This window comes from Lactuca sativa, chromosome 4 (assembly GCF_002870075.4).
Source record: "Lactuca sativa cultivar Salinas chromosome 4, Lsat_Salinas_v11, whole genome shotgun sequence".
NCBI lineage: Eukaryota > Viridiplantae > Streptophyta > Magnoliopsida > Asterales > Asteraceae > Lactuca > Lactuca sativa.
Genome location: NC_056626.2, coordinates 351,442,691 through 351,586,869, shown reverse-complemented (window position 1 = coordinate 351,586,869; position 144,179 = coordinate 351,442,691).

Sequence of the window (144,179 nt, the reverse complement as noted above, 5' to 3'; positions counted from 1 at the left end):
GAATATTGGAAAATCAAAGATTTTCGTGCAAAGAGTGTAAAAAGAAAAGAAATAAAGCAACTCTTTTTAGGAATGACTGTGATGTCAATAATGACACGAAACAAATGATCCCGGGCACGAATCTCTTCCTTCGAGATCAAGAGAGACCTCAAAGTGTTAATTTGGTTTCCCGTTGAATGACGATCAAACATTTATTAATAAATGTTGAAAGGTTTCTTTTAATAAGGCTACTTAAGGGTGGCTTTCGCTTTGAGTCAACAATTCTAATCTTGAAATAAGAAAGAAAGTGAACAAAGTACTTGTGAGACCGGTGTAGTCTGTTGAACAAGTAGGTTGGAATTAATTTTAAATAGCTTGGGGAGAATTTTTTTTTTTTAAATCTCAACAAAAAAATAAAAACTGGATCCCAAGGGAAGAAATGTTATGGTGTTTAAGAATTTCATAGGAGTCCCACAAAAATAAAAATTTGAGATTTCAGTAGGATACATCCGTCAATTCATTGGTGAAAACTTGAGCAAATTTATTGTTCACCGTCAATTCAGATTTGGTGTTGAATATTGGGTTTCACTCAGCTCGTAGTGGCACGAAACTCAGATCATAAACACAGTTGTTGTATAACCATAAACCTCAGTGGTAATTTCTGAGAGTCTCAAGGGTTACAGGATGAAACGAATGTAATGAAGAAATGTAATGGAGATGGTGTAAGAAATTAAAGTACCTCTGCTGCGAAAATAAGGACCAAGCAGAACTACTCTTATCTCATGTGAGAAGAGAGTGAGGTAGCTCACGATCAGAATAAATATGATAGCCTAATTGGGAAGACAAGGTTTGTTTATACCAAGTCATTAAGGCTATTATTCAAAATCTTATGAGGCTTGGGACACATACAGCAGCATGCTTCTAGGGACACTTAAGTAATCCAACAATTATATCTCCATAAACGAACGAGCACACAAACAAAATTAAAAGAGAAAAATATTGTTGGTGTTTTTGATATATATAAAAATAAAAAAATAAAAAAATAAGTAAGAGAAAAAAAATAAGACTTGGAAGAGTAAAAAAAAAACTTTGGAAAAATTTGAAAAACCGAACCCGAACGTTCGGCTGGTTTCGGTTGAAGAAAATTTTGAAAAACCGAACCCGAGCGTTCGGTTGGTTTCGGTTCAAGAAAATTTTGGAAAACCGAACCCGAGCGTTCGGTTGGTTTCGGTTCAAGAAAATTTTGGAAAACCGAACCCGAGCGTTCGGTTGGTTTCGGTTCAAGAAAATTTTGGAAAACCGAACCCGAGCGTTCGGTTGGTTTCGGTTCAAGAAAATTTTGAAAAACCGAACCCGAACCTTCGGTAGGTTTCGGTTTTGGAAAATTTTGAGAAACCGAACCCGAACCTTCGGTAGGTTTCGGTTTTGGAAAATTTTAGAAAACCAAGGAATTTAGACAAGCAATCAGAAAATACTTTTAACAATAAGATAAACAACTTTGTACATGAAATATACAACCAAGAAAACTACCTTTGTGGGGATGAGGGAGTCAGATTATTCAACCAAAGCTGAACGTTCGGTCAATTTCGGTTCTTACGTTTGAGGTTGAGAGGTAGTTTTAGGTACTGACTCCGATTCCATCATACCTAGCCCTTGCAATATTTTGTTGAATGATGCTTCAGGAAGAGCTTTGGTAAAGACGTCAGCCAGTTGATCAGTGGTTCTTACAAAGTGTACTTCGACGTTTCCATCTTCCACATGATCTTTGATGAAGTGATACCTCAGTGCTATGTGTTTGGTTTTAGAGTGTTGCACTGGGTTATGACAGATCCTAATTGCACTTTCAGAGTCACAATATAGTGGGATCTTCTTCATATTGAGTCCATAGTCTCGAAGTTGACTCAGGATCCAAATCACTTGAGAGGTGCAGGATGCAGCGGCTATGTATTCCGCTTCGGCAGTAGACAACGACACGCACGTTTGTTTCTTGGATTGCCAGCTAACCAACTTCCCGTCAAGGAATTGACAGCCGCCAGTAGTGCTTTTTCTGTCGAGTCCACATCCTCCAAGGTCTGTATCTGAGTAGGCTTGAACGAAGAAGCCTGAGTTGGATGGATACCATAGACCTAAGGAGGCAGTTCGCTTGAGATAGCGTAGAATGTTCTTGACTGCAAGCATGTGAGGTTCGCGTGGGTTTGCCTGAAATTTAGCACAGTAACACACAGAAAACATGATGTCAGGCCTGCTAGCAGTAAGATACATTAGTGAGCCTATCATTTGACGATAGAGCGTGATATCAACAGCTGGTTTGTCTAGAGATGGAGTTAGCTTGGTGCCGAATGCCATTGGGACTTTGACTTTGGAGTCTCCCATCATACCAAACATTGCTAGGAGAGTCTTCGTGTAAGCTTCCTGATTGATAAAGATGCCTTCGGGTCCCTGTCTAATATTTAAACCAAGGAAAAAGTTAATAGGACCCATTGAGCTCATTTCAAATTTAGTCTCCATCAGCTTTCTGAATTCAACTGTTAGGCTGGGATTCGTTGAGCCAAAGATGATGTCATCGACATAAATTTGAACTATCATAAGGTAGTTACCTTCCTTTTTGCGAAAGAAGGTTGGGTCAACCGAACCTTGTTTGAATTTAGACATCTTTAAGAATTTAGTTAGCGTTTCATACCAGGCTCTCGGAGCTTGTTTGAGTCCATACACAGCTTTATCCAGAATGTAGCAATGATTTGGATACTTTTCGTTCACGAACCCAGGAGGTTGCTCCACGTACACTGTTTCTTCTAGTTCTCCATTGAGAAATGCACACTTGACGTCCATTTGGAAAACTTCGAAGTTTTTGTGAGCAGCATAAGCAAGAAAGATTCTTACAGATTCGAGCCTAGATATAGGAGCGAAAGTCTTTTCATAATCAATTCCTTCCTCCTGACAATATCCTTTTACCACCAGACGAGCTTTGTTCCTTATCACGTTCCCTTCCTTGTCCATTTTATTCCTAAAGACCCATTTAAGACCAACAACCGAGGCATCTGGAGGAGTTGGAATGAGGCGCCAGACTTTGTTCCTTTCAAATTCGTTCAGTTCGTCTTGCATCGCTTGAACCCAATCGGAGTGATCGAGAGCAGTGTTAACTGTCTTCGGTTCAACTTTTGATACGAAAGAATTAAACATACAAAACTCAACTTTGGAAAATAAGGATGTCTATTTTTCCTTCAGTTGTGATCGGGTCAGAACCTTTTCAGAGACATCACCAACCACTTGAGATATAGGATGATCTCTGGTCCATTTGGTGAGAGGAGGGTAGTTTGGATCAAAGGTGGGGTCCAGTTCAGCATTGATCATTTCTTCTGGCTCGGATTGGCTTTCGTAGTCAAGTGACATATCAACATGCTCCCCCTCGATAGATGAGCTATGAGAAGCTTGAGGATCAGAGGTTTCTTGTGGTGTTGGGCTTTCAGACGTTGATGCACCTTCGGTTGGTGAAGCACTTTCGGTTGGTAAAGTACTTTCGGTTGAAGTTTGACTTTCTGGAGCAGTTGGAGAACTTGGCTCCCCCTCAACATGTGAGCTTGGCGCCCCCTCAGCATGTGAGCTTGGCTCCCCCTCAGCTGAAGCATCGTTGGATAGAGGTTCATCAGAATTCGATCCTCCTTCGTTCATTCTCCTGGCAGCTTCTTCGACAATTTGTTTCATATGGTCTACCTTGTTGTCTGCTGCACCTGCTTCTGAGAGAGTGGCTTTCTCTGGTTCATCAAACAGCTCCATAAACTTCTCATATAGATTAGCGATCGAGACTGTGACTTGGCCAGTTTGAGGAAAGATTTCCCCAGATGTGTCTTCTTTGGCCTGTAGCTTTTTGACATAACTATCATCAAAGGTCACGTAATATGTCTCTTCGATTTTCTTCGAACGCTTGTTTAGGACTCTGTATGCTTTGGAAGTGAGAGAGTAGCCCAGAAATATTCCCTCGTCGGCTTTGACATCAAACTTGTTGCGGTGTTCTTTAGAGTTAAAGATGAAACACCGTGAGCCGAGCACGTGGAAAAATTTCACATTTGGCTTTTTGTTGTTCAGAATCTCGTAAGGTGTGAGCGTGAAGCGCTTGTTGAGATATGACCTGTTCTGTGTAAAACAAGCAGCAGAAATAGCATCAGCCCAAAAATAAAGAGGTAAGGAAGTGAAACTTAGCATAGTTCGGGCAGCTTCACACAAAGATTGGTTTCGTCTTTCGACAATTCCGTTCTGTTGAGGTGTGTAGGGAGCTGAGAAGTTGTGACTTATTCCCTTTTCTGCTAGAAATTCTTCAAATTCCCTGTTCTTAAATTCCAGACCATTGTCGCTCCTGATGTTGCGAACGACCTTCTTGAGCTGTACTTCAATCTGTTTGATGAACACTTTCAGCTTTTGAGTCGCTTCAGATTTGAGCTTTAGAAAGAACACCCATGTAAATCGTGAAAAGTCATCAACAATAACAAGAATATACTTGCTACCACCGATGCTTTCGATAGATGATGGACCACACAAATCAATATGAAGTAATTCGAGTGGTTCAACAACTTTAGTGTTAATTATGGATGGATGACTCTGACGACTTTGTTTCCCCATTTCGCATGCAGCACACAAATGATCTCTGTCGAACTTGAGCAATGGAAGGCCTTGAACATGACCTCCAGTGACAAGTTTGTTGATATCTTTAAAGTTGAGATGAGAGAGTCTTTGGTGCCACAACCAGCTTTCGTTAGATTGCGCTTTTGATAACAAGCATATAGCTGGGTTTCCTTTGATGGGTTTGAGGTTTAGAGGAAACATTTCACCCTTACATTCAGATTTGAGAATTACTTTCTTCGTCTTCTTCTCAATAATCTCAGAACCTTCATCGTCGAATGAGACTTTGAGACCTGTACCTCCAACAAGCTGAGATACACTGATGAGGTTGTGTTGCAGTCCTTCCACATATGCCACCTTCCTTATAGTAAAATCACCATTAGTTATCATTCTGTATCCCTTTATGGTGCCAAAAGAGTTGTTTCCAAACTTAACGTTGCCACCATTTGCAAGAGACCTGTATTCCCTGAGCTCCTCTTTCCTCCCTGTCATGTGACGTGAGCAGCCACTATCGATGTACCATTCTTCGTCAAACTGCTCGTCACTTATAACCTGCAAAAATTAAGCAGATTTAGGAACCCAAAGTTTCTTGGGTCCACGTGAGCCTTTCACAGGAACAGGAATAGTAAGAGAGATGTCAACAAGATATGTTCGTTTTATGAGTGTTGTTTCATCTTTCTTTTTAATGTTAAAGACTTTTATTTTATTAGGATTAGGTGCGTTCGGTTTAGACTCTGGTTTGGATGCAGAAACCTTCTGTTTGCTCTTTTGTTCAGCTGACGAATGAGATTTTTGAGAACTAACAGAATGAGCTTTAGAGCAAGATGGAGATGAATTGAAAGAATTAGAAGAGTTAGATGAATGAGAAGGAGTGGGCTTAGATTGAGATGACTTCTTGGCTGGAGACTCTAGGTGACTCTTTTGCTTTTGATCATTGGTGGGACTTACCTTAGAGTTTTGATTTCCTTTGATAACAGAACCGAACCTTTGCTTTCGGTTGAAGTCGTTCTGTGAGCCGAACCTTGGCTTTCGGTTGGAGTCATCCTCAGAACCGAACCTTTGCTTTCGGTTGGTATTCTTTTCCGAACCGAACCTTAGCTTTCGGTTGTTGTGGCTCTCATGCTTTTTGACAGGATCATTCTCAACCTTCAGATTCTTGTCTTGATGTGAGAAGTATGCATTCTGGGATTGCCAGAATTGTTTCCTTTCAGAGAGATTCTTCCTGTATCTCTGGTTCCTTTCACGTTTCTTATTCCTCATCTGCTTCGGTTGATGATGGATATTGGCTTTCATTTTCGGTTTCTCCTTGGCCGGTTCACTTTGGACTGTGGGAGTTTCACTTTGAACTGACGAACTAGAGGGAACTTCTTCTTTGGCTGAGCTTCCATTCTCTTGAGGAATGTCTTTCGTACCACTGGTACTTGGCACATCGAAATTGTCTGGCTTGTTCAAGGGTTCTGGTATGTATCTACCTTTACTGATCCATGAAGTCCTTTCTGACAAGCCTTTAGTTTCATCTGCATTATCGATTGGAGCTGACCAAAAGAACTCATCGCAGCCATCAGCATTATCTTCGTTTACGATAGCTGTGAGTTCAGCAGTCTGATGTTCGGTTACTCCTGTGACCTTGTACACTTGATTTGTAGTGGTCCTGACCTTTTGATATACAACTGCTTTTTCTGCTAAGATCGGGGACTTTTGCTGGGACAATCGAGCGAACTCCACTGAATTTTCAGAAATTAGATTCTTGTGGTTTTCAGGTTCGCTTTTTACAAATTCTGAGCAGTCAACCGTGTCCTCTACATAAATTTCACTCATGTTGTCATCCTCATTAAGCTCAGATGCATTTTCAACATCAATTTTATTTTCTGAGCTCAAGTTGGCATTTAAAGAGTCAAATTTTTGTATGGTTTCGGTTCTCAGTTTAAGTCTATCATTTCCATCCAAAAGGTTTTTGAGCATGTCCTTGTGGTCCTTGGATTTAATGAAAGATTCAATTTTGTCCAGTCCATACATATAGGTCGGATTGACGACATCAGATGATATCACACTCTCACAATTATAAGCTACAGCATCGATTTCATCCTCCTTAAACTCAAGGAAGGGCAAAATCATGCGATGGATCTTTTGTCCTATCTCACAATCCAAGTGAAGCTGAGTAATATTAGTGTAAATACGTTTTGCAATCAAACAAAAAACATTATGCTGTTTTAACAACTTTAAATTGTCTCTCTGTAAATAAATGTTTTCGTCTTTTATTTTAACTAATTCAGACTCCTTCAACTCGATCCACATGCGCCGCTCCTCACTCTTCGAAGACACCCTGCTTAATTGATCAGTTAAGTTAGAATTAGTGACTCGAGTTTGAGTTAAACTACTATCTAGATGTGAGATTCGTGAATTAACACTTTTTAGTTCTTTTTCATAGGAGCTTTGTGGTACTTTAAATGAAACAAAAACCGATTGTACCTTCTTGATCAGTTCATCGAGTTCGTTGAACTGCATGCTGAGCGGTTTGGCCGTAAAGCACATATCCTGCTGCTCCTTCGGTTCATTGCTTCCACTATCAGTGTTGTATCCCCTCATCTGAGATACTTCAGACACCATCAAGCACCTACCTCCACTGCTCTCCTCTTTAGCCACACAAGCCTTTCCATGCGAAGGCTTCCTCACTTCATCGTCTTCGGAGTCGGTTGACCAAACTTCCACTCCACCGAACTCGTCATCAGCAACCGAACCCTGCACAATTAGAGCATTCATGGAAGGGTTAGCGGTAGATTTCTTCTTCCTCATCTCATCAAGCTTTTTCTGTAGCAAAGCTTCCTCATCCTTTTCCTCATCTTTTTCAGCCATCTTTTTGAGGACACAATCCTTGGCATAGTGGTTTTTCCCACCACAGTAGTAACAGTTCACTCCAGAATCACCATCTGCCTTCGGTTCCTTCTTGGGCTCTTCAACCTTCGGTTCATTATTAACCTTTTCTGAACTATAACTCCCCTGCCAGTTTCGATTTTTGTTGCTGGGGAATCTTTTCTTAAAGAACCTCTTGGGGTTAGATACCATCATAGCATAATCCTCAGACGTGAGGTCATACTCCTCCAAGTTGAAATCTTCTTCTTCCATCACAGCTTTACTTTTTGAAAGGAGGGCCAGCGAACCTAGGCTTGAAACAACGTTCTTCTCCTTCAGCACAATCTTCTCCTGGGATTTGAGAATACCCACCAGTTTCGCCAAAGAATAAGATTTAAACTGTTCATGGGCTTTAACCGTGGACACCACTGCTCTCCACTCTGACCTTAGACCATTTAGAAACGTAACCTTCTGCTCGATAAGCTTCCTTTCGATGTCATGTTTGATCATCTTGCTGAGAAGATGATTGAAGCGATCGAACGTCTGGGTCACAGTTTCTTCGGCTCCTTGCCTGAATTCTCCAAACTCAGATAAGAGCAAGGTTTGGATAGAGTGTTCAAGATCCTCGTCTGTAGAGTACAGTTCACGAAGTCTATCCCAAACTTCCTTTGCCATCGTGCATGAGCTTACCAACCTGAAGGTGTCAGACTGAAGGGCGAATCTGATCAATCGTAACGCCTTGATATTGCACTGGAATTTGTCCTTTTCATCTTGCGCAATATCTTTAACATCCTTCAGCAGATCATTATACTCCTTTTGAGTTTTAATAATCCTCGACGTTGCAGATTGAGAAAAGGTCCATTAATGATTGCTTCCCATATGAGGTATCCATTATCCTCAGATCCTATAATGTAGTCTTCGAAGTGATGCGCCCAGACTTCATAATCATGGGTATATAGGATGGGAATCTTCGTGGTTGAACGGATGCTGTTGGAAATATTGATGGGATTCGATTGCGACTCGTCCATTATGATCGAAAAACCTGTTCAAAGATCAGACTTGTAATAACTCATATTAGGGAAAAATAATAAATATCAAGATACGTCAATAATGAGATGACGGCTCAATAAATATCAGTAATTGCGGAAAAACCCTAATTGAAACCTTTTCACAGAAAAGAAGTGTATCGATTACACAGCCTCCCGCTCTGATACCAATTGATGGGTTTAAAACTCAATCTTGAAGATCGATTAGATCTTAAACAGGTGAATAAATATTTAAACAGTAAGAATGAATGCAAAATAAAGAACAACTCAACGATGAATCAAACGAGTCGAATGATTATAAACAAAACCCTCAGAAGAGCTCGATCAAGAACATCAACTGTAGAGGGTTGGAGGTTTACAAGAACAATAAAATAAATCTGCAATGCTATCGTAATCGTTGCTTCTGCATTGTTAACCTAATATGCATGCAAGCATATCTTTATATAATAAACCTAGCAAACTCACGGATGGACAGGCCCAAAACCGGAGTACATAACTAATGGACTAACAGCCGAGCCCAATGACGCAATCAAATGAGTCTTCAAGTCAACACAAAATATCATTTTCGGACAATTATAAGTACCTTCAGTCCAAATTTAAAATAAAAACACATTATAGAGTACATGATATTGCACATAATATATTTATAAAATACGTGATATCATTTATAATGAAGTTGATAAATTAAGCTAAGAATCATACTCCCTACTCCATCTTCATTTGTTGCATTTGGAATATAAATCAAAACCAAACCAGAATCAATTCATTAAATAGCCTTAATAACCTATAACACTTGATTTCATTGAGACAGTTCCATTTCCATTGAAAAGAAAAGAAATGTTAAAAGCGTTTAAAGAACCAATATTGAGACCGCCTTTTTTGTAGCACTCCAAATCAGGTAATTACCCTTTATACCCTTGAAAAAAAATTATTGCATAACGGTCCCTTCATAGGCTGGGCATACTCCAGAAGTACGCTTAGCGTACTAAGGATGGATGATTGCGGAGGGTTTGCACGTACGTTGGGCCTACCATGGGGTACGTGGGGTGTACATGACTGATGGTCAAAACCCTAATTTTTGGACTTGAAACCTATATAAGCATCCTCAAGTCATTGAGACTAAACCCTAACCAGCTTCTATAGCCTCATATCGTCCCTTAACCTCAGATTTCCTTGTGAGTGTGATTCTTGAGCTTAGAAAGTGTGTTGGTGGCCATTTTAGATAGCATTCAAGAAGGAGATGGTGGTGTTCAAGCTTTGGGTGTCATTGAGCTTTTAGATCCTGCTTCTAGATCATCTTGAGGAACTTCTGGAGGTGTAAAGTCATAACCTTGTCATCTCTTTCACTATATTGAGCTAGGGTTTTGTTATGGAGTCCCTTTTTGGCTTTTTTACATTCTCTTGCGAGTTGAGCAACTCCAAATACTAGAATAGATAGATATGAGCTCGTTCAGCTTGTTAGATGCATAAAGGTGACATCTTGATGGCGGTTTGGACTCCCTGCATAAGTTAGAAGTATTAAATGAGGTTTTAATGGAAAGGATGGACTATTGGGGTCATTCATGGCATGCAAGGGCATAAAGCTGCCAACTTTATGCCTTAAGACATCTTATTAGACCCATATCTGAATTTTGACATTGAGATCTTAAGTATTAAGCACTTAATAGTCGTTTAGTGCACAACCTGTTAGTATGCTGTGCATAGCAAGTTGTACGTTGTGCGTAAAGCTTCTCAAATTCAGTACGTTGGGTGTACTGGAGTGGTACGTAGGTTTACGCAGTCCAGTTGGATTTTGGGCTTTGTGTTGGATTGTAGGCGTAGTGGGCTTTAATCAGTGTTGGGCCAAGCCCTATTTAGAGTTATATAAATGTATTGGTAGGGCGTTATTGGGCCATGTGGCCCATTAATAGTTTTATCATGGACCTTAGGCCCATTAGCAAATGGAAGACTTTTGGGGCACTATGGAAGGACTTCAACTTAGGTGTTTGGACTCTTTAATTAGATTATGGTATAATCCTAATTTAGGTTTTATGGTATTATTGTTCATTGTGTGATTTTGGACTGTTAGGCGAGCAGCGTTCGTGTTCAGCTGAGTGAGGTGAGTTTCCTCACCATACGAATAGGTCGAAGGCACCAAGGTCGGCCCATGTTACTTAGCTGTAATGATCATTTGTGGAAGTGCTATCAATATGTTATGTAGTAATGTGAAGACCATGTGGGGGTTCCCATGGCAGTTGTCTAAAACCATGTAGGGGTTCCCATGACAGTTGGTTAAGACCATGTGGGGGTTCCCATGACATCCGGAATAAGACCATGGAGGGTTTCCATGGCTTCTTTACATGTTTTTTTGGATGAATGGCGTATGTAGACTTGTATGATTGTATGTGTGGTATGCTATAGGTATTTCCCTAAGCATTAGCTTACAGTTTGTAGGTTGTTACAGGTACTTCGGGATCTAAGGGTAAGGTCCTGGCATTATGACGTAGCACGCACTCTCCAACATTTTGTTATGGACACTCTGATCTTTTGAAAATTTAGTCGACGTAATGGATTTTTTAGAAATACTTAATGGTTGGAATTTATAATTAAGGAACATGGATTATTATTTAAATGAAATTTTTGAAAATTTTGGGGTGTTACATTTTCTTTTCTAGATAAGATCATACCCTACTTGACCCAATGTGTTTTTTTGACCATTGGCATCACCATTCTAGAAAAACCTAGCTCTCATACCTTTTAAATATTTAGTAACTGAAAGGAAAACAAACATCCAATAAATACCTAAGACCATCCAGAATACCGAGGACGAACTGAATCGTAGTCTATGTGGCCACAAGCACTTTCCATGCAAACTATACTGGCCATTCGTGGTCAGGCATTTTCGTGGAGAATCGTTGTGCCGATGACGAGAAGTAATGCCCAATTAGGGCTTCTTGACCATTTTCGACTAGCCATTGAACGTCCATTTTTTTACAACAAATATTTTTTTACCAACCATTTTACGTATAAATATCATACTATACAACCTCATTTTTTACACCATTCTTCTTTTTCTCTAATAAACAATTACACACAACTTTCTTTACAACCAAAAACCATAGATCCCAATCAAAATACCCCTCCCCCCAAACTATTGAAACTGCAAACCCGATAACTCTTTTGTGTTAAATACAACTCCCTGCCAATTCCTGACCATGGAATCACCTCAAGGTGGTTTTGTGAATTTGCTCCAAACCGGTTCCCCTATCAAACAAGCACCACTTTTCCAACAACATTTCCAAGCTTTCTTGCCGTATCAACAACAATTTCAACCCGGTTTCATATACCAACAACCTTTCCTACTACAACCACAACCATTACAACCATAACAATCACAACCACCTCTTTTGCCAGATTTTGTGTCGAAAACACAACCTACACCACCACCACCCAACCTAAAAAAAAGAAAGAAAAAAAAACGACCAAACCAATACAACCGATAGGGTTCCATGGACTCAATTTGAAAAAAAAAAACACCAACCCGCAAACCTTTTCTATATCTCAAACCCGGAATCAAATTGAAAGATGCTACAAAATGGAAAGAGCAAACCGAGGGAACTTCACAAACCTCTTCAGATTCAAAGCATTCCAGATACCCCCAATGCAACTTCTTAACAACTAGACGGGTGAACACGCATTGACATTAATGATGATCCGATATATCTTGAAAACAAGCAACCTCTTTGTTGACCCGTTGGAAGAAATAAAGAAAAAAGAAGTTGGTTTATCGGCTTCAAGATCAAGTGTTATGGATCATTTTGAATACAAATTTGATCGATATGTCTAAATTCAAGAAACCAAGGCGGAGATGATGAGTCAGGTGGAACAAAAAATAATAGAAGGGCATACGTCATTTTAAGAGGCACAAACGACGCTTCAAACAAAAACCGATATGAAGATTTTAAAGATGAAAGCAGACGATCTCGAAAGCGAAGATTTGGGAATATTTCTGGCGATGAATGAATCCGTTCGAACCTGATATAGAAATAGGGTGTAGTTTTTTTTGTTATATTTCGTGTTTTTAGGTTTTTTTACTGTTGCGTTTTTTTAAATAATGTAATGTTTTTCAATGTAATGTGGTATTTTAATTCCATGAAAAAATATTTTAAAAAATATATGTTTTAATATATTTTTGAAACAAAAGAAATTAAAAAAAAAAAAAGATATAGAGTGGTCTGTTTAGTGATAGGTGTCTTAAAACTTTAGTGGTAAGTTGTGGTGATGAGGTGACACTCACCATTAAAGTAGTTAAGCTAAAAGGAATGATACCACTCCTAATACACTGCCATGTCACTATTTTTAGTGTCATGCCATTTTTTTTGCCTGAACACCTAAATCTTAGCATTTCCACTCCTAGTACTCCATTTTATTTTTCAAATATTATTAAATTATATTTTTTAAAACACAAACATTTAATATTACATAAATTCTAATATTTTAATACAAAAATATTACATAAATTCTATTTTTTTTAATACACAAACATTTAATATTACATAAATTCTATTTTTTTTATAGACAAACACTTAATATTTAAATAAAAAAGGTTGCACTAATTTAAAACATAATATTAAGCAAAAGTGATTATGTTTTTTGGACAAAAAGTACCAAGTTGCTTAAACTTTGGTACAAAAAATACCAAACTTCGGGGAGCAAATGTGTAACTACTTTATCTTCTTCCCCAATTCTCTTGTTAAGGAACGCAAATTAGCAACTAAAACAGAAGCTTCGACACCTCCCAACTGCCAAAAATAGAGGGATTTTTTATGAATTGATCAAGTGTGAAGTGGGATCCGGTCAAAGCAAGAAACATAAAAGCGGGTTGAATGGTGTTGATATGTTTAAGGCAACATTGGATCAATTTAAAAAAAAACGCCAACCCACAAACCTTTTCTATATCTAAAACCCGGACTAAAATTGAAAGATGCTACAAAATGGAAAGAGCAAACCGAAGGAACTTCACAAACCTCTTCGGATTCAAAGCGTTCTAGATACCCCCGATGCAACTTCCTAACAACCAGACGGGTGAACATGCATTGACATTAATGATGATCCGATAGATCTTGAAAACACGCAACCTCTTTGTCGGCCCGTTGGAAGAAATAAAGAAAAAGAAGTGGGTTTATCGGCTTCAAGATCAAGTGTTATGGATCATTTTGAATACAAATTTGATCGATATGTCCAAATTCAAGAAACCAAGGCGGAGATGATGAGTCAGGTGGAACAAAAAATAATAGAAGGGCATACGTCATTTTAAGAGGCACAAACGACGCTTCAAACAAAAACCGATATGGAGATTTTAAAGATGAAAGCAGACGATCTCGAAAGCGAAGATTTGGGAATATTTCTGGCGATGAATGAATCTGTTTGAACCTAATATAGAAATAGGGGGTAGTTTTTTTAGTTATGTTTCGTATTTTTAGTTTTTTTTTTTTTTTTTTTTTTTTTTTTTTTTTTGTTGCATTTTTTTAAATAATGTAATGTTTTTCAATGTAATTTGGTATTTTAATTCCATGAAAAAATATTTTAAAAAATATATGTTTTAATATATTTTTGAAACAAAAGAAATTAAAAAAAAAATATACGGAGTGGTCTGTTTAGTGATAGGTGTCTCAAAACTTTAGTGATAAGTTGTGGTGATGAGGTGACACTCACCATTAAAGTAGTTAGGCTAAAAGGAGTGATAACACTCTTAATACCCTGCCATGTCACTTTTTTTATTGTCATGTCATTTTTTTTGTCTGAACACCTAAATCTTAGCATTTCACAGAGAGTGGTAACACTCTTAGTACTCGATTTTTTTTTCAAATATTATTAAATTATATTTTTTAAAACACAAACATTTAATATTACATAAATTCTAATATTTTAATACAAAAATATTACATAAATTCTATTTTCTTTAATACACAAACATTTAATATTATATAAATTCTATTTTTTTAAAGACAAATATTTAATATTTAAATAAAAAAGGTTGCACTATTTTAAAACATAATATTAAACAAAAGTGATTATGTTTTTGGACAAAAAGTACCAAGTTGCTTAAACTTTTGTACAAAAAATACCAAACTTTGGGGAGCAAATGTGTAACTACTTTATCTTCTTCCCCAATTCTCTTGTTAAGGAACGCAAATTAGCAACTAAAACAGAAGCTTCGACTTCCCAACTGCCAAAAATGGAGGGATTTTTTATGAATTGATCAAGTGTGAAGTGGGATCCGGTCAAAGCAAGAAACACTAATCACTAGAAACCAATCTATCTCTCTCTCTCTCTACACACACACATATATATATATATATATATATATATATATATATATATATATATATATATATATATATATATATATATACTCCTAACGACTCATCAGTAGCGAACCCCTTTGCACGGGCTAGGGGCGGTGTGCAGTGTGCTCAACGAGTGTTCATAGCGACCACTACTAGAAAAAAGGTTTTCCTTGAGAGTCAACGTTTGTCATAAATGCCTATAAATGACAGACAAATGTCTGTCATTGAAAGCCATGTCATAAAGGAAAATGATAGACATTATGTCTTTCATAAAGTTTACGACAGACTTTTATGACCAACAATTACTACATACATATGACCAACAATTACTACATACATACGCGACATGCGTTTTCGAAATACATTTATGACTGACATTGTTTGTCATAATTCGTAACATTTTTGTATTTATAACAGACATTTACGACTTTAAATTACATCATGTTTTGAACAATATGATTTTTGACATATGTTTACGACATGCTTTGTATGTCATATATATATATATATATATATATATATATATATATATATATATATATATATATATATATATATATATATATATATATATATATATACACCAAATCTTAATTAAACTAAACTACATATTTAATGTCTAATAACACAAAATAAAACATCATACATATATAAAAAAGCTTACACGAACTATAGTGTCAAATTTAAAAATACGGTCCAAATTCATCAAAAAGTAATTGTCAAATTCATATCACTAGTAAATAAAATTTATGACATAAGTAGCCCATTCTTCACGCACCCTATCAAGCTCGACGTTTGTATATTCATTCTTCCCCCAAAACTAAGACAAAACCTAATATACTAGCAAAAAACCAATAAATAATTATATATATAAATATTCTACAACACTTCAAGTCCATCAAGTAACTAATAGATTTACTTACATTGTTATTCAGCACTTCAAGTCCCTCAATAACCGCTTTCATGAACTTAAGAACATAATACCCACATTATGTGTAACCAAGCTGAAACGGACACTGTACAATTATATAGCAAATTGTTAGACACTGATCCAACACTAGCTTTAAGCTGTAACAGTTGAAGAATCATACCTATAGTTAACATGAGATCCAATAAATACACATTTTTCAATAATTTTTTTTACCTTAAGTGCCCTTTCAAGAACAAGAGATATCATTCGCACACACACACATCACCTGATCAATATTAACCAACAATGAGCAAAAAGATGATTATATATTGCTCCTATATTAGCAATTGAGAAAGAATTTAATGACATCAATGCCATTAAGAATATGTGCAATACCTTCTTGGTCAGGTTGATGAACTATATCCGAACAAGGAAGATATAGATATGGTAAAGCCTGCATCATAATCAAGATACTTCATACCTATCATACTCAATAGCTATTTGACAAATATCAATAAAATAAAAACAACACCCTGTATCAAAAAGTGAAACTTGATTCTACATTGTCAACCATAAGTATCTACTAAATTGCATTTCCTCATAAACTCCGAAGTTTTTAGAGGATCAATATGAGAAACTTGCTTGATGAATATGCAAACATGTCTTCTGACCAGCTGGTGTTGACCCATATACTCTAATCACAGGAACCTCATTCACCTTCCCACCTGCACATTTAGAAATATAAGTAACAGAGACCCTCACTATTTTATATCGTACAATTGGTGTACTTTTATGGTGTAAACAAGCCATTTCAATTATCATATCATCAACTTTAATACTTGAACATTCATTTGGAGTTATTTAAAATAAAGGCTTTGTGTGTTGTATTGGGAGTAACTTATGTGGTACGAATGCAAAGTGCATGCGTCTCTTTAGAGGAATTGGAAAACTTCAAACTTTGTGTTGATGAATCGGTTAAGTACAAATAGCCGCATCAAATTTCCAACACGATAGCGCATAGTACCATGGTAAATGGAGACACTTGTAAGAGTGTAGAAAAGTTATGACTCAAGATGAGATAAATAAAATATAGTTCATGAGCAGAGATACCTTGAAAGCTACTGTAATAGAGATCAAGGCATGGAATTAGAGGAGACATTAATTGACACTATCTGAACGCTGAAAATCTTCAAATCCGACTGGGAGTCTTCCATTGATTTCTCTAAACTTCGTGAAAATTGGGGCAATTATATACAACATAATCCTCTCTACTATTCATTCCATCTAATTGAGAATACAATAAAGATTAGCATTTGAACATAGAATTAGGGATTTGACTGAGAAAACGGATAAAGGTTTTTTGGCGGGTATAATTTAAAACCTCCCGCCAATTGATAAAGGTTTTTGAACATACAAGTGTTTGGATTAGCTTATTAGCTTATTTGTGGTGGGAATAAGAAATAATCAATAAGCAAGGGGGAGATGCTTATTAAAATTAGCTTATTTAGTTTATTCCTAGCACAATAAGCTAATTTTTAAGGATTTATAACATCCCAAAATCGAGACACAAAATTTTTTATTTAATTATATCATTTATAAAAATAGTTTATAGAAAACATAGTTACTATCATGTCAAACATCAAGTCACAAATCTCAAGTATCGAAAACCATAACATCAAATAGTAAAATGTCAGAGTATAATCCCAGGGTTCTTAAAACGAAAATCATGTGTGTGCGATGTGCTACTACCTTGCCGACTCTTTCCCCTTAGCCGAAAAGGTACCTGAAGCCAAAACTAAAAACTATAAGTACGAAGCTTAGTGAGTTCCCCCAACATACCAAATACCACACAATCATAAATATTGCCGAGCAATCTTGGGGTGCCCGACCTACCCATGTAAAGCCATTGTAGGGTGCTGACTACCCGTGTCAAGCCGTTATGGGGTGCTGACTACCCGTGTCAGGCCATCCTGGGGTGCCTGCCTACCCTCCTGTCTATCTCACCCAGTCACGGGGACTATTTCACCCCTACTACTATCACATAATAACATATAATAAACACGTTGTCAGACATATCTGGGGTGTCCGACCTACCCTTCGGTTCTAACAACCGATCAGGGGACTATTCCCCTCTTACTACCACTATCACATAGAACATAACATACTGACACATAGAGCACATCAATTAATAGAAAACCAGACAATTATCACAAAGAAAATCATCTCAACTATAATCAACTACTAGTGGGTCGACCTTGGTGCCTTAGACCCACTTCTACTGGAAGGTAACTCACCTCAATGTCGTGTAGTGTCTGCACTGTCCTCAGTGTGAAAATCGACTCTCCCTGACTCCTAAATCCCTGCACGATAGTTTTTCTAAGTTATCAACTCATACTCATAACCCTTACAAGGGTCACTCAAATCCAAGTCAAAGTGAAAATCAAAACCTTGGTTAAAGTCAGCTTTGGTTGATTCGACTTGCTGAGTTGGTCCGCCAACTCGCCGAGTCCTCATGTCCACCTAATTCCATAATCCCGTCCCTACTCCTCGAGTCTAGCAAGAGCCCGACGAGTTCGCCTTTAGCAACACGTAAGACTATCTTCAACCGACTAGCTGAGTTTGTTCTTGAACTCGTCGAGTTCATCTTTATCGGTATGAAGGTGTTTACTCTATGACTCGCCGAGTTCTTCTTGAAATCGTCGAGTCCGTCTTCATGTGGTTGGGACATTGCCTTGAACTCATTGAGTCTGTTCATCCACTCGCCGAGTTCCATGATTTACAGGCCCCAATTGAGCCTAGACAACTGGGATTCCTTTATCTTAGTGTTTGGCCCCTCAACAAAAATGATTTGATGAGGAACATGGCCCGACTCGCCAAGTCCCTTGAACGAATCGCTGAGTCCCTCTATGTCCAAAACTATATAGTCGATTATAATGGCTCTTAATGCATCAAAACCATAGATCTGACTTCCTAGGGTCTATTTCATACGTAAAGCTACGAACTTGATGCCCATGCATGGGGTTTTTGACCCAAAAGACCATAGAAAGAAGTCCACAAGGTGCATGGGGTGCTTATGGCAACAAAGTTGGCCCCTTTATGCCATAAGGACCCCCAATGATCCCAGATCTGTAGTTTAACACCAATCACACATGCACAATCCGATTATGGGTACACTATGCTCACAAAAAGGGTAGAAATGGCCCCAAATCAAGATCTAAGAGATAAATGTTAAAGGTTCCATCTTTTTACCTTTAATAAACTGAGAATGGGGCAAAACCTTTCGATCTTCTTGCTTCTACTAGAACTCCCAAGCTTTCTTCCTCCTTTCCAACTTCAAAACACAAAGAGAAAGCACCAACAAGCTTGAGAACACTCAAAAATGGCTAGGGTTTCGAGTTAGGGTTTTCTCTTGGTTGGAAGGAGAAATGGGGGATGAGTTGGGCATTATAAGTTGTTTAAATAGGGTGCCAACCCTAAATTTTAGGGTTTTATCCAGACAGCTCCTACTCGTCGAGTAGGTCACTTAAATCCCCAATGAATGTCGAGTCTACTCGATGAGTTGAGCCTCCAACTCACCGAGTCCCAGAGCAACACATGAGTTCATTTTAAATTAAAAACTCACATACCAGGAACCGGGTGTTACAAATATCCCCCACTTACTTTAAAATTCGTCCTCGAAGTCTGCTGCTGAATCCGGAAAAAGCTCGGGGTAAGGCTCCGTCATCTCATCCTCCGACTCCCAAGTCCATTCCGAGCCCTTCCGGTGCTGCCATTGCACCTTCACTAGTTCTACCCTCTTGTTCCTCAGATCCTCTGGCATTCTGTCGAGGATCTCTACTGGCCGCTCAATGTAGTTCAGACTGTCATCCACCTGAATATCCTCCAAAGGTACCATTGCCGAGTCGTCCACCAAGCACTTCTACAACTGGGAGATGTGAAACGTACTGTGAATTTGACCGAGTTTGGCTGACAGATCCAACCTATATGCCACCTTGCCGACCCGGGCTACAACCCTGAAAGGTCCAATGTACCTGGGGCCCAACTTGCCCCGCTTCCTGAACCGAATGAGGCCCTTCCAAGGCGACACCTTTAGAAGCACCATATCCCCGACCTGGAACTCCAGGTCCAAATGATGCCTATCGACATAGCTTTTCTGCCGATTTTGAGCAGTCTGGAGCCTACTTCGAACCTGTTGGATCCTCTGGGTAGTCTTGAGTACAACTTCGATACTCCCCATGACCCTCTGTCCAACCTCACCCCAGCTTATCGGGGTCCTGCACTTCCTCCTATACAACATCTCGAAGGGAGGACGGTCGATACTCACGTGATAGTTGTTATTATAGGAAAACTCTACCAAGGGGAGGTAAGCGTCCCAACTACCTCCAAAGTCTAAAACACACGCCCGCAACATATCCTCCAGAGTCTGGATGGCCCGCTACTCTGACCACCCGTCTGCAGGTGAAAAGCGGTGCTAAAATGTAGATGAGTATCCAACTCGTCGTGAAACTTCTTCCAGAATCTGGAAGTGAACCGTACATCTCTATCAGAAATCACCAAAACTGGCACCCCGTGCCAAGCTACTACCTCTCTGATGTAGATGTCGGCCAATTTCTTGGCTGAAATGCTCTCCTGAATCAGAATGAAATGGGCGCTCTTGGTCAACTGATCCACTATGACCAAAATTGAATCCACTTTCCGTGTGGTCCTGGGAAGTTTCGTGATGAAATCCATAGTAATATCTTCCCATTTCCATAAAGGAATATCCAATGGTTCGGTCTTGCCGTGAGGTCTCTGATGCTCGGCCTTGACCTTCATGCAGGTCAAGCATCTCTTGACAAACCAAGCTACGTCCCTCTTCATGTAAGGCCACCAATAATCGAGGCGAAGATCCCTGTACATGTTCGTCGCCCCAAGATGGATAGAAAACCTGGATTTGTATGCCTCATCCATCAATACCTGGCGCACACCCCCATGATATGGGACCCACAACCTACAATGTAGATTCAACAATCCACGACTGTCATATTCGAAGGAGGAAACCTGACCTACAAGACGCTCACTCTTACGGTGTTCCTCCTTTATGACCTCCTTTTGGGCCTCTCAAATCTGCTCCAAAAGCGGGGTCACCACCGTCATCCTCAAACAAACATCTCTGATCGGTGCTACCTTGCGGCTAAGCATATCGGCTACAACATTTTCCTTCCCCAGGTGGTAGAGGATCTCACAATTGTAATCCTTTACCACATCTAGCTATCCGACGATGCCTCATATTCAGATTTGACTGATCCATGAGATACCTCAAATTCTTATGGTTCGTGTAAATAGTACAACAGACCCCATAGAGGTAATGACACCAAATCTTGAGGGTGAAAAAAGCTGCCCCCAACTCCAAATCATGCGTTTATCCAAACCCAAGATGGACACATCGCAATATACCACAAAATCATTCACGCCCTTTGGTAGGGATAAGATTATCGCCTTGCACAATCTCGTTCTCAGCGTCTCGAATGCAGACTGCTGCTCTGGCCCCTAACGAAAGACCACGACTTTCCTTATTAACCGGGTCAGACGCACGACTATCTTGGGGAAGTCTTGAATAAATATCCGATAGTAACCTACCAATCCCAGGAAGCTCCGAATCTCAGATGGAGACCTCGGAACCTCCCACCCCATCATGGACTCCACTTTGGCCGGGTTAACTGAAATCCCATTTTGGTTGACAAGGTGCCCAAGAAATTGCACCTCACGCAACCAGAACTCACACTTGGAGAACTTATCATATAAGCTCTCGCTCCTAAGAGTATCCAATACCTCTCGCAAGTGCTCCTCGTGCTGCTCCCATGTCTTGGAATAGACCAAGATGTCATCAATAAAAATTATCATAGACCAATCCAACATCGGTCGACACACGCGGTTCTTGAGATCCATGAACGCGGTAGGAGCATTGGTGAGCCCAAAAGGCATGACCATGAACTTAAAGTGACCATATCGTGTCCGAAAAGCAGTCTTTTGCACATCCTCCTCTCTGACCCACATCTGATGATAACCCGAACGCAAATCGATCTTGGAGAACCAAGATGCTCCCTAAAGCTAGTTAAAGAGGTCATCAATCCTCAGGAGTGGGTAATGGTTCTACACTATTACCTTATTCAGATCCTGGTAATATATACACATCCGATGCTACCTGTCCTTCTTTTTCACAAATAGTATCGGGGTTCCCCAAGGTGAACTGCTCGGTCTAATGAATCCTTTGTCTAACAGCTCTTGCAGCTGTGTAAACAACTCCTACATCTCAGGAGGAGCCAACCTATACGGTGCCTTGGATATCGGAGCCGCACCAAGGACTAGGTCGATCTTGAACTCTACCTGCCTCTCTGGAGGTATCCCAGGCAACTCCTCTGGACATACATCCACATACTGTCATACCACTGGCAGGCCACTCATCGTTGCCTCGCTCGTGTCCCGGGTATCCAAAACATAGGCGACATACCCTGCGCACCCCTACTGGAGATATTGCCTAACTCTCGCAGTTGAAGATAAGGCTGGTGTACGCTGTGGCCTCTTGCCCTGAATCACCAGCTCTCCCCCACTTGGGGTCCTGACCCGGACCAACTGCTGCACGTAGTCGATCACCGCCGCGATGGGGCTCAACCAATCCATGCCGATAATAACCTTGTTCTCCCGCAATGGTATGGGAACCAACTCTACCAAGTAGCGATCCACAAACAGTCTCAAAACATAATCCCTAAAAACCTCTGATGCTCGCACTGATCGGTTGTCCGTAATCTCAACCTCTAGAGGCCAATCAAACATGCCTGAAGACTCAGGAAACCTCTTACTAAGCACAAGAGAGACAAATGACCGGGTAGCACCCGAATCAAACAACACATGAACTAGGATATTTTTCACATGGAACGATCTGAAGAAAAACATATAACATAATACATCAATATTACAAGCGACATAGAATAAAAGTTAGGGAGAAGAAACTATACTCTTCACCACATCGGGTGCGGCGTGTACCTCCTCGGCTGTCAGCTGAAACGCTCGGCTCCTCACCGCTGGAACCTTTGGCTTGACCTTCCGGCCATCCGTAACTCATGAAATTGCTGGAGTCGACGCCACCACTGGCGCTGCTGCTGCTATCAATCTAGGGCAATTAGCCTTTTTATGGCCCCTCTGATTGCAATGTAAGAAAATCAGGTCTGATGTCTGAACAGTGGGGACAGGGGCAGTACAATCCCTGCCAAAGTGCCTTGTGTTTCCGCACTTGTATCATCCTGATGATCTCGCTTTACAAGCTCCATCATGCGGCCTGCCGCATTTCCTGCAATGGCTCTGTCCCGTCTGGCCCTTCGACCTCGTGTCGGATCCCTTGGGGTTCTTCCCCAAAACCCCAGTAACCTACTCCGTCTCTGCCTTCCTCTTCTTGAGGTAGTCTAAGTTAATCTCCCTCTCCCTCACCCTGGCAATCATGGACTCCAGGGTCGGGCAGGCTGAGTTGTGCCAACCCGAAATTTCTTCCATTCAAACCGTTAAAAATAAATCAATTTGGAATTTATTTATGCTCTTTCCAACATTATTTTGAGCCTAATTAAATATTCTAAGCTCGGTCCAATCAAGTTTTGGGTTCAAAAAAGAGGTATTCTAAGTCAAAGCATAGCATCCGGGTCAAACACCCCTTCGAGAGGAGTGTACGGCCGCTAACTCGAGTTTACGGCCGTACACCCCCACCCCACCCCCTTGGCCGAAAACTCACCCCTATATAAGGGATGCTAGGCCTTCATTTTACCACTTTACACACACCTCATAAGCTTTCTCTGTCTACTCTCTCTACCATCGAATTCTCTCCAAGATCTTCAAGATGTAAGTGTTTTACCACCTTGAATGTTGTTGCAAATCCTTATTATAGTCATGAATCCATGTCTTATCTCATAAATTTCATCATTTTCTAGATCTTCTCTCTCACCAGGAACACCAAGAACAGATACTAGTTCTTGGTGGCTAAAAATCTCATTCCAAGCTTCCTAATAGTAAGTAACTATCTCCTATGCTTGGTATCTATTAGGAACCTTCAATTTTCATCTGGAAATCGACTCATAAAGCATGAAAACGAAGTGTTTACGGCCGTAAACCCTATGTACGGCCGTACACCCCTCATTGGCCGTAAACCCTTGTAATTGGTCAAGGATTGACCTTAAACACCCATTTTAGCTATGCACGAGGCTTAGAACATTTCCATGATGCTAGAAATGACCTTAAAACACCAAAATCGTATCTCTCATCAAGTGTTTATGACAGTAAACTCATGGGCCGTAAACCCATAGGCCGTAAACACCTGGGCCGTAAACTCCTGGACCGAAAACCCTGTTGGACCGCAAACCCATGACCATACACCCCTGATTACGGCCGCAAACTCCTCTCCTTCAATCACGTGTGATTCTAACACTTAGTTTCAAGTGTTTCCTAGTTTCTAAGGTGGTTTCCCTTCCATAACTAATAGTGTTACACCCTAACCTAATACATATATGTGCTTCTATATGTTAAATAGGACATGTTTGTATCCGAGGTTCCATTTGACACTCAACATTCCTATCAACTTACAAACGAATTCTACGTTAAACAGTGAGTTCATACTCCTACACTTTTATGATTTATAAAAGTTTTCAGGGGGGATACAAGCCAAACATAACACTTTTCAACAAGATAAACTCATGCAATTATGCCAACTAACGAGTTTCTTAAAATATTTAGATATTTTACCCCTTTGTGTTATGCGGAGCGTAAGGGACATTTTCTAAACTTAACTGCATAAGTTTTCAGAACAATTAATTTCACAAACATAACAATACAATCAAACTGTAATAGGTATAGTTTGGGGATTTCATAACCAGTTATATAGATACAAACTACATACGCAGTTGAATACATAAACTATGACAGATTTAGTTTATATCCTACGTTACTACAAGAGTACAACAGTGAATAATTATTTTAGTATAATTGTTTTTACTCCACAAAAACATACATCGGATTTTCATACGAAAGTTCAGTACACTTACATATTATTACTCGTGAAGTCGTCAACTTAATTGGGAGACACGCCCTTGGGCGCTTACAACATAACCTAAGTGGATGACTACCCTTACGAACCAGAATTTCCTGGAGGGAAAGCGTGGCTTTTATGTATAGAGCTATACGAGACTGACTATCCTGCACCTGGTTGCTAGCTACAGTTGGACCGGCAGGTCTACGGGTGACAAATGTTATGAAGGATATCGACGTCCGTTTCCTGTCATATCAAGTTTAAGAATGGTCATAAAACTCGCCAATTGTATGACTGTTTTACGTAATAATAATATTCCTCTTATAAACAATTGCTTTAATAACATAAGTGTGATACTTATGCCTTACATTTTCGGAACCATTAAAGCAAAAAAAACAAGTATAGCTGGGAACATAAGGGATTTTCCCCGTCAAACAGAACATTCTACATACTGGCAGTAGCCAGGTTTTCAAAATAGAACATACTATATATATACTGGTGGTAACCTGGGCTTTCAAACAAAATACATTTTACCTATCGGTGGTTACCGGGGTTCTTGATACAAATGATATTTACCTATAATGAAACTGAATTATTTTCAAAAATTCATTGACTAGTTTTGAAACGACCCAAAAATACGACCCAAAAATTTTGTTTTTAATATAATCAAAACTGCAATCAGAGCATCATATAATAAAACCATACGTGATGTATTCCCAAACATAATGAAATACTGTGCGGAAAACTATATCTTACTACATCAGATCAACATCTAAATCAATCCCAGGCTAAATCTGAGGCGGTGGTGTGTGCGATGCCGTCATCCAGAGCTCCTCCCTTTGCTTGCGGAACTACCTGAAACCAAAACTGAAACTGTAAGCACGAAGCTTAGTGAGCTCCCCCAAATTACCACATACCATACAATAATACATAAACACATATTGGGCCTTGCCCTCTGCATCGGGCCGAGGCCCGGAAACTGCATCGGACCAAAGTCCGGAACTGACTGGGACCTTGTCCCCTGCATCGGACCGAAGTCCGGAACTATCTGCATCGGACCAGAGTCCGGAACTGACTGGGACCTTGTCCCCTGCATCGGACCGAAGTCCGGAACTAACTGCATCGGACCAAAGTCCGGAACTGACTGGGACCTTGTCCCCTGCATCGGACCGAAGTCCGGAACTAACTGCATCGGACCAAAGTCCGGAACTGACTGGGACCTTGTCCCCTGCATCGGACCGAAGTCCGGAACTAACTGCATCGGACCAAAGTCCGGAACTGACTGGGACCTTGTCCCCTGCATCGGACCGAAGTCCGGAACTAACTGCATCGGACCAAAGTCCGGAACTGACTGGGACCTTGTCCCCTGCATCGGACCGAAGTCCGGAACTAACTGCATCGGACCAAAGTCCGGAACTGACTGGGACCTTGTCCCCTGCATCGGACCGAAGTCCGGAACTAACTGCATCGGACCAAAGTCCGGAACTGACTGCATATAGCATAGCATATCATAACCATTTATACTGCATACTGCATCGGGCCGTGGCCCGGAACATAAACACATACACATAGCACATAAAACATGTCTGAACCACGAAGGCATCAAACATACGAACTACTATATCGGACCAAGGTCCGGAAACTACTATTAACTGAACGGGCCGGCATTGTGGCCTTAGACCCGTCCCTACTGGGAGGAAACTCACCTCGTAAGCTAGCGGATGAGTGTGTGGCTCGGAAAGCTAACGGCTGCTGCTCCTGAATCTCCTTGGCTACAAATCCATAAACACACTCGATCAATCACTAACACTACACTCAGGGTAAAATGACTCTTTTACCCTTGGTCAAAGTCAACTTACTCAGGGCTGACTCGCCGAGTCGGGATACCCAACTCGCCGAGTCCTAGACGCTCCGCTCAACTCTTACACGCTGATACTCGTCGAGTGTGGCATCGACTCGACGAGTACCCTCTGGATCCAAGAACTCAGATGATCTTCATCCGACTCGCCGAGTCGGATGAACAGACTCGACGAGTTGTTCTTGATCCCCAAGAAGATTGCCTTGGACTCGCCGAGTCGTATGAACAACTCGCCGAGTCCCTCCATCACTGAGTCTACCCTCAACTCGCTGAGTCCACTCTCTAACTCACTGAATTCACTCGACACTGATCAAAATGAAGGACTCGGGAACTCGCGGCCCAACTCGCCGAGTCGTTGTTCCCGACTCGCCGAGTTGCCACCATGCAACTGATTTTTACTCGATTTTGTTTGAATCCAACACATGCAATTGATAGATCTGAGTCCAATAAGCTGATTTACCACGTAAAGTTTCCAACTTTACGTGCACAACCTCATGAATAAGGGAAATAAGGCTAAAAGATACATAAAATGGGTAGATCTATGATTTATATGCAAAGTAACTCCAAAAAGACAGTAGATCTGGGCTCTACAACTCCCCATCATTCAGATCTAAAGATATCACGACTTATTAAGGCATTCATGCAAACATAAGGCTTGGAACAAGCATCAACTAGCTCTTAGAAGAGCCCTAATGGAAGTTTAAAGCATATAACAAGAGGGGAACTCCGAAAATACCTCAAATAACTCGGATTTGCCCTTGGATCTTTGCACTACAACTCTTTTCCTTGCTTCTTTCTTCTTCTCCTTCTTCACACCTTCACAAAATGGCACCAAAACACTTATAAGCTCTCAAGGGAAGATTAGGGTTTTCTCACTGAGTTCTCAGGGTGAGGGAGGCGAGAATGGGGCTATAAGGTGGTTTAAATAGTGGGCAACCCGGGGATTTAGGGTTTCACCCAGACGGATGGACTCGCCGAGTCCAGGATATGGACTCGCCGAGTCCCCGGCTCACGCGTGCTCACAGGCACGACCCTACTCGGCGAGTCAGGCTATGAACTCGCCGAGTCCCCCTTGCAAAACTTACAACGATTACCAATAAATTAACATACCGGGAGCGGGTCGTTACAATTCTCCCCCACTTGTTTTAGACTTCGTCCTCGAAGTCTGCTACGGCTGGGTCTGCAAATAACTCCGGGTAGTGCGCTCTCATTTCCTCCTCAGTCTCCCACGTCCATTCAGACCCCTTCCGGTGCTGCCACTGCACCTTCACTAGCTGAACTACCTTGTTCCTCAAGGTCTTGATCTTCCGATCCAGAATCGCGACCGGCATCTCGATATAATTTAGGCCACTATTGACCTGAATGTCCTCTAGGGGAACAACTGCTGATTCATCCACCAAACACTTCCTCAACTGAGACACATGGAAAGTGTTGTGGATCTGACTAAGCTCTTCAGGGAGATCTAATCGATAAGCAACCCGACCCACCCGGGCCAAAACCCTGAAAGGACCAATAAATCTGGGGCCCAATTTGCCCCTCTTCCGGAACCTGATGACACCTTTCCAAGGTGAGACTTTCAGAAGAACCATGTCTCCCACCTGGAACTCCAAGTCTGAACGCCTCCTGTCGGCGTAGCTCTTCTGCCGACTCTGCGCAGTCTGCAGTCTACTACGGACCTGCTGGATCAGTTCCGTCGTCTTGAGCACCACTTCGGTGCTCCCCATGACCCGCTGACCGACCTCGCCCCAACAAATCGGGGTCCTGCACTTCCTGCCATACAACATCTCAAAAGGAGGTCGATCAATGCTCGCATGATAGCTGTTGTTATACGAGAATTCCGCTAAGGGAAGATACGTATCCCAACAGCCCCCAAAATCCAGAACACATGCCCTAAGCATGTCCTCGAGAGTCTGGATCGTCCTCTCGCTCTGCCCGTCAGTCTGAGGATGAAAAGCGGTGCTGAAATGGAGACGAGTACCCATCTCGTCGTGGAACCGCTTCCAGAATCTGGACGTGAAGCGAACATCTCGGTCCGACACTACCGATACCGGCACTCCATGACGTGCCACAATCTCTCGCACATAGATATCGGCTAACCTTTCCGCCGATATACTCTCCTGGATCGGAATAAAATGGGCACTCTTCGTCAGCCGATCCACCACTACCCATATCGAATCTACCCCACGTGCGGTCCTGGGAAGTTTGGTGATAAAATCCATGGTGATGTCCTCCCATTTCCACACGGGAATATCCAACGGCTGCATCTTGCCGTGAGGTCTCTGGTGCTCCGCCTTGACCTTTCGGCAGGTCAGGCACCTCTCAACGTACCAAGCGACGTCCCGCTTCATGCAGGGCCACCAATAATCAGGTCGAAGATCCCGATACATCTTCGTCGCCCCTGGATGGATAGAAAATCGAGACTTATGAGCCTCGTCCATCAATACCTGCCGTACCCCACCCCAGTACGGTACCCACACCCTACCATGAAGCGTCATCAAACCCCGACTGTCGTAGTCGAACGAAGCTACTCGACCCACTATCCTCTCGCACTTCTGCCTCTCCTCCTTGAGACCCTCCATCTGAGCCTCCTTAATCCGCTCCAATAAAGGAGTGATTACCGTCATCCTCATACACAGATCCCTGATAGGGGCCGCCGACACCTTGCGGCTCAGGGCATCGGCCACCACGTTGGCCTTCCCTGGATGATACAGGATCTCACAGTCATAGTCCTTTAGCACGTCCAACCATCTCCTCTGTCTCATATTCAAACTAGGCTGATCCATAAGGTATCGCAAACTCTTGTGGTCCGTGTAGATAGTACAGCGGACCCCATACAGATAATGTCTCCAAATCTTGAGGGCAAATACAACTGCCCCCAGCTCCAAGTCATGGGTAGGATAATTAGCCTCGTGAGGCTTCAACTGTCTCGAAGCATAAGCCACCACATGGCCTCGCTGCATCAACACTGCTCCCATACCTGTGATCGAAGCATCACAATAGACCACGAAATCCTCAACGCCCTCTGGCAAGGTAAGGATCGGAGCCTCGCACAATCTCTGCCTGAGAGTTTCGAACGCCGCCTGCTGCTCAGGCCCCCAACGAAAAACTACCGACTTCTTGGTTAGTCGGGTGAGCGGCACTGCTATCTTGGAGAAATCCTGAATAAACCTCCGATAACACCCTGCCAATCCTAGGAAGCTCCGAATCTCAGATGGAGACCTCGGGACCTCCCACTGCATCACGGCCTCAATCTTGGCCGGGTCAACCAAAATACCCTTCTGGTTAACGAGATGCCCAAGAAACTGCACCTCGCGCAACCAGAACTCGCACTTGGAGAACTTAGCGAACAGTCTCTCCCCCCTCAAAGTCTCCAACACTTCCCGCAGATGCTCCTCGTGCTGACCCTGCGTCTTAGAATACACCAAGATGTCATCGATGAACACTATCACTGACCGATCCAGCATCGGTCTACACACGCGGTTCATGAGATCCATGAACGCGGCTGGGGCATTGGTGAGCCCAAATGGCATCACCACAAACTCATAATGACCATACCGGGTCCTGAAAGCAGTCTTCTGTACATCCTCATCCCTGACCCTCATCTGGTGGTATCCGGAGCGTAGGTCGATCTTGGAGAACCAAGACGCTCCCTGGAGCTGATCAAACAAGTCATCTATCCTCGGAAGTGGGTAACGGTTCTTCACCGTTACCTTGTTCAACTCCCGGTAATCAATACACATCCGATGCGACCCGTCTTTCTTCCTCACAAATAAGATCGGCGCTCCCCAAGGCGAACTGCTCGGTCGAATGAAACCCTTGTCTAACAGCTCCTGAAGCTGTGTAGACAACTCCTGCATCTCAGGGGGAGCAAGTCGATATGGTGCTTTGGCTATCGGAGCCGCACCAGGAACCAGGTCGATCCTGAACTCAACCTGCCTCTCAGGAGGTATCCCCAGCAAATCCTCGGGAAACACATCCGGGTAATCTCGAACAATAGGAACATCATCGATCGTCGTCTTGCCCTTATCCCGGGCATCCAAGACGTAGGCTACGTAACCGGCGCAACCCTGCTGAACGTAGCGTCTCGCCCTAGCGGCAGAGCAGAAGGTCAATCCTTGCTGGGGCCTCTCGCCCTGAATCACTATCTCTCCCCCACCGGGAGTGCGAACCCTCACTAGCTGAAGTTCACAATCAATCACTGCTCCATTGGGGCTCAACCAATCCATGCCCATAATGACTTTATTCCCGCGCAGGGGAATCGGAACCAAATCCACTGGAAACTGCTCCTCAAATATCTGAAGGGAACATCCTCTGCATACTCTGTCGACCCTCACGGTCCTGTCATCTGCTATCTCAACCTCTAATGGACAATCCAGCTCCCCTGGAGCTATGCTAAATCTCTTGCTTAGCGCAAGCGATACAAATGATCGGGTGGCCCCCGAGTCAAACAATACCAAAGCAGGGATGCCGTTCACCGAGAACGACCCCGTCACCACATCAGGAGTCGCTCGCGCCTCCTCTGCCGTCATCTGAAATGCCCTGCTCTTCGCCACTGGCGCATCAGTTCGGCCCTGACGGCCATCCGTGATCCTCAAAGTGGCAGGGGCGGGTGCATGCACCTTCCCTGCTGCAGCTAAACTGGGACACTGGGACCTTTTGTGTCCCCTCTGATTGCACTGGAAGCAAATCAGATCCGATGCCGTAACCGTAGTGGCAGGGGCCGTACAATCCCTACTCATATGCCCGGTCCGACCACACTTGTAGCAGCCGGAACTCCCTGCCTTGCACGCCCCCTCGTGCAACCTCCCACACTTGCCACACCGACCGTGGCTCTGCTGACCCCTGGACCTGTGATCTGAAACCTTGGGCTTTTTGCCCACACTGCCTGTACCCGAAACCGCCTCCGGTTTCCTCTTCCTCTCCATCTCGAGATCAATCTCCCTCTCTCTGGCTCTAGCAATCATGTCGTCCAGTGTTTTGCAACTGGACCGGCTCACAAACATACGAATGTCGCTCCGCAACATCTCGTGATAACGGGCCTTCTTCATCTCCTCGTCTGCTGCATACTGTGGAACAAGAAGGGCCCGCTCCCTGAACTTGGCGGTGATCTCCGCCACTGTCTCGGTAGTCTGGGTAAGATCCTGGAACTCCCTGGCTAACTGTTGCACCTCAATGACCGGTGCGAACTCCGCTCTGAACCTGGTAGAAAAATCAGCCCAGGTCATGGCATCCAATGCCGCATCATCCCCGATGGTATGTCCTACCTCCTCCCACCAGTCACGTGCCCTGTCCTTCAGGAGGCAGGACGCCAATCTGACCTTGTCCCCCTCGGGACATCTGCTAGTGCGGAATGCGTTGGCCACATCCGCCAACCACCTGGTACTTGCTATGGGGTCCCGTGCCCCGTGGTAGTCAGGAGCCCCGCACGCCCTGAACTCCCTGAAAGTGAGTGTGCGCGACCCCATCACGGCCGCCATCTCAGTACGGAAAGTACTCAGTCTCTCATCCATCATCTCCAAAATGCCCTCCTTGATCGAACCGAAGATCACAGGAGTCTGCTCAAGTATGATGCGAGTAATCTCAGAGGAAAGGAACTCTCTGGTCTGCTCATCCATCTGTCCGACCTCCGGGTCGGATCCCGATCCTGATCCTCCCCCGGCATCTGAACTGCCGGCTGCTGGCCTCGGACGCAAAACTACCATTCTGACACATATCATAACAATATCAGAACATTGAAATATTTTCAAGGGATCATAATACGACTACTAGCTTCCTGGTCTAATCTTGGCCTTCCTTGATTCGAGTACGGATCCTCTGTTTCCAGTAGTATGGGCCCCTACTACCTTCCACATCTATCCGTACTTTCCTCAAGAACTGCCTCGACTTCCCCAAGTCACTTCTACCGCTGCTATTTTCTGCTACTCTCACCCTAGACTTGCCCTAGAGAAAACTCGAGCTCAATACGACTGGTCCTCAGCTGCTGTAGGTCTCCTTGCACTGCCAGTTGGCCATTACCTGAACACCATCACATGTGATGAGGGTCGGATAATCCTTCAAGTAAAAGATCCGTCCCTACAACGGTTGGACTCAAACAAGAGCTGCGCAGTAGGGCCAGTTCCAGCACTCTGGGATTATTCAAACCTGATTACATGTGGTGTGACGTGTCCACCTAATGGCTAACTCCCATTACTCGGAGTCCCACAAAGCACAAAGCAAGCAGCATTCGGATAAAGGAGACATACTCAGGCAAAACTATTCTCATAACGAGAAACTACACTAGCATACAATGCTAAGCTCGTGCTACCAGGCATAACCCTAACAGGCTATCCTACTGCTGTCTACTCAATACTAGCATGCAATTCTCATAAAACTGAACACATAAAGCAGGCACATAAGGCATTATCTTAGATCCTTAGTCCTATTCTAGCATGCTGTTCTACTGAACTGAAATTGAACAAATAACTTGTATGGGTAATTTGGGAGTACTTACTTGAGCTCGGTTGACCGCATGCACACACCTCTATCTTAAAACAATTCTTTTCCTTCTAAGTGTTTTCAAAATTCTTTTGTAAAAACATTTTATTAAAAATCTTTTATTTCCCTTTAGTTTGAGTTCAGATACACCCGAGAGTGTATCCGAATCCCTCAAACCAGGGCTCTGATACCAACTTGAAACGACCCAAAAATACGACCCAAAAATTTTGTTTTTAATATAATCAAAACTGCAATCAGAGCATCATATAATAAAACCATACGTGATGTATTCCCAAACATAATGAAATACTCTGCGGAAAACTATATCTTACTACATCAGATCAACATCTAAATCAATCCCAGGCTAAATCTGAGGCGGTGGTGTGTGCGATGCCGTCATCCAGAGCTCCTCCCTTTGCTTGCGGAACTACCTGAAACCAAAACTGAAACTGTAAGCACGAAGCTTAGTGAGCTCCCCCAAATTACCACATACCATACAATAATACATAAACACATATTGGGCCTTGCCCTCTGCATCGGGCCGAGGCCCGGAAACTGCATCGGACCAAAGTCCGGAACTGACTGGGACCTTGTCCCCTGCATCGGACCGAAGTCCGGAACTATCTGCATCGGACCAGAGTCCGGAACTGACTGGGACCTTGTCCCCTGCATCGGATCGAAGTCCGGAACTAACTGCATCGGACCAAAGTCCGGAACTGACTGGGACCTTGTCCCCTGCATCGGACCGAAGTCCGGAACTAACTGCATCGGACCAAAGTCCGGAACTGACTGGGACCTTGTCCCCTGCATCGGACCGAAGTCCGGAACTAACTGCATCGGACCAAAGTCCGGAACTGACTGGGACCTTGTCCCCTGCATCGGACCGAAGTCCGGAACTAACTGCATCGGACCAAAGTCCGGAACTGACTGGGACCTTGTCCCCTGCATCGGACCGAAGTCCGGAACTAACTGCATCGGACCAAAGTCCGGAACTGACTGGGACCTTGTCCCCTGCATCGGACCGAAGTCCGGAACTAACTGCATCGGACCAAAGTCCGGAACTGACTGCATATAGCATAGCATATCATAACCATTTATACTGCATACTGCATCGGGCCGTGGCCCGGAACATAAACACATACACATAGCACATAAAACATGTCTGAACCACGAAGGCATCAAACATACGAACTACTATATCGGACCAAGGTCCGGAAACTACTATTAACTGAACGGGCCGGCATTGTGGCCTTAGACCCGTCCCTACTGGGAGGAAACTCACCTCGTAAGCTAGCGGATGAGTGTGTGGCTCGGAAAGCTAACGGCTGCTGCTCCTGAATCTCCTTGGCTACAAATCCATAAACACACTCGATCAATCACTAACACTACACTCAGGGTAAAATGACTCTTTTACCCTTGGTCAAAGTCAACTTACTCAGGGCTGACTCGCCGAGTCGGGATACCCAACTCGCCGAGTCCTAGACGCTCCGCTCAACTCTTACACGCTGATACTCGTCGAGTGTGGCATCGACTCGACGAGTACCCTCTGGATCCAAGAACTCAGATGATCTTCATCCGACTCGCCGAGTCGGATGAACAGACTCGACGAGTTGTTCTTGATCCCCAAGAAGATTGCCTTGGACTCGCCGAGTCGTATGAACAACTCGCCGAGTCCCTCCATCACTGAGTCTACCCTCAACTCGCTGAGTCCACTCTCTAACTCACTGAATTCACTCGACACTGATCAAAATGAAGGACTCGGGAACTCGCGGCCCAACTCGCCGAGTCGTTGTTCCCGACTCGCCGAGTTGCCACCATGCAACTGATTTTTACTCGATTTTGTTTGAATCCAACACATGCAATTGATAGATCTGAGTCCAATAAGCTGATTTACCACGTAAAGTTTCCAACTTTACGTGCACAACCTCATGAATAAGGGAAATAAGGCTAAAAGATACATAAAATGGGTAGATCTATGATTTATATGCAAAGTAACTCCAAAAAGACAGTAGATCTGGGCTCTACAACTCCCCATCATTCAGATCTAAAGATATCACGACTTATTAAGGCATTCATGCAAACATAAGGCTTGGAACAAGCATCAACTAGCTCTTAGAAGAGCCCTAATGGAAGTTTAAAGCATATAACAAGAGGGGAACTCCGAAAATACCTCAAATAACTCGGATTTGCCCTTGGATCTTTGCACTACAACTCTTTTCCTTGCTTCTTTCTTCTTCTCCTTCTTCACACCTTCACAAAATGGCACCAAAACACTTATAAGCTCTCAAGGGAAGATTAGGGTTTTCTCACTGAGTTCTCAGGGTGAGGGAGGCGAGAATGGGGCTATAAGGTGGTTTAAATAGTGGGCAACCCGGGGATTTAGGGTTTCACCCAGACGGATGGACTCGCCGAGTCCAGGATATGGACTCGCCGAGTCCCCGGCTCACGCGTGCTCACAGGCACGACCCTACTCGGCGAGTCAGGCTATGAACTCGCCGAGTCCCCCTTGCAAAACTTACAACGATTACCAATAAATTAACATACCGGGAGCGGGTCGTTACAAGTTTTCATTACAAAAACAAGCTTATGAACTCACCAGCTTTATGCTGATATGTTTTCAAAACCGCTTGTATTCTCGGGACAGCAATAGACAGGTACCCATGCTAAATTTTGGAGAACACGGAGTGTTTTCGAGTCTCGTCTTCTACTTTTGTTTCATTTTGATGTATACAAACTATGCTTTCAAACATATGTAGATATTCATAATGTAATGTAATGGTTGTGTTTTTCTTTGATTACTATGCTGCAATTGTTGTGATACTACGTATGACATCATCCACCCCTGGACGTTTCCGTCGTTTGTCTCCATGGTTCGTGGGTGTGACATGAGTAGCTGACATGCTCCCGAATATTAGCCATCAACATATCATGATAGGGGGTCTTCTGCATCTCCTAATCTCCTGCATACTGAGGTACCAGCAAGGCCCTCTCTCGGAACTTGGCCGTGATCTCCGCCACTAACTCCGTAGTCTGTCTCATGTCAAGAAACTCCCTGGCCAGCTGCTGAAGCTCCACAGCTGGCTCAAAATCAACCTTGAACCTGGTCACAAACTCTGATCAAGTCATAGCCTCAATTGTTGGGGCTCCCAGTGAGTCACCGACTGACTCCCACTAATCCCTAGCTCTATCCCTCAAATAACCCGCAGAAAAACGGACCTTCGACCCCTCCGAGAAGATGCTTGTCAACTGTGCAGACTCGATGTCTGCGATCCATCTCCTGGTTGCAATGGGTTCCTTCACCCCGTGAAAGTATGGTGCACCACTCCCCCTGAAGTCCTTAAAGGACAGTGTACACATACCCGACTAGCTAGACGCCAAGTCACTCCTAAATGTCCGGAGGCGATCCTCCATCAGCTTAATAATCCCCTCCTTGATTGACCTGAAAATGACCGGGGTTGCCTCAAGGATACCTCTCGTGATCTCCGACGTGATGAAATCGTGTAGCCCATCATCAACCTGCTCGAATCCCGCACCCGAGCCTGATCTTTATCTTGACCCAGATCCTGAATCTCGTGCTCCATGTCGTGTAATCGCCATACTGAAAATAAAAACATAAATGTCATGGTCATACATACCCTCGAGAGGTCTCACACACTCTCCAAGTTTCCTGGTTCCATCTTAGCCCTCCTTGATTTGAGTACGAATCCTCTGCTTCCAATAGTACGGGCCCATACTACCTTCCACATCTATCCATACTTTCCACAAGGATTGCTTCGACTTCACCAAGTCCCTTATACTAATACTGCTTTCCAACTAATCTCATCCTAGGATATTCCTAGGGCATTCTCCGACCTACTCTCTGCTATCAGAGGCACAGGAGTCCCTACCATCTTTCCCTAACTAGCTTGCGAATACTATTACATATTCGCTTGCTAGTTAGTTAAAGCTAGCAAGAACCCCATTAAGCACAAAACAAGCAGCATTTGTGCATTGAGTAACCATTACTAAGCATAACCTAATCAGGCTATCATACTTCTGACTAACCAGCCCTAACATATAGTTCAGTAAACTCATACAACAGGCGTATAAGGCATCATCCCTAGATCCTTAGCCCTATTCTAGCATGCAGTTCTCATAATCACATGACAGGCATACAAGGCATCCTCCCTAGATCCTTAGCCCTACTCTAGCATGCAGTTCTCATAATCATATCATGTAGCATAATATATCATGTATGGGTATCTTAGGGAAAACTTACCTGAGCTCGGCCGGTCGCACGCATCACGCACCTTGTTTCTTCCTCAAAACTCCTTATTTTAATTTTGGATAACTATTTTTCTTGTTAAAATCCTTCAAGTCTTCGATTTGAGTCCAATGTGCCTGAATCCCTCAAACCAAGGCTCTGATACCAACTTGTAACATCCAAAAATGGTGACCCAAAATTTTTTGTTTAATTATATCACTTATAAAAATAGTTTATGGAAAACGTAGTTACTATCATTTGAAACATCAAGCCACAAATCTCAAGTCTCAAAAACCATAACATCAAATAGTAAAATGTAAGAGTACAATCCCAGTGATCTTAAAGAGGAAATCATGTGTGTGCAATGCGCTGCTACCCTGCCGATTCTTTCCCTTAGCTGAAGAGGTAACTGAAACCAAAACTAAAAACAGTAAGAACGAAGCTTAGTGAGTTCCCCAAACATACCAAATACCATACAAGCATACATAGTGTCGGGCAATCCTGGGGTGCCCGAACTACCTATGTCAAGCCATTCTAGGGTGCTGACTACCCGTGTCAAGCAATTCTGGGGTGCTGACTACCCGTGTCAGTCCATTCTGGGGTACCTACCTATCCTCCAGTCTATATTCCCCGGTTACGCAGACTAGTTCACCCCTACTACTATCACACAATAACATATCATAAACATGCTGTCACACATATCTGGGGTGTCCGACCTACCCTTCAGTCCTAACAACCGATCGCAGTACTATTCCCCTCCTACTACCACTATCACATAGAACATAACATACTGGCACATATAACACATCAAGTAATAGGAAACCAGACAATTATCACAAAGACAATCATCTCAACTGTAATCAACTACTAGTGGGTTGGCCTTGGTGCCTTAGACCCACTTCTACTGCAAGGTAACTCACCTCAATGTCGTGTAGTGTCTACACTGTCCTAGGTGTAAAAATCGACTCTCCCCAACTCCTCAATCCCCACACGATAACTTTTCTAATTTATCATCTCATACTCATGACCCTTACAAGGGTCACTCAAATCCAAGTCAAAGTCAAAGTCAAAACCTTGGTCAAAGTCAACTTTGGTTGATTCGACTCGCCGTGTAACACCGAAAATTTCAAAACAATTTTTCGTTTAAAAATAATCGTTTAATTCTTAAAAACACTTTGCTTAAAATCTCATACATAATTGAATTACAAAACATAACTCCATTTTCACTTGCATAATAAACCAGGATCCTCAAAACATGACTCTTTCTCTGGTGTGTACAATCGAGCCGGTGCCGTCTCGTGATCCTGAGAGAAACCTGAAACACATAACACAAAACACTGTAAGCACGAAGCTTAGTGAGTTCCCCAAAATACCACACATAACATATATTAGCGACTCGAGGCTATAACTCTGTGGGTCCGTGGACCCTACTCTGTGAACCTTCCGGTTCTAACTCAGTGAACCCTCCGGTTCTAACTCTGGGAACCTTCCGGTTCTAACTCTGTAAACATGCACAACATAAATCACATAGAAATAATGCAGTACAACACATAACGTACATAGCATACAAATACTCTGTCACATAACTCTGGTTACCTACTCAAGGTAAAGTATAGTGAGAAGACTCACCTGGCAAGCAGGAAGCAGATATCCTCACACTTGCATCTCGAACTTGCCACCATCTATCACATAAGGAAAAAGCTCTCTTGAACATAACTCTCAAGACTAGACTCAATCCTCTCTTGGCACCCTCTTAAGGGTAAAAGTCCGTTTTACTCCCTTCTTGGTCCAAAGGCCACATTGCCGACCAAACCCTAAAAGTCAACAAAAGTCAACGGTCAAACTTTGACCCAACTCGCCGAGTGCACTCCGGTGACTCAGCGAGTACACACATGTCCACTAACTCTTTGTCCCGTTTGGTACGTCGAGTCCCCCTATGCTCGACGAGTCATACCAGACAGGAATCACGAGGCCACCCCGACTCAACTCGCCGAGTCTCAAGAACAACTCGGCGAGTACCGCCTTGAACTCTAGTCCTCTAACCCCCTCCTGACTCACTGAGTCATCCCCCAACTCGGCAAGTCTATTCATTGAGCAATTTACGTGAAACCCTAACCCTACTCCCCGAGTCTCAAGAACAACTCGGCGAGTTCATGCCATGCACAAACTCTACTGACCTCTTGAGGTCAGATCTGTTTCCCCAAACCATAGATCTGGCCTCCCCAAGCATGAATGTCACGTAAATTTCGAAACTTGATGCTTGTATAACCACAACAAGGTATCAAAAAGGAGATTTAGTCCCAAAAATGGCAACCTAAGGCCAATAACCCCAAACTGGTCCATAAAGCTCCAAGGGTCAAGGTCTCTGGACCTCTTTGAGTCTAGATCCAAGGCAAAAACTCGAAGAGGGGCCTTTTGCTCCACATAATCACTCTCCAAAGGGGTTAGAAAACCCTAAATCTAATGATCAACACCAAAACCGAAGGAGGTTCGAACCATTACCTCAAAATGATGTCTCTAAACTCTGGAACTGCTTGAATCGCACCTCCTCTTTACTCTTGTCACCTTCTTCTTGCTAAACCAAGGGTTCAAGGATCAAAAAGTGACTTCTTCTCCTTCACAACGATTTGGCTCACTTAGGGTTCTCTCAAGGGAATGGTAGCCGCAATGGGAGAGTATAAGTGCCCTTAAATAGGCTCCAAACACGGGGGATTAGAGTTTCATTAAACAGCGTGGACTCACCGAGTCCACTAATGGACTCGTCGAGTCCGGACGTGAACCCGGATGAACATCCGCGACCCTACTCGGCGAGTCTTGGCTCCAACTCGCTGAGTTCCTCCTCAAACTCCAAAATAATTAAATAAAATGATATACCTGGGAAATCAGGATGTTACAATTCTCCCCCAGTAGAATTAGACTTCGCCCTCGAAATCACACTTTGGAAACCCCTTTTGGTGTTGCCACTGGACCTGCACCGGAGGCACCTCTTTGTTCCTCAGAACCTTGATCTTTCGATCCCGAATAGCCACCAGTCTCTCAACGTAGTTCAGGCCCAAATCCACCTGAATATCCTTTAATGGCACTACTGCCGACTCCTTGGCTATACACTTTCGTAGCTGCGACACATGGAAAGTGTCATGGATCTGACCTAGCTCTGCAGGTAGCTCTAACCGGTAGGCTACCCTGCCTACCCTCGCGATCACCCAAAAAGGACCGATATATCGGGGCCCCAACTTGCCCTTCTTCCTGAATCGAGTCACTCCTTTCCAAGGAGAGACCTTCAGGAGTACAAAGTCACCGACCAAAAATTTGAGCTCGGACCGGCGCCTGTCCGCATAACTCTTCTGGAGACTCTGAGCGGTCAACAACCTCTGCCTGACCTGCTGTATCTGCTCTGATGTCTGAAGCACGATCTCTGTACTTCCCATCACACGTTGCTCTACCTCTCCCCAGCAAAATGGGGTCCGATACCCCCTTCCCTACAACAGCTCAAAGGGTGGCATACTGATGCACTAATGATGGATGTTTTTGTAGGAAAACTATGCCAAGGGCAAATACGGGCCACAATTTCCCCCCGAAATCTAATACACATGCCCGAAGCATATGCTCGAGCGTCTGAATCGTTCGCTCGCTCTAAAGTGTCCATATTCATCACCATGGTAAACTCTAGCTCATTTCTCATATTCATCTTCGATACCGAGCACCAGGTCAACTTTTGGCCCCAGCTCAACCCCCAAAGGTCACACATAACATGATCCAAAATATCTCACTAACTTCCTCCCCGTGACCACTATCACGGCCCAGTGACACCCAAGTCACGAAATTCCCTTTTCCTCATAAAAATACAATCCAATCGAAGATCGAATCAGCTCTAACCTCTGGCGTCTGTTGCACATATTCTCCCGTGCACCTCGTTGATCCTCCCGACAGAGACGAAGACCCCAGTCTCACCCCGGTATAACCACTAGGCTCCAAAAACTCAACACTATGGCTACTCAAGCCTAAAACTCTTCTGCATCATGCACTTATCGGAGAACACTCCATCATCACACTCTCTTGCCGTCTAGAGGGTACTATGGCTTCCCGCAACATTACGACATCCTCTGACTAGTGAGTACTACGGCCCCCCATAGTATCACAACGCCAACTAACTAGTGAGTACTACGGCTCTCCGTAGTACCACGACTCCCTCTCTCTGACTTGTAAGTACTACGGCTCCCCGTAGCATCACAACACACTCTGAATGGCGAATACTATGGCTCCCCGTAGCATCACGGCTCTCTCTCTCTCTCTCTCTCTCTGACTTGTGAGTACTACGGCTCCCCGTAGCATCACAACACCCTCTTACTGGTGAATACTACGGCTCCCCGTAGCTTCACCCTATACTCTCATTCTCATTACAACGCCACACTATGTTCACTAACTCATGCACCGAAGACTATCATAGATAGTTACACACACACTTACCCCGATATGCATTACAGACTCTGGCGGCAACCGCCATATCACAGAACCTACCTCTGCGGAGATCCACTTCCTTAAATAATCCCTCTTGATGACAATACACGATGGGCTCCCACTGGAACCATGGATACATGATACATCACTAGTCATCTTAAACCCAAGACTCTAAATAACTGCGAAATCGGGACGCTATACGCGGAAACCACGGAACACCCTAACAGAGCATCACAATGTCCAGCCTCTACCACTGATTCCCTTTCTCCCAGCACCATACACATACAACAATACATTTCCTCTGAATCCCATAATAATTTCCTATTTCACTCAATGCGCAACTTCAGTACATCCAAACACTCAATTGAAATACAAGGAAGGCGCTAACTCTTCAGAACACACTGATGATCCTCCGAAACCCTTTCCACCACTGCTCAAAATCCAAGAAAGAATACACATCCCAGCCCGGGAGTTGGCTACTCGACAATCTTCTACCTATATTTCAACCCAGAAGTTCTCAACTGCCCATACCATCATTATGAGTCTTCCACTTGAAATGACTCTGACCCCCACCAGATTCCTGACTATTAACCACCCGCTGTGGAGACACCCATCCTCTCTCAGACATATACCAGATGTATTATCTCGCCCTGCACCTTTCCTTGATCACCAATGACCCTGATCTCATGAATTCAAGCCACAGGTTTCTGTATCCAACCCCTAACCGCTCTTGCACAAATCTCTGGTTCTCTCAATAAACCACTCGGTTCTCCCCCACTTAGGGTTCGAACCATCACTATCTGACACATCAACAACCTCACAAACTATTTTCACCAGCAATAACGCACCTGCCCCTGGAAAGTGCTACGCAACGCCCGATAATCCCCTTTAAGGAAATCAATCGATCTCATAACTCTGAACCTCAGATGAAATCCTCAAGAACTTCTCCTCACTATTGCCTCTAGTCGTTCCAAGTCTCGTACCAATCCAATACCAAACAACTCAACTGTCCAATAACATCACTGACTCATAGACTGGACCATGAAATCATCATACTCCCCCACCTCGACTCATCAACCGACGTTCCAACACATGGATCATCCCAAGAAGAGGGACCCACTCCCATATTCAATACCCAACATAGATAGAAAAAACCACTGCACTGATTAACTCGACTGGACTCCCCACTGATACCTCTACAATACGCCCTACTATACTCAAATAGGTGTAACGTGGTCCTCGACTATCTCAGTCCCAACTGACTATCTGCTCATGGTAAATCACTGCCTCGCGACACACATGCTACCAGATACTTTGATGGAAAATCATCATCAATGACAACCTGCAGGGTTTACCCCCAAACCTCAAACTTAAACATCATGCCTCTCGTGTTTCGCACACGAACATAAATAGCACCACCCAGGTCATAGAAGGTGTCATCTCCTCTATCGACTGATTGCTCAACTCAGACCGAAATTCTCCCCTCCCTCCGACTCCTTACCAAAATACTCTGAAAGGCTCTCGACCTCCCTCTCAAGGGACGCCTCTTCGAACTCAATCATGGCCCACTGGCCTAAAACCCATAACGTCCAATCTCTACCTCATCAATCATGACCGGATAACCGGAGAACCACAAGCATCATTCACTACGAACCATGGTACTCATCCCATGACATCTCTTCTCAATATGCTCCGGTGTATGGTACCCGAACCATAGCATCACTCCTCCATCTGCTCCGATGTATGGTACTCGAACCATAACATCATTCCTTCATCCGCTCCGTTGTATGGTACTCGAACCATAACTTCACTCCTCGATCCGCTCCGATGTATGGTACTTGAACCATAACATCACTCCTCAATCCGCTCCGATGTATGGTACTCGAACCATAACATCACTCCTCAATCGGCTCTGATGTATGGTACTCGAACCATAACATCACTCCTCAATCCGCTCCGATGTATGGTACACGAACCATAACATCACTCCTCAATCCGCTCCGATGTATGGTACTCGAACCATAACATCACTCCTCAATCCGCTCCGATGTATGGTACTCGAACCATAGCATCACTCCTCAATCTGCTCCGATGTATGGTACTCGAACCATAACATCAATCCTCAATCCGCTCCGATGTATGGTACTCGAACCATAACATCACTCCTCAATACGCTCCGATGTATGGTACTCGAACCATAACATCACTCCTCCATCCGCTCATTAGAACCTTCAGAATACTCCCTGTATCAAGTATGGGTCCTATGCTTTCAGTAGTACGGGCCCATACTACCTGCCACATCTACCCATACTTTCCACACAGACTATCCCGGAGCTCCTAAGTAGCTGCTCGACCTTCTCGTTCACCAATTCCGTCTCGCGCGGGCTCGCTCCCCATCGAAATTCTCTACTCTGCCAGCGCACTCATCTGGCTAAGGTTACTCCCTAGGCTCTTCCTAGATTCCCACACTTCTCTGCCATCAGCTACTGAAGAGCTCCTAATGATGCCAGCCATCTACCTCCTGAATATCGTCATATTCGCGTGGTAGCTGACTCCCATCATCGAGAATTCCACAAAGCACGAAGCAAGTAGCATTCAAGCATCAAAGAATATATATGACTCACTCTGGATGATAACTCCGCTTGCTCTGCTCATCCTCGAAAGTACCACCGAACTCTGAAACTCTTCCCCTCGCAGGTTCTAACTATTCTTTCGCTAAGTACCATGGTACTTATCTAGGTATCTCCCCTAGATTACTCCTCTACTCAAATCCCCTAAAGGATTCCAACTAAATATTCTTACTCATCACATACTCAAAAGCACATCGCATATAACAGCAATTCCTAGGCTAAGGCATCACAAATCAGGCCACTCTAGTCCTAGGATATGGAATAGCTAGCACGTCTCTAGCATGCAATAATATCTCATAAAGTGTATCTTAAATATCTCATAACACAAAAGTAAGGGTATTTTGGGAAATCACTGTTCGGGCTCTGGCTGATTGTACACACTGCTCTTTCTCGCTTTCTCTTTGAACTGTTATTTGCTTTAGAAAATTATTTCTTTGAAAACTTTTCTTACTTCCTCAGTTTGAGTCCAGATTTACCCGAAGGCGCATCTGAATCCCTCAAACCAAGGCTCTGATACCAACTTGTAACACCGAAAATTTCAAAACAATTTTTCGTCTAAAAATAATCGTTTAATTCTTAAAAACACTTTGCTTAAAATCTCATTCATAATCTAATTACAAAACATAACTCCATTTTCACTTGCATAATAAACCAGGATCCTCAAAACATGACTCTTTCTCTGGTGTGTACAATCGAGCCGGTGTCGTCCCGTGATCCTGAGAGAAACTTGAAACACATAACACAAAACACTGTAAGCACGAAGCTTAATGAGTTCCCTAAAATACCACACATAACACATATTAGCCACTCGAGGCTAGAACTTTGTGGGTCTGTGGACCCTACTCTGTGAACCTTCCGGTTCTAACTTTGTGAACCCTCCGGTTCTAACTCTGGGAACCTTCCGGTTCTATCTCTGTAAACATGCACATCATAAATCACATAGAAATAATGCAATACAATACATAACATACATAGCATACAAATACTCTGTCACATAACTCTGGTTACCTACTCAAGGTAAAGTATAGTGAAAAGACTCACCTGGCAAGTAGGAAGCAGATATTCTCACGCTTGCATCTCGAACTCGCCACCATCTATCACATAAGGCAAAATCTCTCTTGAACATAACTCTCGAGACTAGACTCAATCCTCTCTTGGCACCCTCTTAAGGGTAAAAGACCGTTTTACCCCCTTCTTGGTCCAAAGGCCACATTGCTGACCAAACCCTAAAAGTCAACAAAAGTCAACGGTCAAACTTTGACCCAACTCGCCGAGTGCACTTCGGTGACTCGGCGAGTACACACATGTCCACTAACTCTTTGTCCCACTTGGTACGTCGAGTCCCTCCCTATGCTCGACGAGTCATACCAAACAGGAATCGCGGGGCCACCCCGACTCAACTCGCCGAGTCTCAAGAACAACTCGGCGAGTACCGCCTTGAACTCCGGTCCTCTAACCCCCTCCTGACTCATTGAGTCATCCCCCAACTTGGCAAGTCTATTCACTGAGCAATTTACGTGAAACCCTAACCCTACTCGCCGAGTATCAAGAACAACTCGACGAGTTCATGCCATGCACAAACTCTACTGACCTCCTGAGGTCAGATCTGTTTCCCCAAACCATAGATCTGGCCTCCCCAAGCATGAATGTCACGTAAAGTTTGAAACTTAATGCTTGTATAACCACAACAAGGCATCAGAAAGGAGATTTATTCCCAAAAATGGCAACCTAAGGCCAATAACCCCAAACTCGTCCATAAAGCTCCAAGGGTCAAGGTCTCTGGACCTCTTTGAGTCCAGATCCAAGGCACAAACTCGAAGAGGGGCCATTTACTCCACATAATCACTCTCCAAAGGGGTTAGAAAACCCTAAATCTAATGATCAACACCAAAACTGAAGGAGGTTCGAACCATTACCTCAAAATGATGTCTATGAACTCTGGAACTGCTTGAATCACACCTCCTCTTTGCTCTTGTCACCTTCTTCTTGCTAAACCAAGGGTTCAAGGATCAAAAAGTGACTTCTTCTCCCTCACAACGATTTGACTCACTTAGGGTTCTCTCAAGGGACTGGTAGCCGCAATGGGAGGCTATAAGTGCCCTTAAATAGGATGCAAACCCGGGGGATTAGTGTTTCATTAAACAGCATGGACTCGCCGAGTCCACTAATGGACTCGCCGAGTCCGGACGTGAACCCGGATGAACATCCGCGACCCTACTCGGCGAGTCTTGGCTCCAACTCACCGAGTTCCTCCTCAAACTCCAAAATAATTAAATAAAATGATATATCTAGGAAATCAGGATGTTACATGCCGAGTTGGTTTGCCAACTCGCCGAGTCCCCATGTCCACCTAATTCCATAATCCCATCCCTACTCGTCGAGTCTAGCAAGAGCTCGACAAGTTTGCCTTCAACAACACGTCAGACTATCTTTAACCGAATCGCCGAGTTCGCTCTTGAACTTATTGAGTTCATCTTCATCTGTATGAAGTTGTTCAATCTATTACTCGCCGAGTTCTTCCTGAACTCGTCGAGTCTGTCTTCATGTGGTTAGGACATTACATTGAACTCGCCGAGTATGTTCATCCACTCGCTGAGTTCCATGATTTCAAGGCCCCAATTGAGCCTAGAGAACTAGGTCTTCTTTATCTTATTGTTTGGCCCCTCAACAAAAATGATTTAATGAGGAACATGGCCCGACTCGCCGAGTCCCTTGAACGACTCGCCGAGTCCCTCTATGTGCAAAACTATACAGTCGATTATAACGGGTCTTAATGCATTAAAACATAGATCTGACCTCCTAGGGTCTATTTCATACGTAAATCTACGAACTTGATGTCCATGCATGGGGTTTTTGACCCAAAAGACCATAAAAAGAAGTGCACAAGGTGCATGGGGGTGTTTATGGAATCAAAGTTGGCACCTTTATGCCATAAGGACCCCTAATGATCCCAGATCTAAAGTTCAACACCTAACACACATGCACAAATTTGATTATGGCTAGACTATGCTCACAAAAAGGGTAGAAATGGCCGCAAATCAAGATCTAAGAGATAAATGATCAAGGTTCCAGCTTTTCACCTTGAATAAACTGAGAATGGGGCAAAACCTTTGGATCTTCTTGCTTCTACTAGAACTCCCAAGCTTTCTTCCTCCATTCCAACTTCAAAAGACCAAGAGAAAGCACCAACAAGCTTGAGAACACTCGAAAATGGCTAGGGTTTCGAATTATGGTTTTCTCTGGGTTGGAAGGAACAATGGGGTCTGAGTTGGGCGTTATAAGTTGTTTAAATAGGGTGCAAACCCTAAATTTTGGGGTTTCATCCAGACAGCTCCTAGTTGTCGAGTCGGTGACCTGACTCGTCGAGTAGGTCACTTAATTCCCCGATGAATGGCGAGTCTACTCTACGAGTTGAGCCTCCAACTCGCCGAGTCCTAGAGTAACACATGAGTTTATTTTAAATTAAAAAATTAAGTACCAGGAACCGAGTGTTACAGGATTTTATCCAAACACTTAAACTTAGCTTATTGTGGTGGGAATAAGCAATAAGCACACTCTTTTTTTCCTATCCAAACACCCCCATACTCAAAATGCACTCACAATTCATGTAAGCATTTCATCCAACAACTGTTGTGCACATGCTATTGAATGGGGGAAATAGAGATGGACGGCTAGCATCAAAAGTAGCCGACTCAAGAACACAGATGACTGACAAATAATGTGATAGTGGTGAATTGGAGGTACGTCGTCAGTGCTTGGCTCTACTGGGGAAGAGAGGAGAGTGAAGACTCGCATCGGTAATTCTGGAAGCCTGAACTGATCGTGAAGAGGGAGAAGAAACGAAGGCAGGGCTTTCTCTTTCTCGTCGGACAATTTCAGAAGCATCGCACCCGAGTGGCGAGCTCCGGTGGTCTACGATGAGGCACCACCATCTGTCAATCCTTAACAGCAGCAACTTCAACGCTTGTCACCACCATATCTTGTCAATAGCGAAGCTCCATCGCACCTCTCGATCATTGCGTGACCTCTCGCCAGACGGATCGACGTTCCCAACTTGCTGACGTGAGATCCGCTGAAACAGCTTCATTTGCGGTCTCCGTCGTCGCCGCCGATAGCAATTGTTGACTCTCGTACTATCAATCGACACCGGAAATAGCATCACAGCTCCGACCACTAAGTTTCCAGTTGTCGAGCGCATCATTCCTTGGAGATCGAAGATGTAAGGGAAACATACGTCCACAAGTGGGCATATGGGTGCCCTAGTAAGTTTAAACAGGAAAACAAGTGCTTAGGCCTAACTTCGAGATGGGCTACAAATAATCCTATTTTAGATTTACCTAATCCAGTTTCTGGTTTTATTGGGCTATCCCTACAACACAATAATGACCTAATTTTAAAAGATAAAATTCAACCATTCTACGCTCACGTTCCGTAAGCTTCACCCAACAAAATACTTTTTCAGAATATTGTGGTCTGGAATCGCTCGACATTCTCAAAAGAAAGAAAGAAAGAAAGAAATTGGGCCTAATTCGTTTTCAATGGACTATAGTGCTCTAACTAGGCTGCAATTTCATTTAGGGCTCTTCCCAAATTAACTTTTTTCACATCATTCGGCCAGTCCAACAACATCAAGATGGACCATAGAAATGGTCCTTCAACACTTTTAGTTTTTTTGTTATAGAAACGGTACTTCGACTCTTTTTATTTTTTTTTACAAACCATCCAAACACTTATTTCATTTAAAATGTTTGTGTTTTGCTAGCTATTATCATGCATAATTTTCTTTTTTATATATGAGATTTTCTACCTTGCATCGTTTTTGTTATATATAATAACTATTATTTGTAGGTTAGCAAACAAAAATAATTATAGCCTATCGATTAGAATGGTCATTCTTCAGGTTTTTTTTAAGAGTTTTCACCAAAATATATTTTTTTTTTCCAAACACTCATCTTTCCTTTTTCTCACACGAAACTGGAGCTTTTTCAAATTGGTTCGCCTATTCGGGTTTTTTTCTACTGCTTTGTAATTAGTTTTTTTTGTACTAATGTAGTGGTTTATTGGTTTTAATATTTAAGTCACATCCTTTAAACCTGCTTTAATTTTTTTTCCATACTATATAGTGCTCATGTACTTGTCGACATAGCATCATTGTATTATTGTTTGCGATTACTAACTTTTTCTTATAGTATTAGCGGATAAAAATCATTTTAATTTACTCTTCAAAATATGACATAAGTTTTTTGTCTGTCGTAAACGTTGACATTTTACGATGTATGACATTCAACCATGACAGACGTTAATGCCTGTCATAAAATTGTTGTATGTCGTAATTGGTCTGTCAAGAAAAGCCTTTTTTTCTAGTAGTGGACCGGCTCCCTTTAGCCTTAGTGGTGGGTATTGTGGATGACCTAATGACCAATTTAAGTGTGCTGAAAAGATGATTAAAGTTTCTCAATATATAATTCGAATGTGATATTTATAGTTCTAACATGGACTGTTTGTGTTTTAGGTTTATAAATTTGATAGAATTGTAAAAGTGTAGATAGTTGGAGGATTCAAGTGGAACACTAAAAATAGAGGGCTGTTCGTGACTATTTTGAAGCTAGAGGGCTGATGTGTAACTTGTGTCCTATATAATGTTTGATTATGACGATTTGTGAGAATCGACCATTTTACATTGTGGTTATCACAATTTGAGAGAGTAGTCATCTTCATTACTTTAAACCCTAAAAATCTCGTCATTTTTTGTACATAAATGTTAGGATATATTCCTATTAGTTTGTCTTTATTTTGTTAGCTTCTATACGTGTTAAATATAGATATCTTAGAGAAGGTTTAGTTTTGTTTATATAGGATTAGAGTAAGGTTTCTCTTTGTAATTGTTATGAACTGGTTCTTAAATACATAAGGAACTATCTTTATATCTGCTTCATGTTTTTTAAGACTTTCTTCTCAAATTTCTCTATGATAAGATTCTACCCAACAAACCTTTACCTATAAGTATCAACCAGAATACCAATATATCTAAATGGGAGTTTTGCATATTTGAAACTCGCTAAGGATGCAAAATGGTCCATTCTTATTAAACACACCGACGCCATAAAAATTAGATTTTAGCATGAACTGATCTCCAATCCTCTTGAAACTTAGTAAAAACAATTATAAATATTAATAATATTTGTTTTGATTTTTCTTGCTGCAATCAGGAAAATCACATCATAAACATGAAATAAATGGGTCAACTCCAACCGATCGACACCAACTCTAGCCCCTGGGTACATGACAACCAATGCTACATCCTCGATATAAATATAAATGTGTAAACTCTCCATAGCCAGAATGAATAGGAAAGGGAATAATGGATCACCCTGTCTTTAACCACGTCTAATAGGAAACTTGTATGCTAAGCTATCATTAATGAAAATTGATGACCTTTCGAAAACCAAACAAGCTCAGATCTAAGTTGGCCACTTCTAAGAAAAACCCATAAAACATATAACATATAACATATAACATGATGAAGATAATCCCAAAACAAAGAATCATACACCTTTTCACAATCAACTTTTTAAATCATAACGCTCTTCATCCTCTTTTTATACCAATTGACAACTACATTGACTGTCCTCTTTTTATACCAATTGACAACTACATTGACTGAGAATGTGTCTTCTGAAATTTGTATGCCTTTAACAAAAATAATTTGTTTAATACTCACTTCAAGATTTCACAACTTTTTCCAATATAAGAGCAAGAAGTTTATATATGAGTTATCTTATGTTTTAACCTAGTTAACGCGATCAAAGGAAAAAAAAAATTGTTGAAAGGGTTCAATAGTTTTGGAATGAAGACAATAAATGATGAATTGCAGCAGACATAATGCTACAATTTTGAAAATAGGGTTAATATCACAACATCACATTAAACTTTTGTCATTTGTCTGATTTAATCAATAAACTTTTTTTTTTTTTGCACACTAGACAATAAAAATCGGTATTGACCTGTAAATTACACCATTTTTATCGAATTTAAAATGTTTCCCGGTTACCTTTGGTCTAGGTGGCTTTTTTTTAATTATTTCAAAATTAAAAAATCACATCTTAATCTACATGACTTTTTCCCCATAAATAGAAACCCTAAATTATCATTCTACGAATGTGAAAACCATTGCCGTAACCGGTTCCCAATACCGAACATAGCCATTTTGAAGAATCATCTTCGTCATTTGTGCTATATGTCATCTAATTAAAGCTTCAAAATCAACATAAAACATGTATTTAAATTGTGTCGTCGATGGTGCTAAACCGGTAACATAAAGGATTTGGTTTCACGGGAGGTCGACGTCGGTTTCGTCGGGATTGTCGGTTTCATTGGAGGACATCGTTGAAGAAATCAGATGAAGATGAACTCTTTAATCCCATGTGAAGATGAAGTTTCGATGAAGAAGTCATGATTCTTGTTATGGATTCGTCTTCAAAACTCAAACCCATGAACAAAAACACGAAATGATACAAATGAAACAAACGATATGCTCTAGTTTTTAAGAAATCCATCTTATCACTGCAACATTTCCATGGTAATCTGATTAAAATTAAACAATAAACTTTCAAAATTGAGAGCCTACCCTTTTATTTTGCTTATCGATCACAGCCAAAACGCTCCCCTTATTATTCTTGTAATCGTTGTAGTGGCTTGATCCTTTTTTATTTATGTATGTGTTTATTAGTAAAATGAATCAAAAATCAAAGTTCATCCCTTTTAAATTTGTATTTCTGATGTTGGGATGAAGATAGTGATATTGAGTAGAAGATGGTGATGTTAGGATGAAGAGGATGATGGGGCGATGGTGGGTGTTTTATATGTCGGTTTTAATGGTGTAGAGATGGAGAATGGGTGGTGTTAAGGCGTTGTTCGATGGTTGGAAGGAGGAAGCTAAGTATTCAAAAATGGATGAGTCCACCACTTTGGCATGAATCTTAGATATTGGTGTTCAGATTCGTTTTTAAAGCTTCTACAAATTTGTTCATTACAATCATCGATGATTAATGGTTTTAATTTTTTGTTATGAAATCATTTTTTTGGGTTTCTTTGTTCATTTACTCTTCTGAGATGGTGATTAATGGTTTTTTTCTTTTTCTTTTTTTGGGTATGTACAAAATTTTCTTTTATTTGTAAGAAATGTACAAGTCCTTTAAATTTTCTTGGTGGTCGATGATTATTGTGGATGGTTTTGATGTTGATGGATGGCGGCGGTGGTAGGAGGTGCTTTCCAAAAAAAAAAAAAACTAATGACAAACTTGACATGGATTTATAGATGTGGCTACAAAAAAATATTTACAAACTCATTATTAATGACACATCAACAGATTAACCAAAAAACATTTTAAATTCGAGAATAATGGCTTAATTGACAGGTCAATAACTGGTTTAGTTGTCTATGTGCAAAAAAAAAAAATAGTGACCAATCGAACAAATGATAAAAGTTTAATGTGTTACAGTGACATTTTTCTTTGAAAATAAATGGTAAACAAAACCAAAAGTATTGTGTTGCAGTAGATCCCAGTACCTCTTGATAAGAAAACACGTATAACCATCGGGGGAGAAGTTTTTTTCAGGGAAAATGACTCTGGAGGATAACTAACTATTGAGTTTGTTCTCATTTTCTGTTTTTCCTTTTTTTAAATCCAATATACCATCGAACTTGTTGTTTGTGTTCACCATAAGCCTTTTGACCCTCTTGTGACCAATTATCACCTATGATGGTCGGTTAAAGGGTTATGGTGAACAAAAACAATAAGTTCAATGGTATATTGGTGTAACGCTCGTATTTCTAGGCTAAGAATTAGTATAATGGTGTAATAGTTAGGGTTAACAATTATAACCTACTTTGAAGTAATAAAGAGGAATTATTTGAATATTATGTGAATTATGTGCATTATACTTATTTATAAGATATAATAAGTTAAGAATAAAAATAAGCGTTACAAATAAACTAATAGATAAACCTAATATCTATGAAGAAAGTTGTAGTGGTCAGGACAAGGATTCTGGAGATATAAAGAAAGCCGAAATCTGAGTTATAACGAAGAAGTTACGATCTGCCGAAGTTTCGCGACAAATCCGCACGTCACCGGGAATCGTAAAAAGTGAGTTTAAGATAAATTAATTTTTAGCCATAGTTATCTAAAAGAAAGTTGTAGAGTATGTATCCACCTACGCGTGGATATAAAGAACATCAAAAATGGAGTTCGTATGAAAATGTTATGACCTTCCAAAGATGTAGCAGTCTAAGGGCATGACATGTGGCAGAAACCCTAATCAGCCTCAAGTCCATGACGTGAACATTAAGTCCACGACGTGAAACTAGTCAAAGACACTAATTGAGACTAGAAAACACATGCTAAGTCTCTGGGAGTGATGTGTTAAGACTCCATGACATGGACATAAGATTTAGGACGTGGAAATGTCATTCAGACACCTTTCGAAGCTAGAAAGCAGATGGCAAGCCTACGAAGTGATTCAACCATGCGCCATGACGTGAACATCAAGTCCACGACATGGACATGTTTGGGCAGCCTATAAATAGCAAGTTCGACCCTTTCTCCCCTTACACCAAATTCTTACCTCTCTCTCTCTCTCTCTCTCGTTTGCTGAATGCATTCCATGTCTCGAGCTCGACGATCACGAACCACCGAATGTTTCTAGTTAGATTCTATCCAATCATGCTACTAATATTAGTGCATAGTTACTTTCATCTTACACATAGATATGAAGTATTTTATATAAATTACATGCTATGTGTGCATATTATTTTGTTTACCTGATATCTATGCTGGATGAACGTTTTATATATCTTTTAACTGATTTAAACTGTATATGTATTTTATGTCTACAAATATGTTGGGGTAAAACATGGGTAGATAACATAGTTGGTGTGTGATGAAATAAAATGGTAACGACCATAAAATTTCAACCAATTTAAACTTTTTCAAAAACGACCAATTTTCATAAAATTATTACAAAAAGGTTTTCAATACAATATTTCAGAATCTTCCCAGAATCACATCACAAAACATAATCATGAGGAGCGGTACGATCACGCCTTTGCCTTGCCACGGTCTCTTGAAGAACCTGAAAAACATTAAACCACAACTGTAAGCCCGAAAGCTTAGTGAGATATCCCCAAAATACCAACCATATATACCATACACGCATAGCATGCCATATCATAACAGAACACATAACAACCATGCACTTCGGGTCTACTGTGTGACTGGTCCGCCGCACCGGCCAACAGTCCACCTGGTCGACCCTCCGAGTCTAGTCATATACATCGAGTCTACAGTATGACTGGTCCGCCTGCACTGGGCCTTCAGTCCACCTGGTCCACTCCCTGAGTCTACAGTACGTCTGGTCTGTCCTCTTGGGGCCTACAGCATATTCGGACCGCTCGTTGGGCCTTCGGGATAACCGGTTCGCCCTGGGTATGTTGGCCTACAACACAAAGTAGGTCCTGCCTCAACCCAACCCCAGTCCAACTACCATGTGCACATAAATATTCAATCACATAACATATCACATCCAATCAAACCGATCACATAGCATAACATCATCCTAACCAGGATACCAACCTAACCAGTCACTAGCATAGCATCATCCTATATACCAGGATACCGACCTTAACCAGGTCTCTGACATATACCATCCTAACTACCAGGATGCAACACAACAACAAAACATAACAACGATACCCGGATCACAATCCGATAAAAGGGTCGTCCTTGGTGCCGTAGACCTTGTCGATATAGTGAGGATAACTCACCTCGCAACTGCCGACTGAACAGATAAACCCATGCTGCTTCGATCATTGATATGATTTCCACCACTAGCCAACAACCAAAACACTGAACTCAAAACAAATGCCAACAATGACCAAAATGCCCCTGGAAATCAACTGGTCAACCCTTGATCAAAGTCAAAGTCAAAGTCAAAGTCAACCCCTGACTGACTCTACTCACCGAGTCCCCATGCTCAGAACTTCCCCCAATCCGCGACTCAACTCGCCGAGTCACCCCGAGACTCGCCGAGTCCAACAACTCTGAGTCCTTTCACACTCGACTCACCGAGTCATACCTTGACTCACCGATTCACAGCTCAACCAGGAGAAAAGGTTAGGACCTCACGACCAGACTCGCCGAGTCTAAGAACACACTCGCCGAGTCCAAGGCTATCTTCAACCTACTCGCCGAGTTGTTCTTCCAACTCGCCGAGTTCCAGACCATATTCATCCAACTCGCCGAGTTGTTCTTCTAACTCGTCGAGTTCCAACCTATCTTCAAGCAACTCACCGAGTACACCCATGTGACTCGCTGAGTACCTCTAGATCTGAATCCATACAGAGGCTTTCCAAGCCATACAGTTGATCCAAAACGTAGATCTACCCTTCTACAACCCATCCATCACGTAAAGTGGCAAACTTTACGTGAATCCAAAGAGATCTAGGCATTTTACACTCTAGGGCTAGGGTTTGGGACAAGATGGCTTCACCAAACACTCAAGAACAGGGACTTTAATGCACTCTAGACCTTCTCCATTCCAGATCTGAGGTAGCAACCTCAGATCTAACCTTCAAACTCGAAATACCATAAGCCAAACTTTCCACACACTCCAAAATAATGATTCTAGATGAATAACAGCCCAAGAAACAAAGCAATACCTCAAAAGGAAGCCCCAACAGAAGAGAAATCTGAATCTTAGCAAAGCTCCTTGCTCCAAGCCTCCTAACTCTCCAAGATCTCCTCCAAAAATCTCTTCTCCAAGGTTTAAATGCACTCAAATCCCTCACAATCGCACCTTAGGGTTTTCTAGACTTCAAGAGAGGGTAAAGAGGCTGGGGAGAGGGTATAATGTCCTTTATATAGGGCTCATCCTCCGAAATTAGGGTTTTCGCCACTCAGTGCCTACTCGCCGAGTCCATCCTGCGACTCGCCGAGTTGGCCACTTAACACGCGACCAGAGTCGCGACCCTACTCGCCGAGTCCACTCGTGGACTCACCGAGTTTCCCTTTCCCATTTACACCTTTAGCCTTTCAACTCTACTCTTGATATTCCGGGATGTTACAAAAATGACGAGAGGCCTCGATGTTGATGATGATCCAGTTATCTAGTAGAGTATAAATGAGGACCACAAACTATTCTAGACAGTCTAGTGGAATGCTGGCAGGCTCGTAACCTTTAGGTGTTTGTAAAGGATGTGTTCACTAGTGTACTCCATCCCCCTCATGGTTTCCTTACGTACATATATGACTAATGAACCCCCTTAGCAATAGTGTCCATCCCGATGAAAATCCTTAGGATAGGTCCCTTACTTTAGATGCTCTAGGGACAGAAAGTGAGGATAACGGGAATAGGTAATCGGGCTGTTTAATTTAATGAACTTAATAAATTTAATTATTGTGGGTTGAAAACCGTATGTGTTCACCAGGCTCCCAAGACTAACCTACTCATTTTTCTCGTATACAGGTAGTGGCAAGAGAGCACTAGAGCGATGATCTGATGAGAGATCAATGGACTATATGCCACTAGAATAAACATATATTATAAGGCCTATGTTGTTTATGTTTATGCCTTTGATTTGTAATAAAAATGATATCCTGAGGTTTTTAAGATAATACATTTCTTCTGAAATGGTTTGATAAATTCTTTATCATACTTTTAGGAATAAATTCCACAATATATTTCTTTAAGAATATACTCTGATTTTCGAATAAAGCATAAACAAACCGGTCTTCTCTGGCTGTGAATTTGGCGATGTCACAGTTGGTATTAGAGCATTAGTTTAAGCGAACTAGGAAATTGTAGGATTTCTAGACTTAAACTTAGAATGCTAAGCGATAATTGTGAGATGAGTTTCTACTATATTTAGGAAGTATGCCTGAATAGACACACACTAGCTTATTTTAGGAAAAATGCCTAAATTGCTATTATGTACTAATTGGTTTATGCTATAGCTATAAAGATGCCTTATATGCTATTATTTGATTGGATCTATGATCTGTTGCCGACTAGATCTGGAATTTTATGTGCTTAGGATTCTAAACGGTTAACTACGAAATTAGAACTTGGATGTAACTTTTCAGAGTGATAAGGAGAATTATACGTCTATCGTAAATAAAGTTTTCCTATCTTGATTCTCGTCACTGCACACCAAACGTTTGATTTGGTGTATAGATCGAAACGGCAAGAACCCGAAGTGAATTTAGAAATGTTACTGCAAATGGCAATCAGCAGCTTCAATCCTAAGTGATTGAGCGTGCACTAGAAGTAGCGGTTGCACCTGAGCTAACCACGATGGCAGGAGTGCAAGCCATGCTTTGGGCTATGATAGCTGAATAGAGGGAAGAGATGAGGCAAATGTTGCATAACAATAAGGATGAACCTACTTTCCTGGTGAACAGCCTGAACTGAATGAGGGTTAATAGGAAGAAGGAAATTACAGTAGATTTGTTTGTGAAAGCTACTAGCTGATATGATGCCCAAGGGAGAAGCTAGCAAGATGTCTTGGGAAGATTTCCTGATGCAACTGAAAATGTAATACTGTTCTGAGCAGGATCTTCTAGAAATCAATAATGAATTTTAGAACTTGAAGAAGGGAAGAATGAGTGTCACCGAATATGCTGCAAGTTTTACTGGAGAAGATGAAGCTTGTTCCTTACCTAGTTCGAACTGAACTTTCCAAGGTCAACAAGTTTGCCCATTTGGTCCAATTGTCAAGCAAACAACCACCTTGAAATCTGCCATCTGGGCTACTAAGAATGTGGAGACCCAGATAAAGGAGAAGGATCTGGAGAGAACTAAGGTCGGCAAGAAAAGGAAGTTCGATGGATCTTCGAGGTACAACAAGAAGAGCAAATTCTTAATGTTTGATTTGAAGAAGTTTGGAGGAGGAGGAGGTGAAGCAAAGTGGTGCGAGAAGTGCAAGAAGAAGCACATTGGGAAATGTGACAGAGAAGTCACTTGTTTTAAATGTGGAAAGCCTGGGCACTATGCCAATGAATGCACCCTCAACACGAAAGTATGTTATGGGTGTAATGAAGAAGGGCACATCTCGAGGGATTGCCCGAAGAAGAAAAAGGCGGCAAGGCCTAATGTTCCACCGATGCCAAAGGCGAGAGATTTCCAGTTGACACTAGAAGCAGGAAGGGATGAAGTAGATGTTGCTTCAGGTACCTTTCTTGTAAATGGATTTCCTGCCAATATATTGTTTGACTCTGGAGTAAATTTCTCCTCTATATCGCATAAGTTTAGTGGAAGACTAGCATTGCCTGTAAATAGACTTGATAATGGTCTAGTTGTAGAAATTTCCAGTGGCAAATTCATATATGTTTGTAATTAAATTAAAAACATCATCATCGACTTGAACGAGAATAAATTCCATGAGGATTTATTACTTATTGAGTTGAATGGTTTCGACGTCGTGCTGGGAATGGATTGGCTTAGTACGAATGATGCTGAGATACTATGCAAGAAGAAGATGGCGATAGTAAATCCACCTGGAAGATAGTCATTTATGGTGTACGGGGTCAAACGCAGAGTAAAGTCTAGAATCATTTCCCTAATGAAAGCCAGAAAATGTTTTTCCAAAGGATGGACATCATAATTGGCATTTGTAATCGATGTAAAGAAAGAGATGAAGGAGATACAAAGAATACCGGTGGTGTGTGACTATCCGGAAGTCTTTCCCGAAGATCTTCCTGGATTGCCCCATGATGGATGAGTGGAGTTTCAAATAGAATTGTTGCCAGGATTGACACCAATAGCAAAAGCGCCAAACTGATTAGCACCGACAGAGATGAAAGAGCTTTTGATGCAACTTCAGGAGTTGCTGGACAACGGTTTCATTACACCTAGTTCATCACCTTGGGAAGCACCAATGTTATTCGTAAAGAAGGAGGATGGAAGCATGAGGGTGTGCATAGATTATAGAGAGCTAAACATGGAAACAGTAAAGAAAAACTACCCATTGCCAAGGATTTATGACCAGTTCGATCAGCTGCAAGGTTCAAGGTATTTCTGAAAGATCGATCTTATGTTAGGATATCCTCAGTTGAAGGTGTGAGAGCAGTATATTGAGAAAACTACGTTCATAATGAGATACGGACACTATGAGTTCTTGGTTATGTCATTTGGACTAACCAATGATCCATCAACATTCATGGATTTGATGATTAGGGTTTGTAAACCATTCCTCGATGAATCCGTGATAGTGTTTGAAGACGACATTCTGATATACTCAAAGAGCCAGCAGGAGCATGGCAAGCATCTGTGAGAAGTATTTAAAGTCTTGAAGAAGGAGAAGCTGCATGCAAAGTTCTCCAATTGTGATTTTTGGATTCGAGAATTCCAATTCTTGGGTCATGTGGTTAACCAGGAAGGGATAATGGTTGACCCATCAAAGATTGAAGTTGTGATGAAGTGGGAACGAACGAAAAGTCCCACATAGATTCAAAGCTTTCTGGGATTAGCTGGATACTATCGAAGGTTTATCTAAGGTTTCTCTTTGAGAGTTGCTTTATTGACAACTTTGAACCATAAAGGAGCTACATATAGATGGAGTGAGAAACACGATGAAGTATTTGAGAAGCTAAGGAAGAAGTTGTGTGAAAAACCAATTCTTTCTTACCTGAAGGAGTTGAAGACTTCGCAGTCTATAGCAATGCATCTAGAGTTGGGTTAGGTTGTTTTCTAACCCAAAGAGATAAGGTGATAGCATATGCATTGAGACATTTGAAAGATCACAAAAAGAACTACCCCACTCATGATCTGGAGTGGGCAGTGGTAGTATTCGCATTAAAGATATGGAGGCACTATCTTTATTACACAATGTGTAAAATTTTCACTGATTATAAGAGTCTCCAGTATCTCTTTAATAAGAAGGAATTGAACATGAGACAACGACGCTGGCTAGAGTTACTCAAAGATTTCAAATGTGAGATATTGTACCACCCTAGTAAAGCAAATATTGTAGATGATGCTCTAACTCGAAAAGTAAACCTTGAAAGAAAAAGGACCAGAGCGTTAAGAATAGAAGTTGTCTCAACGATTGTGGAAAGCATCAAGAAAGTTCAGGAATAAGCTTTAGAGAATAATGAACGAAAGGAAGAATGTTTAGGAAAGACGTTGGTATTCGGTACAAATAGTCAAGGATTGAAGTTATTCCAAGATAGAATTTGGGTACCTAATATGGGAGGAATAAGGGATCTTGTGATGAAAGAAGCTCACAAGACCATATACTTGATTCATCCCGGTAGCGCTAAGATGTATAAGGATCTGAAACCTTGCTACTGTTGGCCGACGATGAAGCTCGATGTTGTAAAGTATGTGGCCGATTGTGTAACATGTGCGAGAGTTAAGGCACAACATCAGAAACCATATGGGAGTTTAGAACCTTTACCTGTACCCATGGGTAAATGGGAAGACATCACCATGGATTTTGTGACTAAACTGCCCAAAACAAAGAACAGTCACACCATGATTTGGGTAGCCGTGGATTGTTTCACAAAGAGTGCACACTTCATAGAAGTAAATGAGAAATGGTGTACTGATAAGCTTGCAAATGCTTATGTGAAGGAAGTAGTAAGACTTCACGGTGTTCCTTTAACGATTGTATCAGATCGTGGTAGTCGTTTCACATCAAGGTTTTGGAGGCGTCTACAAGAGGAAATGGGTATGAAGTTATGTTTAAGTACAACCTATTATCCGTAGACTGATGGTCAGAGAGAAAGAACGATTCAAACACTGGAAGATATGCTGAGAGCATGTATCCTAGAATTCCAAGGTTACTGGCATGAGGACTTACTCCTGGTAGAGTTTTCCTACAATAATATTTACCATTCGAACAGAATGTTGGCACCTTATCAAGCTTTGTATGGACAGAAGTGTCGTACGCCATCTTGTTCACTTGAAGTTGGAGAAAAGAACTTTATGGGTCCCAAGATAGTCCATCAGACTGCTGAAAAGTTAAAGGTGATTAGAGAAAGGATGTTAGCAGCTCAGGATCATCAAAAGAGCTATGCTGACAAAAAGCGATGACCGGTGACATTTGAAGTTGGAGATCTGGTTTTCCTTAAAGTCACACCATGGAAGGGACTTATAATATGTGGAAAGAGTGGAAAACTAAGTCCAAGGTTTATTGGACCATTCAAAGTTCTTCAGGGAACTGGGAACCAAGCTTACATGCTAGAACTACCAGAAGAACTAAATGGTATTCATAACACTTTCTATGTGTGTTATTTGAGGAAATTCACAGGAAAAGTTCCCGATATAAATCCAATTTCTAAGTTAAGGATGGATGAAAATAAGAGGCTAATCGAAGATCCTAAGGCGATTGTTGACTGTAATACTAAGACTTTGTGACGCAAGATGGTTGACTTAGTGCTTGCGCGATGAAAACATACGAATTCGCCAAACGTCAGCTGGGAAATAGAGAGTGACATGATGAGCCGCTATTCACATCTGTTTGCTGATGCATGATTCCGGGGCAGAATCATCCTAAGGAGGAGAGAATTTTAATGTTTGTGTTTCTAGGCTAAGGATTAGTATAATGGTGTAATAGTTAGGGTCAAAAATTATAACCTACTTTGAAGTAATAAAGAGGAATTATTTGAATATTATGTGAATTATGTGCATTATACTTAGTTATAAGATATAATAAGTTAAGAATAAAAATAAGCATAAAAAATAAAATAATAGATAAACCAATATCTATGAAGAAAGTTGTAGTGGTCTGGACAAGGATTCCGGAGATATAAAGAATACCGAAATCCGAGTTATAATGCAGAAGTTATGGCGTATCGAAGTTTCGCGACAAAACCGGCACAATACTAGGAATCGTAAAAGTGAGTTTATGATAAATTACTTTTTAGCCTTAGTGATATAAAATAAAGTTGTATTGTACGTGTCCACCTACATGTGGATATAAAGAACGTCAAAAACGGAGTTCATATGCAAAGGTTATGACTTTCCGAAGAAGAAGCAGTCTAACGACATGACACGTGGCAGAAACCCTAATCAGCCTCAAGTCCACGACGAACACATTAAGTCTGCAACGTAAAACTAGTCAAAGTCACTATTTGATGCTAGAAAACATGTGATAAGTCTACGGTAGTGATATGTTAAGACTCCATGACGTGGATATAAGATTCACGACGTGGATGTCATCCGGACACCTTTCAAAGCTAGAACGCAGATGACAAGCCTACGAAGTAATTCAGCCATGTGCCACGACGTGAACATCAAGCCCACAACGTGGACACGTTTTGGGTAGCCTATAAATAGCATTGTCGAACCTTTCTCTCCTAACACCAAATTCTTACCTCTTTCTCTCTCTCGTTTGCTAAATGCATTCTGTGTCCCGAGCTTTATTATCACGAACCACTGACTGTTTCTAGTTGGATTCTATCCAATCATGCTACTAATATTAGTGCATAGTTACTTTCATCTTACACATAGATATGAAGTATTTTATATAAATTATGTTCTATGTGTTCATATTATCTGTTTACTTGATATCTATGTTGGATGAACGTTTTATACATGTTTTAAATGATTTAAATTGTATACGTATTTTATATGTACAAATATGTTGGGGTAAAACATGGGTAGATAAAATAGTTGGTGTGTGATGAAAAAAAATGATGAGAGGCCTGGTTGTTGACGATGATTCAATCATCTAGCGGATTATGATGACGACCATAGACTATTCTATACAGTATAGTGGAACGCTAGTAGACTCACAACCTGTAGGTGTTTGTGAATGATGTGTTCACCGGTGTACTCCATCCCTCTCACGGTTGCCTAACAGACATATATGGCTGAGGAACCCCCTTAGCAATAGTTTCCACCCCGATGAAAATCCTTAGGATAGGTCCCTTACTTTAGATGCTCTAGGGACAGAAAGTGAGGATAACGAGAACGGGTAATCGGGCTGTTTGATTTGATAAAATTAATAAACTTAATTCTTATGGGTCTAAAACCCTATATTCTCACTAGGCTCCCAAGCCTGAACTACTCATTCTTCTCGTATACAGGTAGTAGCAAGAGAGCACATGAGTGATGATATGATGAGAGATCAATGTTGTTTATGTTTATGCTTTTGATCAGTATTAACAATGATGTCCCAAGGGTTTTAATATAATACATTTGTTCGGAAATGATTTGATAAATTCTTTATCATATTTTTTGAAACAAATTCCGCAATATATTTCTTTAAAAATCTACTCTGATTTTCAAATAAAGCCTAAATAAATCGGTCTTTTATGGCCGTGAATTTGTGTAATACCCTGAATTTTCAAACCAAAATTTTCATTTTAAAACTCAATAATACACATGTCATATTTTATAAAAAAATGACAAGTATCAATTTATCAACACATATTTCAAATTTGTTTATCACAAAACCAGGATCCTCCAAAAACATATCTCTAGCTCAGATGTGTGTACAATCAAGCCGGTGCCTTCCCATGATCGTGAGAAGTATGTGAAACACATAACACATAAAACGGTAAGCATGAAGCTTAGTGAGTTCCCCAAAATACCGGACACACCTCGGTAGCCACTCGAGGCTATAACTCAGTAAGAACCTCTGGTGAATGTGTCTTAGTGGGACCCTCCGGTCCGACAACTCAGATGGACCCTCCAATCCTAACTCAATAAGCTCTGAATAATACACAACATAAATCACATAGACATAATAAAGGATATCACCATACTCATTATAAGCACATAAGACCCTCTGGTCACGCAACTCAGATTACCGTACTAGGTAACTAGAGTGAGAAGACTCACCTCGTAAGCAAGAAAGTCACAACCTCGTACATGTACTCTCGAACTAGCCTCCGCCTAACAAATAGGATAATTATCTCTAATTAATACTCTATTCACACTCAAAATAAACCAAAGGTTACACACACACACACTCACTCTCTCTCTCTCTCTTTAACTCTTAAGATGGGTAAAAGACCATTTTACCTCTCCATTGTCCTCATAATCCCTGTCATGACCAAACCCTAATGTCCACAGAAGTCAAAACTCGAGTCAACTGTCCATGTTGACCTGACTCACTGAGTGCATCTATGTGACTCGTCGAGTCCACTCGTTTCCTCAGAAGTCTCGTGAAGGTCCAAATCAGGTCGTCGAGTTGACCCCCAACTCGCCGAGTTATCGCATGATCAAGTTCATCGGGACAAACCCTAATCGAATCGTCGAGGCAGTTGATGGACTTGGCGAGTCCCTTTAATCTGATTTCTCATTTAGTCATTTTAATGTAGATCTACCACTTAAAATAGTAGATCTAGCATCCCAAGACTCTATCGTCACGTAAAGCTTCAATCTTTACGTTCATGCATGGAGATTTTGCTGTAACATACCAATACATGCTCTCACAAGGTGTTAAGCATAGTAACCCTCATATTGATGAATAAAGTTGGGACCATTAGACTCTAAGGACCTCACAAGGTCCAGATCTGAGGTCTAAACCTCATAATAACTATGTATGCTCAAATTCCTAATAAAAGGTGTTAAAAACCCTAATCTTCCATAATCTTGAGATCTATCAAAATAAATGGGAAAGGTGTAGGATTTTTACCTTCCACTTAAAGCTTTGGATGATTTTGCCTGGATCCAACAGTTCCTCTTTATTCATTGCCAGAAAAACTCCTCTTCTCCTCAAAGGATGCACTTAAATTCCTCAAGATTAGCTTTGTGACTCTCTTAGCTCACTACACACGTTTAGGGTTTCACACAGGAAGGTTAGGAAGCTTCTGAGGCGGAAATAAGGACATAAGTTTCCTTAAATATGCCCCAAACCCGGGGATTTTGGGTTTCATATTACATCGCCTACTCGGCGAGTTAGCTCCCTAACTCGTCGAGTCAGTTTTTAGACTCACGTGGTCAATCAGTCTCTAATCGACGAGTTGAGGCACCAACTCGTCGAGTTGCTCAATAAATCTCAAAAATATATAAATAATATACCTAGGAGCCCGGATGTGACAATTCTCCCCCACTAGAATCCGACTTAGCCCTGGAAGTCATGCTCCGGAAATAACTCTAGATACTACTCTCGTATCTCAGTATCCGACTCCAAAGTCAACTCGAACCCCTTCCGATGTTGCCACTGGACCTAATTCAGGGGCACCTCTTTGTTCCTCAGAACCTTCACATTCCGATCCAAGATCGAAATCGATCTCTCAATATAATTCAGGATCATATCCACCTGAATTTCCTCTATCGGCACACCACCACCGTCTCATCGGCTACACACTTCCTCAGCTAAGACTCATGGAAGGTGTTGTGGATCTGACTCAACTCTGCAGGTAGCTCCAATCGGTATGCTACCTTCCCCACCCTAGTGGTCACTTTGAAAGGACAGATATATATCGGGGCCCTAGCTTGCCCCGTTTCCTGAATCGAATCACCCATTTCCATGGAGATACCTTCAAGAGGACAAAGTCTCCAACATGGAACTCTAGCTCGGATCGTCGCCGATTTGCATAACTCTTCTGGCGACTCTGGGCTGTTAGTAACCTCTGTTTGACCTGCAGAATCTGCTCGGTCAGCACTATCTCGGTGCTGCCCATCACTCCCTGCCCTACTTCTCCCCAACAAATGGGACTAGTGACACCTCCTCCCATATACAAGCTTAACGAGAGGCATACGAATGCAGGAATCGTGGCTGTTTTTGTAAGAAAACTCAGCTAAGGGAAAATATGTGTCCTAACTTCCTCGGAAGTCCATAACGCATGCACACAACATGTCCTCAAGCGTCTGAATCATCCACTCACTCTGCCCGTCCATCTATGGGTGGTATTGATGGATTAGTGTCTAAGTCCGTAACTATAATTGGTAAGACTTGACCCGACTCTGCATGGTCCATTTGGGGTGCATGGCATCAGGACATTTGGATAGACCTTTTGTGAGAAGAAGACATTTGTGACATATTCATATATTATAATATCTAATATATTAATATGAAATCATATTATTTAATTAGTATTGATCAAGAATTAATTTGGACTTAATTAGTGATCAAAAAGAGACTAATTAAATATATGAGGATTGATTGTGTAAATCATTCATTCTTATATATGTGGGCTTATGATCCATGATTCCTTATGTTGGGTTTAACCCATATGGTGATCCATGGATACTCCATGGGGGTTAAAACCTATGGAGCATAAGGAATGGGTAAAGTCATAGGTTACATGGTGTAACCCAAATGTGCACACTATATAAGGACCCCTTTAGCTCAAGAAATTGACACAAGTATTACATATGTGAGGGCTACTCAATTTGAGCTTGGAGTGTCTTCTTCTCATGGTTATTACAAGTGTTCATGATGTAGTGTGAACCATTTAAGGTGTCAAACTTGGGGCATTAGGCTCTCAAGCTTCGTGGAGTCAAGCAACAACAACAAGGTATGTATTCTATCTATTTTATTACCCTAGTATCAATGTTTAGGTATGCTAGTTAGGATAATACCTTTGATATTCATATTTGTATGTATAATAGAGAAAACATAGATCCAAGGTATTTAGGGTTACATGTACACTTAGGAGTGTTAGAATGATCAAAACCCAACAGTGGTATCAGAGCCTAAGCTTGTTTTCTTGTTATACTTGGAAAATTGGCTGAAAAATCAAAGTTTGGTGCTGTCTGCACAGCAGACTCGCCGAGTCCATGAAGGGACTCGGAGAGTCCAAGGCAAAAAGCATCCAACTCATCGAGTTTGTTCATGTACTCGACGAGTTTGACCACCAGACAACATATCTTCGACTGTTTTGGCTGGAATTGGACTAGGAACATTACCCTAAGCTGTTTTTGACCTTATAAACTTGTTTTTGATGTGGTAATGTTCATGCTAATCCAATTTCAAAGATAATTGTCAATAGATTCATGTTTTGTATTAGTTTAAAAGTTATGCTAATTACATGAAAAAGTTTGATGTGAATTATCTTTGTTCTTATGAGTTGCTTAGATTAATAGGAAAAATTATATGAAATTGTTGTTTTCAATCCGTTTTAATCTAAGAGTTGATTCTAAAATGTGTTTTTGTAACTTGTCCTCAAGTTATATGAAAAGTCACATTTAAGTTTCATAAAACTCATAAAGTCATCCATAAGTTATGAATAAGGAAAAATTGTTTAAAGTCTTCCATAACTTGTCCTCAAGTTATGGAACTTGAAGAGTTTTTTAATTAAAACTACTATAAACACATAAGTTATGGAATTGAATAGTTTTGAATAGTTTCAAAACTTGCCCTCTAGTTTTGGAATTTGAAAAGTTTTCACTTATGAATGCTTTAATTCCAAGTTAAGCCCTTAGAATTTTAAAAGTTAAAATTCAACCCTTATACTTTATAATATTATAAGTTAATAATATATATATATATATATATATATATATATATATATATGTGTGTGTGTGTGTGTGTTTGTGTGTGCGTGTGTGTGTGTATATATATATATATATATATATATATATATATATATATATATATATATATGTATGTATAAGAGTAAAGTCGTCTTACCATTAGTAGGCCTCATTCACGAAGTCGGTCTATAGGGGGGGGGGGGGTATAATGTTGTTTCCTATAAAATGGCAACTTAATGGGTGTCCACTCTCACCCACTGTTTCCTTGACTGGTGGAGGGTCGTTAGCCGAACGGGTAGGACAAGGACTATAATTCTCCCTTGATTAAAACTATTACCGATGAATACTAAGTAACTAAACACTTATAAATTACCAATATTAGTTAATTAGGAAAATATGAATTTGGTGCTAACCCATGAAATTACACTTTGCACTTTGCTTAAGTCAGTTAGTGGAGCGTGTGTGGTTAACCGACACACTAGCTTGATTTAGCAAGGTAAGCAAATGGTAAATTTATGTTTATCATAGTATCGTTGGAGTGTGTGTGGTTAACCGACACATCGATTAAGGGGTAAAGATTAAGGGTACCAAGTATATTTGCATGGTTATTCACACCTTGTTTTGTGATCCTCGGCATCCCAGTCACAAAACCTGAAGGGCACACTCGAGATAGAAACATGCCATTGAAAAGTTCAATGAATCTCAAAAGAATCTAGGAGTTTCAAAACCAATTAAATCCTAATAATACATTTCATTTATATTGGTGGAAATTGGTGAATCGTCACTCACCTACCTTCAAATATTTTATAGCTTAGATTACGGCATCCCTCTTCCAAGCTATAAAATGGTTTGTTGGGTCCTAGCCTTAATATTTCATATTGGGTGTTATATTAAGGACTTTAGATCAACTATCTTTAATATCTCCCAAAAGATGTCTAGTTCAGACATCTATGATCCTCCCAAATCTCTTGGAACTTCACTTCCTCCACCTCCTCCAATTATTCTCCCTAACCCACAAGTTCAAGGTCACTCAAGCCCTATTGGCAAGCAAGGTCTATATGTGATTGCATCTTGGAGATGAAGTCACATATTGACAAGCCGGGAAAGTTGGGTGTCAAAGTCTTGAGAAAGTTGGTTATTCAATCACTTTCTAAGTCACATAGTGATTTCCTTTAGGACTCCTATGTAACAGACCATGACAAGACCCTTAATGATCTTATCTATTTGCTTGGTGTTGCTGAATTAGAAATCATCTAAAACAGTAGTAAAGAAAATTTGATTAGAAGATCAACTTCCCAAAACTTTATGGACATTGACAGCGATGACACTGGAAATCCAGAAAAAGCATTCTCTTCCCAATGGAAAGGGATCGGCCATAGTCAATTCGGTTGACCAAATGGTAAAGAGAAAGGCTAAGTTTGAGATAGTCCCATGTACTATTCCCAAAAAGTCCATATGTTTCTCTTGCCAAAGGAAGGGGCATTGATTGCGAAGCATCCTATTTACCTGAAAGATCATAAGGTTGATCAAGTCAATAAGATTGACTCTACTTCAAGTAAAGTCCACTATCTAACTCTGTTAAGTTTCTATTCTGAGATTCTTGTTACATGATGTGACTGGGTCACATGTTGATGTTTTAAGAATCAAAGTAAAGTGTAGAAACTTAAAGGAAGAGTATGCTGAATCTGATTGTGAAGATGGATTTCTATCGCTGGTTGAAGATCGGATTCTTGAGCTACTTCTTATGAGTTATGATAGATTGCTAGGAAACATGTAATAAAATAGTTTTCATTTCATATTGCAAGGAAAAGTTTCCGCATTTTGATAAATAAATAAAAGTTTGTTTTACTTTATTTTATATCTCCTTGCAATGACATTTATGAAAACTTGATGTTTGTATGTTTGTAGCAATATTGAAAATATGAATTTGGTTCTTTCATTTGTGGTAGTGTCTAAATTTAGCAAATAAGGAAAGTTTCTGATCACCCAAGTTTCAATTGGACCAAAACTTGGAATCATGCAAGTTGTATAGTATGATGGATAAGATCTTTCAAGCATTGGAAAATTAAGACTAATTACTTGTTCACATGGATGTGTGAGTCAAGTGAAGGACTAAGGGATCGAGTACACATTCTTGTGAACTATTCAAGTCCACCATAAAAGATCGATAAGACTATTCGTCATGATTTACTAAGGTTTAGTAAATATGGTTATAGTTACAAGCTTAAGTATAATTCTGAGACATTGGAAAAGTTCCAGTGTATGGCCGAGCGAATAAGAAGAATCGATTTAGGCAGAAGGATAAAAGTTTCTCATATCTGAAAAGATGGGAGAGTACATTAGTATCATGTTTGTGATCATCTTAATGATTTAAAAATCATATCACAATTAGTCCTCTAAGGTCATCTTAGTATATTCTTATGACTATGAAGATGAGTAATGAATTGTTGAAATGGTTAAATAAAGAAAATGAGTCATACTTCATTCCAAAACAATTCTTAGAGTCGTACTCCAAGATTGTAACTTGAGTGACACATCTTAAATAAGGTTTATTAACACCAGTCAGATGTAGGAGTAAAAGGTTTTCTACTCTTGTACATTTGAAATTGGCATGTTGTCATGTTTTGGATTAAACAGAGACCAACTAAGGCCAATTGTGTGAAGTGTTTGTCTTGATAAAGAATCCGTACTATCCCTTGAATATTTGACAAGAGAGTTTAATATGTCAAGAGGATAGTGAGAGTCTTAAAGGTCTTGAAAGTCTCAAGAAATAATCGAGAATAAAACGTGAGGTTCTTCACTAGCACATGACTTGAGGTTTAAAACCTATCATGTTGACATATTCTGTGCCCATTCAAGTTAAAGTTGGCTTTGCATAGGAGTTCTGAGAGTTATCAATTGGTTGCATAAGAAGTCGATGCAATGGCAGGCCCTGTACTGCCAGGTGGCAAGAAGTTAAGATTGCATAAGTTCAGTCCATATGAGTTTGAATTTGTCCCTAACCTAGTGTTGTGTTTATGGTTTTGACAAATTCACATGGATAAGAACACATACACCATAAAAATCTAAAGGTCATAAGGTTTCTCTTTGAGTCATGAAAATGATGGTAAGGAAACCCTTCCACCAAGTAGATTATAAGCAGATATAAATCTTTGCATTCTCAAAGTCATTAGTGAAGCTTGCGTAGTTAACCGACACACTAACATAGACTTATGAGAAATAGCAAAGATCTAAACATTTGTGACTATGATTACGACATCCCTTTTCATAGCTCTAAAATTGTTTAGACACACCTATGAGCAATCTAAGATAAGTTGTATGATTTTGATAAAGTCTTATCAAAGCAATCTAGTATCAGGAATCTGAACTTTGGTAAGAAAGTCAATAAAGTGTTGTTTTCCTAGAAGTCCAGCTGATTTCTAACTATATGTCAAAGCTAGTGGGAGCATAAATGTTATGCTAATAATCATCATGTTAGTGGGAGCATGATAATTATGATAAGTATTGCAAGTTAGCAATGTTAATTATAGAAAACAAAAGTTTCAATTCATAAAGTTACAGGGGTTGAAAAGTTGTTTTGCTATAATTAAGGGAGAGGAAATTATACTTCATTTCAATTCTAAAAGCTTAGATTGAGGTTTTAATCATCTTTAGTCAAGGATATATATATGAATTTTATGTTGGATTGGCTCAACATAAATAAATTCTATATATAGGTTCATTATTTGCGTTCTAAAATTCGATTATGATTACGACATTCCTTTTCATAATCTGAATTATGAGAACTTGGCAAATAGAAATAAGAAATATTATAGCAAAAGACTGTCTAGTATCATGTCTTTATGTGAGACATCATGAATCATGTCCCATTTGCTTTGGGTATAGGATCGATTACATGTGCTATAATTTTTATCCTTTCTAATTTTTCCAAATGTCTGGGGCATTAAGAGGGAAAAGGTCTAGAATTGGATATGACGAAAGTGATTAAGCAATTGTCGAGGACAATATAAGGTTTACCAAAGATTGGTTGCTCAGGGATAGTTGGAAGTATAGTGTTAATTTTGGAAGGACCATATCGACATATTCTGAAAAGAGGCAACCCTTGTTCAGGAGTGATGGTGAAAATGGGAATATGCAGCTGTCTCCATAGATGGAAACAATCTGTGTAAGATTAGAAAAAACTTAGTGCAAGAAGCATGTTCAAAGCAATGCATATTTTGAACATAAGACTTTGTGTCCATGGAGTAGGTCTTCATTGGAATACCTTGTAATGGTTATTGACAAGTCTTTGTGACTTTGTACACATTCATTGTAAGAGGGTAGCGTATTTATGTTTAAAATCTAACAAATTTCGATAAATGATAAGAATTTAGAATTCTTACATTTATGATATGGATTTGGGAGTGTGAAATTAGAATCATTAAAATTATGTTAAATTGGTTTATTTCACAAAGTAAGGATCATAGACAAACATAGAGTGCATACTTGGTGTATGGCAAAGCTATTGTTTAGAAAAAACTTAGTGTACATGCTTGGAGCATGGGACAACTAGGTTTTTTAATTCATGAATAAAGTTGATAGCTGAAACCGTATACAATGAATAATGTGTATTCAATATGGTAATAAACAAAAGGTGTTTTATTTATATTCATAAGTTCTGAGAGCATATTAGATTTGATAATTCTTGTGTTTCACTTTGCATCTTTTGAATTCTAGATTGGCTAGGTTGTTCTCTCCGAGTGACTAAGTTATTCAAACCATCCACAGTCGATAATATGTTGGAAGTAGGTATTAAGGCAAGGCTGTCATGAATCGGGTTTGTAGATGTCAAAGGTAGTGGAAATAGCCAAGAGGTGCTACAACATTCATGAGTACTCTTAAGTTCTGAGTATTGGATTCAACCCACGCTCATTTGACTCACTTCATGGATTTTATCACGAGTGATCATGAGATGATAATATCTTAGATTCTTCAAACCTAGAGATATGAGTTGTTACTATGAGTTGGTTGTACATTGATTGCATGAAAATGCATTGGTAACTCGATGTTATAAAACATGCCTTTGTGTGTGATTCAACAAGTAGTAGAACAAGACACATGAGTCGAAATTAATCCATTCCTTTTACCTTTGGGATAAAAGCGATATCTGTGGGCCCCTTGATGATTTAATGGTGATACATGTGAGTGCTTGGCCAAGCCAGGACTGAAATCGGGAAATCGGGAAACAACAAATGAACAAAGAGAATGATTTATAATCCATGTCCCAGTCCATATGATATCTAGAATGGAGGGATATATGATCCCTTATCTATTGGACAAGTCACTGACAAAGGTCAGAGTTCAACAATGGCTTTTGAGGGCTACGTTTGCCAGTTAGGTTTCGAAGTGATACTCAATAATAGTTTTAAACTTATCCAAGTGGGGGACTATTGGATTAGTGTCTAAGTCCATAACTATAACTGGTAAGACTTGACCCGACTCGGCATGGTCCATTTAGGTTGCATGGCATCAGGACATTTGGATAGACCTTTTGTGAGAAGAAGACATTTGTGACATATTCATATATTATAAGCTCTAATACATTAATATGAAATCATGTTATTTAAGTAGTATTGATCAAGAATTAATTTGGACTTAATTTAATGATCAAAAAGAGACTAATTAAATATACGAGGATTGATTGTGTAAATCATTCATTCTTATACATGTGGGCTTATGATCCATGATTCCTTATGTTGGGTTTAACCCATATGGTGATCCATGGATACTCCATGGGGGTTAAAACCTATGGAGCATAAGGAATGGGTAAAGTCATAGGTTACATGGTGTAACCCAAATGTGCACACTATATAAGGACCCCTTTAGCTCAAGAAATTGACACAAGTATTACATATGTGAGGGCTAGTAAATTTGAGCTTGGAGTGTCTTCTTCTCATGGTTATTCCGAGTGTTTATGATGATGTGTGAACCATTTGAGGTGTCGCACTTGGGGCACTAGGCTTTCAAGCTTCATGGAGTCAGGCAACAACAACAAGTATGTATTCTATCTATTTTATTACCCTAGTATCAATGTTTTGGTATGCTAGTTAGGATAATACCTTGGATATTCATATTTGTATGTATAATAGAGAAAACATAGATCCAGGTATTTAGGGTTACATGTACACTTAGAAGTGTTAGAATGCTCAAAACCCAACATGTATGTGCTATTAAATGTAAACATGTGCCCAACTCCTCATGAAATTTCTACAAAAGAGAAAGCTGATCCAGATCTGGTACCCTCGCGATACACTATAAGCACTCCCCCACTAGGGTCTCATATGGTCACCACCTGACGCTCGCATTCAATCACATTTCCAAACCGACTCAACTAGTCCATCCCACAATGACACAAACATCACCCATGGCGATCGGCACCAGATCTATTGGAAGCTCAACACCAAAAATCTCAAGCACAGATCCCTGAATCACATGATTAGCAAACACCGTATGCTCATCAGCTATAGAAACTCTCATAGGTCGATTCAATGCCTCACGCCGAATACAGATGTAATGACTAAAAGCTAGTGACACGAAGGATCGAATAATACCGGATTCAAATAACACCAAAGCAGGTACATAACTTACAAGAAAAGTACCTATACACAACACAATATAAGCATAACATAACTTAACATAGCATAAGTAAAAGAACATATACCGACCACAACATCTGGTGTTGTGTGGACCTCCTCCATGACATCAGTAGCACGTAAAGCCGCATGCATAGAACCCTGAGCTAATCCCTAAATGAGCTAGGGACACTCGGCCTTCCGATGGCTGGTCTGGTTGCAGTGAAAGCAAACTGCAAACCTCTTGGGGCAATCCTTCGCCATATGCCCCTCTTTGCCACACTTATAGAAAATCCATGTCCGACATGTCCCCTCATGACTCTTGGTGCACCTTGGACAAGTGCGACCCTTCTGGCCTCCAGATCTCGAATAAATGGGATTAGACCACTTGGTTACCGGCTGCAACTGTGCCGGCTGCCGGTCTCTCCCCTAAGACTTTGCCTCTTCCCTGACCTGAGTCTCCAGGTCGATCTCCCTCCTTCGGGCATTTTCCTGAAGCTCGGAAAATGTCCGATAAGACGAGTTCACCCACGAAGTCTCGAATATCCCTCCTTAGAATGCTTAAATACCGGCTCATGCGTGCCTGCTCAGTAGACACGTTCTCAGGGCAGAACAACGCCCTCTCGTGAAACATCCTCGTAATCTCCGTCACTGACTCTGTCATTTGCTTGAGAGACAGAAACTCCTGGTCCAATTGTTCCCTCTCCACCGGGGGAACATACTCATCTCAGAATATCAATGTAAACCTCTATCATGTCACTACGGTATGCTCTGTAGGAGTAAAACTGGCTGTCATAAACTTCCACCTGTCCTTCGCTCCCAAGCGAAGCTAGTTCAACACGAACCAAACCGTCAAATGCTCCGGGCATGAACAAGTGTAAAAACATGCCTCGATATCAGAGATCCATCTCATCGCATTAATCGGATCCTGAGTCCCATCAAACTCTTGTGGCTTCGTGTTGCTGAAATCCAGAAACAACAACAAGTCACCTCCCTGTAGCGTGGCAGTAGTGACAGCTACGGTGGCTGCAACAACAGCCGCCTCAGTAACACCAATATATCGCTCATCAAATGCCTCAATCAGGGTGGTCTTAATTGACCCAAACATCTCCAGAATAGCCTCTCGTATAGCTGCCGCCACCTTGTCATGAATCATCCTGCGAATCTCATCATCGCTAATTCCACTGCTCTCTGGGTTGTGGCGTGTACCCACCATGATATCTCTGAAACACAACACAAAATCATTAGAGACTCGCTCGAGTATACTCACACTCAATCACTTAACCCTAATTGCTTCTTAACATCCTAAGGCTTCTTACTTGGACTGCCTACAGATCTAGTGCTTTCAGTAGTACGGACCTAATACTACCTTCCACACAAACCTGTAGTCACCCCAAGTCCTCATCCTAGGATCCCAATTCACAAGTACTCTATCTCTCACGAATCACATACTACTCTCTCAGTAGAACCCCCTCAAGCTCATCTAGGTGTCTCCTAGATTTTTCTCTCAACTCAAAAATCCTTTCTAGGTGATTCCTACTAAATACTCTTACTTAGCTCATACTTAAAAAACACATCACAGATAGCAGCAACTCCTAAGCTAAGGCATCACGAATCAGGCAACTCTAGTCCTAAAATATTAAATACCTAGCCAACCCCCTATCATTGATAACAATATCTCATAAAAATCTCATAACACAAAAAGTAAGGGTATTTTGGGAAATCACCGTTCGGACTCTGGCTGATTGTACACACTACTCTAACTCATTTTGTCTTAAACACTTTCTCATTTTAGAAAAATTATCTATTTTGAAATTTTTTCTCAAATCCTTAGTTTGAGTCCAAACACACCCGGAGGTGCATCCGAATCCCTCAAACCAAGGCTCTGATACCAAATTGTAACACCGTAAATTTTCAAACCAAAATTTTCATTTTAAAACACAATAAAATACATGTCATATTTTCTCAAAAATCACAAGTATCAATTTATCCACACATATTTCAAAATTTGTTTATCAAAAACCAGGATCCTCCAAAAGCATATCTCCAGCTCAGATGTGTGTACAAGCAAACCGGTGCCTTCCTGCGATCTTGAGAAGCACCTGAAACACATAACAGACAACACTGTAAGCACAAAGCTTAGTGAGTTCCCGAAAATACCATACACAGCTCAGTAGCCACTCGAGGCTATAACTCAGTAAGACCCTCTAGTTAATGTGTCTCAGTGGGACCTTCCAATCCGACAACTCAGATGGACCCTCCAGTCCTAACTCAGATGGACCCTCCGGTGCTAATTCTGTAAGCTCAAAATGATACACAACATAAATCACATAGACATAATACAGGATGTCACCATACTTAATATAAGCACATAAGACCCTCTGGTCACACAACTCAGATTACCACACTAGGTAAGTATAGCGATGAGTCTAGCAAGCAAGTAACAACCTCGTACACGTAATCTCGAACTAGCCTCCACCTAACACATAGGATAAGTATCTCTAATTAATACTCTATTGACACTAAAAATAAAATGAAGGTTACACACACACACACACACACTCTCTCTCTCTCTCTCTCTCCAACTCTTAAGATGGGTAAAAAAAACCATTTTACCCCTCCATTGTCCCCATAATCTCTGTCTTGACTAAACCCTAAAGTCAACTAAAGTCAACACTCAAGTCAACTGTCCATGTTGACCTGACTCGCCGAGCGTATCTATGTGACTCGTCGAGTCCACACATTTCCTCAGAAGTCTCGTGAAGGTCCAACTCAGCTCGTCGAGTTGACCCCCAACTCGCCGAGTTATCGCATGATCAAGCTCATCGGGACAAACCCTAATCGACTCTTCGAGTCAATTCATGGACCCAGCGAGTCCCTTCGATCTGATTTCTCATTCAGAGGTTTTAAATCAGATCTACCACTCAAAACACTAGATCTAGCATCCCAAGACTCGATTGTCATGTAAAGCTTCGGTCTTTACGTTCATGCATGGTGGTTTTGCTCCAACATACTAATACATGCTTTCACAGGCTGTTAAGCACAATAACCCTCATATGGATGAATAAAGTTAGGACCTTTAGACTCTAGGGACCTCACAAGGTCCAGATCTGAGGTCTAAACCTCATAATAACTCTGTATGCTCGAAGTCCTAATAAAAGGTGGTAGAAACCCTAATCTTCCATAATCATGAGATATAACCAAATAAAAGAGAAAGGTGCAGGACAATTGCTCCTTGTTCATTGCTGGACAAATTCCTCTTCTCCTCAAAGGATGCACTCAAATTACTTAAGATTAGCTTTGTGACTCTCTTAGCTCACTACACACGTTGAAGGTTTCACACATGAAGGTTAGGCAGCTGTTAAGGTTTATGGGTTTTATCCATAAGAACATCCTATATGCTCATGCAACCCTAATGCTTTGATCTAGGTTTCTCTATTGTACATGCAATGTATCCAAGACTTACAATCTTAGATCTAACATATTATAAATTGAAATTAGGGTTTATACAATTACCTTTGATTGTTATGTAGCAATAACAATCTCAAATCCTCCTTGTAATGACTTTAGAAAGCTTAGAGTCACAAGTGTCACTCCTCTAATGGTTCACAAACACCAAGAGCAAGAGGATGAAGAATAAGGAGTGGGGAGGCTGCCCAAAATCGTCCAAAACCCTAGAGGAACTCTTATACACGTTTTTGGGGCTTAAGGGTACTATATATACGTGTAGGATATTAGGGTTTTCAACTAGGAAACCCTAATCTGACTGCTTAAGCCCTAAGCAGCCCATGGATTCCTTTGGTATATCCCTTGGACGATTTCTAATGGGCTTCCCCATAGAATTCGCCCAACTTATATATTATTAAGTAATCCATAGCCCAGATGCAATTACTTTATAATTATAGTTCCAGTCCCTTAAGTTTAATTAATCCCTTTTAGCCACAAAGTTAATTATCAATTAATTTTTGACTAATATTAATTAAACAATATGATTTCTCCTTTAATATATTATTCTCATAATATATTAATAAATCATAATTAATCCACTCTCTTCATAATTCATCCTATCAAGTTGCTTTGGTGAAGGCAACCCAAAAGGACCATGCACCATCGGGTCAAGTATATACCAAAATAGTTATGGACTTAGACACTAATCCAACAGTCTCCCACTTGGATAAGTCTATTAACTATTTTGCATATGATTTCAGATCCTGATCTGCAGTCGTAGCTTTCAAAAGCCGCTGTCAACTCTGATCTTATCTGATATGCATGTCCTTTAGATAAGGGATCATATATTCCTCCATTGTAGATATAGTATAGATATAAGACATGAATTCTAATCATTCTCTCTATACTATTTCCCAACTTCTGATTTACGACGACTGACAACAGACTACAATTGATCACATCAAATTAGTCCTGGCTTGGCCAAGCGCTTAGGGCCATCACTAAATCATCGAGGGGCCCAAAGATATCGCTTTTATCCTACTTTGGATAAAAGGAACGGATAAACTTTGACTCAATGCTCGCTTACTCTCACTTATCGAATCACACACAACAATATGTTTTATAACACCAAGTTACTGGTGCATTTACATATTATCAATGTGCAACTGACTCGTAAGATTCAACTCACACATCTTGGTTTCAAGAATATAAGATGTTATCGTCTCACCAATCATACAATTCATGAAGTGATCCAAGAGAGCGTGGGTTTAATCCAATGCTCAAATCATATTCGTAAGCACTCATGAACGTTGCAGCAAACAATTGCTTATGTCTAATACACTTTAGACAATCCACACACCAATTCATGACAGTCTTCATTCATACCTACTTCCAACATATGAACGACTGTGGTCCGTTCGAATAATTTGATTATTCTGAAATAATTAATTATTTAGGAAGTCAAAACATGCAAAGTGAAACACAAGAATAATACTAATCCAATATGGCCCCAAACTCTGGGTATAAATAAAACATTTTATTTAATCACCATATTGATTACTCATTATTTGTTGTTTCGGGTAATCAACTTCTTACTTGAATTATTACTACACTTGTCCCATGCTCTTAGCATGCACTCAATGTTTACCTACGGTTCTTACTTTGTGAAATAGATCAAATGAACACATTTCCAATCATACTCATTTCACAACTCCTAATCCTTTTCACAAGTGAAAGAATATCAAATTCTTGCCACTTATAGAATATGCTAGATTCTAACATTTTATGCAATGATCCATTCGTAATGCCATAGCAAAAAAGTCACAATGACTATTGCCAATGAAATTACAAAGTCCTATATTTGAGATTGTTACAATAAAATTTTATAGACATGATGTCTCTCACTCAAAGTACATTCCTTTGAACATCCTTTTGCTTAAAATTTCTAATCTAGACATAGACTCTCAATATCCAACTCCCAATATGGAGCCATTTCCACATTTGCCATATGACAACTCATTCTTAATAGAATCTTTTCTATTCGTAATAATGTCGATATGGTCCATCCAATACTATACTTCCAACTACTCACAAGCGACCAATCCTCAGCGAGCTTTGGATCGTCTTTTGATAGTTGTTTAATTATCTTAGTCAAAGCCGATTCTAGTCCTTTTTCCCTCTAAATGCGTTAGACATTTGGAAAATTTTTAGAATGGTTAAATATTATAGACCTTGCAATCGATCCTATACCCGAAGCGTATGGGACACGATGCATAATGTCTTGCATAAAGATATGATACTTTATCAATCTTCTGCCATAATATTTAATTTGTCACGTTCTCACAATTCGAACTATGAAGAGGGATGTCGTGATCATAATCGAAATTTGAGAACGCACTATGTATCCTTGAATAAATTTATTAACATTCAACAACCTAAGCCTTTAGATTTGAAATGAAGCGTAATATTCTCTCCCTTAATTATAGCAAAACAACTTTTCAACCCTTATGACTTTGCATGGTATAACTCTTGTTTTCTATAATTAATATTGCTAAGTTGCAATACTTGCCTTAATAATCATACACACACAATATTTATGCTCCCACTATCATGATGATTATTATCATATAAGCATAACACTTATGCTCCCACTAGCTTTGACATGTATTCAGAAACCAGCTTAACTTCCAGAAAAACAATACCTATTGAATTTCTTAAGTTCATGTTTCTAATACCTAATGCTTTGATAATCCTTTATCTAAGCTTATACACCTTTGCCTTAGATAGCTCATATGTGTGTCTAAACAATTTAGACTAATTGCCAAGTCTCACAATTTGAATCATGGAAAGGGATACCGTAACCATAATCGAATTCGAGAATCCAATTTTTACAATTACTATCTTCTTAAAATCTCTCTTAGGGAAAGCATTTCCTCACAGTCGTCTTCATGAAGGAGGGAATCTTATGACACTTAGATTTTAAATGGTGTATGTGTTCCTATCCATGTGAATTTGTCAAAACCAAAGTTTGCGACAAATCCAAGCTCATATGGACCGAACTTTCTCAATCTTGATTTCTTGCCTTATGGTAACACCAATGCCCACCATGTCTTCCGGGTAGTTAAGCAACTCACCCTTTCCCATTAATGTACTTTCCATTAATCAAAGTGCTTGCCTTTTATGCGTTCAAATGAGAACTCATAGAACTCACATGCATAATTAACTTGATTGGAACGGCACAGAAACAAGATAGTGTCAACACGATAGGTTATAAACCTCATGTCGTGTGCTAGTGATGTTCAATAAGGTTTATTTTGATTTGTTCTTGAAACCTTTCAAGACCATTAAGACTCCCACTGACTCCTTGACATATAAGATTCTCTTGTCAATAAACATTTCTTGACAAACAAATATTCAAGAGTTAGTCTAGCTTTTATCAAGACGAAACACTTCACAAATTGGTCCTCGTTGGTCTTTGTCTTATCCAAGACATCACAACTTACCAATTTCAAATGTGCAAGAATAAGAAAACCTTTTTCCAAATTCTATATTTGATGAATGTTATAAACCTTCTTAAGACTTATCACTCAATGTCACAATCTTAACTCTATGACTTGTTTTGGAACAAAGTATGATTGACTTCTTGATTTAACCATTTCTTCCATTCTTGATTCCTCTTCTCAAACATGCAATTGTACTAAGACTCACATAGAGGATCAATTGAGATATGGTTCTTAATCATTAAGACCTATCATAAAACATAATAAAAGGTACTCTCCCTTATTCTTAGAATAGAGAAACTTTTATCTTTCTGCCTACTTGATTCCTCTTATTCGTTCCACTATTGATTTAAACCTTTTCAATCAATTCAGAATTACACTTAATCTTATAAGTATAATCATATTCCCTAAACCTTTAGTAAATCATCACGAATATCTTTGTTACTCTTGTGGTGGACTTGATGAACACACAACTTTGTGTACTCGATCTCCTAGTCCTTCACTTGACACTTTGTCAACGAATTAGTCTAATTTCCAAATATGAAATTTCTCATTCATCAAGTAACCAAGTTGCATGATTCCAAGTTTCTGTCCAATTGAAATTTGGGCGATGAGAAACTCTCCTTATTTGGTAAATTCTCTACATTTCCACAAACAACATAATTAAGAATCAAATCCATTATTGCTAATATTAGAAACCTTCAAACATAAATTTTCATGCATGCCATTGCAAGGATAAATAAATAATATAAAATCAAAAATTTATTTTATTGCGGAAAAATTTGTCCTTACAATGCAATTCGTTGAAAAACTATGCTTATACATATTTGTTAGCAATCTTATTCTAACTCTAACTTGTAGCTCAAGAATCTAATCTTCAAGTAATGCGATCGAAATCCATTTCTTCACGGTTAGATTCTACTCACTTCTTCCCTTAAGCTTCCTCTCTTTTCTTTGATCCTACAAAACATCAATTGTAATCTTATCACAATATATATTAAGAATCTAGAATAGGAGCTTAAAAGAGTTAGTTAATGGATTTTACCTAAAGTAAAGCCATATGTTTTGACTCTCCCATCTCTTAGATCTCTTAGGTAAATTAGGGCAGTTTCGTCTCCAATGCCCCTTCACTTGGCAATAAAAGCAAATTGACTCCTTTGGAATAGCACATGGAACTACTTCCGACTTCGCCTTTCTCTTATGATCAAACTCTTCGATCATGGCATGTCTTTCGTTGCCATTGCCTATATCCATAAAGGTCTGGAAGGCAGATTCACCAATCAACTTTGCTTTTCCATTGCGCCAAACCACTGCTGATTCAGCAGCAATAAGCATGTAGGTGAGATCTATAAGGGTCACGTCGTGGTTCATCATATAGTACTCTCTTACGAACTTACTATATGAGTTAGGAAGCGACTGAAGAACCCAGTAAACAGCCAGCTCTTCATAGACAACGGATCCCAACATTCCTAACCTATCAATGTGTGACTTGATATCTTGGACGTGTGCACACACCGACTTTCCTTCTTCATGTTTACTTGCCAAAAGGGCTTGAGTGAGCTTGAACCTTTCAAGCCTTCGAACTTGTGGGTTAGGGAGAATAATTGGAGGAGGTGGAGGAAGTGAAGCATGATCTCTTGTTCCTTGATCGAATCGTGGAATATCACCTTCATGTGGAAAGCTTGTTCCACGGAATTTTAGAATACCATAGTTGTCATACTATGACATTTACAAAATGGGAGAAAACAAATTCAAGTTAGTTGATTAGAATCCTCGATGTGACACCCAAATGAAACATCGAGGCTAGGATCCAACACAATACACTACAACCTAGAAAAGGGATGCCGTAATCTAGTTGCAGAATATTTGAAGGTAAGTGAATGACGATTCACTAATTTTCCACCATGAAAAACGAAAAACCAATTAAGTTTTAAATGCTTTGAAAACTCCTAGATCCTTTGAGATTCATTGAACTTTTCAATGGCATGTTTAAATCTCGATATGCCCCTCTAGTTTGTGACTGGGATACCGAGGATCACAAAGTGGGTATGAATAACCATGCAAACTTACATGGTGCCCCCACATGTTACAGTCACCTATTCGATGTGCCGGTTAACCACACACGCTCCACCAAACTATGACAAACATTGAGTCACCCTTTGCTACCTTTGCTTAGAACCATTTAGTGTGCCGGTTAACCACACACGCTCCACTAACGTCTTCGCAAGGGTACAAAGTGTAATTTCATGGAATTGCATCAATTCACTTTTGCCTAAAGTAACTAAGACTGGGAATTTTGTAAAAAACATTCAGTTACTTTTGTACTTCATTATACTCATAATGTAAGGTTTCTGTCCTATCCTACCCGTTCGGCTAACGACCCTCCACTAGTCAAGAGTGCGGTGGGTAAGAGTGGATACCCATTAAATCTCCATTTTATAGGCAATTTCCTTAAACACCCCTTATAGACCAGCTTCGTGAATGAGATTTATTAAACCTCTTTTAATTATACACTTTTAATGTTATATATATATATATATATATATATATATATATATATATATATATTATAGGGTGTATTTTACACTTTTAAAATACTAGGTGGTCAAATTTAACAATTATACTTTTAATTCAATTAAATTGTGAACCAAAACTTTATGGATTTATTAAACCTCTTTTAATTATACACTTTAATTAATTAATAAAACCATAAGGGTATGTTTTGAACTTTTCAAAAACAATACTAGGGTTTTAGAATTTAACATTTCTAAATTAAACTTTTAATCAACTTTTAAATTCCAAAACTTGAGGGCAAGTTTTGAAACATTTCAAAACATTAGGGTTTAACTTATTTAAATTTAAAAAACAAAACTTTTAAGTTCAAATTTAAACTATAAAACCTAAAGGGATTAATTTGAAACTTTTCCAAACTTTGTCAAGAATATTCTAGATCACATAATTCAAATAAGGCAATTAACAATTAATTGGTGGTTATCTAATTAGATCTAGTTCAAATTCTTGCAAGATAATGATCAAATAATTCAAATAATTTAACATTTATCAAATAAGGTAACAATTATCTAATTAGCTGACCAAAATCTTTTATTTTGACAAAGATAATCCTAAGGAATCAATAAAATTCCTATTTTATTAATTTTAAACAATTATGGCAATTATCCTAAGTCAAAATAGCTAAAAATCCCAAAAATCCGCCTAACTGACGCTCGAACTCGCCGAGTTCCTGTATGAACTCGCCGAGTTGGAGCTACTCGTCGAGTCCACATTGGAAATCACCGATTTCATCAGTCAGGGAGCCAAAAAATCGATTTTGCAACAAGAATGAATATACTAGGCATCAATATAATAGAAAACAATCAAGGCTCTGATACCACTTATGGGTTTTAGCCATAAGAACATCCTATGTGCTCATCCAACCCTAATGCTTGAATCTAGGTTTCTCTATTATACATGCAATGTATCCAAGACTTACAATCTTAGATCTAACATATTATAAACTGAAATTAGGTTTTATATAAACTTTAGAAAGCTTAGAGTCACAAGTGTCACTCCTCTAATGGTTCACAAACACCAAGAGCAAGAGGATGAAGAATAAGGAGAGAGGGGAGGCTGCCCAAAATCCTCCAAAACCCTAGAAGAACTCTTATACACGTTTTTGGGGCTTAAGGGTACTATATATACATGTAGGCTATTAGGGTTTTCAACTAGGAAGCCCTAATCTGACTGCTTAAGCCCTAAGCAACCCATGGATTCCTTTGGTATATCCCTTGGACGATTTCTAATGGGCTTCCCCATATAATTCGTCCAACTTATATATTATTAAGTAATCCATAGCCCAAATGCAATTATCTTATAATTACAGTTCCAGTCCCTTAAGTTTAATTAATCTCTTTTAGCCACAAAGTTAATTATCAATTAAATCTTGACTAATATTAATTAAACAATATGATTTCTCCTTTAATATTTTATTCTCATAATATATTAATAAATCATAATTAATCCTCTCTTTTCATAATTCATCCTATCAAGTTGCTTTGGTGAAGGCAACCCAAAAGGACCATGCACCATCGGGTTAACTATATACCAAAATAGTTATGGACTTAGACACTAATCCAACAGAAATGAGGACATACGTTTCCTTAAATAGTCCCAAAACCTTGGGATTTAGGGTTTCATCTCACTGCGCCTACTCAGCTAGTCAGCTCCTTGACTCGTCGAGTCGGTTTTTAGACCCATGTGGTCAATCAATCTGTACTCGATGAGTTGAGGCATCAAGTCGTCGAGTTGCTCAATAAATCTAAAAAATTAATAAATAAATAATATACGTGGGAGCCCGGATGTTACAATTTGGGGATGTCACAATTGTGTACAAAAAAAGGAAAGGGACCAAATGAGAACAAACTCAACAGTTAGTTACCCTCCTAAGTTATTTTCCCTTTATTCATTTATAGAAATTCTCACGTCGTCTCTTGCTCATATTAATAACTTTATGAGATTCATTATTGCTTTTCTTCAAAACATAACCCACAAAAGGACATTATACATACATGTACAACTTTGTAATGCACTTGAATATTTATTAGGGAAATATTGATTGAGCAGGTGCATTTCATGACTATATTTACATTTCCAATGAAATGATTTATCGCATCATGGATTCTGGACAAGTCTACAAACAAGTGGAATCACAAGTGCTGTGATTTTTGAGTTTACTTGGCTTTAATCTCGAATTCATGGGATAAGATACAACATCCACATGTACAACATCATGCAGCTTTTATAAACACCTCACCATAATATACCTTGAGGTAACGTTTATGTTGATAAAGATACATCTCATACACAGTCATATCCTTTTGCAGAGAGTTGTTGACAGCTAACAACAGTAAGCATAAAATAAACCATGTTTTGACGAAGCTACCACTCCGAAGCACTCTTCATGTACGTTATGGCCTAAGAAGGTTGCAGTCATTGACACTTTTACAACCTTAATTTCATTTAACTTTTCAGGGAAAAAGACTCCGGAGGATAACCAACTTTTGAGTTTGTTCTCATTTGGTTAATTTACTTTTTTTTGTACCTAATATACAATCAAGCTTGTTGTTTGCATTCACCATAACCCTTTGACCGACTATCATAGTTGATAGCCGGTCAAAATCCGGTTAAAAAGGTTATGGCGAACACAAACAATAAAATCCGGTCAAAAGGGTTATGGTGAACGCAAACAACAAGTTCGATGATATATTAGACACAAAAAATGATGACCAAATAAAAACAAACTCAACATTTAGTTATCCTCCAAAATTATTTTCCGGTTTCGTCACTACTACATGCCCAAAGTACATATCCAACAAAATGACATGGTTTTCACGGATACCCAGTTGAACAGAGGACAACATTTTAAATCGTTCGCTTCGGTTACTAATCTCATTCCCACTAAAACAAGCGAGTTTGTCTTTGCTAAAAATTCAAAAATTATGATTTCACTTTATTTTTGAATATATTCCAAACCCAATCCTTTTACAGCCTTATGACTATGTGTTTTCTTAAGGATTTGCTGATAATTAATACCATGAATTTTCATCACCTTCAAGTGCCCCTTTAACAACTTTTTGAAAAACAAGTAATTCAACCTTTTCAATATCATACGCCTGTCTAAGATGATTTTTTTCTCTCCTCGTTAAGGGTATTAGTCTATTAGAACTGTGACCATCATCTTCCAGTTTATCAGATTAACACCACTTCAAGAAACGGATCAGATTAACCAACGCAAAAAATATATTAATCTATGTCATCTTATGTTCCAAGATAGTAAGAGTGTTAAATATTAACCTATAATTTAGCATGAAAGCTATTATGTTATTATTAATAACATTTTCTTTGTTATTTTTTACAAGATTTACTTATTTTTATTTTTGATATATATAAAATTATGAAATCGTGGGAACATTCGCATGCAAAATAAGTAACGGAGGGGGAACATGAGCAGAACTGGGCATCTCAGTAGCTGCACCATACAAACGTGGCTATCCGTACGCCTGATTCATTATGTTATGTGCTCTACTGCTCTGTGCATTGTGAACCACTGCACCCCATGACCCAATACATACCATTTTGTACGGAATTTTGCAAGGTTTAGCTTCTTCTCTTGTATATATTTCCCATATTGATTTTTGTAAACACTAACACTATAATACAAAAAAAATGGTTTCTATTGGTTTGGTTTTGTGTATAGCTAATTGGCATTTGGCTCCATCTATTTCATAAGACTGACACATTATGGAGGCATTTATGCCGGCTGCAAACACCACCCCATGTTGGGTGACAAAGATGAAAGAAATATGTTTGCCGATTTCTCACTGTTAATATGCCAAAGAAGTGCTAAAGGTGCTAAACACCACCTCCATCAAAATGCTATCAGCCTCGCTAAGGAAGGCTCGCTATGGGCTTAACGACATGATAGAGTAGAGAGAAACATGAATACTGTGTTCTTATTGGCTGATCCAAGTTTATACTTTTTTTAAAATTTTTTTTTTTCTAAAATAACACTCATTAAACTAACAAACTACCACTCCAGCCCTACCTTTTTACATTTTGGATGTTAACCACTTCCAACCTATGTGGCTTCAAAAAATATGATGTTACATAAAAAAAATCTGACGTGTTATCACTCTCTTTAGCCTTATTGGCTTTGGAAAAAGATGTTGACATTTCTTTTATAATTCACCTGAATATGTATTTGAAAGCAGTTGGATACCTCAGTTGATTTTAAAATGTCGAATTGGGTCGTAGTTAAACATTGCATATTTCTTGAAATGAATAAATACTATGGAATTTTCAATTTTATCGTTAATGAAATTTAAGTTTTATTTTAGTTAAATGTTAGTATCTTTTTAATTTGAAAAAAAAATGTTAGAGCACATTTTTGGAATTAGACCATAACCTAATAATTGATTCCATTCTCAAACTTTCCTTAACACTAAGTCTTAATAGTTTTCAAAAATTGTATTCGAACTCGTTTTTGACATAGCTTTGTATTTCTTTAGACAATTTTGTTTCATATTTAGAACAACCATTTCTGGGACATCGGAGTGTTGTTTTCGAAAAGTTTGATAGATGTCTTTTTTCGTCGAACTTTAGCATGTGGATTAAGAAGACGCCATGTGTCACTATTTGAATGGCGACACTTTTAATGCTTAGAATGAAGCCACTTGTCAACATTATCTGGTTTAAAACCCTCTATCTAAGAGAGGGGAGGTCATTCCTCTTTCTCCCCTCTAATCTCTCTTTAGATCTCCCTCTCTTTCACTCCGTCAAAACAACCATCGGTCACCGTGCCGTCGCCGTGCACCACCGCCATCAGAGACCTCCAATCACTCTCCATAGCTACGACCACCCCTCCATCACCTCCCCTACCAACGACCATCCTCCCTCTGGTGAAAAAAGGACTACGACAACCCCAAAAGCCAGCAAAACAGCCATTGGTCCCCACCACCAACAACTAGCGTCGTCAACTACCACTAAAACCGCCAAAATCGACCCACTAACTCCTCTTGACCTCCTCTAACGGCTCAAACTTCCTCAATCTCAATCCGACGTCGTAAACCCCCTTTTCCTGCCATATGTTTGTTTAATCACAACATTTTCCGACGAGATTTCAGGCAGTTACCGGACCAAAAAGTATTTTAGAAACTTTTCAAATCCGAGTTGTCGTGAACCTGAGCCTCCTTTCTACCTTTCGTTAAACAGAGTGTTTTCTGTTTCACTTCTGATCTCTGATATGTTTTTTATTATTATTTGTTTGCTAGATTATTTGAGTGACAGTTATTACCCTCTGTATGCTTTCTTCTATGACTGATTACTAAGAAGAAATTTATATATTAGTACTCTTTTGTTTCACATGTGTTCGACACCTTTCCTTACCTAAGCTATATTGTTGTTGATCAGGTTCACTGCCGGATATTGATAGTTAGTTTGGTTTGTAAGGTATTATAAATTAAAAATCGGAAGTATATTTTTCACTTTAATTTTGTAGACTATCCATTACATGTAACGCCCTGATTCTCAGGTAATATTTTAAATAAAATGTTCTTGGTTTTGGCCCTACTCGACGAGTTGGTTGCCCTACTCGTCGAGTAGAAGCGGGTTGGATCGCGAATTAAGTGATCTACTCGGCGAGTCCTTTGTGGGACTCGGCGAGTAGGAGCTGGAAAGTGAAACGCTAATTTCCAGGGTTTGCACCCCTATTTAAAGAAGCTCAAGCCTCTTTCAGTCCCTTTGCAGTTCCCTTTGCATCTCTAACTCGTGTGTATGTGTGTGCCCATTGTGTGTTGAAGCTTGGAGAGAAAATTTTGGTGTGGAGAATTTGGGAAGCAAGTGATTGAGGCAAGAAGCTGGAAGGAAACCCGAATCTACTTCTGTGGACATCTCTTTGGGAAGGTATTAAGCTATTACCCTCGTTTATTTAGTCTAGACCTCCCCTTTTAGTGAGTTTTAGGGTTTTATAAGAATATCAAGTTGGTATGACAAGCTATGGGCTAGATCTGAAGTTGTAACTTCAGATCTGGACCCTCTTTGGATTATAGAAGCATAAAGTTCCAGCTTTGGTCGAGATTAAGGTTCCCCTAGTGCATGAAGACCCATTAAGAGCTTGGATTTTGCATTAAGAGCTTTTAAGGCAATGCATGTACGTAAAGTTTGCAACTTTACGTGATAAGTATGACCTAGGAGCCTGGATCTGTGAATGTGAGCCGCTGCATGGCTCAAAATAGGCCTGTATGGAAAAAGGACTGGATGGACTCGACGAGTTGGATGAACAACTCGGCGAGTCAGATGAAGAAAGCCGTCAACTCGACAAGTTGGAGGAACAAATCGCCGAGTTGGATGAAGATGGTCATGAAACTCGACGAGTTGAAGAACAACTCGGCGAGTCGGATGAGTTTTAGCCAAGGACATGTTTGTGTGTAAATCCGTTGAGTTCCAAGGAGGAAACTTTACGGGTGGGCTTAAGGTTTGATTGGGATTCGAAGGAACTCGACGAGTCACCCCGAGGACTCGGCGAGTTGGAATGTGCTTCGAGGGACTCGGCGAGTTGCTGACTGAACTCGGCGAGTTGAGGTCAACATGGACTGTTGACCTTGACTGGGGGCTTTGACGTTGGTCAGGGGTGAACTAGTGGGTCATGTAGTACCTTATAAAGTTGAGGACTTATGAGTATTTTGAACTATGATCATAGTTGGTGGAGCCTGTGTCGAGTGATCCGAGAGTTGGAGTTTATCTGCTGAGTCGACATCTGTAAGGTGAGTTATCCTCACTATATCGATAGGGTCTACGGCACCAAGGCCGACCCTTTTAGTTGTTATTGTTATGGTATGCTACATGTGATTATGTTCTGTTTGACTGGAATTAGGGTAGACAGTATGTTATGCTTTTATGATCTGTAGGGATTGGTATGTCAGTGGCCTGCTAGGTCAGTACTCTAGTTACGAGAGAATTCTATGATTGGTGATTAGTGAGATAGATATGTTTGATGTCTGTATATGCTAGTACATGATAGTTATGTGCACATGGTTATTTGCTTGTTGGTCGGGTTGAGGCGGTCCTGCTTTGTGCTGAAGGCCAACATACCTTATGAGCAGTCCGGGGAGACTGTAGGCCCACGTGGCGGACCAGTCATGCCGAAGGCTCGGGATAGACCCAGATAGACTGTAGGCCCAGCAGGACGGTCCAGTCAGGCCGATGGCCCAGTATGCATGTTGATTGACTGATTATTACTGAATTGGTTTTATCAGTGTGGTATTGGTATTTTGGGGGTAGCTCACTAAGCCCTCGGGCTTAAAGTTTTCAGTTTATTGTTTCAGGTACTTCAGGAGACCGTGGGAAGGCGAAGGCATGACCATACCGCTCCTCATCCTTATGTTCTGTTTTGGGACACTCTGATGATAATTGATTTGAAAATGTTTTGTAAACAATTACTATTTGATCCCTTTGTTGATATTAAAAGTTTAAATCTAGCGTGAATTTTTATGGATGTTACAAGTTGGTATCAGAGCCTTGGTTTGAGTGAATTGGAGCAACACTTGTGTGAATCCAGTTTCAAATCAAGGATATTTTCGGAAAGTAAAATTTAAAAAAGATTTTTTTTCAAAGTAAGAATGGAGGATGCAGAGGGTACGATCAGCCGGAGCCTATAAGTAAGCCCCAAAATACCATACAGTTATCTGATATTCTGATATATTAGAATAGCATGCTAGTGCTAGGCTAGGGATCTTTAGGAATCGCATGATAGATTTACCTGATTATGTGATGCCTATTAGCCTAGGGTTCCTGTATATGGAATTGACATCATGATTGTAGATGTTTAGTGTATGCACCACGACTGTATGTAGTCAAGATCTTATAGCCTGAGAATGTCCGATTCGACCCTAGTGTAGGATCGGATATTCGAAAGTCTATCGGGTCCAACGTTATGTGCAACCAGTGTACACTAGCATTGCAGGGGCTGATGGAAGTTTCATGGATGTGTGAGTGGTGCGGAACTGCAGGATCAGTTGCGAGATAGGCGATGTCCCCTATTAGTGAGGGTTGAGCGCATAGTATGTTGAGTATAGTATTAGGGCGTTGTGGTGATACTTGGGACAAATATGGGTAGGTGTGGAAGGTAGTACGGGCCCGTACTACTGAAAGCATAGGACCCATACACATAGCAAAGGAAGTCACAACTCCTAGGGATTGAGGGTATTGGTCTCCCGACATTATATTGTTTATCTGATATATTGAGTGTGTTTGTAGTATGGTGGTGGCCAGACGCTTTGCTGATGGATCCGGGTCGGGATCTGGGTCAGGATCGGGGACGGGAGACGGAGGCTCAGAGGTGCCGATAGCACCTGAGCCCGTAGTTCATATTGGGACTGAGGAGCTGGATGCCAGGATCCGGGAGATTCTGCACGATGAGGTAGTTGCGGCTTTCCGAGCGCAGCTACCAGAGATGTTTGGGTCGATCAAGACTGCGATGGTCGAGTATTTTGGTGAGCGATATGCAGCTCTGGCAGAGACAACAGTCGCTGCAGCTACTTCGGATGTAACTGCGGCAGGGGTAGGAGGAGGAGCCAGCAGGGCTTTCCAGTACCGAGACTTCGATAATACGAAGCCCTCGACGTTTGATGGTACACAGGATGCAATTCGAGCTATGATGTGACAACCCGATATTTCAACTCTATGTAATGACCTAAGAAGTCAAGTATAGTAACCACTTTTGTGATAATGAAATTAACTTCGAAAATCAAATGTCCAAAAAGTTTCTATTTAATTACCTACTATGTTTGATGTCATTAAATCGTGATCGTACGTAAAAAGAACGCCTAAATCCGACTTCGTATGTTGAAGTTATGATTTTTCCAAGTTCGGCTTAGCGACAGACAGCTAAAAACTCGAATCGGAGATCGAGCGACTTTTGGCCGGAATGACTTAAACGAGAATCAAAGGTCTCGACAATGGTACTTCAACGGTAAAAATTCTGGCAAAAACAGACGTCGGATAAAGAAGTTATGAATTTCTATCGAAATTTTCTTAACGCGACCTTTTAAAAATAAATGATAAAAATAATTTCAAAATTTGCTGACGAAATCTAAACGAAAGTTGTAGAGCGTAGTCTCACCTACGCGTGGATATAAAGAACATCGAAAACGGAGTTCGTATGAAGAAGTTATGAATTTTAGAAGTTTATTAAATAAATAAAATATAAATTTTATTATTTAACCTTGGTATTATCCGAAGGCGAGTCATCAGATAGGGCCGAGTTACGCCCAGCGTAAGCTCGTATGCCCAACGTACTCAAGGCCTAGGCCTCGGATCGTCCACGTTTCGCCCTATGCGAGGCTATGCCTCGTCCCATCCGGAGTCTGAAGCAGTCGAGGATGCGCTCATGTGTGACACACGCGTACGCCCAGCGTACCCGCGTACGCCCAGCGTACCGAGGCGGTTCCCACCCCCTATAAAAGGGATGCGAGGGTTCCGAAGAAAAGGGTCATTCTCTCTCATTTCTCTTGCGTTGTTGCCTCAGTTTCCGTGCCCGTGCTAACCTGAATCCCCGATCACTTTGCTCAAGTCCCGAAGGTCGTTTGTACTCCCAAGATTCTCGAGAATCCCGAGAAAATCCGCTTTCCCGAGAATCCCCGATCATCTCGCCTTTCTTCGATCTTTCAAGTGAGTTCATACCCCTTAATTAACCTTTTAAATATTCCATAAATGCTTTTATATGCTTTCAAAGGGGGAGGGGGGAATACAAGTAAAACACACCATTATTATCGTGTGTTATATAAAGTTTTATTATACACTTTTATTCAACAGAATCATATGTGATTTATAAACTTTATAGGGAACTTTCGTATGTAAAATATATCACAATAACATTATATCTTTTGAAATGAAAAATGTTGTTATATATGTATAAATTAAACACTCCGCTTAGATTGCATGTATATGTGTCCAACTTAGACACTACGAAAATTTATACTTTCACAACAAGTGATTCATTTTCTAGGGATTTCTAAACAAACGAGACACACTTTTAGAAAACTATCATAGGTATAGTTTTACGAGAACATTACTAACTCTTACATACTAGAAACACTATTTTCAAGAAGTCACTTTCGCATACAAGAACAAATGAACATTTTAACACGTGAATCTGTTTTTATAATAAGTTTTGTGAGACATTAATTTCACGTACGTTCGAGTACACATTTCAAGTCCTGTATTATATAACAGAATCCCTTGGAGGGGGAGCCTGGGGTTTGTGTATAGATCTATACGGGCTTGACAACCCTGCGCCCTGACTGTTAGCTACAGTCCACCATTTGGGGTGACAAACGTCAGAACATCCAACGCCTGAAGAACGTTGTGTATAGGCAATCCGAGTCAATAGCATGGTTATAAAACTCATGTGGGGTATTAAAAATACATTGATTTACGAGGTTTTTCAAACATATTGGATATTTTATACGTACATACATTTGCTAGAAACAAACATTAGTCTTGATAGAAGGCTACATTTATGCTAGTAGAAAATATGGGATTTTCTAGGAACAAACAAACAGAAACAAAATATTTCATTTCATACAAACATTGTCATTTAATACTTATGAAACTCACCAGCTTAAATGCTGATATACTCTTTCAAAATTACTTGTATGTCCCAGGGATTCAGTAATTGCAGGTAACAAACAGCTTTTGAAGAAGGGACGCTGCGTCGTCAGCTTAGATTCATATTTTGGCATCATATTGTAATTGGTTTTGAACATGTACCTATTAACAACGTAAACTTTCAATTATATATATGATGGTTGTATTGCTTTCTTTACTATGTATTCATTTGTTATGCTACCACATGAAGTCATCCGCCCCCGAACGTTTCCGTTGTTCTGGTTTGGGGGTGTGACATATGAGGTGGTTATCTGGCGTGGAGGGCTGTTTCTTTACGTGTTCATGTTCTGCTGACCAAAAGGTCAGGTGTTCCTTAGACCTGCTGAGGCTTGGGGCAAAGGACTGGTGGAGGCTGACGACTGGGTTGTATACTGATGATCAGCGAGCTGCTGTTACTTGGGAGTAGTTCAGAGATGTGTTCCGCACCCGCTACGTTCCACGTGTTGAGCGGGAGTGGCTTGCGCAGGAGTTTTTGACATTGAAGCAGGATGGGGAGTCTGTGATGGAGATTACCCGTATGTTCACGGAGAGGGCTATGTTTTGCCCGGAGTTTGCTTCGGAGTAGTCTCAGATGACTCGTTATCTGAGTGTGCTCAAGACTTATATTTAACAGCTTGTGTCTACCCAATGATGTGATACTCTCCTAGACCTTCAGGAAGTCGCGGGGCGGCGTGAGTTGGAGAGAGAGCTGCAGCTGAAGGAGCAGCGATAGGCACTGGTAAAGTCTCTGCCCGCGCCTAAGCGGTCTAAGACCATTGATACACGGTCTGGGGGACAGCAGAGCCGCACTTGTGGAAAATGTGGCAGGGTTCATTCGGGAATTTGTAGGGCAGGAGGTGGATGCCACAAATGTGGCAAGGAGGGGCACTATGCCAGGGACTGTCACACCCCCAAACCGGGATGACGGAAACGTCCAGGGGCGGGTGACTATCATTTAGAGTATCATAACAGTTGAGTATATACATTCAAAGAAAACACAACCAGCATATATATAATTGAAAAAAGTTCCATCATTTGTATGTGTTACATGTTTCAAAATATCAATTACAATATGTTGTCAAAAGATTTGTTTAGACGCCTAAGCGTCCCATCCTCAAAGCCAGTTGTTACCTGATTTACTGATTTCCTGAGAATACAAGTTATTTGAAAAGAGAGTATCAACATTTATGTTGGTGAGTTCATAAGCATTTGTATGTATATTTGTAAACCTTTTCTATGAAATGTAGTATTGTTTGTTTTCCGGAAAATCCTATATTTTCCCTAAAATGAGATGTAGCCTTAAATGAACCAAGACCGAAGCGTATAAGTAATTTTCCTACTTAGAATGATGTTATGCGGTTTTGTTTGTATACAAAACTGTTTGAAGATTGTCTTTGCGTAAACTAAAAGTGTCGTTGTTTTCTGTGAGTGTTAAATTTTATCTTATAACCATGCTTGATTGACCCAGACTGCCTTGTTCGCAACGTTCTTTAGGTGTCGATTTCGTTATGACATTTGTCACCACCAGACCTGCCGGCCTAGCTATTGCAAGCAGCTAAGGTGCGGGATTGTCAGTCTCAGTATAGATCTATACACAACTATCATGCTCTCCCTACAAGAGACTCTGGTTATATTTAACAGGACTTTCGTGTGTACTTTATAAGGTACCGTGAAGGCAAAACTCACTAAATTTGATCAACGAGTTTACGTGTTCTTTTTGTCCTACAAATATTTGTATAAATGATCATCCCCTAAGACCGGGATAGCTATGAAAAACGACATGAAATCTTTAGATATGCATTCGATAATATTTTACCATGTGCTCAGCAGGATACAAATGGGGTAAAGTTTCGTAAACTATATTTGTATATTTCTCATGCAGAACACAAGTTTTTAAACAAAACATATATATATATATATATATATATATATATATATATATATATATATATATATATATATATATATATATATATATATATCTCAGAAAATGATTTGATATGTTCCGTAATTGTTGTTCACATCCTTACGTTTTTATTAGAAACTTTGCATGAAATAATCCTTAAGTTTGATAGTAAAGACCTTTTTATACTTATCACTTTTGTTAAAATTGTAATTAAACATATTTAAATTATTGTGTTTTAACTTCCTTAATGAATAAACCTTGCTCAAAAATGTTAGAAGGTGTTAATAAATCTATAAACCACTTTTGACAGTTTTACCCTTTACTGTCCCTGTTTTTAGAAAACCTATAGAAAAATCATCGTACGTCAAAAACTGAATCCGTCACATCTGAGAGTTTATAAAATGAGTCTACTTTGTTCCTAATTTTAATTATGATTTTTAGTGGTCTCAAACTAGTGTGAAAATGAACATCTTCATAGACTGGTCCGAAATCAATTCTGAAATGACAGACAATTTTATAAAAATCACCATAAATTGTAGAAAAATCTTATGAACGCGTGCGAGTAGTCCTTAGAAAGGTATAAACCTGGACTATTCGCATATTGTACGGTTTTTAAAGATATTAAGTTGAAGATGGTCAAAACAGTCCGTAAACAGGACTCAACTTTTCTGTAGAAAGCTGTCTTTTAAATTTAAGTTACGTTTAGTGTTCTAACTTGTATTCCCCCCACCCCCTTAAAACTTTGAAGAAAACATGAAAATGTAGGGGTATAAACTCACCTTATGTGAATACTTGAAGAATGGAAGTTTGAAGATAAAGAACTTTTGGTTGTTGGTTTGATGCTCCAAAACAGCCACTGTTTTGGCTATGTTGCTGTCACGAAAACTTCACAGCAAAAGAGTAAGAAAAAAAGTAGTTTACTCACTGGTTTGAATCTATAATTTTGAGTATCATAACAAGTAACTTCCAGTGGTATTTGGTGGTAAAAATATCAGGCAAAAGGAAGGTGTAGATGGGTGAAATGGTGGCTGAAACACAAAAGGGACAGCAGCCCTTTAGTTCATGGTTTTGATGGCTTTGGAAAGAAGTTCTTGTGGGTGAAAATGAGATGAAGGTTGAGAGTAATTCCCTGGAGTATTGGCTAGTGAATTTAGGGTAAAATGATGAGGAAATTTCGTGATTATGAAGGAGGAAAGGGTGGAAGAGGATAAGGCGACAAAACCTAGACTAGCTTGTGATGGGATGTGAGTTTAAATGATGTGATCTTGTCTAGCCACTTGCTTGGGTGGTTGCTTAGAGATAGAGTTAGTTAACTAACTAACTACTAGTTATTTAGTTATTTAGGAGTTCTAGTTAAGGAGAGGGAAGGTCTTAATCTTGAAAATTAGAAGAGGGATTAATAAGCATTCTTAGTAAATGTCTTAAGTGATTAAGCACTTATTAGTTAAGTTGGCACATATCTCCACCAATTCTCTTATCGTAATTGATTTAGAAATCATATTCCTTACATGAAATCACTTAAATCATGACCCATAACTAGTCATTCACTAGATAATAATACATATGTACAAATACATACATGTATACTTAGTATAAAATAACAATGTAGTTTTTATGTATTTGAAGTTTAATGTTTATGTTTTATTCTTTTTATTCAAAAACACTTAAATACATTCTAATTATACCTTATAATAATTCATTTTATATTTTTATTTATTTAAATATAAAATTTATTTACCAGTGTATGATTTCGTGACAATTAACCGGTTAACCATATCGTTAAACACATTTTGTCACTTTGGTTCGTATATTTGTCAAATTTAGATCCTCCACATCTGTTAAGCACACATTTTACATAGAACCTAACTTAATTATCAACTAGATACATGTTGATACAAAAATTAAGTTTGTTGCGTTCAAATGATGTTATATGCTAATTTTCACAAACCGGTGATGATTCGTAGTCATACATCATAATGAAATTTATTAATAGTTAGTTGTTTTATATTTCACAAGAACTTATTTAAATAAAAGAGGATAAATTTCTTCAACCATTCTTGATAAAATACTCATATTTCTTAATAATCAAATCATAGCATCGTACGATCGTTCCTATTTTTACCAATTGTTACATTCTCCCCCCGTTAAAAGACTTTTGCCCCGAAATTCAACTTGTAGACGGGGTATCGCTAAACAATTGGGGGTGTTTCTTTTTTGTTTTTCATTTGATTCTCGCATTCCCTGGTGAATTCAGGTCCTCGATTGGCGTTCCAATGGGCCTTCACTATGGGTATGTGGCTTTGTTTCGTCCTTTTGGCCACCTGATCCATGATTTCCACCGGTTCTTCGATGAAGTTTAGACTCTCGTTTTCTTCAATTTCGTCAAGTGGAATAACAAGAGTTTCATCAGACAAGCTCTTCTTCCGATCCTGGGATGCCTTCAATTGTTCACGGGTTTGAACAATCTTCTCTATAGTTTCTTGTATGATTTGGGGGCTGGTGAGAGTGTTGTTAGGAACTTGTCCCTTAGCTAGTTGCATGTCACCTACCTCAGCCTAGCACAGAGGTGATCTGCAGTTCCTTCTGTAGAGAGCTTCTAATGACGTGACTTTGATCTTAATGTAATAGTTGTTGTATAAGGATTCGATGAATGGTTCTTCGACTTTGTCAATCAGTTTGAGGTGATATTATGGACTTCTATAGTGACTATTGAAAACACGAGGCAAATCGCTTGTCCCGTATCCAAAATAATAGATAGTGGTATACTGTGCAGTCTCGCAATCTTCTTGTGATATGCTCCTGTCATCTTTTCTATTTTTCTTTGTAGCCTTGGTCGGTAGAAAGTGTGTGGGTTTGGTTGATTTGTCTACACTCTCTCAAGTGGTAGCGTGTCCATCCGCTGTCCTGGGTAACTTGTCATGGAGTTCATGGTATGACTCATAACTGATTCATCTATCATCTCTTTGCGTTTATAAGTCGTATATAATTAAGATTGAAAAGGCAGTCGAATCGGTGATTCTATTCTAAGCCCACGTCCAGACAAGGAAAAGGATTTAAAGCGGAATTACCAACCCTAAGTCCGTAGAATCTTAATTATATTGGGGTCCAATATATACAGTTAGTAATCATAGATTCACTAGTATGGGTCCATAGTCTCTACTTGAGTGGGGTGATTAACTTAGGTGAGTTGGCATTTACAACAACCCTTTTCCACATCTACTGCATTTAAGTCGATTTTTGAACTCGAGTTGCCATACGGATGGTATTCCCAGGAGATCTTCTGGGAATATATCGGGAAGGTTACGGGCTTTTGGAACATCCCTGATGTCTTTCTCTTTTTGTTTCTTATCCACAGTACGGGCTAGGACGGCTTGGTACCTCCTGTGTTGGTACTTCTAAGTCTTGATGTAAAAGGTGGGTCGGGGGTTTGTGTCCGGTTTGTCGCCATAGACGACGAGGGTTTTGTTACTCGATGGGTTTAGGCGAACGACCTTTCGTAATATATGATATCGATATGGTGCGGAAACTAACTAATGCGTTGTTAAAATGAAAATGTCGTAACTATTTATTGTGACCGGTTTTAGGATGATTTGAACGAATTGGTTGATTTAGTGTTAGAGTGCACCCTATGTTCACGTCTCTAGTGTTTTGATTATTCCAATTCTATTGTAAATATTTCGTTTAAGTGTTTGAGGTTTTTGGTTGAGAAATTTATTCAATCTACAACTCACAATACTCCTCTCCGCATTGCTATTATATAGTATACATGCATATGTGCTATCGAGAATGAACGTACCGGAATCTCAGCGGGTTCTATTATTTCTTTGCCACGCTCTGTTGCTGAGACACTTCCGACGCTCCTGAAATATTTGTTTTTAATATTTGGGCACTCTTTTATGAAATGCCCTACTTCTCCACATATGTAGCAAGTCCGACTCATCCCAACTTTTATGTCCTGGGCGGTCTGTTGAGCCGGCGCCCTACATAAATTTGTGATATGCCCCTTTTTGTTACAATTCTTGCAGTGCATTTCCCTTCACTTCCCTTTGTGATGAAAGCTACACTTGGTGCATTTTGGCAGGTTTCCAACATATGGTCTTGTCGGCACTGAGGTAGTAGGGATAGTGGTGGTATGGACTGTCACTGTTTGTTGTCTTTTGGTAGGTCCTTGATTTGGATGGCTCTTTCTCCTGGTACATAAATTTTGTTTCTTGGGTAGTACTCCTTCTTTGTCTGGGACGTTCTCATGTTTGTAAGTTGAGGCGTCCTTGCAGGAACATACTCGGGGGTGTCCCTGGTTGTTATTACGATTGGAACTTGCGGCACCATTCCCGCTTTTCTTTGTGTTGTTAGCGCCGAGGTGTGCCATGACTGTTGTCACAGCGGTTGTTACTATAATTTGAAATGTTGTAGGGTCCATTTGTAGAACTAGTGTTGTGCCGATATGCTGATAACCTTCATGTGTCGGCATGATTCTATTGGAAGGCGTGAAATAGTTTTGTAAGTAACTATAGATATTGTTAGTTGTATTCCATCTATATTTATATGTACACATAAATTTCATGTTTTGTTGTGTGATTCTCAGTGTTTTTTCGGCCAACACCCTTGTGACATACTTATGGTAGTGAGGTAGTAAGTATTATACAAATGTTAAGTTATTTAGAAAGAACTTAGATATAAAAATCTTAAGCTGATTCGTGTTTCGTGGGTTTCTGGAAGACTTTACTTCACTTGAATTTCAACTACCAGATGCGATGAAAACTACCTTTAGTCTAACACATAGTGTGAGTAGTGTAGTCACTAACTCACTAAGCTATACTAGTCTGACATATACTAAAGTGATGTACAAGGTGCTCTTCTATTTCACCTATTTCACGAGTGGCCTCCTCTGTTCTCTGTTCTGTGATGACTGTCCAGGTTGTATCTGTAAGGTTTCTTTTCCCTATAATGACTATCTCCTTTTCTAAGGAGTGTAGGTGATCCGTATTGTTCTCTTGATCCGCGTGCTGGTCTGTGGGTGGTATGGCCCGAAGTACGGTGCAGTGAGTTTATGTCGGCTGTGGATCGTCGACTGTCCTCTCCAGTCTATATGTGTGGCTAGGTAGTCAATTGTAGGTTGCTTCCTGAAATGAGAGGTGGAGGTTCTCACACTCCTCTTGATAGGGTAAGGTTTATTGATGGTATCTCCCGAACTTCTTTCTCCATCTAGTCCCTTCTCGGAAATCTTCTTCCTCGTATTTCATCTATTGGTACTTTTCGGAATCTTCTTCTGGATCCTTCTTGATCCATCTGGTGGCTGCAGTGGCAGGATAGTAGGGGTCTATGTGGAGATGAAGTCTAACTGATATGCCTATGCGAGAATAGGGGTAAGAAGCATATGAAGAATCTAAGTGTCTGGTTCTATAGTAACGAAAAATACTCCTATAATATTTTGAATTTGTATGTTAAAGTTTTCTTTGTATGGTTTGTTGGTAAGTTTTATACTCCTCATCCACTACGACCATTCCTCGGCATATGTTGGTTACCTCATGGATAAATATAGTTGATCAGGCTATATTCATCCTATACATGATTACATATCCCGAGGCTTACTCGCAGTGTTTAACTTATCTTAATACTTTTTGTTTTGTTACCAATATGACTCCTTACTAGTATGTTTGTATGAACTTACATTTTTCATGAAATCTCGGTCCATTCCTGGTCCTTCTATGGTTGCCTTCTGTATACAGGTCATATACAGTCAAGATTGAATAGTCAGTCGAATAAGTGATCTTACCTTATATCCACATCCAAACAAGGAAAAGGAAGTAAAGTGAAAATCACAGATTTTAAGTCTATAAAACCTTTAGTATATACCACCTTAACGTATACACTTAGCAAACATAGACTTACCAGCAAAGGACACCTAATGTTCCTGTTTTGAAATTGTTAAGTCAGAGAGTTTTAGTCCCTATGTATTTATGGTCTGTATATCTTATATGGTTTGATATACTTAGCTCATTATAAACAATGCTCTGATACCAATCTGTCACACCCCCAAATCGGGATGGCGGAAACGTCCAGGGGCGGGTGACTATCATGTAGTGTATCATAACAGTTGAGTATAAACGTTCAAAGAAAACACAACCAACATATATATAATTGAAAATTGATACATCATTTTTACGTGTTACATGTTTCAAAATATCAATTACAATATGTTGTCAAAGATTTGTTTAGACGCCTAAGCGTCCCATCCTTAAAGCCAGTTGTTACCTGATTTACTGATTTCCTGAGAATACAACTTATTTGAAAAGAGAGTATCAACATTTATGTTGGTGAGTTCATAAACATTTGTATGTATATTTGTAAACCTTTTCTATGAAATGTAGTATTGTTTGTTTTGCCGGAAAATCCTATATTTTCCCTAAAATGAGATGTGGCCTTAAATGAACCAAGACCGAAGCGTATAAGTAATTTTCCTACTTAGAATGATGTTATGCGGTTTTGTTTGTATATAAAACTGTTTGAAGACTGTCTTTGCGTAAACTAAAAGTGTCGTTGTTTTATGTGAGTGTTAAATTTTATCTTATAACCATGCTTGATTGACCCAAACTGCCTTGTTCGCAACGTTCTTTAGGTGTCGATTTCGTTATGACATTTGTCACCCCCAGACCTGCCGGTCTAGCTATTGCAAGCAGCTAAGGTGCGGGATTGTCAGTCTCAGTATAGATCTATACACAACTATCATGCTCTCCCTACAAGAGACTCTGGTTATATTTAACAGGACTTTCGTGTGTACTTTATAAGGTACCGTGAAGACAAAACTCACTAAATTTGATCAACGAGTTTACGTGTTCTTTTTGTCCTACAAATATTTGTATAAATGATCATCCCCTAAGACCGGGATAGCTATGAAAAACGACATGAAATCTTTAGATATGCATTTGATAATATTTTACCATGTGCTCAGCGGGATACAAATGGGGTAAAGTTTCGTAAACTATATTTGTATATTTCTCATGCAGAACACAAGTTTTTAAACAAAACATATATATGAAAATGGTTTTATATATATATATATATATATATATATATATATATATATATATATATATATATATATATATATATATATATCTCAGAAAATGATTTGATATGTTCCGTAATTGTTGTTCACATCCTTACGTTTTTATTAGAAACTTTGCATGAAATAATCCTTAAGTTTGATAGTAAAGACCTTTTTATACTTATCACTTTTGTTAAAATTATAATTAAACATATTTAAATTATTGTGTTTTAACTTCCTTAATGAATAAACCTTCCTCAAAAATGTTAGAAGGTGTTAATAAATCTATAAACCACTTTTGACAGTTTTACCCTTTACTGTCCCTGTTTTTAGAAAACATATAGAAAAATCATCTTAAGTCAAGAACTGAATCCGTCACATCTGAGAGTTTATAAAATGAGTGTACTTTGTTACTAACTTTTATTATGATTTTTAGTGGTCTCAAACTAGTGTGAAAATGAACATCTTCATAGACTGGTCCGAAATCAATTCTGAAATGACAGGCAGTTTTATAAAAATCACCATAAATTGTAGAAAAATCTTATGAACGCGTGTGAGTAGTCCTTAGAAAGGTATAAAACATGAACTATTCGCATATTGTACAGTTTTTAAAGATATTAAGTTGAAGATGGTCAAAACAGTCCGTAAACAGGACTCAACTTTTCTGTAGAAAGCTGTCTTTTAAATTTAAGTGACGTTTGGTGTTCTAACTTGTATCCCCCCCCCCCCCCTTAAAACTTTAAAGAAAACATGAAAATATAGGGGTATAAACTCACCTTATGTGAATACTTGAAGAATGGAAGTTTGAAGATAAAGAACTTTTGGTTGTTGGTTTGATGCTCCAAAACAGCCACTGTTTTGGCTATGTTGCTGTCACGAAAACTTCATAGAAAAAGAGTAAGAAAAAAGGTAGTTTACTCACTGTTTTGAATCTATAATTTTGAGTATCATAATAAGTAACTTCCAGTGGTATTTGGTGGTAAAAATATCAGGCAAAAGGAAGGTGTAGATGGGTGAAATGGTGGCTGAAACACAAAAGGGGCAGCAGCCCTTTAGTTCATGGTTTTGATGGCTTTGGAAAGAAGTTCTTGTGGGTGAAAATGAGATGAAGGTTGAGAGTAATTCCCTGGATTATTGGCTAGTGAATTTAGGGTAAAATGATGAGGAAATTTCGTGATTATGAAGGAGGAAAGGGTGGAAGAGGATAAGGCGACAAAACCTAGACTTGCTTGTGATGGGATGTGAGTTTAAATGATGTGATCTTGTCTAGCCACTTGCTTGGGTGGTTGCTTAGAGATAGAGTTAGTTAACTAACTAACTACTAGTTATTTAGTTATTTAGGAGTTCTAGTTAAGGAGAGGGAAGGTCTTAATCTTGAAAATTAGAAGAGGGATTAATAAGCATTCTTAGTATAATGTCTTAAGTGATTAAGCACTTATTAGTTAAGTTGGCACATATCTCCACCAATTCTCTTATCTTAATTGATTTAGAAATCATATTCCTTACATGAAATCACTTAAATCATGACCCATAAGTAGTCATTCACTAGATAAAAATACATATGTACAAATACATACATGTATACTTAGTACAAAATAACAATGTAGTTTTTATGTATTTGAAGTTTAATGTTTATGTTTTATTCTTTTTATTCAAAAACACTTAAATACATTCTAATTATACCTTATAATAATTCATTTTATATTTTTATTTATTTAAATATAAAATTTATTTACCAGTGTATGATTTCGTGACAATTAACCGGTTAACCATATCGTTAAACACATTTTGTCACTTTGGTTCGTATATTTGTCAAATTTAGATCCTCCACATCTATTAAGCACACGTTTTACATAGAACCTAACTTAATTATCAACTAGATACATGTTGATACAAAAATTAGGTTTGTTGCGTTCAAATGATGTTATATGCTAATTTTCACAAACCGGTGATGGTTCGTAGTCATACATCATAATGAAATTTATTAATAGTTACTTGTTTTATATTTCACAAGAACTTATTTAAATAAAAGAGGATAAATTCCTTTAACCATTCTTGATAAAATACTCATATTTCTTAATAATCAAAACATAGCATCGTACGATCGTTCCTATTTTTACCAATTGTTACATTCTCCCCCCGTTAAAAGACTTTCGCCCCGAAATTCAACTTGTAGACGGGGTATCACTAAACAATCGGGGGTGTTTTTTTTTCATTTGATTCTCGCATTCCCTGGTGAACTCAGGTCCTCGATTGGCGTTCCAATGGGCCTTCACTATGGGTATGCAGCTTTGTTTCGTCCTTTTGACCACCTGATCCATGATTTCCACCGGTTCTTCGATGAAGTTTAGACTCTCGTTTTCTTCAATTTCGTCAAGTGGAATAACAAGAGTTTCATCAGACAAGCTCTTCTTCCGATCCTGGGATGCCTTCAATTGTTCACGGGTTTGAACAATCTTCTCTATAGTTTCTTGTTTGATTTGGGGACTGGTGAGAGTGTTGTTAGGAACTTGTCCCTTAGCTAGTTGCATGTCACCTACCTCAGCCTAGCACAGAGGTGATCTGCAGTTGCTTCTGTAGAGAGCTTCGAATGACGTGACTTTGATGTTAATGTAATAGTTGTTGTATAGGGATTCGATGAATGGTTCTTCCGCTTTGTCAATCAGTTTGAGGTGATATTAAGGACTTCTATAATGACTATTGAAAACACGAGGTGAATCGCCTGTCCCGTATCCAAAATGATAGATAGTGGTATACTGTGCAGTCTCGCAATCTTCTTGTGATATGCTCCTGTCATCTTTTCTATTTTTCTTTGTAGCCTTGGTCGGTAGAAAGTGTGTGGGTTTGGTTGATTTGTCTACACTCTCTCAAGTGGTAGCGTGTCCATCCGCTGTCCTGGGTAACTTGTCATGGAGTTCATGGTATGACTCATAACTGATTCATCTATCATCTCTTTGCGTTTATAAGTCGTATATAATTAAGATTGAAAAGGCAGTCGAATCGGTGATTCTATTCTAAGCCCACGTCCAGACAAGGAAAAAGATTTAAAGCGGAATTACCAACCCTAAGTCCGTAGAATCTTAATTATATTGGGCTCCAATATATATATATATATATATATATATATATATATATATATATATATATATATATATATATATATATATATAGTTAGTAATCATAGATTCACTAGTATGGGTCCATAGTCTCTACTTGAGTGGGGTGATTAACTTAGGTGAGTTGGCATTTACAACAACCCTTTTCCACATCTACTGCATTTAAGTCGATTTTTGAACTCGAGTTGCCATACGGATGGTATTCCCAGGAGATCTTCAGGGAATATATCGGGAAGGTTACGGGCTTTTGGAACATCCCTGATGTCTTTCTCTTTTTGTTTCTTATCCACAGTACGGGCTAGGACGGCTTGGTACCTCCTATGTTGGTACTTCTAAGTCTTGATGTAAAAGGTGAGTCGGGGGTTTGTGTCCGGTTTGTCGCCATAGACGACGAGGGTGTTGTTACTCGATGGGTTTAGGCGAACGACCTTTCATAATATATGATATCGATATGGTGAGGAAACTAACTAATGCGTTGTTAAAATGAAAATGTCGTAACTTTTTATTGTTACCGGTTTTAGGATGATTTGAACGAATTGGTTGATTTAGTGTTAGAGTGCACCCTATGTACACGTCTCTAGTGTTTTGATTATGCCAATTCTACTGTAAATATTTCGTTTAAGTGTTTGAGGTTTTTGGTTGAGAAATTTATTCAATCTACAACTCACAATACTCCTCTCCGCATTGCTATTATATAGTATACATGCATATGTGCTATCGAGAATGAACGTACCGGAATCTCAGCGGGTTCTATTATTTCTTTGCCATGCTCTATTGCTGAGACACTTCCGACGCTCCTGAAATATTTGTTTTTTTTATTTGGGCACTCTTTTATGAAATGCCCTACTTCTCCACATATGTAGCAAGTCCGACTCATCCCAACTTTTATGTCCTGGGCGGTCTGTTGAGCCGGCGCCCTACATAAATTTGTGGTATGCCCCTTTTTGTTACAATTCATGCAGTGCATTTCCCTTCACTTCCCTTTGTGATGAAAGCTACACTTGGTGCATTTTGGCAGGTTTCCAACATATGGTCTTGTCGGCACTGAGGTAGTAGGGATAGTGGTGGTATGGACTGTCACTGTTTGTTGTCTTTTGGTAGGTCCTTGATTTGGATGGCTCTTTCTCCTAGTACAGAACTTTTGTTTCTTGGGTAGTACTCCTTCTTTGTCTGGGACGTTCTCATGTTTGTAAGTTGAGGCGTCCTTGCAGGAACATACTCGGGGGTGTCCCTGGTTGTTATTACGATTGGAACTTGCGGCACCATTCCCGCTTTTCTTTGTGTTGTTAGCGCCGAGGTGTGCCATGACTGTTGTCACAGTGGTTGTTACTATAATTTGAAATGTTGTAGGGTCCATTTGTAGAACTAGTGTTGTGCCGATATGCTGATAACCTTCATGTGTCGGCATGATTCTATTGGAAGGCGTGAAATATTTTTGTAAGTAACTATAGATATTGTTAGTTGTATTCCATCTATATTTATATGTACACATAAATTTCATGTTTTGTTGTGTGATTCTCAGTGTTTTTTTCGGCCAACACCCTTGTGACATACTTATGGTAGTGAGGTAGTAAGTATTATACAAATGTTAAGTTATTTAGAAAGAACTTAGATATAAAAATCTTAAGTTGATTCGTGTTTCGTGGGTTTCTGGAAGACTTTACTTCCCTTGAATTTCAACTAGCAGATGCGATGAAAACTACCTTTAGTCTAACACATAGTGTGAGTAGTGTAGTCACTAACTCACTAAGCTATACTAGTCTGACATATACTAAAGTGATGTACAAGGTGCTCTTCTATTTCACCTATTTCACGAGTGGCCTCCTCTGTTCTCTATTCTGTGATGACTGTCCAGGTTGTATCTGTAAGGTTTCTTTTCCCTATAATGACTATCTCCTTTTCTAAGGAGTGTAGGTGATCCGTATTGTTCCCTTGATCTGCTTGCTGGTCTATGGGTGGTATGGCCCGAAGTACGGTGCAGTGAGTTTATGTCGGCTGTGGATCGTCGACTGTCCTCTCCAGTCTATATGTGTGGCTAGGTAGTCAATTGTGGGTTGCTTCCTGAAATGAGAGGTGGAGGTTCTCACACTCCTCTTGATAGGGTAAGGTTTATTGATGGTATCTCCCGAACTTCTTTCTCCATCTAGTCCCTTCTCGGAAATCTTCTTCCTCGTATTTCATATATTGGTACTTTTCGGAATCTTCTTCTGGATCCTTCTTGATCCATCTGTTGGCTGCAGTGGCAGGATAGTAGGGGTCTATGTGGAGATGAAGTCTAACTGATATGCCTATCCGAGAATAAGGGTAAGAAGCATATGAAGAATCTAAGTGTGTGGTTCTATAGTAACGCAAAATACTCCTATAGTATTTTGAATTTGTATGTTAAAGTTTTCTTTGTATGGTTTGTTGGTAAGTTTTATACTCCTCATCCACTACGACCATTCCTTGGCATATGTTGGTTACCTCTTGGATAAATATAGTTGATCGGGCTATATTCATCCTAGACATGATTACATATCCCGAGGCTTACTCGCAGTGTTTAACTTATCTTAATACTTTTTGTTTTGTTACCAATATGACTCCTTACTAGTATGTTTGTATGAACTTACATTTTTCGTGAAATCTCGGTCCATTCCTGGTCCTTCTATGGTTGCCTTCTATATACAAGTCATATATACAGTCAAGATTGAATAGTCAGTCGAATAAGTGATCTTACCTTATATCCACATCCAAACAAGGAAAAGGAAGTAAAGTGAAAATCACAGATTTTAAGTCTATAAAACCTTTAGTATATACCACCTTAACGTATACACTTAGCAAACATAGACTTACCAGCAAAGGACACCTAATGTTCCTGTTTTGAAATTGTTAAGTCAGAGAGTTTTAGTCCCTATGTATTTATAGTCTGTATATCTTATATGGTTTGATATACTTAGCTCATTATAAACAATGCTCTGATACCAATCTGTCACACCCCAAATCGGGATGGCGGAAACGTCCAGGGGCGGGTGACTATCATGTAGTGTATCATAACAGTTGAGTATAAACGTTCAAAGAAAACACAACCAACATATATATAATTGAAAATTGATACATCATTTTTACGTGTTACATGTTTCAAAATATCAATTACAATATGTTGTCAAAGATTTGTTTAGACGCCTAAGCGTCCCATCCTTAAAGCCAGTTGTTACCTGATTTACTGATTTCCTGAGAATACAACTTATTTGAAAAGAGAGTATCAACATTTATGTTGGTGAGTTCATAAACATTTGTATGTATATTTGTAAACCTTTTCTATGAAATGTAGTATTGTTTGTTTTGCCGGAAAATCCTATATTTTCCCTAAAATGAGATGTGGCCTTAAATGAACCAAGACCGAAGCGTATAAGTAATTTTCCTACTTAGAATGATGTTATGCGGTTTTGTTTGTATACAATACTGTTTGAAGACTGTCTTTGCGTAAACTAAAAGTGTCGTTGTTTTATGTGAGTGTTAAATTTTATCTTATAACCATGCTAGATTGACCCAGACTTCCTTGTTCGCAACGTTCTTTAGGTGTCGATTTCATCATGACATTTGTCACCCCCAGACCTGCCGGTCTAGCTGTTGCAAGCAGCTAAGGTGCGGGATTGTCAGTCTCAGTATAGATCTATACACAACTATCATGCTCTCCCTACAAGAGACTCTGGTTATATTTAACAGGACTTTCGTGTGTACTTTATAAGGTACCGTGAAGACAAAACTCACTTAATTTGATCAACGAGTTTACGTGTTCCTTTTGTCCTACAAATATTTGTATAAATGATCATCCCCTAAGACCGGGATAGCTATGAAAAACGACATGAAATCTTTAGATATGCATTTGATAATATTTTACCAAGTGCTCAGCGGGATACAAATGCTGTAAAGTTTCGTAAACTATATTTGTATATTTCTCATGCAGAACACAAGTTTTTAAACAAAACATATATATGAAAATGGTTATATATATATATATATATATATATATATATATATATATATATATATATATATATATATCTCAGAAAATGATTTGATATGTTCCGTAATTGTTGTTCATATCCTTACGTTTTTATTAGAAACTTTGCATGAAATAATCCTTAAGTTTGATAGTAAAGACCTTTTTATACTTATCACTTTTGTTAAAATTGTAATTAAACATATTTAAATTATTGTGTTTTAACTTCCTTAATGAATAAACCTTGCTCAAAAATGTTAGAAGGTGTTAATAAATCTATAAACCACTTTTGATAGTTTTACCCTTTACTGCCCCTGTTTTTAGAAAACTTATAGAAATATCATCGTAAGTCAAAAACAGAATCCGTCACATCTGAGAGTTTATAAAATGATTCTACTTTGTTCCTAATTTTTATTATGATTTTTAGTGGTCTCAAACTAGTGTGAAAATGAACATCTTCATAGACTGGTCCGAAATCAATTCTGCAATGACAGACAGTTTTATAAAAATCACCATAAATTGTAGAAAAATCTTATGAATGCGTGCGAGTAGTCCTTAGAAAGGTATAAACCTGAACTATTCGCATATTGTACAGTTTTTAAAGATATTAAGTTGAAGATGGTCGAAACAGTCCGTAAACAGGACTCAACTTTTTTGTAGAAAGCTGTCTTTTAAATTTAAGTTACGTTTAGTGCTCTAACTTGTATTCCCCCCCCCCCCCCCCTTAAAATTTGAAGAAAACATGAAAATGTAGGGGTATAAACTCACCTTATGTGAATACTTGAAGAATGGAAGTTTGAAGATAAAGAACTTTTGGTTGTTGGTTTGCTGCTCCAAAACAACCACTGTTTTGGCTCTGTCACAAAAACTTCACAGCAAAAGAGTAAGAAAAAAGGTAGTTTACTCACTGTTTTGAATCTATAATTTTGAGTATCATAACAAGTAACTTCTAGTGGTATTTAGTGGTAAAAATATCAGGCAAAAGGAAGGTGTAGATGGGTGAAATGGTGGCTGAAACACAAAAGGGACAGCAACCCTTTAGTTCATGGTTTTGATGGCTTTGGAAAGAATCTCTTGTGGGTGAAAATGAGATGAAGGTTGAGAGTAATTCCCTGGAGTATTGGCTAGTGAATTTAGGGTAAAATGATGAGTAAATTTCGTGATTATGAAGGAGGAAAGGGTGGAAGAGGATAAGGCGACAAAACCTAGACTAGCTTGTGATGGGATGTGAGTTTAAATGATGTGATCTTGTCTAGCCACTTGCTTGGGTGGTTGCTTAGAGATAGAGTGAGTTAACTAACTAACTACTTGTTATTTAGTTAGTTAGGAGTTCTAGTTAAGGAGAGGGAAGGTCTTAATCTTGAAAATTAGAAGAGGGATTAATAAGCATTCTTAGTATAATGTCTTAAGTGATTAAGCACTTATTAGTTAAGTTGGCACATATCTCCACCAATTCTCTTATCTTAATTGATTTAGAAATCATATTACTTACATGAAATCACTTAAATCATGACCCTAAACTAGTCATTCATTATATAATAATACATATGTACAAATACATGCATGTATACTTAGTATAAAATAACAATGTCGTTTTTGTGTATTTGAACTTTAATGTTTATGTTTTATTCTTTTTATTCAAAAACACTTAAATACATTCTAATTATACCTTATAGTAATTCATTTTATATTTTTATTTATTTAAATATAAAATTTATTTACCAATGTATAATTTCGTGACAATTAACCGGTTAACCATATCGTTAAACACGTTTTGTCACTTTGGTTCGTATATTTGTCAAATTTAGATCCGCCACAGCTATTAAGCACATGTTTTACATAGAACCTAACTTAATTATCAACTAGATACATGTTGATACAAAAATTAAGTTTCTTGCGTTCAAATGATGTTATATGCTAATTTTCACAAACCGGTGATGGTTCGTAGTCATACATCATAACGAAATTTATTAATAGTTACTTGTTTTATATTTCACAAGAACTTATTTAAATAAAAGAGGTTAAATTCCTTCAAACATTCTTGATAAAATACTCATATTGCTTAATAATCAAAACATATCATGGTACGATCATTCCTATTTTTACCAATTGTTACAGGGACTGCCGTCAGTACGCCCCTCCAGCAGATATAAGGATTTGTTACCATTGTCATCAGGTTGGTCATGTGAAGACCAACTGTCTACAGCTCGCCACCAATCCGGCGTAGGGTTCCGCGCCCGCTACTATGAGGATTGGAGATGGGAGGCCAGTCAAGATGGAACCTCCGAAGGCTCAGGGTCACGCCTTCCAGCTCACGACCGAGGAGGCCAAGGCAGCACCGGATGTGGTTGCTGGTATGTTTCTATTCTCTATCTCAGTTATTGTATTTGTATTATGCTTATCGGTTGTACCTATGACTAGGTGCATTTTTAGTAAATTCTTTGCCTGCTTTGGTTTTAATTGACTCGGGGGCGAGTCGGTCGTTCGTATCTCAAACCTTCAGTAAAGGGTTTAGTGTGCCAATAGATGATCTTGAGTGCCCGTTATGGGTTTCGATTGCCAACGAGCACGGGGTTTCTTCATCTTGGGTTTACCAGGGGTGCGAGGTCGAGATTTTCGGGGTGCCCTTCCTGATAGATTTGACTCCTATTCCCTTGGGGGATGTATGCGTGATCGTAGGGATGGATTGGCTTAGCTGTTTTGGCGCCATGATAGATTGTGAGGGACGGCGGGTGGTGGTTCGAACCCCAAGTGGGGAAGAACTTGTAGTATACGGTGAGGGCACCAGGTTGGGATTAGGGTTCTGTTCCGCGGCCAGAGCTCGACAGTATATTCAGCACGATTGTGCTGTTTTTTTTGGCATATGTGGTAGATACGCGAGTTAGGGAGCAACTCTCGGTTTCAGAAGTCCCAGTGGTTAGAGAGTTTGCTGATGTGTTCCCGGAGGAGTTACCCAGAGTGCCTCCGGATAGGCAGGTTGAGTTCAGGATTGATCTACTGCCAGGTGCGGCCCCTATCGCTAAGGCATCGTACCGTTTAGCACCGCCTGAGATGCAAGAGCTATCATCTCAGTTGCAGGAGCTGCTGGGTAAGCAGTTTATTCATCCGAGTAGTTCACCCTAGGGAGCACCGATCCTTTTCGTCAGGAAGAAGGATGGTTCGCACAGGATGTACATTGACTATAGGGAGCTGAACAAGTTAACGTTGAAGAATCGTTATCCACTCCCGAGGATAAACGATTTGTTCGATCAGCTGCAGGGTGCATCTTGGTTTTCCAAGATTGATTTGTGATCAGGATATCACAAGGTCAGGGTGAGGGAGGAAGACGTAGAGAAGACCGCATTTCGAACTCGTTACGGTCATTACGAGTCCGTGGTGATGCCGTTTGGGCTCTCCAACGTGCCGACCGTGTTCATGGATTTGCTGAACCGGGTCTGCGGACTGATGCTCGATCGCTCGGTTATTGTGTTCATAGATGATATCTTAGTGTATTCCAAGAACAAAGAGCAGCATGCAGAGCATCTCAGGGAGCTGTTGGAGGTTTTGAGGTGAGAACGGCTGTATGCCAAGTTCTTGAAATGCAAGTTCTGGTTACAAGAGGTCCAGTTCCTTGGACATTTCGTTAACCGAGAAGGGATCTCAGTCGATCCGGCCATGGTGGAGGTGGTTATGCAGTCGGAGACTCCGAAAACTCCCTCAGACATCAGGAGTTTCTTGGGTTTAGCAGGGTATTATCGGAGGTTCATTCGTGATTTCTCCATGATTTCCATACCCCTCACTCGTCTAAGGAGGAAGAGGGTGGATTTCCGGTGGGGCCCGTAGCAGCAGAGGGCGTTTGAGACCCTGCAGCAGTGCTATGCGAGGAGCCAGTGTTGACGCTCCCCGAGGGAGTTGAGGATTTTGTGGTATTTTGTGATGTGTGCATCAGAGGGTTGGGGGCAGTCCTCATGCAGAGGGGACGCGTGATAGCTTATGTATCGAGGCAGTCGAAGTCGCATGAGAGGAGATACCCCACATACGATCTTGAGTTGGGAGCGGTGGTATTCGCTCTCAAGATTTGGAGGCAGTATCTGTACGAGGTCTGTTGTACCATTTACACGGATTACAAGAGCTTGAGACACATTATGGACCAGCCGAACCTGAACATGAGGCAGCGCAGGTGGCTGGATGTGGTCAAGGGCTATGATTGTGAGATCCTTTACCATCCGGGTAAAGCGAACGTGGTTGCGGATGCTTCTAGCCACAAGTCAGCTGGGTCCTCTACCCCAGCCAGGTGCATGAGGATAGTCGTGGATTCCCCGCTGGTGGGTTTAGTCAGGGATGCTCAGATCGAGGGTATGAGACCGGAAAACTGGAAGATGGAAAGGATTAAGGGCGAGAGCGCCCAATTTGTTCAGGATAGCCGCGGGTTGTTGACCTGTTACAGTCGGGTTTGGGTTCCGATGACCGGAGGGGTCTGGCAGACAGTGATGGAGGAGGCTCATAAGTATCGTTTTTCTATTCACCTGGGAGCCACCAAGATGTACCGTGATTTGAGTTTGAGTTATTGGTGGCTTGGTATGAAGCAAGATATCGCTTGGTTTGTGGAGAGGTGCTTGACCTGTAGGATGGTCAAGGCCTTGCACCAGAGGCTGCATGGTAAGTTGTAGCCTCTGGAGATTCCCATGTGGAAATGGGAACAGATCGTGATGGATTTCATCACGAAGTTGCCGAAGACGGCAAAGGGGTTCGATGCCATATGGGTCATCGTGGATCGATTGACCAAGAGTGCCCATTTCTTAGCCATACGGGAGAGTTCGTCGGCAGAGAAGTTGGCCGACCTATACGTCCGCGAGATTGTCTCTCGCCATGAGGTCCCGGTTTCCATTGTTTCTGATCGGGATGTCATATTTACTTCATGTTTTTGGCTGAAGTTCCATGAGGAACTAGGTACGAGGTTACATTTTAGTACAACGTTTCACCCGCAACCTGATGGGCAGAGTGAGCGGACCATCCAGACCCTCGAGGATATGTTGAGGGCATGCGTCATCGATTTTCGGTGGGACTTTGGATTCCCACCTACCGCTTGTAGAGTTCGCCTACAACAGCAGCTATCATTCCAGTGTTGGCGCCCCGCCTTTCGAGCTGTTGTATGGGCGGAAGTGTAGGACCCCAGTCTGTTGGGGCGAGGTTGGGCACATGGTGATGGGTCGGAAAGAGGTAGTTCTGCAAACTACCGAGATGATACATCAGATTAGGCAGCGACTGCAGACCGCTCGGAGCCGGCAGAAAAGTTATGCGGACCGACGCCGATCTGAGTTGGAATTTCAAGTGGGTGACATGGTTCTCCTGAAGGTCTCACCCTGGAAGGGTGTGATCCGCTTCAGGAAGAAGGGAAAATTGGGTCCTCGTTACATTGGACCATTCCGGATTGTTGCCAGGGTTTGTAGGGTGGCTTATAGGCTAGAGCTTCCAGAGGAGCTCAGCCGGATCCACAACACGTTTTATGTTTCGCAATTGAGGAAATGTATTATGGATCAGGAGGCAGTGGTATCGTTGGAGGACATTCAGGTCGATGAGTGCTTAAACTACATGGAAAGGCATGTTGCGATTTTGGAAAGAAAGAATAAGATTCTGTGGAACAAGGAAATACCTTTGGTAAAGGTACAGTGGGAACATCGGAAGGAATCCCAGTGGACGTGGGAGCCGGAGGCGGAAATGCGTGAGCATTACCCGACATTGTTTATCCCAGCGGACTTCGAGGGCGAAGTCTAGTTCAAGTGGGGGAGAGTTGTAACGCCCTGATTCTCAGGTAATATTTTAAGTAAAATGTTCTTGGTTTGGGCCCTACTCGACGAGTTGGTTGCCCTACTCGTCGAGTAGCAGCGGGTTGGATCGCGAATTAAGTGATATACTCGGCGAGTCCTTTGTGGGACTCAGCGAGTAGGAGGTTGAAAGTGAAACCCTAATTTCCGGGATTTGCACCCCTATTTAAAGAAGCTCAAGCCTCTTTCAGTCCCTTTGCAGCTCCCTTTGCATCTCTAACTCATGTGTGTGTGTGCCCATTGTGTGTTGAAGCTTGGAGAGAAAATTTTGGTTTGGAGAATTTGGGAAGCAAGTGATTGAGGCAAGAAGCTAGAAGGAAACCCGAATCTACTTCTGTGGACATCTCTTTGGGAAGGTATTAAGCTATTACCCTCGTTTATTCAGTCTAGACCTCGCCTTTTAGTGAGTTTTAGGGTTTTTATAAGCATATCAAGTTGGTATGACAAGCTATGGGATAGATCTGAAGTTGTAACTTCAGATCTGGACCCTCTTTGGATTATAGAAGCATAAAGTTCCAGCTTTGGTCGGGATTAAGGTTCCCTTAGTGCATGAAGACCCATTAAGAGCTTGGATTTGGCATTAAGAGATTTTAAGGCAATGCATGTACGTAAAGTTTGCAACTTTACGTGATAAGTATGCCCTTGGAGCCTGGATCTGTGAATGTGAGCCGCTGCATGGCTCAAAATAGGCCTGTATGGAAAAAGGACTGGATGGACTGGACGAGTTGGATGAAGAACTCGGCGAGTCAGATGAAGAAAGCCATGAACTCGACGAGTTGGATGAGCAACTCGGCGAGTTGGATGAAGATGGTCGTAAAACTCGACGAGTTGAAGAACAACTCGGTGAGTCGGATTAGTTTTAGCCAAGGACATGTTTGCGTGTAAATCCGTCGAGTTGCAAGGAGGAAACTCGACGGGTAGCCTTAAGGTTTGATTGGAATTCGAAGGAACTCGACGAGTCACCGCGAGGACTCGGCGAGTTGGAATGTGCTTCGAGGGACTCGGCGAGTAGCCGACCAGTCATCCTGAAGGCTCGGGATAGACCCTGATAGACCGTAGGCCCAGCAGGGCGGTCTAGTTAGGCCGATGGCCCAGTATGCATTTTGATTGATTGTTATTACTAAATTGGTTTTATCAGTGTGGTATTGGTATTTTGGGGGTAGCTCACTAAGCCCTCAGGCTTACAGTTTTCAGTTTATTGTTTCAGGTACTTCAGGAGACCGTGGGAAGGCAAAGGCATGACTGTATCGCTCCTCATCCTTATGATCTGTTTTGGGACTCTTTGATGATAATTGATTTGAAAATGTTTTGTAAACAATTACTATTTGATCCCTTTTGTTGATATTAAAAGTTTAAATTTGGCGTGAATTTTTATGGATGTTACATTACACCTCAGGTTTCTGGCGTCGAAGCCAGGGAATATAGTTAAGATAATATCGTTGATGATGATTTCTCTTGGTGGAACAGTAATTTTCGTTGATGACGATTTCTATTGTGGGGTCATAACCAAAGGAATTTACTCAAAATTAATGCAAGTCTTTCTAGACAAGAACTCACACCGCAATTATTACTATTATGACGTGATAGAAACTTATAGTCTCTTATAGCAACGTGATCTATTGATCATGCCACAAATTTGAAACATATTATATGATTTGTTGGATTTTACTTTTTCATTGTTTGGAAATTGCAAGATGCAACACTTATGAATTTCGGCTAAACATCTAAGATAAAATAGATAATCTTAGCTAAAGATGTAGTCATAATGACTATCTTGGAGGTATATAGAGCGCTTAAATCCTACTTTATATGAATAAGTTATTCTTCTAAAAAGTTTTGCAATCAAACCTACACAGCTGTGCACATCATGAAAAGTGAATCAGATGATGTTTGTTTATTAGTCTAAGTAATGTAAACGAAATTCATGGTAATCATAAAATTGAGAGCGCGCATATAGAGAACGTCCAAATCTGACTTTATACTAGGAAGTTATGATTTATCGAAGTCTAACATCCCAAAATAGAGACCCAAATTTTTTTGTTTAATTATATTACTTTAAAAATAGTTTACGGAAAACATTGTTGCTATCATTTTAAACATCAAGTCACAAATCACAAATCTCGAAAACCATAACATCAAATTGTAAAATGTCAGAGTACAATCCAAGGGTTCTCAAAGTGGAAATCATGTGTGTGTGATACACTACTACCCTACCGGTTCCTTCATCTTAGCTTAATAGGTATCTGAAACCAAAACTAAAAACTGTAAACACGAAGCTTAGTGAGTTGCTCCATCGTACCACATACCATACAATCATACATACTATCGGGCAATTCTAGGGTGCCCGACCTACCTATATCAAGCCATTCTGGGGTGCTGATCTACCCATGTTAAGCCATTCTGGGTGCTAACCTACCTGTGTCCGGCCATTCTGGGGTGCCTACCTACCCTCCGGTCTATTTCACCCGGTCATGGGGACTATTTCACCCCTACTACTATCACATAATAACATATCATAAATATGCTGTCAGACATATCTGGGGTGTCAGACCAACCCTTCGGTCCTAACAACCGATCGGGGGACCATTCCCCTCCTACTACCACTATAACATAGAGCATGACATACTGGCACAGAGAACACCTCAAGGAATAGCAAACCAGACAATTATCAAAAAGACAATCATCTCAACTGTAATCAACTACAAGTGGGTCAGCGTTGGTGCCTTAGACACACTTTTACTGGAAGGTAACTCACCTCGATGTCGTATAATGTCCGCACTGTCCTTGGTGTAAAAATCGACTCTCCCCGACTCCTCAATCCCTACACGACAACTTTTATGAGTTATCAATTCACACTCATAACCCTTACAAGGGTCACTCAAATCCATGTCAAAGTCAAAGTCAAAACTTTGGTCAAAGTCAATATTGGTTGACTCGACTCGCCGAGTTGGTCTACCAACTCGCTGAGTCCCCATGTCCACAAAATGCCATAATCCCGTCCCTACTTGTCGAGTCTAGCAAGAGCTCGACAAGTTCGCCTTCAACAACACATCTTACTATCTTCAACAGACTCACCGAGTTCGTCCTTGAGCTCGTCGAGTTCATCTTCATTTGTATGAAGGTGTTCAGTCTATGACTCGCCGAGTTCTCCCTGAACTTGTCAAGTCTGTCTTCATGTGGTTGGGACATTGCCTTGAATTCGCCGAGTTTTTTATCCACTTGCCGAGTTCCATGATTTCTAGGTCCCAATGAGCCTAGACAACGAAGGGTTCTTCTATCTTGGCATCTGGTCCATCAACATAAAGGATTTGATGGGTAAATGCGACCTGACTCGTCGAGTCCCAAGAATGACTCGCCGAGTCCCTCATTGTCCAAAACTATCCAGTCAATTTTAGTGGGTCTTAATGCATCTACATCATAGATCTGGCCTCCTAGGGTCCCTTTTATATGTAAAGTTATGAACTTGATGCCATGCATGGGGTTTTTGGCTCAACAGGCCATAAAAAGGGGGTTTATTTGATGCATGGCTCTCCCATGGCCACAAAGTCAACACATTTATGCCATGGGAATCCTTTATGGTTCCAGATCTGAAGTACAACTCTAAATATACACACAAATCCGAGTATAGCTTCACTAAGCCTAGAATAAGGTAGAAAATAGCCCCAAATCAAGATTTAAATAATGAATAGCCAAGTATCAACTTTATACCTCAAATGACCAGGAAATATGCTAGGACTTCTGGATCTACTTGCTCTCTCTTTTTCTCCCAAGCCTACTTCTCCTCTTCCAACTTCAAACACACACAAAAAGGCACCAAAAACCTCAACAACACTCAAATAGGGCTTAAGGTTTCTAGTTAGGGTTTCTCTGGGTTGGAAGGAACAATGGGGGGGGGGGGGGTTGTGTTGGGTGTTATAAGTTGTTTAAATAGGGTGTAAACCCTAAATATTAGGGTTTCATCCAGATAGTCCTACTCATCGAGTTGGTCTCCCGACTCGTCGAGTAGGTCACTTATTCTGTTGATCCAAAGTCGAGTCTACTCGACGAGTTGGGCCGCCAACTCGCCGAGTCCCAGAGCAAAGCATGAGTTTACGTAAATTAAAATACGTACCAAGAACCGGGTGTTACAAATCTCAGCCACTCGTTTTAGACTTAGTCCTCGAAGTCTGTTGCTGAATCCGGAAAAACCTCGGGGTAGTGCTCCCTCATCTCGTCCTCCGGCTCCCAGGTCCATTCTGAGCCCTTGCAGTGCTGCCATTGCACCTTCACCAGCTCTATTCTCTTGTTCCTCAGATCCCTCAACTTCCTGTCGAGGATAGCTACTGGACGCTCAATATAGTTCAGGCTGTCATCCACCTGCATATCCTCCAAAGGCACCACCGCTGAATCGTGTACCAGACACTTCCGCAGCTGGGAGACGTGGAAGGTGTCGTGAATCTGAATGAGCTCGGCTGATATATCCAACCTATACGCCAACTTGCCCACCCGGGCTACAACCCTGAAGGGTCCAATGTACATGGGACCCAACTTGCCTAACTTGCTTAACCGAATGACACCTTTCCAAGGCGACACCTTCAGAAGCACCATATCCCCGACCTGGATCTCCAGGTCCAAACGACGCCTGTCGACATAGCTTTTCTGCCGACTCTGAGCAGTCTGGAGCCTGCTCCGAAACTACTGGATCCTCTCGGTAGTCTTGAGTACCACTTAGGTACTCCCCATGACCCTCTGTCCAACCTCTCCCCAACATATAGGGGTCCTTTACTTCCTCCCATACAACATCTCGAAGGGAGGATGGTCGATACTCGCGTGATAGATGTTATTAAAGGAAAACTCTGCTAAAGGAAGGTATGTATCCCAACTACCTCCGAAGTCTAAAACATACGCCCGCAACATATCCTCCAGAGTCTGGAAGGTTCGCTCACTCTGACCATTCGTCTGCAGGTGAAAAGCGGTGCGAAAATACAGACGAGTGCCCAGCTCGTCGTGATACTTCTTCCAAAATCTGGAAGTGAACCGCACATCTTTGTCAGAAATCATTGAAACTGGCACCCGGTGTCGAGCCACCACCTCTCTGATGTAGATGTCGGCCAACTTCACGGCCGAGATAGGCGCTCTTGGTCAACCGATCCACGATGACCGAAATCAAATCCACTCCCCGCGCCGTCCTAGCAAGCTTCATGATGAAATCCATAGTAATATCTTCCCATTTCCACAACGAAATATCTAACGGCTGGGTCTTGCCATGAGGTCTCTAGTGCTCGGCCTTGACCTTACTGTAGGTCAGGCATCTCTTGGAAAACCAAGCTACGTCCCTCTTCATGCAGGGCCACCAATAATCAAGGCGAAGATCCCTGTAGATCGCCGTCGCCCCGAGATGGATAGAAAACTTGGATTTGTGCGCCTCCTCCATCAATACCTGGCGCACACCTCCATGATATGGAACCCACACCCTAGGGTGTAGAGTCAACTATCTAGGGCTGTCATAATCGAAAGAGGAAACCTGACCTACAACACGCTCACTCTTATGGTGTTCCTCCTACATGGTCTCCTGTTGGGCCTCTCAAATCTGCTCCAATAGCGGGGTCACCACCGTCATCCTTAAACAAACATCTTTGAACGGTGCTACCTTGCAGCTAAGCACATCGGCTACGACATTGGCATTCCCCGGGTGGTAGAGGATTTCACAATCGTAATCCTTCACCACATCTAGCCATCGATGCTGCCTCATGTTCAGATTTGGCTGATCCATGAGATACATCAAACTCTTATGGTCAGTGTAAATAGTACAGCGGGCCCCATAGAGGTAATGACGCCAAATGTTGAGGGTAAAAACAACTGCCCCCAACTCCAAGTCATTTGTTGGATAGCTCGCCTCATGAGGCTTAATCTGCCTCGAAGCGTAGGCGATAACATGCCCCCTCTTCATCGATACTGCGCCCAAACCCGAGATGGATGCATCGCAATATACCACAAAATCATCCATGCCATCTGGCAGGGCTAAGATTAGCGCATCACACAATCTCTGTCTCAACATCTCGAATGCAGCCAGCTACTCCGTCCCCCAACAAAAGACCACGACTTTCCTCGTCAACCGGGTCAGTGGCATGACTATCTTGGAGAAGTCTTGAATAAATCTCCGATAGTAACCTACCAATCCCAGGAAACTCCTAACATCAGATGGAGACCTCGGAACCTCGCACCTCATCACTGCCTGCACTTTGGCGGGGTCGACTGAAATTTTGTTCTGTTTGACAAGGTGCCCAAGAAACTGCACCTCGCGCAACCAGATGTCATACTTGGAGAACTTGGCATACAAGCTTTCCGCAAGTGCTCCTCGTGTTGCTCCTGTGTCTTGGAATAGACCAATATGTCATCAATGAAAACTATCACAGACCGATCAAACATCGGTCTACACACGTGCTTCATGAGATCCATGAACGCGAATGGAGCATTGGTGAGCCCAAAAGGCATCACCACGAACTCATAGTTACCATATCGTATCCGAAAAACAGTCTTCTACACATCCTCCTCTCTGACCCTCATCTGATGATAACCTGAACGTAGATCGATATTGGAGAACCGAGATGCTCTCTGAAGCTGGTCTAAGAGGTCATCAATCCTCAGGAGTGGGTAACGGTTTTTCACCGTTACCTTATTCAGCTTCCGGTAATCTATACACATCCGACGCGACCCGTCCTTCTTTTTCACAAATAGTATCGGGGCTTCCCAAGGTAAACTGATCGGTCTAATGAATCCATTGTCTAACAGCTCCTGCAGCCATGTAGATAACTCCTGCATCTCAGGAGGAGCTATCCGATACAGTGCCTTGGCTATCAGAGTTGCACCACAGACTTGGTTGATCCTGAACTCTACCTGCCTCTGCATAAGTATTCCAGGGAGCTCCTCTGGAAATACATCCGCATACTCTCGTACCACCGGCACGCCACTCATCGTCGCCTCGCCTGTCTCTCGGGTATCCAAGACATAAGCGACATACCCCGCGCACCCTTGCTGGAGATAGCGCCTAGCTCTCATAGCGGAACATAAGGTTGGTCCATGCGGTGGCCTCTCACCCCGAATCACTATCTCTCCCCCACTTGGGGTCCTGACCCAGACCAATTGCTGCGTGTAGTTGAACATCGCCCCGTTGGGGCTCAACCAATCTATGCCAATAATAACCTTATTCCGCTGTGATTTAGTACTCAATAATCTTGAAATCACGTTATTATAGCTTCCATTCATCACTATACACCATAAATTTGACACGTATACAATCTAAGTTCATATTAACAAGAGTCAAGAGTTTGAGTATCCTCAAACTGATTCAGTTAGAAGTCAACTTCTGGCCTCTTGAATGCCAAGTTTACCTTTGTAATCTTTCAGTTTATGTTGTATCAGTTCAATTTCTATTTATTGGTGTATTATAGCAAATGGTTGTAGCTTCATGAGTTGGAGAAATCAAAGGTAGCATTGGAGCTGTTCCAATTAAAACAGGTGCTTTTCAAGCAGAATTTGGATCATTAACGGAATGATTGTTAAGAAGAATGAAGCTATGACATCAAGGGCTCAAGCACACCTTAAGGTTCAAATTTAGGTAGCCATCTAATTATTTAACAATTCTTTTGTAAATAATAATAATTTAGACAATTTTTAATAAAATGCATTATCAACTTCTGATTTATTTATCTTCATAATTTGTAATTGCTATGTGATTAAATACTAGAAAAGTAAGAAATCTTATAACTGTGTCCATTCATTTATTTTGAAGGGGGAAGATGTTGTTCAACTCTAGCTGGAAAGGTGAGAGCTTTACTTATTCCCAATTTTGAAGATTTTTATCTTATTTTTAAGCTCAAAAACATAATTTTGTTTTACTTATTTTTATCGTGGGCTCTATTTTTGAATGAGAATCGAGACATTCACTTCCCTATTGTTGAAATCCCAAGTAGATCAAAACTAAGCAGTATTTGCTGGAATTGATACATCAAAAGTCAGATTGCATCAAGTAATTTTGAAGGTCTTGTGCAGGTAATTAATTATAATCCAATTCATATCTTTTACAGTATATAATTTGATATAATCATCAGATTTTTAATTCGAAAAATATCAGATTTGAGAGAGCACGCAAGACGTGTCTGGTCTGTTGACTTCTCAGTGGGTATAGTTCTTTTAAAGACTGTTCTGTTAAGCTTTGGAACATTAATCAGGCGTTTGGCACTGCCACGTCAACTTTTGGGGCTCAGAGTTCTCCATTCGGTACATTTTCTTCTGTTTGATTCAGACACTGTATTTCAAAAATCATTCCAATTACAACATTATACTTTCATTTCTTATATTCCTTTTTTTTATTGAAATTTAATCAATCATGGAAAAAACACAAAAATACAGGTGGTCAGACGACAACACCAACATTTGTTCAAACATCATTTGGTGGTCAACATGGTGGAAGTAGAGTAACTCCATATGCTCAAACACCTGAAGCAGACAGTGGTAGTGAGACCTAGCCTGCTAGGAAGCTTGAGTCCATATCAGCAATTCCTGCATACAAAGACAAATGTCATGAAGAACTTCGATGGGAAGATTATCAACAAGGAGATAAAGGTAATTAATAAGATTATCAAACATATCCTTTTTCCTTAGCGTCTTCTCTTATTAATTTATATTTATTTTATTTCAGGGGATCCAAATCCTGCAGGTCAAACCTCTGGTGGAATGGGATTCAACACCACCAACAACACCACACACTCAAACCCTTTTTCGTCTTCTCCAGCATTTACCTAATTAAACACAAATCCCTTTATGCGCTTCGTAAAAGAGCTTCGTAAATGCGCTTCGTCTATAGACGACGCGCAAAAGCGCGTCACCTCCCTTTATGACAGGGCCTTCCTTGACGCGCATTTGCGCGTCGTCTGAGCCTTTTACGAAGTGCAATGAGCGTCGTAAAAGGCTGTTTTTCTAGTAGTGGTAGTTTTTATCGAGGTTTTAAGTCTCTAAGATTACGACAAGTAGAAGCTCTTGAGTCGGAATTCTACTGTAACACCGTTAATTTCAAAACAATTTTTTCACATTTTTAAAACATATTTTCATTCATTAATATTATAAAATCTCATTGTTCACATATCAATTCATAACTACATCCCAATATCGTAATTTATAAAATCTCCTCATGTGTGTGTACTGATCATGCTAGCGCCTTCCCGCGATCCTCACTGGTACTTGAAACACATAACACAAAACACTGTAAGCATAAATGCTTAGTGAGTTCCCCAAAATACCACATGCAACACATATTAGCCACTCGAGGCTATAACTCTGTGGGCCCTCTGTCCCTAACTCTGTGGACCCTCTGGTCCTAACTCTGTGGACCTTCTGATCCTAACTCTGTAAACTCTGGTATACACACAGCATAATCACATAGTAATAATGCAGTGCAACATACCACATACATAGCATACAAGATACACAGTCACATTGTCACACCCCAAAACCATAGAATGGCAGAAACGTTCTGGGGCGGAGGACGTCATGTACAGTATCACAACACTGAAAAGTAGTAAACAAGCAACAACATCATCCATTGCATTAATAATATAATTGTAATACAAGTGTATTCTGATATGTATAATAGACACTAATGAATAAATCAAAATGAAAGATGAGTCTTGAACGAGCTCCATCTTCCTTAATCCTTGCATTGGTACCTGTCTATGATGACCTGAGGATACAAGTAATTTTGAAAGAGAGTATTAGCTTTAAAGCTGGTGAGATCATAAGTATTTTAGTGTCTTAATTTGTATGAAAATACTTGTATGTATTTGAAATGTAAGTATTTGTATGTATACAAATTGTAAGTATTGAAAATGTAAATGAACTGTAGGTATGAAAATGTTTGTAAAACAACTATAAACGTTTGAAAAGTCCTAGAAATCCCTATGATTCCTATTAGTAACAAAAGGAGACTTCTACCAAGACTTAACTGTTCTCAATGTAGTCTTCTACCAAGACCAAACTGCTTTGCATGTAGTCTTCTACCAAGACAAACTGTATTAGTATTACCCTTTGGAACAAGGACAACTAACAATATTAACTGAAGACATCCGTAGATGTACATTTACCTCTGTTGCTAACAGCTGGGTATAGGAATAGTCAGTCCCCAAAAGTATACCTGTAATGGTATCAACCGTTGACATCCGTGGATGTGCTTTTACCTCGGTAGCTAACAGAGATTCTAGGAATGGTCAGTCCCGCAATGTATCCTTGGCTACTAGGATATTAAATCCTTTCTATCTCGTCGATTATGTGATTGAATCACAAGGTAAAGATAAGAATGAGAATTATATAACAGAATCTATACATATAAAATGTACTAGTAATTCTTGTAAGTGTACTCATGTAAATATGATCATGTGACCATATCTATGTAGTAGTATGGTAATGTACTGTAATGTTCTAGCTAGTATTGTACGTGCTCTCTACCTAGCAAGTATAGTAATGTACTCGTTCTAGTATCGTTGTATATGTTCTCTTTCTAGTATAGTTGTATATGTTCTCTCTCTAGTATAATTGTATATGTTCTTCTCTTGTATAGTTGTATATGTTCTTCTCTAGTATAGTTGTATACGTTCTTCTCTAGTATAGTTGTATATGTTCTCATAGTAGTAAGTATTGACTCATGAATGAACTGACTCATAGTATGATATTATGTTCTAGTAATAGTTCTAGTATCTTCCTAAACTACCCATATGGTAGTGTACTAGTAATCTAACTGGTACGTATGGACATGGATGTATACCCTTGCTACCCAAGGGCATGGGATGAACTGGAAGGACCTTTATGACTATATATGTATATATGTTATATAACTAATATTTAAACAACCTTTGGACGAGTACCCGATATCCCACCAGACCACATCTCAAGCGCGAAAAGGAAATAGGGTGGATAGCCTTCCTAAGTCTTTTAAACATTTCTTATATAACTATACATATAGAGGCATGCAATTTATAATATAAAAACATAAATAAGTTTTGTAAAAACCTTTGAACATAGTTATTATCTTAAGAAAAGATCGACTTGATGTCAATCTATAAAACGGTTTGAAGGCATGGGTTTGATAAAACGGTTTAGTATAAAGAAATATTTGTTTGAAACACAATTGTAAATAAGTTTGAAAAGTAATATACGGAGTAAAATGTACAGAGAAATAAGGAGTTTTAAACACATAAAGTGTTTATGAAAGACAGTTGAAGGAAGCTGTTTAGTAAAACGGCTAATGAGTAGCCAATCATTTGAATGCTGCTTATTAATCACATGTGATTGATTTAATAACTAGCATTATTCCACTTGTATCCCCCCCATAAAACATTTAAAAACAGTTTAAAACATTGATTAAGGGGTATGAATTCACCTGTAGTGAGTGGTTCTGATGAAAATGTTGGATCAGTTGCTAAGTGTCAAGTGGTGACTTGAGTACACACGCGAATCCTATTTAGCATATATTGACACATATATGAATATAATTAGTGTTATGAACAACTAATTAATGAATTGGGACCACCTTAGGGACTAGTGAACACTTAGATTGAAGTGTTACAACCATATATGATCGTATGAAGGGGTATAAGGCTATATAAGGGAGTGTATGGGAAAAATACACACTATATGTGTGTGTGCGGCCAGGTGTGCTGCCAGCACATGTATGCGGCCATGTGTGCGGCCAGGTGTGCTGCCAGAAAACATGTTGTTCTTGGTGTTCTTGGTGTTCTTGGTACCTTTTATGAAGATCTTCAAGGAGATTTGAATGATACTTGAGAGGATTTCAAGTTCTATGCTTGAAGAAGTGAAAGAAGTGTTCAAAAATGACTAAGTGGGGTATATATAGGTGGAGTGTGCGGTTGGGAAGGGTGTGAGGCCGCAAACACATGTGTGTGGCCGCACACTCTATGTGTTGGAGTGTTTGGCCTCTTTTTGATTCCTACACTTTGAGTTAACCCATTTCCACACTCCAACCTTGATTATAACACGTTTAGAACGTTCCAATAGACCCTAAATGGTACTACAAGATAGCAAAACGAGTTTATTATTGATAAGAAATGAAGAATGCAAGCTAGAAATTTTCGGGTTGTCACATCATCCCCCCGTTAAAGGGAATTTCGTCCCGAAATTAGAATTTAGACAAGGAAGTAGGTACGAATGATCGAGTCATGCGGAGGAAACTTTCTAATCGATTGGTTCTAGCGCTCCTAAGTGAAATAGGGTTCTCGGTTGGTATCACAACGAACCTGCACTAATGGGCGGTGGCGATGCTTCGTCTGCTTGACCTCTCAGTCGAGGGTCACTACGGTTTAAATATGAAGGCGTGGATCTCGACGAGTGGACTTACAAGAGTCCTAACGGAAAGGTATGGTTTCACGATCGAGACGCGAAGAGTAGAATGTACGCTACTGAGTTCACGGAGTAGGTCTAGTTTGTGCGAGGCATAAGACCGATTTTGATAAGAGTCAAGGAGGTCCTAACTATATTGGATTTAGCTTTCCACGCGATACGAAGCGTAATAAGCCATTCCCAGAGTGAGTTCTCCTAAAGAACTTGGTCACTCACTTGGAATTTTCAAGGTTTCTTTTTCTTGTTTAACTTCCCAGTCAAGGGCCACCCCTTGATGGGTCAGAGTTGAAAGGGTTTCTGTGATTTACGAGGAGTTCTGGATGAACTATGACAGTAGGTCTATAAGACCTAGAATTTGGCGAATTTCTGTCGGTGTCTCGGGTGTCGACAAACTCTCAACGATTTTGGATAATTGCCAGGGTACTCAAGAATTTCCACATCACTAATAGTGTGTCTTTAGGAAATTTTTGACTCTTCAATTCCAAAAATCGAGTTCATAGAACATTGCGAAAAGTATCTCCGAAGGTAATGTTTTCAGAGGTTCATTCTTACCACGAGGGTCGATAAGTAAGTCATTACATGGAGAAATGACGAACTGATCCAATTAAGAAAGATGTGCCCTACTCATTTTAGCTCATGAAAGCTATGGGTGCGTTGGTCCTATCCGAAGGGTACCACTACGGACTTGAAGTGTCCGCATCGAGTTCGGAAGATAGTCTTCCGGACATCCTTCCCTAACACTCGAACTGGTGATATTCGGATCTCTGATCCATTTCTGAAAGTAGTTCTTTCCTTGCGTTTGCTCAACCATTTCATCTATGCGAGGCAGAGATAACGATTCCTAATGAAAAATCTTGACGGAGTCCTCGATATCCGAGGCACATACGATGCAATCCGTCGATCTCTGAGAGAATAAGACTGGGGGTTCTCTAGGGTGAGAAGCCTAGTCTTCTTATTATATCGCTGTGCAGTTCGTTAAGTTGTTTGTACTGTTCTGGTATTTTCGTAGGTGTTTAGACTATAGGGCAATCTGTTTACAAGAGTCGTACTGGGTTCTAAGTTTGTTCACATGACGATGCGATTAATCGTAGACTTAGGCAGTTCTCCGTCCTGAAGTTCATATTAGAATTCATACATGTTTTCACAATCACATTCTCGTGTGTACGAGTCGTATATAATTAAGATTGAAAAGGTAGTCGAATAACTGATTCTTCTTTAAGCTCACATCCCATCGGGGAAAAACAAGTTAAAGTGGAATCATCAATTCTAAACCTGTAGAACCTTGATTATATATCACTCTTATGTATACATTCCTCAGTGATAGATCAACCGTATGAATCCTTGGATTGAACTTAACGTATTGCACGAGTGGTACTTCGGGGATTTCTTCGGAAAGAAAATATCTAAGAGGTACTCCTGGCATGAGTACTTCGGGGTTCTGATATGACGGCTTCGCTGGAAAAGTGATCTAGAAGAAAGCGATGTACGTATGAAGCTGTTTTTGTGAGGATCTAATTGAATCGAGTCGTATGATAATGTCGAAATCATACTGAATCTTAAAGACATTAGATTTGAACATAAGACGTTTTACATACAAAACACAACCGTGCAACCATCAACAGAGTTACACTACTTTAGACTTACAACAAGACCATTGCTGCAAATAAGATATACTACAAAAGACAAGTACGCAGCACAAGCATCCCTATAAAGACAAGATCTCGCAAAAGGTAAGACTCTAGTTGCACTAGTTCTAGGTAGTTTATAAGTCTGTTATAGCGAAACGCCTTAATTACATTAATATGGGTTCCGGGGCAGGTTCTCCCACAGCTGTGATCTTGAGAGTGCTCCCATCCGCGCCAGAGTTCTTTGCTATAGGGCAATCCTTCTTGAAGTTCCCTATCTCCCCGCATTGGTGGCATGACTGGCTAGTACTAGCTTTGGTGACAGGATTGCGGTGTTTAGCCAGTGTTATGTGGACACGAGTGCCTTCCTCGTTACTCCACTTTGAAAATTGCTTCCTAAAGCGTTCGGCGTTATAACTACTCTCGTGTGTAGGGTTAGTCCCGGTGAAAGGGACTTGAGTGATGGGTCGTGCCGGTGCTCCACAGTTACGAGCATGGTGCCCTATGTTTAGGCAATTGCAACATTGCATCTCATGGAAAGCCCCATGATGATGGAAACTACACTTATCACACTTTAGGAGTTTTCCCTCGTATGGCCTGCTCGGTATGGGAATGGCAGGAGTTTCCACTTGCTGCTGTTGCATAGCCAACTTTTGGGATTTCTTGCGTTCTTTCTGGGCTTGACGCTTTCGTTTCTTGTTCTCTACTTTTCGGCTTTGCGAGCCTGTGACTGTTACCGTTTGACGACTTCCTGGATGGATACTACGATTGGGAACTTTAATTCCATCATCAGCATTGATTGTGCTGATAGCGCTACGTTGCGCAAGGACAACGGTTACGGCAGCTACCATGGCAGCTGTAACTACTGTTTGGAAGGTAGCGGCGTCCATAGGAAAGGCGGAGGTCTCGCTGTTCGACTGATTGCTTCCGGATGATGACATGATTCTGTAACACGAAAGATAAGGATTTTGTGAGCGATTCTGGTTGACCCTAGGGGTACTTCGATTGTTCAAGTAAAGAGTAAGACTATGTTTTCGAAAGTTTGACCCACATCCCTATGATGCAGTCCCAGTAATGGAATGGAAGTATCATCGCGAAGGTTTGACCTACATCCCTATGATGCAGTCCTAGTAATGAATAGAAGTAAGTTCGTAGAATGGTCTCAAGACGTTTGTCGTTCAAGCTGAGGTATCGTGGGTTGGTGAATAACAAGGTCCAACCACTGAAAGAGACTTGGAAATGTCTCCGGAGCTAAATTACTATAGTCCAATGACTTGACTAAAGCATGATTCAGATAGACTCCAATGAAAGTATGATAAGAGTACTTGAATAAAGAATGACACAGAAGTTAGCCGACTGTCAATATCTTTGATATTCATGACATAAAAGTTCGGGAAAATGACCTTGTAAAGGTCTTACATCATATCCGGAGAAGATAGTTCTTGTAAGCATAACGACCTAACCAAAAGTACTTACGGTACAAGATAATTTCATAGAAAATGCCACATCGGGCATAGACAGAAAACAATTCCTTTTAACAAGAAAAATAAAGTAAAGCCATCTACTACCGGCGACAGTCATCCCTCTGGTGAACTCTCAGTTCAGCCAGTTGACGTTCCACATCAAGTAGGTGTCTTTCGTACAGCCTCTGGCGTACTCGGAGCTCTATGACTTCGGCTCGTGATCCAGCCAGTGCTTGCAACAGGGTTTCATGGTTTCTCTCAGATCTCTCGCGAGCATCTTCTACACGAATGGTGCGGAGGGTATGCATTCTCGCATTGGCGACAACTTCAGTGATCTGATGTAGGGCTGTCCTGCCTTGAATCTCATTTCGGGCCACTCTGCGGACCAAGATTGGCAAGATTCTATTTACTGAGCCCCCATTGCTCAGGTCGTAAAAGCTTCGGTTGCCATTAAATGTCATGGGCTGATCTTGTCCTTGGCTCCATGTTTCTAAACATTCCACCCACTCAGGCGTCGGGCCATGAAAAGCCGGGTGAGGGTTAGGAATTGGAAAAGGAGATGCTTCGGGAAGGTTCTCAACCTCTGGTTCGGAATTAGCATCGTCCGAAGGGTTTTCATCATGGTGATCACTCAAAGGGATAAGATGACCATTCTTTGGGTCTTCCCCAAACCAACCAGCAATGACTTCGTTCGGAAGATACCGGTTGCCACGGGGATGGAGTCCAGCCATGTTATCTATGCGAGAATTGGGGTAAGAAATAATTATTAGCCGAACTATCTAGATAATTATTTAGAAAATCTTCATTAGTTACATTGCTATTTTTGATGTGCATACCAGTTATATGTAATCGAAACAGGATAGGCCTTCGAATAAGTGATCTCAACTCCAAATTCACACAGAATCGGGGTGAAGTAAAATTTTCACAGATTCTAAGTCTATAACATCCTAATTACATATAGCCTTAGTGTATCCACTTAGAAACTATCAACTTAGAAAGGAAAATCCCGTTTTATTTCTCAAGTATAACGTACTTATAGTAACACCAAATACTCCTATAGTATTTTAAGTTTATTGTGATGTTCTATTGTTCTCATTATGCTAGGGTTGGTAAGATTTTAGCATTGTTGCAACCACACAATTAAACTTAGGCACATGCTAGTCAACCCTCGGATAATATAAGTGATCAGGCTATATCTTCCCAGTTTTGACCATATGTCTCTAAGCCCACTTGTGTTGCCCAACAATCGTAATTCTTATGTACTGTCCTAGTGACACTGATTTTAGTATGAATGCAGGCACCTATACTTTATTAAATATTTTATTATTTAAAGTATAAACTCTTGGTCAGATTATTTTTAATCCCTTATGTATTTATAGTTAGTATATCTTTTAAGGGTTGATATACTTAATTCACTGTAAACAATGCTCTGATACCAATCTGTCACACCCCAAAACCATAGAACGGCGGAAACGTTCTGGGGCGGAGGACGTCATGTACAGTATCACAACAATGAAAAGTAGTAAACAAGCAACAACATCATCGATTGCATTAATAATATAATTTTAATACAAGTGTATTCTGATATGTATAATAGACACTAATGAATAAATAAAAATGAAAGATGAGTCTTGAACGAGCTCCATCTTCCTTAATCCTTGCATTGGTACCTGTCTATGATGACCTGAGGATACAAGTAATTTTGAATGAGAGTATCAACTTTAAAGCTGGTGAGATCATAAGTATTCTAGTGTCTTAATTTCTATGAAAATACTTGTATGTATTTGAAATGTTAGTATTCGTATGTATATGAATTGTAAGTATTGAAAATGTAAATGAACTGTAGGTATGAAAATGTTTGTAAAACAACTGTAAACATTTGAAAAGTCCTAGAAATCCCTATGATTCCTATTAGTAACAAATGGAGTCTTCTACCAAGACATAACTGTTCTCAATGTAGTCTTCTACCAAGACCTAACTGCTTTGCATGTAGTCTTCTAGCAAGACCAACTGTATTAGTATTACCCTTTGGAACAAGGGCAACTAAAAATGTTAACTGAAGACATCCGTAGATGTACATTTACCTCTGTTGCTAACAGCTGGGTATAGGAATAGTCAGTCCCCATAAGTATACCTGTAATGGTATCAACCATTGACATCCATGGATGTGCTTTTACCTCTGTAGCTAACAGAGATTCTAGGAATGGTCAGTCCCGCAATGTATCCTTGGGTACTAGGATATTAAATCCATTCTATCTCGTCGATTATGTGATTAAATCACAAGGTAAAGATAAGAATGAGGATTATATAACAGAATCTATACATATAAAATGTACTAGTAATTCTTGTAAGTGTACTCATGTAAATATGATCATGTGACCATATCTATGTAGTAGTATGGTAATGTACTGTAATGTTCTAGCTAGTATTGTACGTGCTCTCTACCTAGCAAGTATAGTAATGTACTCATTCTAGTATCGTTGTATATGTTCTCTTTCTAGTATAGTTGTATATGTTCTCTCTCTAGTATAATTGTATATGTTCTTCTCTAGTATAGTTGCATATGTTCTTCTCTAGTATAGTTGTATACGTTCTTCTCTAGTATTGTTTTATATGTTCTCATAGTAGTAAGTATTGACTCATGAATGAACTGACTCATAGTATGATATTGTGTTCTAGTAATAGTTCTAGTATCTTCCTAAACTACCCATATGGTAGTTTACTAGTAATCTAACTGGTACGTATGGACATGGATGTATACCCTTGCTACCCAAGGGCATGGGATGAACTGGAAGGACCTTTATGAATATATATGTATATATGTTATATAACTAATATTTAAACGACCTTCGGACGAGTACCCGATAACCCACCAGACAACATCTCAAGCGCGAAAAGGAAATAGGGTGGATAGCCTTCCTAAGTCTTTTAAACATTTCTTATATAACTATACATATAGAGGCATGCAATTTATAATATAAAAACATAAATAAGTATTGTAAAAACCTTTGAACATAGTTATTATCTTAAGAAAAGATCGACTTGATGTCAATCTATAAAACAGTTTGAAGGCATGGGTTTGATAAAACGGTTTAGTATAAAGAAACATTTGTTTGAAACACAATTATAAATAAGTTTGAAAAGTAATATACGGAGTCAAATGTACCGAGAAATAAGGAGTTTTAAACATATAAAGTGTTTATGAAAGACATTTGAAGGAAACTGTTTAGTAAAACGGCTAATGAGTAGCTAATCATTTGAATGCTGCTTATTAATCACATGTGATTGATATAATAACTAGCATTATTCTACTTGTATCCCCCCCCATAAAACATTTAAAAACAGTTTAAAACATTGATTAAGGGGTATGAATTCACCTGTAGTGAGTGGTTCTGATGAAAATGTTGGATCAGTTGCTAAGTATCAAGTGGTGACTTGAGTACACACGCGAATCCTATTTAGCATATATTGACACATATATGAATATAATTAGTGTTATGAACAACTAATTAATGAATTGGGACCACCTTAGGGACTAGTGAACACTTATATTTATGTGTTACAACCATATATGATTGTATGAAGGGGTATAAGGCTATATAAGGGAGTGTATGGCCAAAATACACACTATATGTGTGTGTGCGGCCATGTGTGCTGCCATCACATGTGTGCGGCCATTTGTGCGGCCAGAAGTGTGTGCTGCCAGAAAACATGGTGTTCTTGGTGTTCTTGGTACCTTTTATGAAGATCTTCAAGGAGATTTTAATGCTACTTGAGAGGATTTCGAATTCTATGCTTGAAGAAGTGAAAGAAGTGTTCAAAAATGACTAAGTGTGGTATATATAGGTGGAGTGTGCAGTTGGGAAGGGTGTGAGGCTGCAAACACATGTGTGTGGCCGCACACTCCATGTGTTGGAGTGTTTGGCCTCTTTTTGATTCCTACACTTTGAGTTAACCCATTTCCACACTCCAACCTTGATTATAACACGTTTAGAACGCTCCAATAGACCCTAAATGGTACTACAAGATAGCAAAACGAGTCTATTATTGATAAGAAATGAAGAATGCAAGCTAGAAATTTTCGGGTTGTCACACACATAACTTTGGTTACCACTCCAAGTAAGGTATAGTGAGAAGAGTCACCTCAGGTAACTCGGTAATCTCGAACTCGGTAAAAATCTGGTCTAGCCTCCGCCTAATCACATGGAATAAGCACTCTAATCAATAGAACTCTCAAGTGCTAGACTAATCCCTCTCTTAGCATTCTCAGAAGTGGAAAAGACCATTTTACCCTTCTCATGGCTCAAAGACCCTTACATTGACCAAAACCTAAAAGTCAACAAAAGTCAAATCTTCGGGTTACGCTGCGCGAACCAAAACTGTATGCTGGGCGTACTCGGCAACCTCACAGAAACGGGGAACGCGACCGCCTACGCTGCGCGTACTGGGTTTACGCCCCCCGTAACTCCCAATTTCAGACTCCTTAGCTTTTGGGGTCTTAAATAGTGAAGACACACGTCCAATTTTCAGATCTGACCACCCCTAAGCCTCTTAATCCATAAAGTTGGTGACTTTAAGTCATTGCATGGCTGTAAAAGTCACCAACACCCATAACATTCTATTTCCAGCACTTAAAAGCTCATAACTCAAGCATGACTCCATAACAACGACCAAGTTGGGATTTTTATGGATTAACAACACACATAATACTAGAATGGGACAGATCTAGGTTCATGGAGGCCCTCTTGCTCATAAAGTCTCCACCTTTGGGACTTAAACACTAGAAATGGACCAAAAAACACCAAACCAAAATAAAGAGGAAAGTTCTGAGCTTTTTAACTCAAAGTGAAGCACCTTCCTATGAAGAACTCAGATCCAAGCTTGAACTTCAAACCCTAGCCTCCACAAACTCCTCTCCTTCTTCTTCCCTAACACACAAAGGCACCTTTAGCTCAAAAAACTTACATACAAGCTTTAGGACGAAGGAAATGCTCTCTTAGGGTTTCACTCTCTGAAATGGTGGCTAAGGATAAGGCCTTAGCATTCCTTTTATAGTGCATAAGTCATAAATTAGGGTTTGCATCTAGGCTCGCTACCTCCAGCATAACCCTGGGTACGCCTAGCGTACCTAGGCGAGTCTGCGTCCAACTTAGGCATATGAGTACGTGCAACATACTCTACAGTACGCCCAGTGTACTCATTTACAATATTTTCCACTCAAGGGCTAAACTTGACAACTTGACAAAAGAGAAGGCTTAAATAGTTGTACCTGAATTTCGGGATGTTACAATTCTCTCCCACTAGAACCAGCCTTCGCCCTCGAAGTCTCATACTGAAAAAAAACTTTGGATGCTGCTCCCGCATTTCTGACTCCGGCTCCAAAGTCAGCTCGGACCCCCTCCGATGTTGCCACTGGACCTGCACCAGGGGCACCTCCTTGTTCCTCAGAATCTTGATCCTCCGATCCAGAATTGCAATTGGCTTCTCAACATATTTCAGGCTCACATCCACCTGAATGTCCTCCAATGGCACCACCGCCGATTCGTCGGCTATGCACTTCCTCAGCTGAGTCACATGGAAAGTATCATGAATCTGGCTCAGCTACGCGGGTAGCTCCAAATGATATGCTACCCTGCCCACCCTAGCGGTCACCCTAAATGGACCGATGTACCGGAGCCCCAACTTGCCCCTCTTCCTGAATCGGATCACTTCTTTCCAAGGAGATACCTTCAGGAGTACGAAATCTCCTACATGAAACTCATGTTCGAACTGTCGTCTATCCGCGTAACTCTTCTGGCGACTCTGAGCTGTTAATAATCTCTGTCTAACCTGCCGTATTTTCTCTGTCTCCTGAAGCACTATCTCAGTACTGCCCATTACTCGCTGCCCTACTTCTCCCCAACATATGGGAGTGTGACACCTCCTCCCATACAACAACTCGAAAGGAGGCATACCAATACTAGAATGGTGGTTGTTGTTATAGGAAAACTCAGCCAATGGGAATTACGTGCCCCAACATCCTCCGAAGTCTAACACACATGCCTAAAGCGTATCCTCGAGTGTCTAAATAATCCGCTTACTCTGACCGCCCGTTTGTGGGTGGTATGCAGTAATAAAATGCAGTCTCGTGCCCAAATCCTCATGGAATTTCTTCCAGAATCTGGAAGTGAATGACACATCTTGATCTGACACAATCGAGATCAGCACTCCATGTCGCGATACCACTCCTCTCACATACAATTCCGCCAGTCTCTCAGCAGAAGGGCTCTCATTGATAGCTAGGAAATGAGCGCTCTTCATCAACCGGTCCACTATCACCCAAATTGCATCGACACCCCTCGTAGTCCTCGTCAATTTGGTGATAAAATCCATGGAAATCTGCTCCCACTTCCACTCGGGAACCTCGAGTGGCTGCAACTTGCCATGCGGACACTGGTGCTTGCCCTTAACCTTGCGACATGTCAAGCACCTTTCAACAACCCATGCAACATCCCTCTTCATACAGGGCCACCAATAGTCTCTTTTCACATCTAAGTACATCTTAGTGGCCTCGGGATGGATCGAGAACCTCGATCTATGCGCCTCCTCCATTAGAATGGAACATGCCCATATCTTGAGGGCGAACACCACCGCCCCCAACTCTAAATCGTGAGTGGGGTATCTAGTCTCATGAGGTTTCAGCCACCTCGATGCGTATGCTATCACATGCCCCTTCTGCATTAGCACCGCCCCCAGTCCCGATATCGACGTGTCACAATACACCACAAAATCCTTCATTCCTTCAGGAAGGGCTAACACCGGGGCTTCGCATAATCTCTGGCGAAGTGTCTCGAAGGAAGTCTGCTGCTCTGGGCCCCAACTAAAAGCCACACCCTTCCGGGTCAATCTGGTGAGAGGAACAACGATCTTGGAGAAGTCCTTAATAAATCTCCGATAATAGCCGGCCAACCCTAGAAAACTCCTAATCTCGGTGGGGGATCTCGGCACTTCCCAACTCATCACTGCCTCGATCTTGGCCGGATCGACCAGAATCCCAATCTGGTTAATGAGATGCCCCAGAAACTGGACTTCTCGTAATCAGAAATCGCACTTGGAGAATTTGGCATAAAGCCTCTCTGATCTCAGAACTCCGAGGATCTCCCTCAAATACTCCTCATGCTGCTCTCTGGACCTCGAATACACCAATATATCATCAATGAACACGATCATTGAACGATCCAGCATTGGCCTGCACACTCTGTTCATGAGTTCCATGAATGCCGCCGGTGCATTGGTGAGCCTAAAAGGCATCACCACGAACTCGTAATGCTCGTATCGAGTCCTGAATGTTGTCTTTTGGATATCCTCCTCGCGTACTCTCATCTAATGATATCCGGATCTCAGATCAATCTTGGAAAACCAAGACGCTCCCTATAACTGATCGAAAAAAATCATCAATCCTCGCCAAGGGGTAACGGTTCTTGACCTTCAACTTGTTCAAATCCTGATAATCGATGCACATCCGGAATGAACCATCCTTTTTCTTGACAAAAAGGATCGGTGTTGCCCACGGAGAGCTACTCAGCTAAATAAATCCCTTTCCCAGCAGTTCCTGAAGCTGTGAGGATAACTCCTGCATCTCTGGAGGCGCAAGGAGATAGGGCGCCTTGGCGATAGGTGTTGCCCCCGGAACCAAATCGATACAGAACTCTACCTGTCTCTCAGGAGGCACACCCGACAAGTCCTCGGGGAAAACATCCGGGAACTCTCGCACTATCATAACCTCATCAATTGATCTCGGCCTTTCCGCACCAACCCTCGCATCTATCACGTAAGCCACAAACCCACTACAGCCCTGCTATAGACTCTGCCTCGCTCTGGCCGCTGAGCAGAACGCTGATCCAGAACGGGCACCCTCGTTGTACACTGTAAGAACTCCCCCACTAGGGTCTCGTATGATCACCAGTTGTCGCTCGCAGTCGATAACCGCTCCAAATCTGCTCAACCAGTCCATACCCAGGATGACACAAACATCACCCATCATAATCGGGACCAAGTCAATCGGAAACTCAACGCTGAAGATTTCAAGTACACATCCTCGAATCACATCGGTGGCATACACCGCTCGCTCGTTAGCTATGGAAACTCGCAGAGGTCCACTCAATGCCTCTCGACGGATACTGATGTGCTGACTAAAGGCTAATGACACAAAAGATCGACTCGCACCCGAGTCAAATAACACCAAGGCATGTACATAATTCATAAGAAAAGTACCTACACAAATCATAAAATAAGCACAATATCTCAATATCGTAAATAAATACATGAAAGAATACATACCAGCCACGACGTCGAGCGCCACGCAGACCTCCTCTGCGGTCAACTTTAAGGCTCTCCCTCGTGCCTTCGGTGCTTCGACCTTCACCGGCCGACTCTCGGTATCTCATACAGCAGCAGGGGCAGATCCCTGAGATGCTCCCTGTGCCGACCCCCGCAGTTGCGGATACTCTGCTTTCCGGTGTCCGGTCTGGTTGCAGTGGAAATAGACTGAGAACCCCTTGGGGAAATACTTGGCCATATGCCCCTCCTTGTCACACTTGTATCAAGACCCTGCTCTGCAAACCCCCTCATGACCCTTGCCGCACTTGCCACAAGTGCGACCCTTTTGGTTCCCTGATCTCGAATCAACGGGCTTGGCCCGCTTGGCTGCCGACTGGGACTGAGCCGGTCGCTGATCCCTCCCCTGAGACTCCGCCTCCTCTTTAGCCAGAGTCACCAGCTCTATCTCCCTCTGCTGAGCATTTGCCTGAAGCTCTGATAAGTCCGTTTTATGAATGTACTAAATTGTCATAAATCTGTTGAATTGATGTATAATTGTCCAAGAATGGCACTACTTTGATGAGTTGTTGAACTTCATATGCAGGTCAATATATTGTACTAAAAGTGGGCAGAACCTGCAAGTAAAACGAATTGTTAAAGGAATGAAGAAACGTTGTTGGGAAAATTGATGATGCTTAAATGTTTTGGTCATATCTCTTGTTCTGGAGCTCCGGTTGACATGAGTAAAGATGTTCTGGAAACGAGACAAGATTTTCTACAATTTACGTCTTTTGTGTTTCTACTAGTTATGTCGTTTTGACCACCAAAACTTGCACGGAAGATGAAGGACGCCTCCAGGCGTCTAAGACGTCCCCTAGGACGTCCAGGTCAAACGATCAGCACTTGGTCGTTATTTCAGAGCAGAAAAGAAGGAAGGACCCCGTCGGCGTCTTACATGGCGTCTAAGACGTCCCCTAGGACTTCTTGGCGTTTTAGGGACGTCTCGTGTTGGAACGGTGTGTTTCAAAAAGTTTAGAAAACAAGGAAGGACGTCTTACAAAGCGTCTAAGACGTCTCCTAAGACGTCTGACGTTTTTGGCCATTTTTTACTGTATTTCAAGGACGGCAGATGGCATGCAAGAACGTACAAAGAACGCCTGGGCGTTATACACGACGTCTAAGACGTCTCCTAGGATGTCCAACGTCCCACATCGCCCAATTTCGTTATTTTCTGTCCCACACTATAAATAGGGACTTATGCATTCGTTTTTAGGGTTCCCACCTTTGAATTTCATAATCTTTTCCTGTGTTTTTGAGGCTTCTAAACCCTTGGAAACATTTGGAAACACAAATCCATTCCATTTCAATCCGGATTCAAGGCAAGATTCGATTCAATTCATCATCAAGCTATAAGTCAAGATCGTTTCATTGGTTAATCTTCATCAATTCTTTATTTTGCCATAATTATTTCTTCTTCCCCATGGTTTATTTGTTCTATACTTTTATAATCATTAGGTTACATTTGTTTGATGATTCTACGTTTGTTTATGAATTCTATTATGCATTTTATTCATTTTAATCAAGTTACTTGTTTTATGAACTCAATGGAAGGCTAAACTGTTAGGCTTACTTCCGGGGATGTTTAGGACTTTTTGATGAACACACTTGATTATTACTTGATTCTAGTTAATTTCAGTTGTTGTTTTATGATTCATATGATGATCTTTGGTAATGATAAGTGAAATTGGGTTGTATGAATTGTTTGATGTCATAATTAAGATAGTCTATTGTCAATTTATCATTTGTTCCAAGTTCAATTAGTTTAGAAATAAAGACAAGTGATTGAATCAACATATATTATTCTAACTTATGATATTGAATGTTAATGCGGTAATAGGTAGTTGTAAGACATTTTATTGCTAGTTCACTAATTGTCCCTAATCCATTTAGACATAAATGAGTAAGACAACTAGTTGAATGAACATCTAGTGTACCCAAGACTATGTGTTACAAGTTAACAAACCCCAATTGCATCTATGTAATTGAATTAGGATTCTAGGGAAGAAAGTGTGTGAATCTAAATTGTCCATAACTGAACCGGGAGTACTCTAGTTTTCTCATTGAGATTTTTATTTTTAATTAATAAATTTCCAAGCTTTTGTTTGAATTTTGTTTTAATCTTTTTCTTGACAATTGCTAGTAATACTTTCTTTTTATTGATTGCTTTGACACAAAGTTTAACCATGAACTCCTTGTGGATTCGACCCCACTTACCCTATCTACTTAGGTTAGTTGGTTTATTTTTGACCGAGACAACGACCTTGATCAAGCTCGGCAAATGTCTTGTACGACGAGTTCGCCGCAAACTCTCGTATGTCCCTCCTCAAAATACTCAGATACTGAGTCATGGAACATCCTGGTGATCGCAGTAACAAACTCAGTACCCTGCTTGAAGATTAGAAACTCTTGGGCCAAACGCTCCCTCTCCACTAGGGGAACGTACTCATCACAGAGCATGGTGGTAAACCTCTCCTAGGTCACCGCAGCAAGCTCAGCAGGTGAATAGTGTGTTGTAACAAACTTCCACCAGTCCTTCGCTCCCAAGCGAAGCTGGTTCAGGGCAAACCGAACTCTCAAATGCTCTGGACATGAACACATATAGAAGCATCACTCAATATCAGAAACCCATCTCATCGCAGCAATCGGATCCTATGTCCCATCAAACTCTGGTGGCTTCGTATTGCTGAACTCCCGGAACATCAATGAATCACCACCCTGAGGTCTGGCAGCAGCAACAGTTGTAGTAGCTGCATCGACTGCAGCCTCAGTAACCGTTGCGTATCTCTGATCAAAAGTCTCAATCAACATGGTCTTAATAGACCTAAACATCTCTGGAATCTCTGCGCGGATAGCCGCAGCCACCTCCTTATGGATCATCTGGCAGAGTTCCTCATCACTCACTCCGCTGGTCTCTGGTCTGTGGCATGTCATAACCATGATGTCTCTTAAATACAACATAAGAAATATTAGAGATTCGCTTGAACATACTCTCACTCGATAACTCAACCCTACTCGTTCCTTGGTAACCCAAGGATTCTTACTTGGGATGTGCACTGCTTCGGTGTCTTCAGTAGTACGGGCCCAATACTACCGTCCACACCGCATCGGTATTCACCCCAAACGGCTCTGCTCTGCTCTTTTCAAATCCTTTTTACTGTTTTAGAAAATTTTTGGGTTATTTTAAAAAATTACCTCAAACCCTCAGTTTCAGTTCAAATGCACTCGAAGGTGCATCCGAATCCCTCAAACCAAGGCTCTGATACCAACTTGTAACACTGTAAATTTCAAAACAAAATTTTCACATTTTTAAAACATGTTTTCATTCATTAATATTATAAAATCTCATTGTTCACATTCATAACTACAGCCCAAGATCGTAATGTATAAAATCTCCTCATGTGTGTGTATTGATCATGTCGGTGCCTTCCCGCGATCCTCACTGGTACCTGAAACACATAACACAAAACACTGTAAGCATAAATGCTTAGTGAGTTCCCTAAAATTCCACATGCAACACATATTAGCCACTCGAGGCTATAGCTCTATGGGCCCTCTGGCCCTAACACTATGGACCCTCTGGTCCTAACTCTGTGGACCTTCCGGTCGTAACTCTATAAACTCTGGTATACACACAGCATAATCACATAGTAATAATGCAGTGCAAAATGTCACATACATAGCATATAAGATACACAGTCACATAACTCTAGTTACCACTCAAGGTAAGGTATAGTGAGAAGACTCACCTCGGGTAATTTGGTAATCTCGAACTAGGTAAAAATCTGGTCTAGCCTCCGCCTAATCAAATGGAATAAGCACTATAATCAATACAACTCTCAAGTGCTAGACTAATCCCTCTCTT